This window comes from Anomaloglossus baeobatrachus, chromosome 6, assembly GCF_048569485.1.
Source record: "Anomaloglossus baeobatrachus isolate aAnoBae1 chromosome 6, aAnoBae1.hap1, whole genome shotgun sequence".
Taxonomy (NCBI): Eukaryota; Metazoa; Chordata; class Amphibia; order Anura; family Aromobatidae; genus Anomaloglossus; species Anomaloglossus baeobatrachus.
The window spans coordinates 473,805,496-473,949,674 of record NC_134358.1 but is presented as its reverse complement, the minus strand read 5'-3'; the positions used below and the strand labels follow the sequence as shown (position 1 = coordinate 473,949,674).

The window sequence follows — 144,179 nt, the reverse complement described above, 5'->3', positions numbered from 1 at the left end:
TTCTGTATAACCCCGCCCACAGCAATGATTGACAGTTTTCTGTGTCCACTGTATGGGCAGAAAGCTGCAAATCAGTAGTGGAGAAATGGGTATACAGAGCTAAATATTCAGAAAACTGTTGGATGTGCAACAGGTAAAACTTGGATTTTATCAAAATGATGGCAAGCAGCTCGGTAAGTGTAAGTGACACATCGCTGGAATCGGGGTCTGTGCCCCAACATTGTGCTGCTTTCAGATGGGGTAGCAAAATCTTGCGGACAGACTCTCTGTAAACTCCCCTTACACTTTAAACTAATTTTGTCTGAACCCGCCAACATAGACAGGTTCGGACAACACTCTGTATTTGGGAGTGCAGAATAACCGATTATTTGGGGAGACATTCCAATTTTGGATTGTTGATTGCTTTCTTCTGCTGGAGATAAACCACTATCAATGAATGGAGAAGAAGGGGTTAACTCCACCCTGCCGTATGAAGAGTTCAAATCATGACTAAAAACGTACCATTTATTGGGTCTACGCGGTTTAGAGAGCAAGTCTCCATCATCAAGATAGAAGAAGCCAACATGGTATCTCTGAAACGCGTAGACCCAATAAGAGATACGTTGGATTCTTCATAGGGCAGCGTGGCATTAACCTCTTCCTCTCCACCCATTGATATTTATCTCCCTATGGGGCTACGGCGGATATGTGATGAAGTGCTTGTGACTGTTCACAACCTATAAAGGTGAGGCTCATTCACTCTGGTATCCTCTGTGTGTTATCCGATAAGACCGCACAGCCGGAGATAAACCATTGTCTGAGATGTCTGTTGATGCCTTTCTCATAGATAACACAAGGAGCGGTTGGCCACACAAGTGCTCGCTGTGTATGGCCTCTTTCACACGTCCGTGAAAATCACGCATGTTTTGCACGGATGTATGGCCCTCCATGTGCCGTGATTTTGGCACACAAATGCGCTCCGTGTGCTATCCGGGATAATACACGGAGAGCAGGAACTTTCTGCTCACCTGTCCCGGTCGCTGCTGTCTGCGGTGCTGATGTTTCCTGCTCTGCGGTCTTCGGCCCTGCTGACTTCCCGCTGCTGCTGCTTCCGGCATGAAGTGCAGTGAATATGCGATGAGCATAATGAGCGGGGGTCAGAAGCAAGAGACAGCAGCGGCAGAGACAGCAGGGCTGGAGAAGGTGAGTATAGAAATTCATTTTATCTCACACAAACGTGGTTTTCTCCAGTACGTGTCATACAGATCACATCCGTGCGGTCCGTATGACACCCGTGCTGCTGGAGAAAAATGGACATGTCTACATGTGGAGCACACAGACTCACGTATGCTCCACACCGACACACGGTCCATGTGAAGGCACGCACGTGTGTGCAGATCCATTGATTTGTGCTCGTGTCTCCGGTATGTGTGAAAACGGACATCATACATACTGGCGACACGGATGTGTGAAGGAGGCCTATGGGAGAGCAGTTTGCCGAATGATTGGCCGAAACATTGTATTCGCAGACAGCCATCTGATGTGTATGGCCAGCTCAAGTTTCTAAGTGACACTAATATGACTTCTCAAAATTTTTCCCTAGGGTATTGCAGCTTGCTAAAATTTTGGGCACCCAGTGTTACTATTGCCCCATCTCATCCATGTGATTGATTTAGAAAAAGGGTATTAATTAAATACTAATTGCAGTGTTGCATACAGGTTTCATTGTCTGCAGATGATACAACCATAGTTTATCAGATTCTAGCAGTAGATGCGCCTGTATATACGTATTACCACAATGCATTATTACAGTCTAAATACGGGAAGGTTAAACAATATTTCTATGCTACATTATTAGCAACATCTCTACAGGCTGCATCAATATATATTCTGCTTTAAGGCGAGCCTATATACATAAGGTATGCTCATTGCATGGCTGTGTGGGGTGATGATGTCTCTTTTCTATACGATTAATCCCTGGTTATACCAGCTATCTATGGTATATTATAATGGACACCTCAAGTATCGCTTTATATCCCTACCTAGACCTTGGTACGTCACATACAGTAAAACCTTTCCAAAATATATTTATGTGGTAGAAATAAAAAAAAAAGTGATGACATCCAATTAAGTGTTAACACCAAAAATATATCTTAGAGAGCGCCATTTAGATGTTTTAATAAATTGCTTAGATAGCGCCTCTATACGTAAGGTTATCCTTTAACAGATTGGTAATCCTAAAATAATATTTGTACTTACCAAAAAGACCTAAAAGCATTTATTAGATATTACTGGCTCTGACTACTTGAACGGGACTGAGCTGCAATACCAGAAACAGACCATGGACAAGAGGGGCGCTGTTTCTGCAAAAGAAAAAAAATATAGAAACTCCTGATTCCATACAACTCCTGTAGGATTTCATGACGCTGGCTACAGACACGATATAGAAAGTGCCTGTCTGATAGTCTAATGCCCACATTTATGTTACGCCTCTGGTGAATTCACATATACATTCCTTCTACACAGGATAGCTGGTGAATCCTTTTCGTTCCTGTATAAATGGTATGGCGGTATAGGTTTTCTGGCACCATGGTGTCACCAGTAAGGGCCTAATTTAATAGGAGTGTATTATTAGAAAATGACCTACTGTTTAAATCAGTTTCTTTTTATATTAAATGTCTTTTATCTTTACGTTTTGTTTTGTTAATTACAAATTTAGAGATGTTCAAACTGACTCTTCGAGTCAGACGATCCGGAGACAATAAGAGGCACAGAACTTTTAAAGGGAACCTGTCAGGTGCAATATGCAGTGAGAGCCACGAGCAGTTCTGGGTGCATATTGCTACTCCCTGCCTAACCGTCCCTGTATACACTACCATAGATAAAGGGATCTTTAGAAAAAGGATTTCTAAAGATCTTATATCATATGCTAATTAGCGCAGGGACTAGTCCCCACGGTGTTGCTTCACTTGCTAGTTGGCCCCAATAGCATGTAAATGCGCCCCTGTGGGTGTGCTAACATACTAATGAATGCGCAGCATCAGAGGATGATCTCACTCACCTCTCCGCTGCCATCGCCGCCCGACACTGGATTTCGGCTCAGTGCGCATGACCCCGGAGTTTCGTTCATGCGCACCACTTCAGTTAGAAGCCATAGTGCGCATGACCCAAACTCCGGGGTCATGCACACTGAGCCGAATGGCAGCAGAGAGGTGAGTGAGATCATCCTCTGACACTGCGCAGTCATTAGCATGTTAAAAACAAGAATGCTAGCACTAAATGTGCATTACTGCACTAAAAATTCCAAAATGTATTTATTATTAAAACTTGAGCTTTTTGGCAAAAAATTGCAATTTCTTGAGCTACCCCGCCATGGCACAGGGGCGTACTAACATGCTAATGGAGCCAACTAGCCAGGGGAACAAACGCCCAGGGGACTGGTCCCTGCACTCATTAGCATGCGATATAAGATTTTTAGAAATACATTTTCTAAAGATCCCTTTAACTATGCTAGTGTATACAGGGGCGGTTAGGCAGGGATTAGCAATATACACCCAGAACTGCCCTTGGTTCTGGGTGCATATTGCCCCTGACAGGTTCCCTTTAATAAATCAGGTTGCTTCAAGTTGCCTGTACGTCTGTGTGCAGCTTGCCACAAATCCTACTCCAGTCCCTGCTGGAGTAAGATTTAGGCTATGTGCACACGTTGAGTATTCTGTGAAGAAGTCTTCTACATCTTGTGGAGGAAAAATGCACCAAAAAACACATGCATTTTTGCCTCTTTTTTGGTGTGTTTTTCATAATAAAGTCAATGGGTGCAAAAGCTGTAAAATGCACCAAAAAATAATTTTCTGCACTAAATCTGCAAGATAAAATATGCAACATGTGCACAACACTTCAGAATTCACTGACTTTGCTGGCATAAGGCTAGTCATGTAGTTTTGTGACAAATATGCACCAAAAAAACGCATCTAAAGCGTAGTGTGTGCACGTCTTTATGGGGTAAGGAACGCTGTCACACCCTTGTCTAGCCTTAGCTCAGCCCATAAATGGTGAGAGAACACTGCAAGTGGCCAAATTTTACCGCAGCCTCGAGTTGTGCAAACATTTTGCAACTTTTCAAAGCTTCTTCCACCAGAATACTGGCATAGAAGCTCTGATGAATCTGGCCCATTGTTCCTGATTTTCTATAAACACAGGCAGCAATACACTGTCTCAAGCCTTTATATTTTTCTAATACAGATAATATATCATTTATAATAAAAAAAGACTTTTTTTTTTTTTAATGAAAACCTGATTTGGACAACAGATAATTTTCTGAAGATACTTTCCTTTAAAGGGAATCTGTCAGCAAGTTTATGCTATTTAATCTGAAAGCAACATAATGTAGGGGCAGAGACGCTGATTGTAGGCATATGTCACTTACTAGTCTGTCTATTGTAGTTTCCATACAATCACTGTTTTATAGCAGGAGATTATCATTAGAGGACTAGGTGTTGCGTGCCAGGTAGTCTAACAAAACTCCGCCCCCCCCAGTACTGACAATGTTCAGTGTACACAGGAAGCTGCCAATCAGTGGTGTAGGCGGGGTTATACACTGCTCCGCATTCTGAACAGTGCTATAGCTACAGCAGAGAAAACAGGGATTCTATCAAAACTACACCAAGCAGCCCAGTAAGTGGCACATCACAGAAATCAGGGTCTTTGCCCCTACATCATGCAGATCTCCGATTACATAGCAAAACCTGCTGACAGATTCCCTTCAAAGCTGGATTTTCAATCTTTATTGACTATATTTACAAGTAGTTGCTATACAGGAGGAAACAGAAGAGATGATGTATACTCATCTACAGCCCGCCATATTGGGATGGTCAACCCCTCCCATCTTTTCTAGGAAACGAAAACGTGACTGCTCTATTTACAGATGTTGTGTTGCCTAAGGAGACCATGAGACCTGTGTAGATTCGTAGAAGCCCATGGGAAGGGGTATGACGCCATTCCTTGCCCTTGGAGAGTGTGTAAATTATTACAGAGTATTATTAATAAATGCGTGAAGCTATCGGATATGTAACCCACTTTTCTTCACACTCCTACGATATAAAAAGAACGGGTAGGCCGGCGGCAGAAGCTCCGAGATCTTTATTGATGGTGAGATAGATACATTGGTTATTTTTAGGTGTTATTGTTGGCCTGAATTGATGCATTTTACATGGAGAGTCACACTGGTTGGTTATGTGCCGCGTAGATAAATATTCTACATTAATGCACTAAAAGTAGATTGCATGGGGGGAAAAAACAGACTTGGGTCTGTGAAATCTTAACCTGATATGATATGAATTCTGTACAGATCAGGTATAACTATCCAGCTTTGGATGTCGTCTGCACTATCGTCCCTGAGACCACCCCGATCACTCACTAACACATGATGGCCGCCGTCACCCATTAGGAATTGTACTGTGGAGATGCTATCTTCAGTGAGTGAACGCCTATAGTGCTGTGTGTGGAGACATGGTTACTTGACTGCTACTGTAAACTCTTGGTGTACTACTTTTAAGGGTATGTTAAAATAAAAAAGGTAACCAATAAACTACTTCTTTGAAAATATTGGGTTCTGAGTCTTTCTGCTTGTAATGTTATACCACAACTCCCCAAAATTCACAGTATCCGTAATGGGAGAAGGAGAAGAGGTTCATGTAAGACGGGGTCGGGAACTTTTTTGGCTGAGAGTCAAGAATGCCACATATTTTAAAATGTAATTCTGTGAGAGCCATACTCACCAGGGGTGAGCGGCGGTGGTGGAGCTGCTGAGAAGGTCCCAGGAGGCAAGGTAGGCGATGCTGCGGACTCGGAGGAGGGAGTGTCGCGGCTTAAGAGGGTCAGTATGTGGAGGGTCGGCGATACTGCTGTGGGGTGTCACGGCACCAGGAACCATTGATCTGCTGGCGGGCTCAGAAAAGGGGGTGTCGTGGCTCAGTCTGCAGCAGCGGAGGGTCGGTGATACTGCGGGCTCGTGGGGTGTCGCGGCAGCGAGGACCATTTATCTGCCGGCTGGCTGCTTTGAATCTCCCACAGTCGACGAGATCGACTTCAAGAAAATGGCTGTGACACGTGCGCAGATGGACTTCCAAGAAAATAGCCGTGGAGTCCGGCACGCGCGCAGATAGGACTCCGCGGCCATTTTCTTGAAGTCCACCTGTGCGCGTGCCTATTTCGCGACCATTTTTTTTAAGTCCAACGGCAAATCAATGGTGCTCACCATCATGACACCCCACAAGCCTGCAGTATCACTGACCCTGCGCCACCACTACCACCCCGATATGCCATATGCAGTTTGTAAGACACCCCTATTTTTTACGCAGTTTTGGGGGGAAAAAAAGGCATCTTAAAAACCAGAAAATACAGTATTTTTTTTTTTTAATTAATGATTTGTCTACGAGCCAGATGCAGCCATCAAAAGAGCCACATCTGGCTCGTAAGCCATAGGTTCTTGATCCCTGATGTAAGATATACTACAGATCAAGAGTTTAGGGTCACTTAGATATTTCCTTATTTTTGAAAGGAAAGCACTTTTTTCTTTTTTCTTCAATGAAGCTAACATTAAATTAAACAAATACACTCTATACATTATTAATGTAATAAATGACTATTCTAGCTACAAACGTCTGTTTTTTAATGCAATATCTACATAGGTGTATAGAGGCCCATTTCCAACAACCACCACTCCAGTGTTCTAATGGTACATTGTGTTTGCTGTGTTAGAAGGCTAATGGATGTTTAAAAATCCCTTGAAAACCCTTGTGCAAGTATGTTAGTTAGCACAGCTGAAAACAGTTTTGCTGATTAGAGAAGCTATAAAACTGACCTTCCTTTGAGCTAGTTTGAGAATCTGGAGCATTACATTTGTTGGTTCCATTAAACTCTCAAAATGGACAGAAAAAGAGAACTTTCATGTGAAATTCGACAGTCTATTCTTGGATATTCCATGCGAGAAATTGCCAAGAAACTGAAGATTCCCTACAACGGTGTGTACTACTCCCTTCAGAGGAGAGCCTAAACGGGCTATAACCAGAGTAGAAAGAGAAGTGGGAGGCCGCGCTGCACAACTGAGCAACAAGACAAGTACATTAGAGTCTCTAGTTTGAGAAATGGATGTCTCAGGTCCTCAACTGGCAGCTTCATTAAATAGTACCCGTAAAACGCCAGTGTCAACGTCTACAGTAAAGAGGTGACTCCGGGATGCTGGGCTTCAGGGCAGAGTGGCAATGAAAAAGCCATATCTGAGACTGGCTAATAAAAGGAAAAGATTAAATATGGGTAAAAGAACACAGACATGGGACAGAGGGAGATTGGAAAAAGGTGTTATGGACAGACGAATCGAAGTTTGACGTGTTTGGATCACACAGAAGAACATTTGTGAGACGCAGAACAACTGAAAAGAGCCTGACGCCATCTGTCAAGCATGGTGGAGGTAATGTGATGATCTAGGGTTGCTTTGGTGCTGGTAAAGTGGGAGATTTGTACAATGTAAAAGGTATTTTGAATAAGGAAGGCTATCACTCCATTTTGCAACGCCATGCCATACCCTGTGGGCAGTGCTTGATTGGAGCCAATTTCATCTTTCCATAGGACATTGACCCAAAGCACACCTCCAAATTATGCATGAACTATTTAGGGAAAAAGCAGGCAGCTGGTATTCTATCTGTAATGGAGTGGCCAGCCCAGTCACCAGATCTCAACCCTATTGAGCTGTTGTGGGAGCAGCTTGACCGTATGGTACATAAAAAGTGGCCATCAAGCCAATGCAACTTGTGGGAGGGGGGAGGCATGGGGTGAAATATCTCCAGATTACCTCCGCAAATTAACAGCTAGAATGCTAAAGATCTGCAAAACTGTAATTGCTGCAAAGGAGCATTCTGTGACGAAAGCAAAGTTTGAAAGAGAAAATTATTTCAAGTAAAAATGATTATTTCTAACCTAGTCAATGTCTGGATATTCATTATGCAACTCATTTGATAAATAAAAGTATGATTTCTCATGGAAAAGACAAAATTGTCTGGGTGACCCCAAACTTTAAACTGTAGTGTATGTGGCTTAAAAGGAATGTATCATCACAAAATTATTATTATTAGTATAGCGCCATTTATTCCATGGCGCTTTACAAGTGAAAGAGAGTACATGTACAACAATCATTAACAGTACAAAACAGATTGGTATAGGAGGAGAGAGGACCCTGCCCGCGAGGGCTCACAGTCTACAGGGAATAGGTGATGGTACAATAGGTGAGGATAGAGCTGGTTGCGCAGTGGTCTACTGGACTGAGGGCTATTGTAGGTTGTAGGCTTGTTGGAAGAGGTGGGTCCTGAGGTTCCTCTTGAAGCTTTCCACGGTAGGGGAGAGTCTGATGTGCTGAGGTAGAGCGTTCCAGAGCATGGGGGAAGCACGGGAGAAATCTTGTACACGATTGTGGGAAGAGGAGATAAGGGAGGAGCAGAGAAGGAGATCTTGTGAGGATCTGAGGTTGCGAGCAGGTAGGTACCAGGAGACTAGGTCACAGATGTAGGGAGGAGACAGGTTGTCCATGGCTTTGTAAGTCATGGTTAGTGTTTTGAACTGGAGTCGTTGGGTGATGGGAAGCCAGTGAAGGGATTGGCAGAGTGGCGAGGCTGGGGAGTAGCGAGGGGAGAGGTGGATTAAGCGGGCCGCAGAGTTTAGGATAGATTGGAGGGGTGCAAGAGTGTTGGAAGGGAGGCCAGAGAGCAGGAGGTTGCAGTAGTCGAGGCGGGAGATGATGAGGGCATGCACTAATGTTTTTGCTGATTCTTGGTTAAGGAAAGCACGGATCCGGGAGATGTTTTTGAGTTGTAATCGGCATGAGTTGAAGAGGGCTTGGATGTGTGGCTTGAAGGATAGAGCAGAGTCGAGAGTAAACCAAGGCAACAAGCTTGTGAGACTGGGGAGAGTAAGCAACCATCGAGTTTGATGGAAAGGCTTGTTGGAGGAGATGAGTGAGGAGGAGGAAAGACAATGAGCTCTGTTTTGTCCATGTTAAGTTTTAGGAATCGCGCAGAGAAGGATGAAATAGCAGACAGACATTGTGGAATTTTGGTTAGTAGAGAGGTAATGTCAGGTCCAGAGAGGTAGATCTGTGTGTCATCGGCATAGAGATGATACTGGAAGCCGTGGGACTCTATGAGCTGTCCCAGGCCGAAGGTGTAGATGGAGAACAGCAGGGGTCCAAGAACTGAGCCTTGGGGGACACGGACAGATAGGGGGCGAGATGAGGAAGTGGTGTGAGAATGGGAGACGCTGAAAGTTCGGTCGGTTAGGTATGAGGAAATCCAAGATAGGGTCAGGTCTGTGATGCCCAGAGATGAGAGAATCTGTAGTAGGAGGGAATGGTCTACTGTGTCGAAGGCAGAGGACAGGTCTAGGAGGAGGAGGATAGAGTAGTGTCGCTTGGCTTTGGCGGTTAGTAGGTCATTAGTGACTTTAGTTAAGACAGTTTCAGTGGAATGATGATATAAAATATAAAACATTTTAAAATATTTAAAGTTTTAATTAAAAAATATTTAAAACTTTAATGGCATAAATGAAAAAAATGTTTAAAATGTTTCTATATGTTCAACTTTTAAACACTAGGGGAAGCAGTGGATGACATTTAACATGAAAACCCAGTGCTGGCTTTTTGACAGCAGTAAATGTGTGCGGGATCTGCCCGTGTGTGTCTGATGTCACTCCTCCCTTCCACTCCTGAGTTTTTGAAATAGCAGGAGAGAATAAAGTTTAGGATCACGGTGCAGAAACAATATAGTGCAATGTGATACTGACATGTAAACAGGGTCGCTGAGGACTGCTGCAGTACCGAACTTTCCTCCTAAAGTGAAAATTAAAATAGCACCCCTCTCTGCAGTGGACATACACTATTCCTTCGCAGGTCAGGATGATTACAGCGATGCTAAATTTGCATAGATTTTTATTATCATTATTTTAACGTTGAGAAAAATTTAAAAAGTTTAACAATAAATGCATTTTTGTGGGCAGCGTATCAACCTGAATTGCTGAGAACAAATGACAGCTTAGGCACTAGGAATGGAAAGTATCGTGCACGTGTGCTATTCTAAGAGTGCTCTCACATGAGGCATATGACTTGCACACGTATCGGATCGTATCACCCGGCGCACCTGCACACTCTGGACAGGAGCGGGTCGGCTGCATTTATTTCTAGGAAGGAAGGGTTCGGGTTCATGGACAACTGGGCCGACTTCTCAGTCGGCTACAGGCTCTACGGTAGGGACGGGCTGCACCTCAATGGGGAGGGTGCAGCTGTGCTGGGGGAGAAATGGTCAGACGGATGGAGGAGCTTTTAAACTAGGATCTGGGGGGAGGGTAGTGGAGGAAATAAGGGGATAGATAGATACAGTGAGACGGTGGAGGTCAATGAAGGATTGGGGGGCTGGGACATGCAAGGAATGTAGGGAGGCTAGGAGTAAGAAATGTGTTAATTGAATTAACTGTCTACTGGCAAGTGCAAGAAGTCTTGCAAACAAAATGAATGAATTGGAGACTCTTACGTCAACCATGGATTATGATGTGGTGGGCATTACGGAAACCTGGCTGGATGAAAGCCATGACTGGGTGACAAACGTAGAGGGGTATACTACATTCAGGAAGGACATTAAAGACAAAAAAGGTGGTGGGGTGTGTATATTTATCAAATCTAATCTAAAACCTGTGTTGAATGATGACATTGGGGGGAACTGCAACAGAGTCAATATGGGTAAATGTATATGGGGAGGGGAATAATGGAAAAATGCTAATTGGAGTTTGCTATAAGCCTCCTAACATAACTAAACAGGTAGAGGGTGAAATGCTGCAACAAATTAAAAAGGCAGCTAATAATAATAATAATAATCAGGTTCTTATTATGGGGGCTTTAAACTATCCAAACATTCAGTGGGACATAGAATCTTCTGGTTGTGCTAAAAGCTGTAAGTTCTTATTACAATTCAAGACAATTACCTCTCTCAGATGGTAGATGAACCAACGAGGGGAGATAATCTGCTAGATCTGGTCCTGTCAAATAGACCGGATACAATTTCAGATCTACAGGTCCGGGAGCACTTGGGCAGCAGCGATCATAATATGGTAAGCTTCAAAGTAATATTCAATAGAACATTTCAAAGGGGAAATGCTAAAACCTGGAGTTTTAGGAAAGCTGATTTCAACAAATTAAGGAAAGAGCTTAAATGTTTAGATTGGGACAATGTTATGGTAACTGGGGATACCGAACATAAATGGGGAAAGTTTAAGGATATACTCCTAGAGTCCTGTAAAAACTTATACCCTCTAATAATAAAATGTCCAGGAATAAAAAGAAAAAACTATGAATAAATAAGACTGTACAATGTATAATAAAACAAAAACTAAGGGCATTCAAAATCTTGAAGGCTGAGAATACAGAAATAGCGTTTTAGAAGTATAAAGATATCAATAGGAAATGTAAAAAAAAATAAGCAATCAAAATTAGCTACTGAAATAAAAATTGCCAAGGACATTAAAATAAATCCCAAAATCGTTTATAAATACATTAATGCCAAAAGGAAAACAAAGGATAGTATTGGCCCCTTAAAGTATAATAACAAGTTAATTATAGAGGACAAACAAAAGACTGAGATAATAAACAGGCACTTCTCATGACTGTTCCAGGGATCATTCAACAAGTGACAAATCAAAGTTCACCACCTGATATAATTAATTTAACAAAGAAGAAGTATGCCTGTGTCTGAGTAAATTAAACATTGAGAAATCCCCCGGGCCAGATGGCTGTTATGATCCGGTAACCGTGGAAAATTACAAAAAACTCCCATAGGTGAAAAAACACCAAGAAACAGGAGTAGTTGGAATCTAGGCTGACCGCAATCCCCTGACTATCAGACCACACTAGAAGTAGCCGTGGAGCGTTCCTAAAATCCTAGACGCCTTGTCACAGCCTGAGAAACTAGCTACACCTCACAGAATGTAATGAGGAAATCTACCTTGCCTCAGAGCAGTCCCCAAAGGAGTAGGTAGTCCCCCACATATAAACATTATGGTGATATAAAAAAACACAATACTCAGATAGGAATAATAGAATTAGCAAAGGCGAGGCCCAACTAACTTGATACAAAGGAAAGGAACTGATTGTGGTCAGTGCAAAATCCCTATAGAAAAATAGCAAACTCCTGATAGTAAAAAGGCCCTTGAGATCATACGACCTCACCCCCACTATATCAGGTACTCCTGTAAATAATGGGAGAACAAAATACCAAAAGAACACAAAATACAGAAAAGCAAATAATCAAATCAGACAGGAATAAAAATCCTTTTTCCTGCAGGAAAGCCAGCACAGGGGAAACCCCCATGCTCACAACACAATAGAAACAAAACTTCACCTGCAAGAAAACAGACACACAGCAAAACAAGGAAAAACACCCTAAGGTGTAAACCAGAAAGCAAGGCAAAAACTGATACTTATCTGCAAAAGTCTTTCTCAGGGATGCAGGGAAGGACAGATATTCAGACCAGGAACAGAGATAGGGAATATACAATTATAACCGGCGTCAGCCTGGCTGAAAGTGCTCTCCTTTATAGACCAGACTTGTCTGCAATAGGACTTCCCCAATTAACACCGACACCTGTCTGAGTCAATTGCTCAGATTTAGCTCCACTACCATTCCTGGCCACCAGAGGGAGCTTCAGAACAGCACCCACACAGACGACATTCACAACAGATGGCATTTATCCACGGATATTGAGGGAATTGAGCTCCGTAATCGACAGACCGCTGTATCTCATGGTTTTAGACTCGCTAGTAACAGGGTTGGTGCCTCAGGATTGGAGGATTGTTGATTTGGTTCCGATATTTAAGAATTATAACAGGGTGGATCCAAGCAACTACCATCCAGTATGCCTGACATCAGCAGTATGCAGAGTTTTTGAGGACATTTTAAGGGATGACATGCAAAAATATATTTCAGAAAAAAATTATAATAACTGACAGACAGCATGGATTCATGAAAGATAAGTCGTGTCTAACTAATCTGTTGGGGTTCTATGAAGGGATAAGTGCAAATCTGGATATAGGTAATGCAGCTGATGTGATTTATTTGGACTTTGCAAAGGCATTTGATACTGTACCAAATAGCAGCCTTATACTAAAGCTCTAGAAGGACTAAGGGAAACTATATGCAACTTGATAGGGAATTGGCTAAAAGATAGGAAACAAAGAGTAGTCATAAATGGTACATTCTTTAAACGGTCTATAGTCAGCAGTGGGGTGCCGCAGGGATCTGTGCTAGGACCGATTCTTTTTAATCTCTTTATTAATGACTTTGTGGATGGGATTGATAGTATAGTGTCAGTCTTTGCTGATGACACCAAACTATGTAGGATATTAAAAACAAACCTTGATAGTACAATATTACAAAAAGATCTGGATAAGATGTCAGAATGGGCAGATACTTGGCAAATGAGATTTAATGTTGATAAATGTAAAGTAATACACCTAGGATGGAGTAATTCTATAGCTACGTATACATTAAATGGAAGTAAACTCGGGACTACAGAACAGGAGAAGGACTTGTGTATTCTCATTACAAATAAGCTGAGCAGCAGCACTCAATGTCAGGCAGCAGCTGCTAAAGCAAACAAGATTTTAGGGTGTATAAAAAGAGAGATTAGATCCCGGGATGCCAACATATTGTTACCCCTCTATAAATCACTTGTAAGGCCACATCTGGAATATGGGATTCGGTTTTGGGCTCCACATTTTAAAAAGGACATTCAGAAGTTAGAGTCAGTTCAAAGGCGGTTAACTAGACTACTACAAGGAATGGAAGGCCTCCCATATGATGAGAGGCTGAAAAAGTTAGATATGTTTAGCTTAGAAAAAAGACGTCTCAGAGGAGATCTCATTTATATGTATAAATACATGTGTGGTCAAAATAAAAGGACTGGCACATGACTTATTCCTTCCAAAGACAATACTAAGGACCAGGGGGCACTCACTGCGAGTGGAAGAAAAGCGATTCTGACAGCTAAATAGGAAAGGGTTCTTTACAGTTAGAGCAGTCAGACTGTGGAATGCCCTACCACAAGAGGTAATATACACAGGAGCTGTGGAAATTAAGCGCAATAGGGTCTTACCCTTATAGGTACAGGGTACGGGTAGGGGGGGCAATATTACTCACCATATGTAGTTGTGAAAGTCACAACTACTATAATCGCATGTAGAAGTGGATCCCGGCAGCGGCAACCCAAGTGGCTGATAACAGAGAGAAATGTAGAAATCGGGTTTCTGAAAGCCGCGCCAATGATCACAACCAGGACATCAGATTAATGTGACTTTATTGCAGCATCGGTCAAACCGATGCTGCAATAAAGTCACATTAATCTGATGTCCTGGTTGTGATCATTGGCGCGGCTTTCAGAAACCCGATTTCTACATTTCTCTCTGTTATCTACCACAAGAGGTAGTAGTGGGAGATACTGTAACAGCTTTTAAAAAAGGGCTGGATGATTTCCTCAGTACACAACATTGTTGGTTATAAATGACAGTGACAAAATATATAATTGGTGCAGGAAGGTTGAACTAGATGGACCTAGGTCTTTTTTCAACCTATATAACTGAGTGTACAGCCGTGCCAGGTGATGTGTGAGACTCGTGCGAGTCATACGGCTCATGTGAGCGCACCCTAAAGGACATGATATTTGCTGCTTATGCACTTATTTCGGCAGGTATATGTCAAGAGGGGAGTCAGGTGATGGCCGACAGTTCGTTCCCCTGCTTCAGGTATTGTGAATGTGCGTGTGCGGTCCCATTTGGATCGTAGGCATCAGCCATTACCTTCGGGATCGCCTCCATTTTTCCTTGACGTCTCCTCGTCTTAGACGAGGGAAGGGTGGCAATAATCACACGACAGTCTCTAGTAAAAACAACTGAAACTCCTTTATTGTGGCACGCTCTGAATCTGTACTTCAGGTCCCTAGTACTGCTCGTGCTGCTTCCAACTAACCTCGGGGAAAAAACTCTGCTTCAGGTCCACTTGCACTGGTTACTGTTCTCCAGCAGCTAAGTCCTGTATACTTCTTCCCCCCAGGATCCCTTCTGTGTGGCTGCCGTGTCTCACTCGCCCACCCCCCCCCACCCCCCGTCTGGGCGCGCAGCTGCTCCTCGCCAGTATGAGGTCCCGCTCGGGTCTCTAAGTCCCAACGTCCCACCGGACCGAGGTCGACCTGCCGCGCGTTTGCTGGGTAAGGTCTTGACACCTACCCCACTTTACTAGGTAGGCCCTAGCACTGGGTCCTGCTTTATCCTTCAGCTCCTGCCGATTAACTAGCTAATCCCTTCCTATACACATTCTAAACTCTCTGCTTCTCTCCTCCCTCCTGTCTCCTCTTCCTGGTAACCATCTGGCTGCTCTTCCTGTGGTCCTTGTCTAACTCCTATGGCTAACTAATTACTGTCTTCCTCTCTCCTACAGCTTGGTCCCTAGGTTCAACTTATTCCTATCTTATTACTACACCTATCCTTACCCTAAGTCCTACTCCTGAATCTGCATCTATAACACGCCTGCCCTGTTCTACATCCCCTGCCTAACACAGCAAGAGGGGTCAGTATTCTCTATACACTTTACGTAGTATTTACAATACATAAATATACACATTTTCTACTACATGACCAGCGGTGACCACCAGTTTGGCTCTGCTACATTCTACATATGCATTACACTAACATCCCAATGACAATACCTTCGTAGAAGAGGGCGCTGTTCGCCCCCTCCTACATATGCGGTTGTAATAATAATAATAATGTCATTGACACCACTTACTTTCTATGTGGAAGCCAGTTGTGCAGGCTAACCCTATGAAAAAGCTCTTCCACGGCAAGAGTGCACCAAGCCATGTATGTTTTACTCTGAAACGCTGGAGCATTTAGGAGAAAATGTACTTTCAAAAGCCATCCAGGGACTATGTGTCATTCTGAGGCTCCATAGCCTTTGATCTAGGTCAGGGGTAGGGAACATTTTTCCTGCTCGGGGCCATTTGGAAATTTCTACCAACCTTCGAGTTGTCAGCTTGACAATTACCCTACTATATTTGGTCAAACAATTAACTCACCCCTACTGTGGTGGCTTGAGCTGCTTCTCTCTGGTGCGACTGTGATGTTTGGTGATATTGATCATGTTGCTTTTCACAACTGTTTTCCAGGTTTGTCTCGGTCTGGAGCACAGCCAGCAGATTAGTAAATCATATACATTACATAAGAGATGCTGGAGGCATATACATCACAGGAGGGGCTGGGGTATCTATACATCACTGGAGAGGCTGGGGGGCATATACATCACAGGAGACACTGGGGGCATATATATCACAGGAGGGGCTCGGACATCAGTGGGAGGCACAGACTGTACTGTCGGGCATGGACAGCACTGGAGGTGACACGGACAGCACTAGAGGGGCACGAACAGGAGTGGGGTACATTGACAGGACTGAGAGAGCACAGACATCACCAAGAGGGCATAGACTGCACTGAGGGGTGGCACACTGCACTGGGGGGGTGGCACAAAGCATGGGAGGGGAGCACACAGCACTGGGGGGGTGGCACACAGCACTGGGTTGGTGACACAGCACTGGTGGGTATACACGGTACTAGGGGGGTACACAGCACTAGGTGGCGGGCTCACAGCACTGGGGAAGCAGGAGTCACACAGCATGCACAGCAGGGAGGCCCATAAACCTGCTGCTCCTCTTCTGTGGGACGGGAGCGCAGCGCATTTCGCACTTACCCTGACCACAAAGTACGTCCTCAGCACACTGGCACAGGCCAGCGTGCTGAGGACCTAATGGTATGTGCACCACACATTGTGATTTAAAGGTTTAAAGACCGTGGCTGCCGCCCGAGTACTGCGGTCCCCGGGAATGAACCCAGGAACTACATACAAAGTTATCCCGGGCCAGAGGTTCCCCACCGCTGATTTAGGCAATCGAGGAACGTTGTGGAAAGCGCTAAACTACATCAGACCTGGGAACTTTTTCCATCGTTCACCTATTTATTAGAAAGCAGTGTTTTGTTTTTAATCTAGAAAAAAATAGTAATAGTGCAGATAAACTCCCTTTTTAGTGTTTTGTTTTTGTTCCTCTCTATTTACGTCTTTCAGGTTTCCGCTTGTGAACTACGTCGGAAATCCTGGATTATGGCGGATGTTTCTGGATTTTCTTTAAAATGGTGAACCAGGGAAAGTGTGGGGGAGAGTTTATTTAAAACCATTTTTGTGTATTGTTTTCTTGCTACTTACTGAGTTAGAAATGAGGGTGTCTGATAGAAGCCTCACCATTACTAACAACAGGGCTTGATGCAAGTTGACACTACACAGCTGACATCAATCCCATGCCAATGTATGTAAAGTGCTATGGAATTAATAGCGCTATATAAATGAATAAAATTATTATATTATTAATTAAAATTATACACCATTGACCCGATTGTCACCGCACCATGACAATCGGGAAGAGCCGAGGCAAAGCGCCAGACTTAGCGTCTCTTATATGATGTGTCACTTCTGGGGCGGCTGCAGGCTGGGATTTTTAGGCTCAGAAGGGCCCAATACTGTAAACATGAACCTTCCCAGCCTAATAATATCAGCTCACAGCTGTCTGCTTTACCTTTGCTGGTTATGAAAAATAGGGGCTCCCCGTGTCTTTTTTTTTTTTTAAATTATTTATTTATTAGGTTAAACCAGGCTTAACACCCATTAGTGCCACATGAAAGGCACTAAAGGGTGCAAGTGTATATCTAGTGGGCTGTGACATCATATATGTGCAGGATATCTCTCTTTCTATTCTATCTAATATATTTCTATCATCGATTAAACTATATCTTTATAATATTTTATATATGTTCGTTTGTATTGAGATGTGGATGGGTATAGTGTTTCTTATTAGGTGGTGAAGGTATTTTAATTATGCATGAATTTATACCATTATAATCTAATAATAAACTAATTTCTTTGCTTTGGGTAACTTCCCATTTGCTCTGCTGCCTGCAGATCCCTATTCTCAGACCCATGATTTTCATGGATATGTGAATGGATCTATGAAAATCTTAAGAGTCTGTGTGTCGCCAGGTAAAAAAAAAATAAAAATCTGGCAGCACACAAACATATCAAGACAAATGTGTGAATGGGACTAAAGAAGGTTGTTTTACAAATAACAGAATTACTGCAAGTGATACAGTACAGATACAGGATAAGTATTTACATCCAGTGACTACTATCTTCTCGTCTGATTAGAGTTGTTTCTTTTCCATCTGTCAGACCTTCATTCCAACATCTTCCAGCCAGAACTCGTCTTGTCAAAGTGATCACTGCTGCCCGGAAAAAAACAAACTTACATATCTTGAATATATACTGTGTTTCCCCGAAAATAAGACAGTCTTAAAAAATATATATATTTTTTTTTTCTGCCCCCGGATAAAGCGCTAGGGCTTATTTTTGGGTAGGTCTTATTATGGGGGGAAAACAGTTGGGGGGGGGGATGGTTGGGGGAAAGTTTATCCCTGAAAAAATGCAGCTCCCCCTTCCCAGGAGAATCATACTTACCAGACGCCGGGCATCTGCATGGCTCCCATGTCCTCCTGCAATATTCGGCAGGTGCTTCCAGCAGGTATCCTGCATGCTGTCCTCCCCTGCTTTTGGCCAACACACTCACACACATCAGATTGCGCACACACACTCATGAACACTTATACACACACACACTCACCACATCCAGCGATATCAATTGCTTCCAGCTGGCAGAGAAAATTGTGGCACTCAGTACAGTGGAGCGCGAGGACCTGTGGGTGGAACAAATCGCTGGCAGGTCCTTATACTGGCAAGAGGCAATCGATATCGTTGGATGTGGTGTGTGTGTGTGCGCCCGATCTGATGTGTGATTGTGTGGCCAATCTGACGTGTATATGCAAACTGATGTGTACGTGGGTGTGCAATCTGATGTTTGTGGGGGGGTGTTCTGCTGCAGGTCCTCCCGTTCGGTGTTTGGTAAGTATGATTGTGGGGTTTACTTTTTTCTCTCTTTTAGGGGTGTCTGCTTTTTCTAATGAGGTGTTCTGCAGTATTCTTTAACTTTTTTAGCTGCATAGATACTTCATTATTGAACTGCGATTAGGACTTATTTGCGGTGTAGGGCTTATATTTAAGCTTTACGTTGAAAATGCTGAAAACTCCTGCATTATTGGGGAGGGCTTACTTTCAGGGGATCACAGTACATTCGTATCGTGAATAAAAAAATCCCCCACAGTGTCCCTTACTCCATTACTGTACCTATATCCACACACCAGTCCAATTATAAATGATAAGCCAGCACTGTGCGATCCATTAACGTTACTATCTGCTGCCCAGTAAATATAATCAGTCACTGCGACTCTAAAGGCTGCTTTACACCAATCTATCGTGCGATAGATCGTCGGGGTCACGGTTTTTGTGACGCACATCCGGCATCGCTGGCGATGCCGGCCTGTGTGACACCTCCTAGCGATGCAGTAACGCTCACAAATCGTGAGTCGTGTACTGCTCGCTAGGTTCCATAATATCGTTTAATTTAGTTGTTCACCTGCGTCACGCGGCCGCCGCCGGCTATGTGAAGGAAGGTGGTGGGCGGGATGTTTACGTCCCGCTCATCTCCGCCCCTCCGCTTCCATTGGCCGGCGGCCGTGTGACGTCGCTGTGAGGCCGAACGTCCCTCCCACTCCAGGAAGTGGACGTTCGCCGCCCACAGCGAGGTCGCACGAGAGGTAAGTATGTGTGACGGGGGTTACTGACTTTGTGCGACACGGGCAACGATTTGCCCGTGACGCAAAAAGGACGGGGGCGGGTACGATCGATTATGAAATCGCACAATCGGTCGTACCATGTAAAGCAGCCTTTACACTCCCTCCCAATTCATTTTAACCTCTTTGCGACAATGTACTGGGTACATTCTGGGTACAGAATAAAATAAATACATTTTATTGATACAAAAGTTTATGCATACACAGAAATAACACAAGAAAGTGATTAATTAAAAAGTCAAATAGACTATCAGACTATCACAAAACACTGTCTGAACCCGTGATGGGGTACTAGTACAGAGATCCTTATTCACAATACAAAGAAATGCACCAAAAGTAATATGTTGTAACACACAGCTATTGATGTAAAAGCCGTGCACAATGGATCTTTCAAATAGAAGCTATATGGTGCTAATAAATTAACATTGCCATATCTTGCCATATGCTTAAAAGGGAATTTATCAACAGATTCTTGCAATATAATCTGAAGACAGCATGATGTAGGAGTTAACACAGATTTCAGCAATGCATTTATTTTTTTTGCAATCAATTTTTATTAATCAAAATTTCAACAATTAGAACAAACATTTATATACAGAAAAGTATAAACATAAAAAAAAAAGCTTACAAACAAGAACCTTTCAGCATGTTATTTAAGCAGTAAGAAACTTCACAATATAGTTGATCACTAACCAAAAAACCAACTCTAACTTTCAAACCTAATGGGTTCAGCCCAGACTAGGTATGAATTGATCAATCATCTTATCACAAAAGCAAGGTAGGGGACGGTGGTGCCAGAGGTATCAATTCACATACCCCAGATCGCATAGAATTTTTGGAAAGCATTTCTTTTCAGGTAGACCCTTCTTGCCAAACATAATTATTAATTTTAGTTTTGACTTCTCCAATACTTGGTGGGGAGGAGGAGAGGGGTTGCAGCTAACCAGTGATAAGCCAGGAGTTTTCTGGCCTGATACAAAATACCTAATACTAATCAGGGAGGTCGGGTCGGTTAATACTCCAAAAGCATAAAATGCTAAATTTTTTTATCTGGTTGCAACATAATATTATATCCCTCCTTAATTAGGCTCAAAATATGTTTACAAAACTTCACTATATTCACATAATCCCATAACATATTGATAAGGCATGCATTGTCATGACCACATCTGGGACATAAAGTATCAGTTCTATCCCCAATTTTATATAGCAGAATAAGGAGTCCAATATACTTTATGGAAGAGATACATTTATGACAACCTCTGACCTTCAGATAGCATGGCTGTCTGTTCCAATATATCCATCCATTGATTATCTGTCAGAGGGTCCAAACCCTTTTGCTCCATTTGTCTCTCGCTTGTAAAGGGAGTTTAATTAAGTATGCTGGCAATAATTTCTTATATAACATGCAGATAAGACTTCTGGAAGATTCTTACATGACCAACTGACTAAGCGTATAAGTATGTACAATGCTGATACTACACAGGTTTACCTGCTTCCCTTACGCATGGCTTAGCTGTATTGGTAAAAGGATCTGTGCAGAACTGCAAATTCCAATTTAATTTGTGCAGAATTCTTAAAAAAAAAAAAAACACACACACACAAAAAGGTATTGTTTTGGCGTAACTGGGATACCAGATATATACCTCCCACACATAGTCCAGTTTTTTTGAATTCTGGTAAACTGGGAATTATGTTAAAGGAGTAAATAGTGTACATTCAGTGATCCAAGCAAATGTTTGCCTTCATCCCACACCTTAAAAATCATGGCCTACATTAAATGACTCACTTTACTTGCAGGCGTCCCACCTCCAGAGATCCCACTGGTCACTGCCACCTCATGCCCTCCTATATCAAACAGCCTCCTGCACCATATAACCCATCCTTCCCCCATCCCTGAAAACGTTGCGTCTGAGATGCAATATAAATCGAGCCATGGATTATGTATGGCTAACCCACCATCGTCCTTCCTCCTTTGAAGAGTTTCCAACTTAATTCTTGAATTTGTTTTTTCCCCCCCATATAAGTTCTCTAAATAGAGTATTAATTTTCCTAAAAAAAAGGGTATATATGAATCCTCTATTGTATAGAAGTGGTGGCATCAGTACCATCTTTATTAGATTACACTACTGTCAATGGGAGGCGACACCAGGTGTTAACGTTCATCCTGAACTGGGTCACCAGAGGTTCCAAATTAAGGGAATGAGTATTCTAATGGGCTGCTGCTTGTTACCAACCACAGATACTTAAAATTTGTGATCTCTATTTGCAATTTCAGGAATTCTGGTTTAAGAGGGTCAAGCCTGACTTGCTCCAGTTAATGAGGCCCCAGCCATCTCCCAAACTCCTTGATTAAATTCATTGCTGAAATGATAGATATGAGATTTCCCAAAGATGAGATTTCCCAAATATAGTAATAAATCATCAACATAAAGGGAGACTCTTTGGTCTATAGATCCACATATAAAACCAGTAATTACTTTGGAGGATAGGACTGTACATGCCAGGGGTTCTATAGCTGCCGCAAAGAGTAAGGGAGAAAGAGGGCACCCTACCTAGTGCCTCTGCCAAACCCAAAATAATCAGAAATGCAGCCATTTACTCACTTTTGGAGACGCATAACAGTAATTTAACCAAAATAATAACTAGAACTAAAAGCCCATTTTTGCCAATGCAACCCATACAAAATTCCATTCAATGCTGTCAAACGTTTTAGCAGCATCTAGAGACAATATTGCGTGCCCCCCCATCCCATCCCATCCCTTCGCAGTAAACTGTAATCTGAAGTACAGGCATCTAAGGTTTATGGATTTAGATATATGTGGAATAAATCCAGTTTAGGAAATTTTAAATGCATTATGTAACTACTATACCCATTTATATCAAATCCCAATTTTCCTTAACTATTTCCCCATTGTCCAGCTTCAGGTTAGTATTAAGAGAACCTTCTTGTGCCTAAATCACTGTTGCCAGAAGATGCCTCACTCTCCCCTTCCATGAAGATTTTTTTAAAGAAAGAAAGAAGGGAATTTTGTTTACTTACCGTAAATTCCTTTTCTTCTAGCTCCAATTGGGAGACCCAGACAATTGGGGTGTATAGCTATGCCTCCGGAGGCCACACAAAGTATTACACTAAAAGTGTAAAGCCCCTCCCCTTCAGCCTATACACCCCCCGTGCTGCCACGGGCTCATCAGTTTTGGTGCAAAAGCCAGAAGGAGGAAAAAATTATAAACTGGTTTAAAGTAAATTCAATCCGAAGGAATATCGGAGAACTGAAACCATTTAACATGAACAACATGTGTATACAAAAACAGGGGCGGGTGCTGGGTCTCCCAATTGGAGCTAGAAGAAAAGGAATTTACGGTAAGTAAACAAAATTCCCTTCTTCTTTGTCGCTCCTAATTGGGAGACCCAGACAATTGGGACGTCCAAAAGCAGTCCCTGGGTGGGTAAATAATACCTCATAATAGAGCCGTAACGGCTCCGTCCTAGAGGTGGGCAACCGCCGCCTGAAGGACTTGCCTACCTAGGCTGGCATCTGCCGAAGCATAGGTATGCACCTGATAGTGTTTCGTGAAAGTGTGCAGGCTCGACCAGGTAGCTGCCTGACACACCTGCTGAGCCGTAGCCTGGTGTCGCAAGGCCCAGGACGCTCCCACAGCCCTGGTAGAATGGGCCTTCAGTCCTGAGGGAACCGGAAGCCCCGAGGAACGGTAAGCTTCGAGAATTGGTTCCTTGATCCACCGAGCCAGGGTGGATTTGGAAGCTTGTGTCCCTTTACGCTGGCCAGCGACAAGGACAAAGAGTGCATCCGAGCGGCGCAGGGGCGCCGTACGAGAAATGTAGAGTCTGAGTGCTCTCACCAGATCTAACAAGTGCAAATCCTTTTCACATTGGTGAACTGGATGAGGACAAAACGAGGGTAAGGAGATGTCCTGATTCAAGGCAAATGGCCAGGGAGAAAACTCCTGAGCAGAGCACCACGACAGGAATATTTTCCACGTCCTGTGGTAGATCTTGGCGGACGTTGGTTTCCTAGCCTGTCTCATAGTGGCAATGACCTCTTGAGATAATCCTGAAGACGCTAGGATCCAGGACTCAATGGCCACACAGTCAGGTTGAGGGCCGCAGAATTTAGATGGAAAAACGGCCCTTGAGACAGCAAATCTGGTCGGTCTGGCAGTGCCCACGGTTGGCCGACCGTGAGATGCCACAGATCCGGGTACCACGACCTCCTCGGCCAGTCTGGAGCGACGAGGATGGCGCGGCGGCAGTCGGCCCTGATCTTGCGTAACACTCTGGGCAACAGTGCCAGAGGAGGAAACACATAAGGAAGTTGAAAATGCGACCAATCCTGAACTAAGGCGTCTGCCGCCAGAGCTCTGTGATCTTGAGATCGAGCCATGAATGTTGGGACCTTGTTGTTGTGCCGTGACGCCATGAGGTCGACGTCCGGCATCCCCCAGCGGCAACAGATCTCCTGAAACACGTCCGGGAGAAGGGACCATTCCCCTGCGTCCATGCCCTGGCGACTGAGAAAGTCTGCTTCCCAGTTTTCTACGCCCGGGATGTGAACTGCGGATATGGTGGATGCTGTGGCTTCCACCCACAGCAGAATCCGCCGGACTTCCTGGAAGGCTTGCCGACTGCGTGTCCCACCTTGGTGGTTGATGTAAGCCACCGCTGTGGAGTTGTCCGACTGAATTCGGATCTGCTTGCCTTCCAGCCACTGCTGGAACGCTTTTAGGGCAAGATACACTGCCCTGATCTCCAGAACATTGATCTGAAGTGAGGACTCTTGCTGAGTCCACGTACCCTGAGCCCTGTGGTGGAGAAAAAACTGCTCCCCACCCTGACAGACTCGCGTCCGTCGTGACCACCGCCCAAGATGGGGGTAGGAAGGATTTCCCCTTCGATAATAAGGTGGGAAGAAGCCACCACCGAAGGGAAGCTTTGGTTGCCTGAGAGAGGGAGACGTTCCTGTCTAGGGACGTCGGCATCCTGTCCCACTTGCGTAGGATGTCCCATTGAAGAGGACGCAGGTGAAACTGCGCGAAAGGGACTGCTTCCATTGCTGCCACCATCTTCCCCAGGAAGTGCATGAGGCGCCTCAAGGGGTGTGACCGACCTTGAAGGAGAGATTGCACCCCTGTCTGTAGTGAACGCTGTTTGTCCAGCGGAAGCTTCACTATCGCTGGAAGAGTATGAAACTCCATGCCAAGATATGTCAGCGATTGGACCGGTGTCAGATTTGACTTTAGAAAATTGATGATCCACCCGAAACTCTGGAGAATCTCCAGAGTAACGTTGAGGCTGTGTTGGCATGCCTCTTGAGAGGGTGCCTTGACCAGCAGATCGTCTAAGTACGGTATCACTGAGTGACCCTGAGAGTGGAGGACCGCAACTACTGTAGCCATGACCTTGGTGAAAACCCTTGGGTCTGTCGCCAGGCCGAACGGCAGTGCCGCGAACTGAAGGTGTTCGTCTCCTATGGCGAAGCGCAAGAAGCGCTGATGCTCTGGAGCAATCGGTACGTGGAGATAAGCATCCTTGATATCGATCGATGCTAGGAAATCTCCTTGGGACATTGAGGCGATGACGGAGCGGAGGGATTCCATCCGGAACCGCCTGGTCCTTACGTGTTTGTTGAGCAGTTTTAGGTCCAAAACAGGACGGAAGGACCCGTCTTTCTTTGGAACCACAAACAGGTTGGAGTAGAAACCGTGACCCTGTTGCTGAAAAGGAACCGGGACCACCACTCCTTCTGCCTTCAGAATGCCCACCGCCTGCAGAAGAGCCTCGGCTCGCTTGGGAGGCGGAGATGTTCTGAAGAATCAAGTCGGAGGACGAGAGCTGAACTCTATCCTGTAACCGTGAGACAAAATGTCTCTCACCCAACGGTCTTTTACTTGTGGCAGCCAGGTGTCGCAAAAGCGGGAGAGCCTGCCACCGACCGAGGATGCGGTGTGAGGAGGCCGTAAGTCATGAGGAAGCCGCCTTGGTAGCGGCACCTCCGGCGGTCTTTTTAGGGCGTGATTTAGACCGCCATGCGTCGGAGTTCCTCTGATCCTTCTGAGGCCTTTTGGACGAGAATTGGGACCTGCCCGCACCCCGAAAGGACCGAAACCTCGACTGTCCCCTCCTCTGTTGGGGTGTTTTTGGTTTGGCCTGGGGTAAGGATGTTTCCTTTCCCTTGGATTGTTTGATGATTTCATCCAATCTCTCACCAAACAAACGGTCGCCAGAAAATGGCAATCCAGTTAAGCACTTTTTGGAAGCCGAATCTGCCTTCCATTCCCGCAGCCACAAGGCCCTGCGTATTGCCACCGAATTGGCGGCTGCAACCGCCGTACGGCTCGCAGAGTCCAGGACAGCATTAATAGCGTAGGACGCAAATGCCGACGTTTGAGAGGTTATGGACTCCACCTGCGGGGCAGACGTACGTGTGAGTGCGTCAATTTGCGCCTGACCAGCTGAGATAGCTTGGAGTGCCCATACGGCTGCGAATGCTGGAGCAAAAGACGCGCCGATAGCTTCATAGATGGATTTCAACCAGAGCTCCATCTGTCTGTCCGTGGCATCCTTGAGTGAAGCTCCATCTTCCACTGCAACTATGGATCTAGCCGCCAGTCTGGAGATTGGAGGATCCACCTTGGGACACTGAGTCCAGCCCTTGACCACGTCAGGGGGGAAGGGGTAACGTGTATCCTTAAGGCGCTTGGAAAAACGCTTATCTGGACAAGATCGGTGCTTCTGGACTGCCTCTCTGAAGTCAGAGTGGTCCAAAAGAAGGGAATTTTGTTACTTACCGTAAATTCCTTTTCTTCTAGCTCCTATTGGGAGACCCAGACGATTGGGTGTATAGCTACTGCCTCCGGAGGCCACACAAAGCATTACACTAAAAAGTGTAAGGCCCCTCCCCTTCTGGCTATACACCCCCCGTGGGAACACGGGATGCTCAGTTTTAGTGCTAAAGCAAGAAGGAGGAAAGCCAATAACTGGTTTAAACAAATTCACTCCGAGTAACATCGGAGAACTGAAAACCGTTCAACATGAACAACATGTGTACCCGAAAAAACCAAAAATCCCGAAGGACAACAGGGCGGGTGCTGGGTCTCCCAATAGGAGCTAGAAGAAAAGGAATTTACGGTAAGTAACAAAATTCCCTTCTTCTTCGGCGCTCCATTGGGAGACCCAGACGATTGGGACGTCCAAAAGCAGTCCCTGGGTGGGTAAAGAAATACCTCATGTTAGAGCTGCAAAGCCGGCCCTCCCCTACGGGGAGGCAACTGCCGCCTGCAGGACTCTTCTACCTAGGCTGGCGTCCGCCGAAGCATAGGTATGCACCTGATAATGTTTGGTGAAAGTGTGCAGACTCGACCAGGTAGCTGCCTGGCACACCTGTTGAGCCGTAGCCTGGTGTCGTAATGCCCAGGACGCACCCACGGCTCTGGTTGAGTGGGCCTTTAGCCCTGAAGGAACCCGGAAGCCCAGCAGAACGGTAGGCTTCAAGAATCGGTTCTTTGATCCATCGAGCCAGGGTGGCTTTGGAAGCCTGCGACCCTTTGCGCTTACCAGCGACAAGGACAAAGAGTGCATCGGAGCGGCGCAGGGGCGCCGTGCGGGAAATGTAGATTCTGAGTGCTCTCACCAGATCTAACAAATGTAAATCCTTCTCATACCGATGAACTGCATGAGGACAAAAGGAAGGCAAGGAGATATCCTGATTAAGATGAAAAGAGGATACCACCTTAGGGAGAAACTCCTGAATGGGGCGCAGCACTACCTTGTCCTGGTGGAAGACCAGGAAAGGAGCCTTGGATGACAGCGCTGCTAGCTCAGACACTCTCCGAAGAGATGTGATCGCTACCAGAAAAGCCACTTTCTGTGATAGTCGAGAAAGTGAAACATCCCTCAGAGGCTCGAAGGGCGGCTTCTGGAGGGCAACTAGTACCCTGTTCAGATCCCATGGATCTAACGGCCGCTTGTACGGGGGTACGATATGACACACCCCCTGCAGGAACGTGCGCACCTTAGAAAGTCGTGCTAGACGCTTCTGAAAAAAGACGGATAGCGCCGAGACTTGCCCTTTAAGGGAGCCGAGCGACAAACCTTTTTCTAACCCAGATTGCAGGAAAGAAAGAAGAGTAGGCAATGCAAATGGCCAGGGAGACACTCCCTGAGCAGAGCACCAGGATAAGAATATCCTCCACGTTCTGTGGTAGATCTTAGCAGACGTGGGCTTCCTAGCCTGTCTCATGGTGGCAACGACCCCTTGGGATAATCCTGAAGACGCTAGGATCCAGGACTCAATGGCCACAGTCAGGTTCAGGGCCGCAGAATTCCGATGGAAAAACGGCCCTTGGGACAGTAAGTCTGGTCGGTCTGGTAGTGCCCACGGTTGGCCGACCGTGAGATGCCACAGATCCGGGTACCACGACCTCCTCGGCCAGTCTGGGGCGACGAGTATGACGCGGCTGCAATCGGATCTGATCTTGCGTAGCACTCTGGGCAAGAGTGCCAGAGGTGGAAACACATAAGGGAGCCGGAACTGCGACCAATCTTGCACCAAGGCGTCTACCGCCAGAGCTCTTTGATCGCGAGACCGCGCCATGAAGGTCGGGACCTTGTTGTTGTGCCGAGACGCCATTAAGTCGACGTCCGGCACCCCCCAGCGGCGACAGATTTCCTGAAACACGTCCGGGTGAAGGGACCACTCCCCCGAGTCCATACCCTGGCGACTGAGGAAGTCTGCTTCCCAGTTTTCCACGCCCGGGATGTGAACCGCGGATATGGTGGATGCTCTGTCCTCCACCCACATCAGAATCCGCCGGACTTCCTGGAAGGCTTGCCGACTGCGTGTCCCTCCTTGGTGGTTGATGTATGCCACCGCTATGGAGTTGTCCGACTGAATTCGGATCTGCTTTCCTTCCAGCCACTGCTGGAAGGCTAGTAGGGCAAGATAGACTGCCCTGATTTCCAGGACATTGATCTGAAGGGTGGACTCCTGCTGAGTCCACGTCCCCTGAGCCCTGTGGTGGAGAAAAACTGCTCCCCACCCTGACAGACTCGCGTCTGTCGTCACCACTGCCCAGGATGGGGGTAGGAAGCATCTTCCTTGTGATAATGAGTTGGGAAGAAGCCACCATTGCAGAGAGTCCTTGGCCGTCTGGGAAAGGGAGACTTTCCTGTCCAGGGAAGTTGACTTCCCGTCCCATTGGCGGAGAATGTCCCATTGAAGTGGGCGCAGATGAAACTGCGCAAACGGGACTGCCTCCATTGCTGCCACCATCTTCCCTAGGAAGTGCATGAGGCGCCTTAAGGGGTGCGACTGACCATGAAGGAGAGACTGCACCCCTGTCTGTAGTGACCGCTGCTTGTCCAGCGGAAGCTTCACTATCGCTGAGAGAGTATGAAACTCCATGCCAAGATACGTTAGTGATTGAGTCGGGGACAGATTTGACTTTGAAAAGTTGATGATCCACCCGAAAGTCTGGAGAGTCTCCAGCGCCACATTCAGGCTGAGTTGGCATGCCTCTTGAGAGGGTGCTTTGACAAGCAGATCGTCCAAGTAAGGGATCACCGAGTGACCCTGAGAGTGCAAGACTGCTACCACTGCCGCCATGACCTTGGTGAAAACCCGTGGGGCTGTCGCCAGACCAAATGGCAGAGCTACGAACTGAAGATGGTCGTCTCCTATCACGAAACGTAGAAAACGTTGGTGCTCGGTAGCAATCGGCACGTGGAGATAAGCATCTTTGATGTCTATTGATGCCAGGAAATCTCCCTGAGACATTGAGGCAATGACGGAGCGGAGGGATTCCATCCGGAACCGCCTGGCGTTCACATGCTTGTTGAGCAGTTTTAGGTCCAGAACAGGACGGAATGAGCCGTCCTTTTTTGGCACCACAAAGAGATTGGAGTAAAAACCTTGCCCTTGTTCCTGAGGAGGAACAGGGATCACCACTCCTTCTGCTCTTAGAGAGCCCACCGCCTGCAGAAGGGCATCTGCTCGGTCGGGATGTGGGGAAATTCTGAAGAACCGAGGCGGAGGACGAGAACTGAACTCTATCCTGTACCCGTGAGTCAAAATGTCTGTGACCCACCGGTCCTTGACCTGTGGCAGCCAAATGTCGCAAAAGCGGGAGAGCCTGCCACCGACCGAGGATGCGGAGAGAGGAGGCCGAAAGTCATGAGGCAGCCGGCTTGGAAGCGGTTCCTCCGGTTGCTTTCTTGGGGCGTGAGTGAGCCCGCCAGGAATCAGCGCTCCTTTGCTCTTTCTGAGTCCCTTTGGACGAGGAAAATTGGGGCTTGCCCGAGCCTCGAAAGGACCGAAACCTCGACTGCCACTTCCTCTGTTGAGGTTTGCTTGGTCTGGGCTGGGGTAAGGAGGAGTCCTTACCCTTGGACTGTTTAATGATTTCAGCCAATTGCTCACCAAACAGTCTGTCTCCAGATAGTGGCAAGCTGGTTAAACATTTCTTAGAAGCAGAATCTGCTTTCCATTCCTTTAACCACAAAGCTCTGCGCAAAACCACAGAGTTGGCGGACGCCATTGAGGTACGGCTCGTAGAGTCCAGTACCGCATTGATAGCGTAGGTCGCAAACGCAGACATTTGCGTAGTTAAGGACGCCACTTGCGGCACTGCTGGACGTATGATAGAGTCCACCTGTGCCAGACCAGCGGAAATAGCTTGGAGTGCCCACACGGCCGCGAATGCTGGAGCAAACGACGCGCCGATAGCTTCATAGACAGATTTCAACCAAAGGTCCATCTGTCTGTCATTGGCATCTTTAAGTGAAGCCCCATCCTCCACTGCAACTATGGATCTAGCCGCAAGCCTGGATATTGGGGGATCCACCTTTGGACACTGGGTCCAGCGTTTGACCACGTCAGGGGGAAAAGGATAACGTGTATCCTTAAGGCGTTTGGAGAAACGCTTGTCTGGATAAGCATGGTGTTTCTGGACTGATTCTCTGAAGTCAGAGTGGTCCAGAAAAGTACTCAATTTACGCTTGGGATACCGGAAATGGAACTTCTCCTGCTGTGCAGCTGCCTCCTCTGCTGAAGGGGCTGGGGGAGAAATATCCAACAGTCTATTGATGGCCGCTATCAGGTCATTTACCATAGCGTCACCATCAGGGGTATCTAGATTGAGAGCGGTGTCAGGATTAGAGTCCTGATCACCCACCTCTATCTCATCATACAGAGACTCTTCTCGCTGAGACCCTGACCAGTGTGATGACGTCGAGGGTCTTTCCCAGCGAGCCCGCTTAGGGTGACTGGGACCATCATCCGAGTCAGAGCCGTCAGCCTGTGATGCCTGGGACCCCCTTGAAGTACGGATTAGTTCCAAGTGAGGTGGACCGGGGGGCATAGACAGAGCAGTGTCCATGGTCTGAGTAACTGGCCTGGACTGCAAGGTCTCCAGGATTTTTGTCATAGTCACAGACATCTTATCAGCAAAAACTGCAAATTCTGTCCCCGTCACCGGGGCAGGGTTCACAGGCGTCTCTGCCTGGGCCACTACTACCATAGACTCTGGCTGACGAAGTGGCACAGGGATTGAACATTGCACACAATGGGGGTCATTGGAACCTGCCGGTAGATTAGCCCCACATGCAGCACAAGCAGCGCATACAGCCTGCGCCTTGGCACCCTTGCGTTTTGCGGATGACATGTTGTTGTCTCCTCAGAGCAATATAGGGTATAAGCCAAGAAGCGACCTACAGTGCAATATCAATATATATATGGTACAGGGAAAAAGTACACCAAGTAACACTGTGGCACTAGTGGGGCCAGCACTTATGTGCAGCTTACCGCCCGCATAAACGCGGGTGTGTGGTCGCCAAAGCCCCTTGTCTGGGTCCCCCAGAGCCTGTGTCCTTTCTCCAGCCAGACTGCATGCAGGAATGGCTGCCGGCGTCCTGTGGAGAGGGGCGGGCCCTGGGCGTGTTCAGATCAAGAGCGGGAAACTAGCGTCCCCACTGTGCCCAGTGAGAGGGCTGGAGTATGTAAATAAGACTCCAGCCCTTGGCGCTGACTATTGTGCAGCGTCTCTCCCCTTCCCTGACTGACAGGGTGGGGGCGGGAACGAAGCGGAGCTAGGCCGCAAAAGCCGGGGACTAGATTTATGAGCGCTGCCGCCGTAAAAGCGCGGTCAGCGCGAGTCCCCGGCGCACTACAAGTCCCAGCCGCGCCGCCGCTCCCGGAGCGGCCGGCGCGGTAGTTCCCAACACATAAAGTCACTCAGCTAAGCTGCAGTGACTGTAACCCCAGCGCGCAGCGCTACTGTCCCCGGCGCACTAGCACACCCAGCAAGTCTGGAGTGTGCGTGGCCTGTCTGTGCGGGGACACAGAGTACCTGAATGTTGCAGGGCCTTGTCCCTGACGGTACTCAGCTCCTCCAGCAGGGTCTCTGGGTCTGTGGATGGAGCCCGGCCTCAGGGTTTGGGGGCCGGTAAGATCCCACTTCCGCAGAGCCCCTCAGGGGGATGGGGAAGGACAGCAGCATGTGGGCTCCAGCCTCCGTACCCGCAATGGGTACCTCAACCTTAACAAACCACAAGTGGGGAGAGAAGGGAGCATGCTGGGGGCCCTATATGGGCCCTCTTTTCTTCCATCAGATATAGTCAGCAGCTACTGCTGACTAAACAGTGGAGCTATGCGTGGATGTCTGACCTCCTTCGCACAAAGCTTGAAATAAGAATTATTCTTACCGATAATTCGGTTTCTAGGACCTTCCACGACAGCATAGGAGGTTGTCTCTCCACGCCCTAATTGGGACAGGAAGTTCAAGAGGTTTAAAAGGACCCTCCCACCTCCCACAGCCAGTGTCTTACAAAGAATCCATAGCATATGAGAAGTACTACACATTCAGGAATATATGAATACATAGGGGAGGGAATTACCTGCTGTCGTGGAAGGTCCTAGAAACCGAATTATCGGTAAGAATAATTCTTATTTCTCTAGTCCCTTCCACGACAGCATAGGAGGAATACCAAAGAATTGATACCTAGGGGGGGGACCACAGCCTGCAGGACTTTCCTGCCAAAGGCCAAATCCCTGTTGGAATCCAGATCCAGACGATAATGCTTCGTGAAAGTATGGAGCGAAGACCACGTAGCCGCCTTGCAGATCTGCTCAGGAGGCAGAGGTAGCCCTGGTGGAGTGCGCCGTGAATCCAGTAGGTGGAGAGAGATGCTGAGCGAGGTAGGCATCTCTAATTGCCCGCACAATCCAGTTGGCGACTGTACTCTTAGCCACCTTCTTGCCCTTATTGCGGCCAAAGGGCTGGATGAACAGGTTAGAATCAAGGCGCCAAGAAGCAGTAACCTCTAGGTAGTGCAACACTATCCTACGGACATCCAAAGAATGAAACACTTCCTCACCCGGAGTCCGAGGATTCTGACAGAAGGAAGGCAGGACGATGGACTGCGAACGGTGAAAATCCGAAACCACCTTGGGAAGGAAGGAAGGGTCCAGCTGAAAAACAATGCTGTCATCTCTGATGGTCAGGTAAGGTTCCCTAACAGACAAAGCCTGAAGTTCGCCGACTCTGCGAGCAGATGTAATAGCCACAAGAAAAGCAGTCTTGTGAGAAAGGGAACGAATGTTACAAGAGCACAGAGGTTCAAACGGAGACTGAGATAGTCCTGTAAGGACCACATTGAGATCCCAGCGAGGCGTCAGGACCCTCTGACGTGGACATAGTCTACCAGCGGACACAAAGAACCGACGGATCCAACGATGATCTGCCAGAGCCGTGTCAAAGACTGCACTGAGTGCTGACACCTGAACTTTCAGGGTGCTAGGCCTAAGACCTAAGTCTAAACCACTCTGGAGAAAGTCCAGAATCTGCGCAATATTAGGCCGAAGAGGGTCAGGAGGCCGAGAACCACACCAGGAGGAAAATCTCTTCCAGATTTTGTTGTATATACTATTAGTCACAGGCTTACGGTTCTTCTGTAGCGTAGCCACAACTTTGTCAGAAAGCCCTTGGGCCTTCAGTGCCCGGGCCTCAGAAGCCAGGCAGCCAAGTTGAGTTTCTGGGGAGCCGGATGGAAAATCGGACCCTGTGACAGTAAGCTGGGGTCCGAACCTAAGAGGACTGGGCCGTCGATTCCTAGCGTCATGACCAGGCTGTACCAACTCCTCCGGGGCCACAGAGGGGCTACCAGTATAGTTGGGACCCCCTCGTCTCTGATCTTCCTCAGGGCCCGTGCGAGAAGAGGAAGAGGGGGGAACGCGTAAGCGAGGCGAAAGGACCAACTGTGGCAGAAAGCGTCTACCCCTAACGCCTCGTCCCTTGGGTTCAGGGAGAAATATGTTGCGACCTTGCGATTCCCTGCCGAGGCAAAGAGGTCCACCTCTGGTGCACCCCACCTTGCCACTAGAGAGCAGAACACCGCCTGATCCAGGCTCCATTCCCCTGGATGAACATCCCGACGACTCAGGAAATCCGCCTGAAGATTGAGGGAGCCCTTCAGATGGACCGCAGAAAGGGAGAGCAGAGACTGTTCTGCCCATTGAAAGATTCGGGAGGATACCGACTTCAGGGCGCCTGAGCGTGTACTGCCCTGATGGCGGAGATGTGCCACTGTTGTGATATTGTCTGAATATACCAGGACGTGAGAGTCCCGGACGAGGTCCTGAGCCGCAAGGAGGGCTTCCCTGACTGCCCTGAGCTCCCTGTAGTTGGAGGATTGGGAGCTGACGTAAGGACTCCAGACCCCTTGAAATGGGGAATTCGCCACCATTGCCCCCCAACCCCGTAGGCTGGCATCTGTGGTCAGAGTAACCAGGGGTTTCTGAGTCCAGGCAACCCCCACCTGCAGGTTGGCGGGACTCAGCCACCAGAGGAGGGATGAGGAGACGGACTCCGAGAGGCGAAACCTTCTGTTTAGGGATGACGGGAGTCTGTCCCAATGTGCCAGGATATGATCCTGGAGACACCGAGAATGGGCCTGAGCCCACCTGACTGAAGGAATGCAGGATGTCATGGAACCCAGAGCTGACATAGCCGCTCGAAGCGTCGGGCGAGCCTGCCGGCAAAGCTTTGATATTTTGGCTAACAGAGCTATCCTGTGGCCCTCTGGGAGAAAAGATGCCTGTCTGTCGGAGTCCAGCAGCACTCCGAGAAACTGCCGAGTGGAGGAGGGGGTTAACTGTGATTTTTTGAGATTGGGAATCCATCCCAGAGACCGAAGGATTCCCAAAGACCTTTCCACATGGCTCCGGAGGGTTGGAGCAGATGGAGCCATGAGAAGAAAGTCGTCCAAATATGGAACCAGACAGATACCCTGCAATCTTATGAAGGCGACCACCTCTGCCATGATCTTGGAAAAGATCCTTGGAGCTGAGGAGATCCCGAAGGGAAGTACATTGAATTGGAAATGAAGTACTTCCTCCCCGTGAAGCACCGCAAACCTGAGGTATTGCCTGTGTCCTGGATGGACGGGTACATGGAAGTAGGCGTCTTTCAGATCTATAGAGGCCATCTGATGGTGTAGACCTATCAGGGGAATAGCTGATTTCACCGACTCCATCTTGAACCGCCGGTACCGGACCTGACGGTTTAGACGTTTTAAATTGATAATTATACGGACGTCGCCGGATGGCTTCTTGACCAGGAAGAGACGGGAGTAGTGTCCTACCCCTTCTTCCCGACTCGGGACTGGGGAAACGACCCCCGAGTGCACTAGCTCTATAATCTTTGTGTACAACAGAGCCTGTGAACCCGGTGATGTCAGCGCAGTGACTCGGAGACCCGGAAGAGGGGGGGAAAGGAATTCTATGAGAAGACCGTCCGAGATGATCTTCAGAACCCATTGGCAAGTGGTTATGGACTGCCACTGGGGAAGAAACGCTGAGAGTCTTCCCCCCCACCCGGGCCGAGTCACTTTGTCCTGCTGAGGACGTTGCTGATGGGGAGGGATGAGGATGTTTCTCCCTCTACCTTTGGGATAGCTCCACCTGCCAGTCTTCCCTTTCCCTCTGGGCTGGGAGGCCTGAGGCATCGAGGGACGAAAGGACCGCTTCCTGTTAGGTCTAGGATCGGGCAAGGCCTTACGATCAGTCGCCTTGTCCAGGATATCATCCAGGGCAGGCCCAAACACTAAATCCCCTTTAAACGGAAGTGAACAAAGCCTCATTTTGGAGGTGGAGTCTCCGCTCCAGGCCTTAAGCCAGAGGGCACGTCGGGCAGAGTTAGAAAGCACCGAGGTCCTGGCTGCCAGGCGGACAGATTCCACCGAGGTATCTGCCAGAAAACAGGTAGCCTTCTTAAGCAAGGGAAGGGATTCCAGTAATTCCTCCCTAGGGGTCCCTTGTGAAATATGAGCCTCCAACTGGTCTAACCACCTAATTAGGGACCTGGATACGCAGGTGGAGGCAATGTTGGCTTGAATAGAGGAAGACGATGCCTCCCAGGACCGCTTCATCAGGCCCTCTACCTTCCTATCCATCTGATCCTTCAGTTGGGAAGTATCCTCAAAGGGAAGAGCCGTTTGCTTAGCTACCCTAGCCACCTGAACGTCTACTCGTGGGACCTCCCAATGTAGTCCCGAAGGTTCCAGAGGAAACCGGCGTTTAAGGTCACTCCGTACCCGCCTCTCAGGAAATTCCCATTCCTGAGAGACAATATCCAAAACATTGGCATGAACTGGGAATCCCAACTGTTTGACTGACTTCAGGCCAGCAAACATTTTGTCCTGGATTGAAGGAAGAGACTGCACTTCCTCTAACCCCATAGTGCTCCGAACTGCCCCAATAAGATCCCCCAACTCTTCTGAGTGAAATAGAAAGGACTGGTCAGACCCCCCAGATGGAAATCCTTCATCAGGACCCTCAGAGGTGGAATCAGCGTCCTCCTGATCAGATGGGGTCGACTGGAGTCTCCTCTTTTTTGGAGGAGAGGGTCCAGGAGCAGGGCCAGGAGCAGGGTCAGGAGCAGGGCCAGGAGCAGGAAGGGAGGCCAGAGAGGCCCTAATCTCCTGTTTCATCATGGACCGCAACTCATCTATCAGAGATGGTTGTTCGGCCCTAATAATCTGGTCCGTACATTGCTGGCAAAGCTTTTTATCCCATACTGCAGGGAGCTTCTTTATACAGATAGGACATTTTTTAATTTTTTCCACTCTGTCAGGTCTATCAGGCTTATCGGACTTGTCAGCTTTTTCTGACTTCTCAGGCTTCTCTGATTTTTCATTTCTGTCAGTTTTCTTGGTGGCCTTGTCCTCCTAGAAAACACAGACCATAGAGCCATAAATCCTCTGATGAGACCTATGTCCGAGGGACCATTCCCCTCCATACTCACAGTAGCAGGGGGCACACTGGGTTCTGCAGATGCAGCTGCAGCGGAAGACATGACAGGGAGCACGGTTGCTTACCATGATCTGATGTCTTCGTGGCAGCCCTTATGCAAAAGGGCCTGCCCCCCCAGTGACGGTGCACGTTCCCCGCCTCCCGCATCCGGTCCTGGGCAGGCCGTGTCACCGTCGGCGTGCCTCCACGCTGCCTCCGCAAACCGGAAGCGCTCAACCGGAAGTCCGCAAGTCCCGCCCCCGGGAGCACTTCCGGATCGCTCCGGCAGCGTGCATGCGGGAAGCGGCCGGCGGCTCAGGGAGGACGCCGGCCGGGGAGCTCAACAGCCTGCATCACCCCTCAGGAGGATCCGGAAGGCTGGAGCAGCGGTCCCCCACAGCGTGAGGGAACAGCAAGGGAGGAGCGGTGAAGGCCCGACCGATGCTGTCCGGCTTAAGGTAACAGGGGAAGAAGAAAAAGAAAAAAAAAAAAAAAAATATACTGTAGTTCGCCGGCCACCACAGCATTGGAGAAAAACAAAACCTCTCCATGCCCCATGGGGACAGGAAAGACACTGGCTGTGGGAGGTGGGAGGGTCCTTTTAAACCTCTTGAACTTCCTGTCCCAATTAGGGCGTGGAGAGACAACCTCCTATGCTGTCGTGGAAGGGACTAGAGAAAACTGAGCATCCCGTGTTCCCACGGGGGGTGTATAGCCAGAAGGGGAGGGGCCTTACACTTTTTAGTGTAATGCTTTGTGTGGCCTCCGGAGGCAGTAGCTATACACCCAATCGTCTGGGTCTCCCAATGGAGCGCCGAAGAAACATACTCTTTGTACGCTTGGGAAACCTGAAACGGAATTTCTCCTGCTGAGAAGTTGACTCCTCCACTGGAGGAGCTGTGGGAGAAATATCCAACATTTCATTGATGGACGCAATAAGATCATTCACTATGGCGTCCCCATCAGGAGTATCAAGGTTGAGAGCGGCTTCAGGATCAGAATCCTGATCAGCTACCTCCGCTTCATCATACAGAGAGTCCTCTCGCTGAGACCCTGAACATTGTGATGATGTAGAGGGGATTTCATAGCGGGCTCGCTTAGTCGGTCTGGGGCTGCGGTCCGTGTCAGAGACCTCACCCTGGGATCCATGAGACACCCCGGGAGGACATTGCTGTTCCAACTGAGGGGGACCAGGGTGCAATGATTGCACAGTGCCCATGGCTTGAGATGCCGGCCTGGACTGCAAGGCTTCTAATATCTTAGCCATAGTCTTAGAAAGTCTTTCAGTAAAAACTGCAAACTCCGTCCCTGTCACCTGGACAGTGTTAGCAGGTGGTTCTCCCTGGGCCACCCTTAGCAGAGGCTCCGGCTGAGAAAGTGCCACAGGGGCCGAGCATTGCACACAATGAGGGTCAGTGGAACCTGCCGGTAGTATAGCCGTACATGTGGCGCAGGCAGCATAGTAAGCCTGTGCTTTGGCACCCTTGCTTCTTGTGGACGACATGCTGTTGTCTCCTCTGAGCAATACAGGAGGGTATATAGCCAAAAATCAACAGTGCACCATACAGTGTAAAGTATAGTCTATAATCATATAATCTATAAGTACACTTCTGCACTAGTGGGGCCAGCACCACAGGTGCTGCTTACCGCCTGCGCAAAGCGGTTGTGTGGGCACCAGAATTCCTGCCTGGGTCTCCCTGAGCTTGTCTGTCCTCTCCAGCGTTAGCAGAGCTGAGAGGAATGGCTGCCGGCGTCCTGAGGAGAGGAGGGAGCCGTGGGCGTGACCCAGAAAAGTGCGGGAACTGGTGCCCCACTGTGCAGAGTGAGGGGGGTGGAGTATGCAAAGCATGCTCCAGCCCTCAGTGCTGCAGTGCTGTACAGCGTCCCGCCCTTCCCCTGACTGGCAGGGCTGGGGGCGGGAAGAAAAAGAGACTAGGCCGCAAAAGCCGGGGACTCGAGTTATAAGCGCGGCCGCCGTATAAGCGCGGTCGGCGCGGAAGTCCCCGGCGCACTAACAGTCCCAGCCGCGCCGCAGTGATAACCATGGCAGCGGCGGTCAGCGTGGCAGTCCCCCTACACGAACACACTCAGCGACGCTGAAGTGTGTAATGGCACAAACGCAGTCAGCGCTGCGGTCCCCGGTGCACTAGCACACCCAGCAATGCTGGAGTGTTGCTGTGCGCGGTCCCCACGGGGACACAGAGTACCTCAAAGTAGCAGGGCCATGTCCCTGAACGATACTCGGCTCCTATCCAGCAGGGTCCTCAGGAGCTGTGGATGGAGCACGGTCTCCTGTGCCTGGAGACCGATAGGATCCCACTTCACCCAGAGCCCTAAGGGGGATGGGGAAGGACAACAGCATGTGGGCTCCAGCCTCCGTACCCGCAATGGATACCTCAACCTTAACAACACCGCCGACAAGAGTGGGGTGAGAAGGGAGCATGCTGGGGGCCCTGTTATGGGCCCTCTTTTCTTCCATCCGACATAGTCAGCAGCTGCTGCTGACTAAGCTGTGGAGCTATGCGTGCATGTGTGCCTCCTTCGCACAAAGCATAAAAACTGATGAGCCCGTGGCAGCACGGGGGGTGTATAGGCTGAAGGGGAGGGGCTTTACACTTTTAGTGTAATACTTTGTGTGGCCTCCGGAGGCATAGCTATACACCCCAATTGTCTGGGTCTCCCAATTAGGAGCGACAAAGAAAAAGTTTATTACAGGCCAGTGTGATTAGATTAGACGTTATTGTAGGTTTGGGCGTCTTCAAAAGCTAATTTGGTCTCAACAGGATTTACGTGAAAATACAGTCTCGGCGTTACGATTGTGTTAGGCATGTGTAGGGTCTCTGGTTTCGTCTTTCGAGTGTTAAATTCTCTTATATAGAGTATAAGCCTTGCGCAAAGGCACCATACTATATGTTTAGGCACAGAACCGCCATTTTTATTAAAATACTTCAGTATATCTGTATGTAGATAACTCCCTACTAGCCGCGAGGGAGTCCCAGTAGTTGCACAATTCCCAGCGAATGAACAGACATACTTCTAGTCAGATAGAGATCCATTAATATGTAGGCTATAATTAAGAGTATTACCTTTCGTTAGGCCAATTCAGGATAGGGAGCAGTGCGAGCATCAATATATTGCCCAATTTTAGGGTTTCTTGTATGCCAGAGTTCTATAAAACTAGTTTTCTCCAATATTCCAGAAAGTGCAGATGGCCTACCAGAGTAATTTATCCCAATGAGGATGCAGGAAAGTACTAAAGTCCCTTACCAACAAAGTTAGAATCTCAGGAAGAATACCAATAAAACCGAGTAAGGCTACATGCGCACGCTGCGTTGTTTGCTGCGTTTTTGGCTGCAGTTTTGTTGTCAGAACTTTGACATTTGACTTCCCAGGAAAGTCTATGAGAAGTCAGATTTGCTGTGCGCACATTGCAGGTTATTTGTAAGCGTTATTTTTGTCAAAAGTTTGTGACAAGAAGCAGCATGTTCATTCTTTCTTGCATTATTGTCAACATTTGTCACCCATTGAAATCAATGAGAGCATCAAAAACGCAAGTGCATGCTATCAAATTGGTGCGTTTGGCATACATTTTGCATGCGTTTTACGCAGCTCAACAACTTAGTTCCAGAATGACAAAATCAATGCTGGAGTGATTTTGGCATGCCGGTGTCCGTGTGTCGGTGTCCATGTCGTGTCGTGTCGGTGCCCGTGTAATTGTAATTGCGCTCTCTCTCTCTTTCTCCCCAAGCACTACATACTCACCGATCACCGGCTGTCAGACTGCTCCCGGTGCCTCTCATCTTCTTCCGGACCTGCTCATTAGCCTCATACACATTGACTCCTCCCCCCATCTGTGATTGGTTGCAGTTAGACAGCTGTCACTCAGCATGGGGGGGCTCATCTGACTGCAACCAATCAAAGCCAGCTGCCAGCGTGAGCCGAGTGACATGCGAGGATCGCAGTACTCCCCCGTGTGGCCCCAGCCTAAAATGTACTTTGTCAAAAGTTTGTGACAAAAAAAAAAATGAAGCATGTTCATTCTTCCTGCGTTTTTGTCAACATTTGTCACAAAAACGCATGTGAAAAACGCAGCAAAAATGCACCTACAATTACAAGCGGTTTTTGTGACATTTCCAGGCTCTCTCTGACAAGGTGCAGTTTTTGAACACAAAAAGATGCAGCGTGCGCATGTAGCCTCACCATTTCAGCATAACCCTAGAGCAGGGTGGCAGCACATACTGCATATTGCAGCTAAAATACACTATATATTATAGATGGTAGACAAAATACAGACATATCTACCATCTGTATCAGAGGATTTGATACAGGAGAAAGGCATTGATCTGTGCACTTCTCAATGTACTCCATTTCAGAGGAGTGAGTGAGCTATGCATAGGCTATCCACTGCCTATGCATCAGGTGCACTTTATCTTTTACCAAACGTGTTTTAGAGCTGCATAATACAGCTGGCTGACAGTTTTAGATATGTTGAACTGCACAGCTTTTAGTTGCCTCCTCATTCCCGGAAATTCCAAGCAATGATGTCTATTTCTGTTGCCGTATTATTGGTGAGCATATCATTAGATTGCATGGTTCGTTAGGCAATGGAAGGAAATTTGGCGATACAGAACATACAGGTAATAACACCACACTTTAATTCAATCTATAAGAAAAATATAAAATTCTTTATTAAAAAGTCTACCACAGCTATAAAAATAAATTATAGACAATATCTTAAGATAGCATCCTGTCCGTCAAAAGTTGCTCCGTTATTTGAATTCCCCTCCAGATCTTCCACCACGTTACCTGCCAAACAAAACATGGTAATATTGTGTTACAGCAGCAGAGCTGGGAACCACAAACCCCATCACACCCAAACCCACAATTCTGCAGCGAGTTAGAATAAACTCTTCTCGTGTAATACTGCTCCTGGCTCAGTTCGGTATAAGCCCAGCACCAGCAGTTGTGTGATTAGAACTGTATTGACAAATTGTAAATAATACTTTGAGTCTTTCACTACAAATATTTTGAGCCATATGAAAAGACACATTGTGTTATGTGCTCCTATTAACAGCCAATCAAGTCTTGCAATACAAACTTTAGAAATTGTAGACTATAGATGTTAGGCTGCTTTCACACTACGTGTTTTTTTTTTTTAACATCCGTCATGAACGTTTTTTTACCGCAAAAACGGATAAAGTGCAAATGCGTTTTCATTTCAATGCATTTGCAATGGACTCGCGTCAACATGCGTTCACCTGCGTTATAGTGAGGATCCAGCGACTTGCAGTTTAACTTTAAAACGCTACTTGTAGCGTTTTTGAGCTGCGTCCAAGAAGGGAATTTTGTTACTTACCGTAAATTCCTTTTCTTCTAGCTCCTATTGGGAGACCCAGACGATTGGGTGTATAGCACTGCCTCCGGAGGCCACACAAAGCAATTACACTAAAAAGTGTAAGGCCCCTCCCCTTCTGGCTATACACCCCCAGTGGGATCACTGGCTCACCAGTTTTAGTGCAAAAGCAAGAAGGAGGAAAGCCAATAACTGGTTTAAACAAATTCACTCCGAGTAACATCGGAGAACTGAAAACCGTTCAACATGAACAACATGTGTACCCGCAAACAAACCAAAAATCCCGAAGGACAACAGGGCGGGTGCTGGGTCTCCCAATAGGAGCTAGAAGAAAAGGAATTTACGGTAAGTAACAAAATTCCCTTCTTCTTCGGCGCTCCATTGGGAGACCCAGACGATTGGGACGTCCAAAAGCTGTCCCTGGGTGGGTAAAGAATACCTCATGTTAGAGCTGCAAGACAGCCCTCCCCTATAGGGAGGCAACTGCCGCCTGCAGGACTCTTCTACCTAGGCTGGCGTCCGCCGAAGCATAGGTATGCACCTGATAATGTTTGGTGAAAGTGTGCAGACTCGACCAGGTAGCTGCCTGGCACACCTGTTGAGCCGTAGCCTGGTGTCGCAATGCCCAGGACGCACCCACGGCTCTGGTAGAATGGGCCTTCAGCCCTGATGGAACCGGAAGCCCAGCAGAACGGTAGGCTTCAAGAATTGGTTCTTTGATCCATCGAGCCAGGGTGGCTTTGGAAGCCTGCGACCCTTTGCGCTTACCAGCGACAAGGACAAAGAGTGCATCCGAACGGCGCAGGGGCGCCGTGCGGGAAATGTAGATTCTGAGTGCTCTCACCAGATCTAACAAATGTAAATTCTTCTCATACTGATGAACTGCATGAGGACAAAACGAAGGCAAAGAGATATCCTGATTAAGATGAAAAGAGGATACCACCTTCGGGAGAAACTCCTGAATGGGACGCAGCACTACCTTGTCCTGGTGGAAGACCAGGAAGGGAGCCTTGGATGACAGCGCTGCCAGCTCAGACACTCTCCGAAGAGATGTGATCGCTACCAGAAAAGCCACTTTCTGTGATAGTCTAGAAAGTGAAACCTCCCTCAGAGGCTCAAAGGGCGGCTTCTGGAGGGCAACTAGTACCCTGTTCAGATCCCATGGATCTAACGGCCGCTTGTACGGGGGTACGATATGGCAAACCCCCTGTAGGAACGTGCGCACCTTAGGAAGGCGTGCCAAACGCCTCTGAAAAAAGACGGATAGCGCCGAGACCTGACCTTTAAGGGAGCCGAGCGACAAACCTTTTTCTAACCCAGATTGCAGGAAAGAAAGAAAGGTAGGCAATGCAAATGGCCAGGGAGACACTCCCTGAGCAGAGCACCAGGATAAGAATATCCTCCACGTTCTGTGGTAGATCTTAGCGGACGTGGGCTTCCTAGCCTGTCTCATGGTGGCAACGACCCCTTGGGATAATCCTGAAGACGCTAGGATCCAGGACTCAATGGCCACACAGTCAGGTTCAGGGCCGCAGAATTCCGATGGAAAAACGGCCCTTGGGACAGTAAGTCTGGTCGGTCTGGTAGTGCCCACGGTTGGCCGACCGTGAGCTGCCACAGATCCGGATACCACGCCCTCCTCGGCCAGTCTGGGGCGACGAGTATGACGCGGCTGCAATCGGATCTGATCTTGCGTAGCACTCTGGGCAAGAGTGCCAGAGGTGGAAACACATAAGGGAGCCGGAACTGCGACCAATCTTGCACTAGGGCGTCTGCCGCCAGCGCTCTTTGATCGCGAGACCGTGCCATGAAGGTTGGGACCTTGTTGTTGTGCCGGGACGCCATTAGGTCGACATCCGGCCTTCCCCATCGGCGACAGATTTCCTGAAACACGTCTGGGTGAAGGGACCATTCCCCTGCGTCCATGCCCTGGCGACTGAGGAAGTCTGCTTCCCAGTTTTCTACGCCGGGGATATGAACTGCGGATATGGTGGAGGCCGTGGCTTCCACCCACATCAGAATCCGCCGGACTTCCTGGAAGGCTTGCCGACTGCGTGTCCCCCCTTGGTGGTTGATGTATGCCACCGCTGTGGAGTTGTCCGACTGAATTCGGATCTGCCTTCCTTCCAGCCACTGCTGGAAGGCTAGTAGGGCAAGATACACTGCTCTGATTTCCAGAACATTGATCTGAAGGGTGGACTCCTGCGAAGTCCACGTACCCTGAGCCCTGTGGTGGAGAAAAACTGCTCCCCACCCTGACAGACTCGCGTCTGTCGTGACCACCGCCCAAGACGGTGGTAGGAAGGATCTTCCCTGTGATAATGAGGTGGGAAGAAGCCACCACTGCAGAGAGTCCTTGGCCGTCTGGGAAAGGGAGACTTTCCTGTCCAGGGATGTTGACTTCCCGTCCCATTGTCGGAGAATGTCCCATTGAAGTGGGCGCAGATGAAACTGCGCAAACGGAACCGCCTCCATTGCCGCCACCATCTTCCCGAGGAAGTGCATGAGGCGTCTTAAGGAGTGCGACTGACTTTGAAGGAGAGCCTGCACCCCAGTCTGTAGAGACCGCTGCTTGTCCAGCGGAAGCTTCACTATCGCTGAGAGAGTATGAAACTCCATGCCAAGATACGTTAGTGATTGGGTCGGTGACAGATTTGACTTTGAGAAGTTGATGATCCACCCGAACGTCTGGAGAGTCTCCAGTGCAACAGTCAAGCTGAGTTGGCATGCCTCTTGAGAGGGTGCCTTGACCAGTAGATCGTCCAAGTAAGGGATCACAGAGTGTCCCTGAGAGTGCAAGACTGCTACCACTGCCGCCATGATCTTGGTGAACACCCGTGGGGCTGTCGCCAGACCAAGTGGCAGAGCTACGAACTGAAGATGGTCGTCTCCTATCACGAAGCGTAGAAAGCGTTGGTGCTCTGTAGCAATCGGCACGTGGAGATAAGCATCTTTGATGTCTATTGATGCTAGGAAATCTCCTTGAGACATTGAGGCAATGACTGAGCGGAGGGATTCCATCCGGAACCGCCTGGCGTTCACATGCTTGTTGAGCAGTTTTAGGTCCAGAACAGGACGGAATGAGCCGTCCTTTTTTGGCACCACAAAGAGATTGGAGTAAAAACCTTGACCTCGTTCCTGAAGAGGAACAGGGACCACCACTCCTTCTGCTCTTAGAGAATTCACCGCCTGCAGAAGGGCATCTGCTCGGTCGGGATGTGGGGAAGTTCTGAAGAACCGAGGCGGAGGACGAGAACTGAACTCTATCCTGTACCCGTGAGACAAAATGTCTGTTACCCACCGGTCTTTGACCTGCGGCAGCCAAATGTCGCAAAAGCGGGAGAGCCTGCCACCGACCGAGGATGCGGAGGGAGGCGGCCGAAAGTCATGAGGCAGCCGCCTTGGAAGCGGTACCTCCGGTTGCTTTCTTGGGGCGTGAGTGAGCCCGCCAGGAATCAGAGCTCCTTTGCTCTTTCTGAGTCCCTTTGGACGAGGAGAATTGGGGCTTGCCCGAGCCTCGAAAGGACCGAAACTTTGACTGCCACTTCCTCTGTGGAGGTTTGCTTGATCTGGGCTGGGGTAAGGAGGAGTCCTTACCTTTGGACTGTTTAATGATTTCCGCCAATTGCTCACCGAACAGTCTGTCTCCAGATAATGGCAAGCTGGTTAAACATTTTTTAGAAGCAGAATCTGCTTTCCATTCTTTTAACCACAAGGCTCTGCGCAAAACTACAGAGTTGGCGGATGCCATTGAGGTACGGCTCGTAGAGTCCAGTACCGCATTGATAGCGTAGGTCGCAAACGCAGACATTTGTGTAGTTAGGGACGCCACTGGCGGCACTGCTGGACGTATGAGAGAGTCCACCTGTGCCAGACCAGCTGAAATAGCTTGGAGCGCCCACACGGCCGCGAATGCTGGAGCAAACAACGCGCCGATAGCTTCATAGACAGATTTCAACCAAAGGTCCATCTGTCTGTCATTGGCATCTTTAAGTGAAGCCCCATCCTCCACTGCAACTATGGATCTAGCTGCAAGCCTGGATATTGGAGGGTCCACTTTTGGACACTGGGTCCAGCGTTTGACCACGTCAGGGGGAAAAGGATAACGTGTATCCTTAAGGCGTTTAGAAAAACGCTTGTCCGGATAAGTATTGTGTTTCTGGATGGATTCTCTGAAGTCAGAGTGGTCCAGAAAAGTACTCAATTTACGCTTGGGATACAGGAAATGGAATTTCTCCTGCTGTGCAGCTGCCTCCTCTGCAGAAGGGGCTGGGGGAGAAATATCCAACAGCCTATTGATGGCCGCTATAAGGTCATTTACCATGGCGTCACCATCTGGCGTATCCAAATTGAGTGCGGCGTCAGGACAAGACTCCTGATCACCCACCTCTGAGTCATCATATAGAGACCCTTCTCGCTGAGACCCTGATCCGCGTGATGACGTGGAGGGTCTCTCCCAGCGAGCTCGCTTAGGCGGACTGGGACTGTCATCGGAGTCAGAGCCCTCAGCCTGTGATGCCTGGGACCCCCTTGAGGGGGGCCGGGGGACATAGACACAGCGGTGTCCATGGTCTGAGCAACTGGCCTGGACTGCAAGGTTTCCAGGATTTTTGCCATAGTCACAGACATTTTATCAGCAAAAACTGCAAATTCTGACCCCGTCACCGGGGCAGGGTTCGCAGGCGACTCTGCCTGGGCTACCACCACCATAGGCTCTGGCTGACGAAGTGCCACTGGGACTGAACATTGCACACAATGAGAGTCGTTGGAGCCTGCTGGTAGATTAGCCCCACATGCTGTACAAGCAGTGTAAGCAGCCCTTGCCTTGGCACCCTTGCGTTTTGTGGATGACATGTTGTTGTCTCCCTAGAGTAATATAGGGTATACAGCCAAGAAGCGACCAAACAGTGCAGTATATATAAATATATATAAATATATCTGGTACAGCGAAAAACAGTACACAAATATAACACTGTGGCACTAGTGGGGCCGCACGTATGTGCTGCTTACCGCCCGCTTAGCGCGGGTGTGTGGTCGCCAGAAAACCCTAGCCTGGGTCCCCCAGAGCCTGCGTCCGTTCTCCAGCCAGACTGCATGTGTATAATGGCTGCCGGCGTCCTGGGGAGCTGCAAGCCTGGGGGCGGGCCTAGGGCGTGCACAGAGAAAAAGCGCGAAGCCTGTGTCCTACTGTGCTCAGTGAGAGGGCTGGAGCATGTAAATCGTGCTCCAGCCCTCGGCGCTGCCGATTGAACAACGTCTCTCCCCTACCCTGATTGACAGGGTGGGGGGCGTTAACGAAGCGGAGCTAGGCCGCAGAAAAAAACGGGAACTAAAGTTAGAAGCGCCGCCGCCGTAAAAGCGCGGTCGGCGCGTCCCCGGCGCACTACAAGTCGCAGCTGCGCCGCCGCTCCAGAGGCGGTCGGCGCGGCGATCCACACACATAAAGTCCCCCAGTAATCTGCGGGGACTATAAGCCCAGCGCACAGCGCTACAGTCCCCGGCGCACTAGCACACCCAGCAAGTCTGGGATGTGCGTGGCCTGTCATACGGGGACACAGAGTACCTGAAAGTTGCAGGGCCTTGTCCCTGAACGGCACTCCCGCTCCACATCCAGCAGGTTCTATGGGTCTGTGGATGGAGCCCGGCCTCAGGGCTTGGTGGCCGGTAAGATCCCACTTCCTCAGAGCCCCACAGGGGGATGGGGAAGGAAAACAGCATGTGGGCTCCAGCCTCCGTACCCGCAATGGGTACCTCAACCTTACAAACCACAAGTGGGGTAAGAAGGGAGCATGCTGGGGGCCCCATATGGGCCCTCTTTTCTTCCATCCGATATAGTCAGCAGCTACTGCTGACTAAACAGTGGAGCTATGCGTGGATGTCTGACCTCCTTCGCACAAAGCAGAAAACTGGTGAGCCAGTGATCCCACTGGGGGTGTATAGCCAGAAGGGGAGGGGCCTTACACTTTTTAGTGTAATTGCTTTGTGTGGCCTCCGGAGGCAGTGCTATACACCCAATCGTCTGGGTCTCCCAATGGAGCGCCGAAGAAATACTGTTTGTCACTGGATCCTGACTACACTGCATACAGCAAACGCATGTGAACGCTGGCATGCTGATACACAGGATCCTGCTTGCTCTACTGAGCATGCCCAGAAACCAGCCTGGCGTGATCAGTCTCTACCCCTCCCTCTCTCCCCCCCGCTTGAGAGCGGCGGACGCTCGTAACCAAGGTAAATATCGGGTAACCAAGCAAAGCTCTTCGCTTAGTTACCCGATGTTTACCTTGGTTACATGTGCAGGGAGCAAGCAGCCCGGCTCCTAGCAGCTACGGACGCTCGTAACCAAGGTAAATATCGGGTATCCAAGCAAAGCACTTCGCTTAGTTATCCGATGTTTACCTTGGTTACCAGCGTCCGCAGCTGTCAGATGCCGGCTCCCAGTCTATCACGTTCCGTTACCCTCACTCCCGATCACAACTCCAATGCCCGCCCATAAACTTCAAGTGACAGGATCCTGCAAAATAGCACATGCGTTTGAATGCGTTTTTCTTTGTAAAAACAGGATCCACTTTTACACCAAAAAAAACATTCATGACACATGTTAAAAAAAACGTAGTGTGAAAGCAGCCTTAACCAGATTTTTTTGTTTTCTCCTGTATCTCACAGCAGGGACTCTTAGGGTATTGTTCACACGCGGCCTCTTTTTTCTTTTTAACCACAAAGATGCAGCATTTGTCTCAAAAAAACGCCCCACGGCAAAAAAGAAGGGAATTTTGTTTACTTACCGTAAATTCCTTTTCTTCTAGCTCCTATTGGGAGACCCAGACAATTGGGTGTATAGCTTCTGCCTCCGGAGGCCACACAAAGTATTACACTTTAAAAAGTGTAACCCCTCCCCTCTGCTATACACCCTCCCGTGCATCACGGGCTCCTCAGTTTTGGTGCAAAAGCAGGAAGGAGGAAACTTATAAATTGGCCTAAGGTAAATTCAATCCGAAGGATGTTCGGAGAACTGAAACCTTGGACCAAAAAAAACAACAGCCTGAAGGGAACAGGGGCGGGTGCTGGGTCTCCCAATAGGAGCTAGAAGAAAAGGAATTTACGGTAAGTAAACAAAATTCCCTTCTTCTTTGTCGCTCCATTGGGAGACCCAGACAATTGGGATGTCCAAAAGCAATCCCTGGGTGGGTAAAAGAATACCTCGATAAAGGAGCCGAAAAACGGCCCCCTCTTACAGGTGAGCAACTGCCGCCTGAAGGACTCGCCTACCTAGGCTGGCATCTGCCGAATCATCGGCCTGCACCTGATAGTGTTTCGTGAAAGTGTGCAGACTCGACCAGGTAGCCGCCTGACACACCTGCCGAGCCGTAGTCTGGTGTCGCAATGCTCAGGACACCGACGACTCTGGTAGAATGGGCCTTCAGTCCAGCAGGAATCGGAAGCCCAAAAGAACGGTAAGGTTCAAAAATCGGTTCCTTGATTCACCGAGCCAAGGTTGACTTGAGAACCTGAAATCCCTTACTCTGTTCCGCGATAAGGACAAGAGCGCATCAGACCGGCGCAGGGGCACCGTGCGAGAAATGTAGAGCCGGAGTGCCCTCACCAGATCTAATAAATGCAAATCCTTTTCACATTGGTGAACTGGATGCGGACCCCAAGAGGGTAAGACGAAACGGGGATACCTTAGGGAGAAAGGCCGGGACCGGACGTAGAACCACCCTATCCTGGTGAAACACCAGGAAGGAGGCTTTGCATGACAGCTCTGCCAGCTGAGATACTCTTCTGAGTGATGCGACTGCCACTAGGAAGGCCACCCTTTGTGAAAGAAAGAGGGCAAGGCAGACGGCCAGGGGGTAAACCCTGATCAGAGCACCAGGATAAGAAGCTCCTCCAAGTCCTGTGAGAGATCTTGGCGGACGTTGGTTTCCTGGCCAGTCTCATGGTGGCAATGACATCTGGAGTTATCCCTGATGACGCTAGGGGCCACCACACAGTGAGGATAAGAGCTGCAGAATTCAGAAGGAAATATGGCCCTTGAGGCAGCGAGTCAGGTCGGTCAGGGAGTGCCCACGGTTGACCCACCGTGAGGTGCCCCAGATCCGGGTCCCACGAACACCTCGGCCAGTATGGAGCAACGAGGATGGCGCGGCGACAGTCTGACCTGATCTTGCGTAACCCTCTGGGCAGTAGTGCCAGAGGGGAAATACATAAGGCAGTCGAAGCTGCGACCAGTCGTGAACTAGCGCGTCTGCCGCCAGAGCTCTGTGATCCTTGGACCGAGCCATGAATGCCGGGACTTTGTTGTAGTGTTGAGACGCCATTAGATCGACATCCGGCGCTCCCCAACGGTAACAGATCTCTAGAAACACGTGCGGATGAAGGCCATTCCTCTGTGTCCATGTCCTGGCGACTGAGAGAAATCTGCTTCCCAGTTTTCTACGCCCGGGATTTAAACTGCGGAGAAGTTGGAGGCTGTGGCTTCCGCCCACAGCCGCATCTGCCGAACTGCTCGGAAGGCTTGACGACTGCGTGTGCCGTCCTGGTGGTTGATGTACACAACCGCCTTGGCGTTGTCCGACTGAATTCGGATTCGCCTGCCGTCCAGCTACCGCTGGAACACCTTTAGGGCTAAATCCACTGCCCTGTTTCCCAGAACATTTAACCGAGGGGAGGACTCTGTCGGAGTCCAGGTTCCCTGAGCCGAGTGGTGGGGAAAGACCGCTCCCCACCCTGACAGACTCGCGTCCGTCGTGACCCCAGCCCCGGCTGGGGGCCGGAAGGATTGTTCCTTCGCCCAGGAAGTGGAAAGAAGACACCACTGAAGAGAGGTTTTGCTGCAAGGGAGAAAGAGACGGTCATGTCTAGGGACGTCAACCTCCTTTCCCATTAGCAGTGTCCGAAAGATCGGACGCAGACAAAACTGCGCAAGGGAACTGCCTCCCTTGCTGTCACCATATTCCTGGGACAGTGCATGAGGCGCCTCAAGGGGTGACTGGGCCCGAAGGAGAGATTGCACCTCTGTCTGTAGTGAACGCTGACTATGCAGCGGAAGCTTCACTATCGCTGAGAGTATAAAACTCCATCCCGAGATAAGTCAGTGATTGGATCGGTGTCAGCTTTGACCCTGGAATTTCGATGAACTACCCGAACCCCTGGAGAGTCTCCAGAGCAATGGTCAGGTTGTGTTGACATGCCACCCAGGAGGGTGTGTTGACTAGAGGATCGTGCAGGTAAGTGATCACCGAGTGGCCCTGTAGGACCGCCACCACTGCTGTCATGACCTTGGTGAAGACCCGTGGGGCTGTCGCCAGGCCGAATGGCAGTGCTACGAACTGAAGGTGTTCATCCCTAATGGTGAAACGCAGAAAGCGGTGAAGCTCGGGTGCGATCAGCACATGGAGATAAGCATCCTTGATGTCAATGATGGTAGGAAGTCTCCTTGTGACATCGAGACTTCAGAGTGTTCGGCTCACTCTGGGGGCGGAGACGTTCTGAAGAAACGAGTCGGAGGGGGAGAGTAGAGCTGTATCTTGTAACCGTGAAACAGCATGTCTCTCACCCATCGGTCTTGGACTGCGGCAAGGACGAGACTGTCTAGTAACTTCATCCAATTGCTCGCCAAACAAACGGTCGCCATAAAATGGCAAACCGGTTAAGAACTTCTTGGAAGCAGAGCCTGCCTTCCATTCACGTAGCCACCTGGCCCTGCAGACTGCTACTGAATTGGTGCTACTGCTGTACGGCTCGCAGAGTCCAGGAACGGCGTTCATGGCGTAGAACGAAAAAACCTACGCCTGAGAAGTGAAGGACACAACCTGCGTGGCAGAGTTATGTGCAACCGCAATAATCTCAGTGGAGAAGCTGAGATAGGTTGGAGTGCCCTCACGGCTGCGAAGGCTGGAGCAAAAGATACGACTATGGCTCCATAGATGGATTTCATCATAAGCTTTATTTGCCTGTCAGTGGCATTCGTGAGAGATGGACCTCTGCCCCTAATACTACGGATCTAGCCGCCAGCCTAGAGACTGGAGGATCCATCCTGTGACACTGAGCCCCACCGTTAAGCACGTCAGGGGGGGAAAGGTAACGCGTGTCAATAAGGCGCTTGGTAAGCGCTTGTCCGTCAAGTTCTGTGTTACTGGACGGCCCCTCTGGAGTTAGAGTGATTGAAACACGCACTCCTGATGAAGTCGGGGAAGGTTCCCAGCGGGCCCGCTTAGCCTATCAGAGGCCGCGGTCCGTGACGGAGTTTTCACTGTGGGAACTGGGTGTTACCCCAGGATGTTGTACCGACTCAGATGGGCCCGGGAGCGATGAACTCACAGCTCCCTGGCCCTGTGGTATCGGTCTGGACTTCAGTATCCTAGCAGACCCCCTGTCCATAGACTGAGTCCTGTGATGTGAAAGCTATTCAGAGATTTGCTGATTTCATCATGCAAACTCTGTCGCTGTCATCCGTGCAGCCCGTAATATAGCCGCACAAGAGGTTACAGCCAGTGCCCTGGCTCCCCCAAAAACAATAATGCTGCCGAACAGTGAAATCATATACCATATAAACATATATACATATACATTATATATATATATATATATATATATATATATACACTGCGGCACCAAGGGGGGGGGACAACACTGAAAAACTGGTGCCCCCCAGTGCTCAGTGAGGGGGAAGGAGGATACCAACGTATGCTCCAGCCCTCCCTGCCGACGTCCAGTCGGCCGTCCCGTCGTTACCCCTGACTGGCAGGCCCCAGAACGGGAGTATATGGCACTAGGCCGTAAGAGCCAGGAACTAAATTTAAAAACGCAGCCGGCAGACATGGCGCGGTCGGCGCGTTAGTCCCAGTCTCACAAACCAGTCAGCAACCGCTGCGGCGTTTGTAACACAGATGCTGCATGCACTGTCCCTCAGGGAACCCAGAGTACGTTATGATGCAGGGCTCTGTCTGTGGGAATCCGGTGGTCTATAGTGATCAGTGAGGGGGGGCGGAGGACAGCGAGGTGTGCTCCAGCTCTCACTGTCGGCAACATACCGACCATCCCGCCCTTCTCCCTGACTGGCAGGCTCAGGGGCGGGCGTTTCACACACTAGGCCGCAAAAGCCGGGAACTAAAGTAAAAACCGCGGCCGGCAAACAGGCACGGTCGGCTCGGTAGTCCCGGACAAAAAATGCACACCGCAGTCGCAGCTGCGTCTGAGGCCAAGGTGCTTCATGCACCGTCCTAACGGGGACACAGAGTACCTGTAGATGCAGGGCCATGTCCCTGACGATACTCTGTCCGGCAGGGGCTGCGGATGTGGCTTGTAGCCACCAGATTCTCTGCCCCGGGTCTCCCTCAGCTGCAGCCAGAAGTTGCTGAAAAACATGGCTGACGGCGTTCTCTGAGGAGGAGGGAGGCGTGGGCGTAGTCACAAAAAGTGCGGGAATCTGGTGCCCCAGCGTGGGTAGTGAGGGAGGCAGAGGACAGCTCAATGTACTACAGCCCTCACTGTCGGCGTCATACCGACCGTCCCGCCCTTTTCCCTGACTGGCAGGTCTGGGGGCGGGAGAATCCCATACTAGGCCGCAAAAGCCGGGGACTAAAGTGAAAATCGCGGCCGGCCGGCAGTGCACGGTCGGCGCGGTAGTCCCGGACCCATACGCCCGCCGCAGTCGCTGCAGCGTCTGGGCCTAAGGTGCTTTATGCGCCGTCCCAACGGGGACACAGAGCCCTGGAATATGCGGTACTAGAGTTATAAGCGCGGCCGGCAACAAGCGCGATCAGCGCGGTAGTCCCGGCGCACTAACACGCCCAGCAGTGCTGCAGCGTGTGTGACACAAGCGCTCCATGCGCCGTCCCCAAGGGGACACAGAGTACCTCACAGTAGCAGGGCCATGTCCCTGACGATACTCAGCTCCTGTCCAGCAGATTCCCCAGGGGCTGCGGAGGGAGCACGGTCCCAGTGTCTGGAGACCGATTATGGATCCCACTTCACCCAGAGCCCTGCAGGGATGGGGAAGGAAAACAGCATGTTGGCTCCTGCCTATGTACCCGCAATGGGTACCTCAACCTTAACAGCACCGCCGACCAGAGTGGGGTGAGAAGGGAGCATGCTGGGGGCCCTATATGGGCCCACTTTTCTTCCATCCGAAATAGTCAGCAGCTGCTGCTGACTAAGTTGTGGAGCTATGCGTGGATGTGTGCCTCCTTCGCACAAAGCATAAAAACTGAGGAGCCCGTGATGCACGGGAGGGTGTATAGCAGAGGGGAGGGGTTACACTTTTTAAAGTGTAATACTTTGTGTGGCCTCCGGAGGCAGAAGCTATACACCCAATTGTCTGGGTCTCCCAATGGAGCGACAAAGAAAACGCAATAATTTTTGACACGTTTCTCCCAATGTGTTTAAGTCAAATCTATTGACTGGAATGGCTCAAAAACGCTGGAAGAAACCGCAAAAAGAATTGACCTGCTGCACCTTGGGTGAATCGTCAAAAACGCAGCAAAGAAAAGATGCTCAGTGCGGACAGCAAAATACAAATTACAAACTTTGCTGGGAGAAGGAAATGCATGCAGTTTGGTGCATCTTTGTGACCTCAAAAATCCACCACAAGATGCCCTGTGTGAACTTAGCCTTACTGAGGTGACTTTGCACTGTTTTCTCGCCCTCCCTAGCTTTTTCCCCATAATAAAACATTTTATGTGCATTCTCTGGAGCGCAGTGAAATTGTCCACACGTATTATAAAAGGCTCAAGCCTGGTCTGCTAACAATTCCACTAATATAGGAACCTAAAATATAGTCTATATACAGAAGACTGCATACAGCGGTCACTGTCAATCAGGGATAGGACTGACCACTGGACTGAAAATCCCAAAAGAGCTGAGATTTACAGTGAATCTCAGCAGGTTCTTGCTACGTAATCAGAGAATAGCACAAGTTTTCAGTGATTTGTCACTGTCTGGGTACTGTTCAAATACATGAAAGTTTTATCACAAGGATACCATCACTGCCCAGAACTACAGCTCACGTGAGACCTTGTCTGACCACTCTGATAAGCAACTCAATACCACTATACAATGTTCACAAAGTTGAGAGCAGAGTTAGCCTTCTGAGCTCTGCTACTTCTAAAAACTGCCACAACTGCTGCACCCAGTAAACAAAGTGATACATTGATAGAATTAGGGGCCATTTTCCTACATCATGCTGCTCTCAGATTAAAGGGAACCCGTCACCTATAATATGCGTTCTGACCTATCACCTCCAGACCCATCCCTGTGTTATAAAATTGTATAATATGAAAGTAATAAACGTTTTATTACCTTCATATTTCATATGTAAATAGCAGGGAATGTGGTCGCAGGGGCGGCGCCTTGTAATATGGATGTCTGCATATTTCCGTGGTTTCACGCCCCTGTGGGCGTGATACCATGGAGCGACGTCCCCGTCGCTCATTCTATCCTGCGCGCATTGCAGCAAGCTTCTCTTCCAGGTTCTCCTTGTCCGTTTCAAAACGTGCACTGCGCATGCACAGTGCACGTCTGAAGCCGGCAATTCAACACCCGGAAACAAAGCCTGCTGCAATGCGCGCAGGTAAGAAGGAGCGACGGGGACGTCGCTCCATGGTATCACGCCCACAGGGGCGTGATACCATGGAAATATGCAGACATCCATAGGACAAGGCGCCTCCCCTGCGACCACATTCCCTGCTATTTACATACAAAATATGAGCTAGGACAGCAGACCATCATATCTGTATACTCCTGTGCACTCCCCATCCCAGGAGATGTGGTATGATCATGCCATGTCCATGTACAGTCAGACACAGCCATTACACAGTACATATCAGGGACGCATACAAGATCTCAGCACACACACACACACATATATATATAAAAAAAAATATTATATAATATATTATATATACACACATTATACACACACACACACACACAGTATCTCTCATATCACATCTATTTTTTTTTTTGTAAACACAAATTGTTTAAATTTATTACTCCAAGATCTATTGATTAAAGTCAACTGTAAAATGAACTTTGTTCATGAGAAGAAGGGAATTTTGTTACTTACCGTAAATTCCTTTTCTTCTAGCTCTTATTGGGAGACCCAGACGATTGGGTGTATAGCACTGCCTCCGGAGGCCACACAAAGCAATTACACTAAAAAGTGTAAGGCCCCTCCCCTTCTGGCTATACACCCCCAGTGGGATCACTGGCTCACCAGTTTTAGTCCAAAAGCAAGAAGGAGGAAAGCCAATAACTGGTTTAATCAAATTCACTCCGAATAACATCGGAGAACTGAAAACCGTTCAACATGAACAACATGTGTACCCGCAAACAAACCAAAAATCCCGAAGGACAACAGGGCGGGTGCTGGGTCTCCCAATAAGAGCTAGAAGAAAAGGAATTTACGGTAAGTAACAAAGAAGGGAATTTTGTTACTTACCGTAAATTCCTTTTCTTCTAGCTCTTATTGGGAGACCCAGACGATTGGGGTATAGCTACTGCCCTCCGGAGGCCACACAAAGCACTACACTAAAAAGTGCAAGGCCCCTCCCCTTCTGGCTATACCCCCCCCGTGGTATCACGGGTTCTCCAGTTTTAGTGCCAAAGCAAGAAGGAGGAAGCCAATAACTGGTTTAAACAAATTAACTCCGAATAACGTCGGAGAACTGAAAAACCGTTCAACATGAACAACATCTGTACCCGCAAACAACAAAAAAATCCCGAAGGACAACAGGGCGGGTGCTGGGTCTCCCAATAAGAGCTAGAAGAAAAGGAATTTACGGTAAGTAACAAAATTCCCTTCTTCTTCAGCGCTCTATTGGGAGACCCAGACGATTGGGACGTCCAAAAGCTGTCCCTGGGTGGGTAAAGAGATACCTCATGTTAGAGCTGCAAAACAGCCCTCCCCTACGGGGATGTCACTGCCGCCTGCAGGACTCTTCTACCTAAGCTGGCATCCGCCGAAGCATAGGTATGCACCTGATAATGTTTGGTGAAAGTGTGCAGACTCGACCAGGTAGCTGCCTGGCACACCTGTTGAGCCGAAGCCTGGTGTCGCAAAGCCCAGGACGCACCCACAGCTCTGGTTGAGTGGGCTTTCAGCCCTGAAGGAACCGGAAGCCCCGCAGAACGGTAGGCCTCTAGAATTGGTTCTTTGATCCATCGAGCCAGGGTGGCTTTAGAAGCCTGCAACCCCTTGCGCGTACCAGCGACAAGGACAAAAAGTGCATCGGAACGGCGCATGGGCGCCGTGCGGGAAATGTAGATTCTGAGTGCTCTCACCAGATCTAGCAAACGTAAGTCCTTTTCATACCGGTGAACCGGATGAGGACAAAAGGAAGGCAAGGATATATCCTGATTAAGATGAAACGAGGATACGACCTTAGGGAGAAACTCCGGAATGGGGCGCAGCACTACCTTGTCCTGGTGGAACACCAGGAAGGGAGCCTTGGATGACAGAGCTGCCAGCTCCGACACTCGCCGAAGCGATGTGATCGCAACAAGAAACGCCACTTTCTGTGACAGGCGAGAAAAGGAAACTTCCTTCAAAGGCTCGAAAGGCGGCTTCTGGAGAGCAACTAGTACCCTGTTCAGATCCCATGGATCTAACGGCCGCCTGTACGGGGGCACAATATGACAGACCCCCTGCAGAAACGTGCGCACCTTAGGAAGACGTGCTAGACGCTTCTGAAAAAACACGGATAGTGCCGAGACTTGCCCTTTAAGGGAGCTGAGCGACAAGCCCTTTTCCAACCCCGATTGCAGGAAGGAAAGAAAGGTGGGCAATGCAAATGGCCAAGGGGATACTCTCTGTGCAGAGCACCAGGATAAGAAAATCTTCCACGTTCTGTGGTAGATCTTAGCAGACGTCGACTTCCTAGCTTGTCTCATTGTGGCTACGACTCCTTGAGATAATCCTGCGGACGCTAGGATCCAGGACTCAATGGCCACACAGTCAGGTTCAGGGCCGCAGAATTCTGATGGAAAAACGGCCCTTGGGACAGTAAGTCTGGTCGGTCTGGCAGTGACCACGGTCGACCGACCGTGAGATGCCACAGATCCGGATACCACGATCTCCTCGGCCAGTCTGGGGCGACGAGTATGACGCGGCTGCAATCGGATCTGATCTTGCGTAACACTCTGGGCAAGAGTGCCAGAGGTGGGAAGACGTATGGGAGCCGGAACTGCGACCAATCTTGAACTAATGCGTCTGCCGCCAGAGCTCTTTGATCGCGCGACCTCGCCATGAATGCCGGGACCTTGTTGTTGTGCCGGGACGCCATTAGGTCGACGTCCGGCACTCCCCATCGGCGACAGATTTCCTGAAACACGTCCGGGTGAAGGGACCACTCCCCTGCGTCCATGCCCTGGCGACTGAGGAAGTCTGCTTCCCAATTTTCTACGCCTGGGATGTGAACCGCGGATATGGTGGAGGCTGTGTCCTCCACCCACATTAGAATGCGCCGGACTTCTTGGAATGCTTGCCGACTGCGCGTCCCTCCTTGGTGGTTGATGTATGCCACCGCTGTGGAGTTGTCCGACTGGATTCGGATCTGCTTTCCTTCCAGCCACTGTTGGAAGGCCAGTAGGACAAGATACACTGCCCTGATTTCCAGAACATTGATCTGAAGGGTGGACTCCTGCGGAGTCCACGTCCCCTGGGCCCTGTGGTGGAGAAACACTGCTCCCCACCCTGACAGACTCGCATCTGTCGTGACCACTGCCCAGGATGGAGGCAGGAAGGATCTTCCCTGAGACAATGAGGTGGGAAGGAGCCACCATTGTAGAGAGTCCTTGGCCGTCTGGGAAAGAGAGACTTTCCTGTCCAGGGACGTTGACTTCCCGTCCCATTGGCGGAGAATGTCCCATTGAAGTGGGCGCAGATGAAACTGCGCAAAGGGAACTGCTTCCATGGCTGCCACCATCTTCCCGAGGAAGTGCATGAGGCGCCGTAAGGGGTGCGACTGGCCTTGAAGGAGGGATTGCACCCGTCTGTAGGGACCGCTGCTTGTTCAGCGGAAGCTTCACTCTCGCTGCTCGAGTATGAAACTCCATGCCAAGATACGTTAGCGACTGTGACGGTGACAGATTCGACTTTGGAAAGTTGATGATCCATCCGAACGTCTGTAGAGTCTCCAGCGTAGCATGTAGACTGAGTTGGCATGCCTCTTGAGAGGGTGCCTTGACAAGTAGATCGTCTAGGTAAGGGATCACCGAGTGTCCCTGAGAGTGCAAGACTGCTACCACCGCCGCCATGACCTTGGTGAAGACCCGGGGGGCTGTCGCCAGACCGAATGGCAGAGCTACGAACTGAAGATGGTCGTTTCCTATCACAAAACGTAGAAAACGTTGATGTTCTGTAGCAATTGGCACGTGGAGATAAGCATCTTTGATGTCTATTGAGGCAAGGAAGTCTCCTTGAGACATTGAGGCAACGACAGAGCGGAGGGTTTCCATCCGGAACCGTCTGGCGTGCACATGTTTGTTGAGCAGCTTTAGATCCAGAACAGGACAGAACGAGCCGTCCTTTTTTAGAACCACAAAGAGATTGGAGTAAAACCCTCGCCCTTGTTCCTGAGGCGGTACAGGAACCACTACTCCTTCCGCTCTTAGGGAGTCCACCGCCTGCAGCAGGGCATCTGCTCGGTCTGGATGTGGGGAGGTTCTGAAGAACCGAGCTGGAGGACGAGAACTGAACTCGATTCTGTACCCGCGAGACAAAATGTTTGTCACCCACCGGTCTTTGACCTGTGACGTCCAAATGTCGGAAAAGCGGGAGAGCCTGCCCCCAACCGGAGATGCGGAGGGGGGGGGCTGGAAGTCATGAGGTAGCCGCTTTGGAAGCGGTTCCTCCATTTGCTTTCTTGGGGCGTGCGTGAGCCCGCCAGGAATCTGAGACTCTTTGCGTCCTCTGAGTCCCTTTGGACGAGGAGAATTGTGTCTTGCCCGAACCTCGAAAAGACTGAAACCTCTGCTGCCATTTTTTCTGCTGAGGTTTGCTTGATCTGGGCTGGGGTAAGGAAGAGTCTTTACCCTTGGACTGTTTAATGATGTCAGCCAATGGCTCGCCAAACAGTCTATCTCTAGATAAAGGCAAGCTGGTTAAACATTTTTTGGAACCAGCATCTGCTTTCCAGTCCTTTAACCACAAGGCTCTGCGCAAAACTACCGAATTGGCGGACGCCATTGAGGTGCGGCTGGTAGATTCTAGGACCGCATTGATAGCGTAAGACGCAAACGCAGACATCTGCGAGGTAAGGGACGCCACTTGCGGCGCCGCTGGATGTATGATAGCATCCACTTTTGCTAAACCAGCTGAAATAGCTTGGAGTGCCCATACGGCTGCGAATGCTGGAGCAAACGACGCGCCGATAGCTTCATAGACAGATTTTAACCAAAGGTCCATCTGTCTGTCATTGGCATCCTTAAGTGAAGCGCCATCCTCCACTGCAACTATGGATCTAGCTGCAAGTTTGGAAATCGGGGGGTCTACCTTTGGACACTGGGTCCAGCGCTTGACCACATCAGGGGGGAAAGGAAAACGTGTATCCTTAGAACGTTTAGAGAAACGCCTTTCTGGATGAGCGTCGTGTTTCTGGATTGATTCTCTGAAGTCAGAGTGATCCAAGAAAGCACTCAATTTACGCTTGGGATAGAGGAAACGAAACTTCTCCTGCTCTGCAGCTGCCTCCTCTGCAGAAGGAGCTGGGGGAGAAATATCCAACAGTCTATTGATGGCTGAGATAAGATCGTTTACCATGGCGTCCCCATCCGGGGTATCCAGATTGAGAGGGGTTCCAGGATAAGACTCCTGATCACTCTCTTCAGACGCATCACAGGGCGACTGATTGCGCTGAGACCCTGAGCAGTGTGATGACGTTGAGGGTCTTTCCCAGCGAGCTCGCTTAGGGTGGCTGGGGCTATCATCTGAGTCATAATACTCAGCCTGGGAAGCCGGGGACCCCCTTGCAGTCTGGACTAATTCCAACTGAGGGGGATTAGAGGACAGAGACCTCGCCGTGTCCATAGACTGAGCCCCAGTCATGGATTGCAAAGTTTCAAGGATCTTTGCCATAGTCACAGACATTCCATCAGCAAAAACTGCAAAGTCTGTCCCTGACACCGGGGCAGGACTTACAAGCGTCTCAGCCTGGGTCACTACCCCTCCGGACTCCGGCTGGCGAAGCAGCACCGGATCTGAGCATTGCACACAATGGGGGTCTTTGGAACCTGCTGGTAGAGCAGCCCCACATGCAGCACACGCAGTGTACACAGCCCTAGCCTTGGCAGCCTTGCGTTTTGTGGATGACATGTTGCTGCCTCCTCAGAGCGATCTGGGGTATCCAGCCAGGAAGCGACCATACAGTGCAAGAAATAACTAAATATATATATCTGGTGACACAGTACACCAATACACACTGAGGCACTAGAGGGGCCAGCTGAAATGCCGCTTACCGCCCGCTTAAGAGCGGGTGTGTGGTCGCCAAAAGCCCCCTAGTCCAGGTCTCCCAGAGCCTTGCGTCCTTCCTCTAGCCAGACTGCATGTAATGGCTGCCGGCGTCCTGGGAGAGGAGGGGGGGCGGGCCCTGGGCGTTCCTGACTAAGAGCGGGAAGCCTGCTTCCCTCTGTGCCTAGTGAGAGGGCTGGAGCATGTAAATCAGGCTCCAGCCCTCGTCGCTGCTGCGAAACAGCGTCTCTCCCCTACCCTGATTGACAGGGTGGGGGCGGGAACGAAGCGGAGCTAGGCCGCAAAAGCCGGGGACTGGATTTATAAACGCCGCCGCCGTAAAAGCGCGGTCGGCGTGTCCCCGGCGCACCACAAGTCACAGCAGCGCCGCCCGGTCCAGTGGGGGTCGGCGCTGCGTTCCCACAACACAAAGTCCCCCAGTAAACTGTAGGAACACTAACTCCAACGTTACGGTCCCCGGCGCACTACAACACCCAGCCAGCCCGGAGTGTGTCTGTGCCTGCCGGGGACACAGAGTACCTGTATGATGCAGGGCCATGTCCCTGATTGTACTCCTGCTCCGTATCCATCAGGTGCTATGGGTCTGTGGATGGAGCCCGGCGTCAGAGCTTAGAGGCCGGCAGGATCCCACTTCCACAGAGCCCTACAAGGGGATGTGGAAGGAAAACAGCATGTGGGGCTCCAGCCCCTGTACCAGCAATAGGTACCTCAACCTTACAACACCATCCACGGGTGAGAAGGGAGCATGCTGGGGGCCCTATATGGGCCCTCTTTTCTTCCATCCGAAATAGTCAGCAGCTACTGCTGACTAAAATCTGTGGAGCCATGCGTGGATGTCTGACCTCCTTCGCACAAAGCTTGAAAACTGGAGAACCCGTGATACCACGGGGGGGTATAGCCAGAAGGGGAGGGGCCTTGCACTTTTTAGTGTAGTGCTTTGTGTGGCCTCCGGAGGGCAGTAGCTATACCCCAATCGTCTGGGTCTCCCAATAGAGCGCTGAAGAAATTCCCTTCTTCGGCGCTCTATTGGGAGACCCAGACGATTGGGACGTCCAAAAGCTGTCCCTGGGTGGGTAAAGAAATACCTCATGTTAGAGCTGCAAGACAGCCCTCCCCTACGGGGAGGCAACTGCCGCCTGCAGGACTCTTCTACCTAGGCTGGCGTCCGCCGAAGCATAGGTATGCACCTGATAATGTTTGGTGAAAGTGTGCAGACTCGACCAGGTAGCTGCCTGGCACACCTGTTGAGCCGTAGCCTGGTGTCGCAATGCCCAGGACGCACCCACGGCTCTGGTAGAATGGGCCTTCAGCCCTGATGGAACCTGAAGCCCCGCAGAACGGTAGGCTTCAAGAATTGGTTCTTTGATCCATCGAGCCAGGGTGGCCTTAGAAGCCTGCGACCCTTTGCGCTTACCAGCGACAAGGACAAAGAGTGCATCCGAACGGCGCAGGGGCGCTGTGCGGGAAATGTAGATTCTGAGTGCTCTCACCAGATCCAACAAATGTAAATCCTTCTCATACCGATGAACTGCATGAGGACAAAACGAAGGCAAAAAGATATCCTGATTAAGATGAAAAGAGGATACCACCTTCGGGAGAAACTCCTGAATGGGGCGCAGCACTACCTTGTCCTGGTGGAAGACCAGGAAGGGAGCCTTGGAAGACAACGCTGCTAGCTCAGACACTCTCCGAAGAGATGTGATCGCTACCAGAAAAGCCACTTTCTGTGATAGTCTAGAAAGTGAAACCTCCTTCAGAGGCTCGAAGGGCGGCTTCTGGAGGGCAACTAGTACCCTGTTCAGATCCCATGGATCTAACGGCCGCTTGTACGGGGGAACTATATGGCAAACCCCCTGTAGGAACGTGCGCACCTTAGAAAGTCGTGCTAGACGCTTCTGAAAAAAGACGGATAGCGCAGAGACTTGCCCTTTAAGGGAGCCGAGCGACAAACCTTTTTCTAACCCAGATTGGAGGAAAGAAAGAAGGGTAGGTAATGCAAATGGCCAGGGAGACACTCTCTGAGCAGAGCACCAGGATAAGAATATCCTCCACGTTCTGTGGTAGATCTTAGCAGACGTGGGCTTCCTAGCCTGTCTCATGGTGGCAATGACCCCTTGGGATAAGCCTGAAGACGCTAGGATCCAGGACTCAATGGCCACGCAGTCAGGTTGAGGGCCGCAGAATTCCGATGGAAAAACGGCCCTTGGGACAGTAAGTCTGGTCGGTCTGGCAGTGCCCACGGTTGGCCGACCGTGAGATGCCACAGATCCGGATACCACGCCCTCCTCGGCCAGTCTGGAGCGACGAGTATGACGCGGCTGCAGTCGGATCTGATCTTGCGTAGCACTCTGGGCAAGAGTGCCAGAGGTGGAAACACATAAGGGAGACGGAACTGCGACCAATCTTGCACTAGGGCGTCTGCTGCTAGAGCTCTTTGATCGCGAGACCGTGCCATGAAGGTTGGGACCTTGTTGTTGTGCCGGGACGCCATTAGGTCGACGTCCGGCCTTCCCCATCGGCGACAGATTTCCTGAAACACGTCCGGGTGAAGGGACCATTCCCCTGCGTCCATGCCCTGGCGACTGAGGAAGTCTGCTTCCCAGTTTTCTACGCCGGGGATGTGAACTGCGGATATGGTGGAGGCCGTGGCTTCCACCCACATCATAATGCGCCGGACTTCCTGGAAGGCTTGCCGACTGCGAGTCCCTCCTTGGTGATTGATGTATGCCACCGCTGTGGAGTTGTCCGATTGAATTCGGATCTGCTTCCCTTCCAGCCACTGCTGGAAGGCTAGTAGGGCAAGAAACACTGCTCTGATTTCCAGAACATTGATCTGAAGGCTGGACTCCTGCTGAGTCCACGTACCCTGAGCCCTGTGGTGGAGAAACACTGCTCCCCACCCTGACAGACTCGCGTCTGTCGTGACCACCGCCCAGGACGGTGGTAGGAAGGATCTTCCCTGTGATAATGAGGTGGAAAGGAGCCACCACTGCAGAGAGTCCTTGGCCGTCTGGGAAAGAGAGACTTTCCTGTCCAGGGATGTCGACTTCCCGTCCCATTGGCGGAGAATGTCCCATTGAAGTGGACGCAGATGAAACTGCGCAAACGGAACCGCCTCTATTGCCGCCACCATCTTCCCGAGGAAGTGCATGAGGCGTCTTAAGGAGTGCGACTGACTTTGAAGGAGAGCCTGCACCCCTGTCTGTAGTGACCGCTGCTTGCTCAGCGGAAGCTTCACTATCGCTGAGAGAGTATGAAACTCCATGCCAAGATACGTTAGTGATTGGGTCGGTGACAGATTTGACTTTGGGAAGTTGATGATCCACCCGAACGCCTGGAGAGTCTCCAGTGCAAAATTCAGGCTGAGTTGGCATGCCTCCTGAGAGGGTGCCTTGACCAGTAGATCGTCCAAGTAAGGGATCACAGAGTGTCCGTGAGAGTGCAAGACTGCTACCACTGCTGCCATGATCTTGGTGAACACCCGGGGGGCTGTCGCCAGACCAAATGGCAGAGCCACGAACTGAAGATGTTCGTCTCCTATCACGAAGCGCAGAAAGCGTTGGTGCTCCGTAGCAATCGGCACGTGGAGATAAGCATCTTTGATGTCTATTGATGCTAGGAAATCTCCTTGGGACATTGAGGCAATGACTGAGCGGAGGGATTCCATCCGGAACCGCCTGGCGTTCACATGCTTGTTGAGCAGTTTTAGGTCCAGAACAGGACGGAAGGAGCCGTCCTTTTTTGGAACCACAAAGAGATTGGAGTAAAATCCTCGCCCCCGTTCCAGAGGGGGGACAGGGATCACGACTCCTTCTGCTCTTAGAGAGTCCACCGCCTGCAGCAGGGCATCTGCTCGGTTGGGGTGTGGGGAGGTTCTGAAGAACCGAAGTGGAGGCCGAGAACTGAACTCGATTCTGTACCCGCGAGACAAAATGTCTGTTACCCACCGGTCTTTGACCTGTGACAGCCAAATGTCGCAAAAGCGGGAGAGCCTGCCACCGACCGAGGATGCGGAGGGAGGAGGCCGAAAGTCATGAGGTAGCCGCCTTGGAAGCGGTTCCTCCATTTGCTTTCCTGGGGCGTGAGTGAGCCCGCCAGGAATCTGAGCTCCCTTGTCCTTTCTGAGTCCCTTTGGACGAGGAGAATTGGGGCTTGCCCGAGCCTCGAAAGGACCGAAACCTCGACTGCCACTTTTTCTGTTGAGGTTTACTTGCTCTGGGCTGTGGTAAGGAAGAGTCCTTACCCTTGGACTGTTTTATGATTTCAGCCAATGGCTCACCAAACAGTCTGTCTCTAGATAATGGCAAGCTGGTTAAGCATTTTTTGGAACCAGCATCTGCTTTCCAGTCCTTTAACCATAAGGCTCTGCGCAAAACCACAGAATTGGCGGCCGCCATAGAGGTACGGCTCGTAGATTCTAGGACAGCATTGATAGCATAGGTCGCAAACGCAGACATTTGCGAAGTTAGGGACGCCACCTGTGGCACTGCTGGATGCATGATAGCATCCACCTGTGCTAAACCAGCTGAAATAGCTTGTAGTGCCCACACGGCCGCGAATGCTGGAGCAAACGACGCGCCGATAGCTTCATAGACAGATTTCAACCAAAGGTCCATCTGTCTGTCGTTGGCATCTTTAAGTGAAGCGCCATCCTCTACTGCGACTATGGATCTAGCCGCAAGCTTGGAAATTGGGGGATCCACCTTTGGGCACTGGGTCCAGCGTTTGGCCACTTCAGAGGGAAAAGGATAACGGGTATCCTTAGAACGTTTAGAGAAACGCTTGTCTGGATGAGCGTCGTGCTTCTGGATTGATTCTCTGAAGTCAGAGTGGTCCAAAAAAGCACTTAATTTACGCTTGGGATACAGGAAATGGAACTTCTCCTGCTGTGCAGCTGCCTCCTCTGCTGAAGGAGCTGGGGGAGAAGAAGGGAATTTTGTTACTTACCGTAAATTCCTTTTCTTCTAGCTCTTATTGGGAGACCCAGACGATTGGGGTATAGCTACTGCCCTCTGGAGGCCACACAAAGCACTACATTAAAAGTGCAAGGCCCCTCCCCCTCTGGCTATACCCCCCCCGTGGTATCACGGGTTCTCCAGTTTTAGTGCCAAAGCAAGAAGGAGGAAGCCAATAACTGGTTTAAACAAATTAACTCCGAATAACATCGGAGAACTGAAAAACCGTTCAACATGAACAACATGTGTACCCGCAAACAACAAAAAAACATCCCGAAGGACAACAGGGCGGGTGCTGGGTCTCCCAATAAGAGCTAGAAGAAAAGGAATTTACGGTAAGTAACAAAATTCCCTTCTTCTTCAGCGCTCTATTGGGAGACCCAGACGATTGGGACGTCCAAAAGCTGTCCCTGGGTGGGTAAATAAATACCTCATGTTAGAGCTGCAAAACAGCCCTCCCCTACGGGGGTGTCACTGCCGCCTGCAGGACTCTTCTACCTAAGCTGGCATCCGCCGAAGCATAGGTATGCACCTGATAATGCTTGGTGAAAGTGTGCAGACTGGACCAGGTAGCCGCCTGGCACACCTGTTGAGCCGAAGCCTGGTGACGTAATGCCCAGGACGCACCCACGGCTCTGGTGGAGTGGGCTTTTAGCCCTGAAGGAACCGGAAGCCCCGCAGAACGGTAGGCCTCTAGAATTGGTTCTTTGATCCATCGAGCCAGGGTGGCTTTAGAAGCCTGCAACCCCTTGCGCGGACCAGCGACAAGGACGAAAAGTGCATCGGCACGGCGTATGGGCGCCGTGCGGGAAATGTAGATTCTGAGTGCTCTCACCAGATCTAGCAAACGTAAGGCCTTTTCATACCGGTGAACCGGATGAGGGCAAAAAGAAGGCAAGGAAATATCCTGATTAAGATGAAAAGAGGATACGACCTTAGGAAGAAACTCCGGAATGGGGCGCAGCACAACCTTGTCCTGGTGGAACACCAGGAAGGGAGCCTTAGATGACAGAGCTGCCAGCTCAGACACTCGCCGAAGCGATGTGATCGCAACAAGAAACGCCACTTTCTGCGACAGCCGAGAAAAGGAAACTTCCTTCAGAGGCTCGAAGGGCGGCTTCTGGAGAGCAACTAGTACCCTGTTCAGATCCCATGGATCTAACGGTCGCTTGTACGGGGGCACAATATGACAGACCCCCTGCAGGAACGTGCGCACCTTAGGAAGACGTGCTAGACGCTTCTGAAAAAACACGGATAGTGCCGAAACTTGCCCTTTAAGGGAGCTGAGCGACAAGCCCTTTTCTAACCCCGATTGCAGGAAGGAAAGAAACTTGGGCAATGCAAATGGCCAGGGAGACACTCCCTGAGCAGAGCACCAGGACAAGAAAATCTTCCACGTTCTGTGGTAGATCTTAGCCGAATTCGACTTTCTAGCTTGTCTCATTGTGGCAACGACTCCCTGAGATAATCCAGCAGATGCTAGGATCCAGGACTCAATGGCCACACAGTCAGGTTCAGGGCCGCAGAATTCTGATGGAAAAACGGCCCTTGGGACAGTAAGTCTGGTCGGTCTGGCAGTGACCACGGTCGACCGATCGTGAGATGCCACAGATCCGGATACCACGACCTCCTCGGCCAGTCTGGAGCGACGAGTATGACGCGGCTGCACTCGGATCTGATCTTGCGTAGCACTCTGGGCAAGAGCGCCAGAGGCGGAAACACGTATGGGAGCTGAAACTGCGACCAATCTTGAACCAAGGCGTCTGCCGCCAGAGCTCTTTGATCGCGCGACCTCGCCATGAATGCCGGGACCTTGTTGTTGTGCCGGGATGCCATTAGGTCGACGTCCGGCACTCCCCAGCGGCGACAGATTTCCTGAAACACGTCCGGGTGAAGGGACCATTCCCCTGCGTCCATGCCCTGGCGACTGAGGAAGTCTGCTTCCCAGTTTTCTACGCCTGGGATGTGAACCGCGGATATGGTGGATGCTCTGTCCTCCACCCACATTAGAATGCGCCGGACTTCTTGGAAGGCTTGCCGACTGCGCGTCCCTCCTTGGTGGTTGATGTATGCCACCGCTGTGGAGTTGTCCGATTGGATTCGGATCTGCTTTCCTTCCAGCCACTGTTGGAAGGCCAGTAGAGCAAGATACACTGCTCTGATCTCCAGAACATTGATCTGAAGGGTGGACTCCTGCGGAGTCCACGTCCCCTGAGCCCTGTGGTGGAGAAATACTGCTCCCCACCCTGACAGACTCGCATCTGTCGTGACTACTGCCCAGGATGGGGGCAGGAAGGATCTTCCCTGAGACAATGAGGTGGGAAGGAGCCACCATTGTAGAGAGTCTTTGGCCGTCTGGGAAAGCGAGACTTTCCTGTCCAGGGACGTTGACTTCCCGTCCCATTGGCGGAGAATGTCCCATTGAAGTGGACGCAGATGAAACTGCGCAAAGGGAACTGCTTCCATGGCTGCCACCATCTTCCCTAGGAAATGCATGAGGCGCCGCAAGGGATGCAACTGGCCCTGCAGAAGAGATTGCACCCCTGTCTGTAGTGACCGCTGCTTGTCCAGCGGAAGCTTCACTATCGCTGCTAGAGTATGAAACTCCATGCCAAGATACGTTAGTGACTGAGTCGGTGATAGGATCGACTTTGGAAAGTTGATGATCCATCCGAAAGACTGTAGAGTCTCCAGCGTAGCATTCAGGCTGTGCTGACATGCCTCCTGAGAGGGAGCTTTGACCAATAAGTCGTCTAGGTAAGGGATCACCGAGTGTCCCTGAGAGTGCAAGACTGCTACCACCGCCACCATGACCTTGGTGAAGACCCGTGGGGCTGTCGCCAGACCAAATGGAAGAGCTACGAACTGAAAATGGTCGTCTCCTATCACAAAACGTAGAAAACGTTGATGTTCTGTAGCAATTGGCACGTGGAGATAAGCATCTTTGATGTCTATTGAGGCAAGGAAGTCTCCTCTGGACATTGAGGCAATGACAGAGCGGAGGGTTTCCATCCGGAACCTCCTGGCGTGCACATGTTTGTTGAGCCGTTTTAGGTCCAGAACAGGACGGAACGAGCCGTCCTTTTTTGGAACCACAAAGAGATTGGAGTAAAACCCTTGCCCTTGTTCCTGAGGAGGGACTGGGATAACCACTCCTTCCGCTTTTAGGGAGTCCACCGCCTGCAGCAGAGCATCTGCTCGGTCTGGACGTGGGGAGGTTCTGAAGAACCGAGCTGGAGGACGAGAATTGAACTCGATTCTGTACCCGCGAGACAAAATGTCCGTCACCCACCGGTCTTTGACCTGTGACATCCAAATGCCGGAAAAGCGGGAGAGCCTGCCCCCGACCGGCGATGCGGAGGGGGGGGGCTGGAAGTCATGAGGTAGCCGCTTTGGAAGCGGTACCTCCATTTGCTTTCTTGGGGCGTGTGTGAGTCCGCCACGAATCTGAGTTTCTTTGCGTCCTCTGAGTCCCTTTGGACGAGGTAAATGGTGTCTTGCCCGAACCTCGAAAGGACTGAAACCTCTGCTGCCACTTTTTCTGCTGAGGTTTGGATGTTCTGGGTTGTGGTAAAGAGGAGTCTTTACCCTTGGACTGCTTAATGATGTCAGCCAATGGCTCGCCAAACAGTCTATCTCTAGACAAAGGCAAACTGGTTAAACATTTTTTGGAACCAGCATCTGCTTTCCAGTCCTTTAACCACAAGGCTCTGCGCAAAACTACCGAATTGGCGGACGCCATTGAGGTGCGACTGGTAGATTCTAGGACCGCATTGATAGCGTAAGACGCAAACGCCGACATCTGCGTGGTAAGGTGCGCCACTTGCGGCACTGCTGGATGCATGATAGCATCCACTTTTGCTAAGCCAGCTGAAATAGCCTGGAGTGCCCATACGGCTGCGAATGCCGGAGCAAACGACGCGCCGATAGCTTCATAGACAGATTTTAACCAAAGGTCCATCTGTCTGTCATTGGCATCTTTAAGTGAAGCGCCATCCTCCACTGCAACTATGGATCTAGCTGCAAGTTTGGAAATCGGGGGGTCTACCTTTGGACACTGTGTCCAGCGCTTGACCACCTCAGGTGGGAAAGGGAAACGCGTATCTTTAGATCGTTTAGAGAAACGCCTTTCTGGGTGAGCGTCGTGCTTCTGGATTGATTCTCTGAAGTCAGAGTGATCTAACAAAGCACTCAATTTACGCTTGGGATAAAGGAAACGAAACTTTTCCTGCTCCGCAGCCGCCTCTTCTGCTGAAGGGGCTGGGGGAGAAATATCCAACAGCCTATTGATGGCTGAGATAAGGTCGTTTACCATGGCATCCCCATCCGGGGTATCCAGGTTGAGAGGGGTTCCAGGAGTGGATTCCTGATCACTCTCATCAGACACATCACAGGGAGACTGATTGCGCTGAGACCCTGAGCAGTGTGAAGACGTCGAGGGTCTTTCCCAGCGAGCTCGCTTAGGGTGGCTGGGGCCATCATCTGAGTCATAATCCTCGGCCTGTGAAGCCGGGGACCCCCCTGTGGGCTGGATACATTCCAAGTAAGGGGGACCTGAGGACAGAGGCCTCGCCGTGCCCAGGGACTGAACCCCATGCATAGATTGCAAGGTTTCAAGGATTTTTGCCATAGATACAGACATGTTATCTGCAAAAACTGCCAAGTCCGTCCCTGTCACCGGGGCAGAACTTACAAGCGTCTCAGCCTGGGTCGCTACCTCTCCCGACTCCGGCTGGCGAAGCAGCACCGGGTCGGAGCATTGCACACAATGGGGGTCATCGGAGCCTGCTGGTAGATTAGCCCCACATGCAGCACACGCAGTATACACAGCCCTTTTTGCCTTGGCCGCCTTGCGTTTTGAGGATGACATGTTGCTGCTTCCACAGAGCGATCTGGGATATGCAGCCAGAAGCGCACCTCACAGTGCAAGAAATACAATATCTATATATCTGTACCCAGTACACTGATACACAGTGAGGCACTAGAGGGACCAGCACAGAAAAATCGCTTACCGCCCGCTTAAAAAGCGGGTGTGTGGTCGCCAGATAGCCCCTAGTCCAGGTCTCCCAGAGCCTTGCGTCCTTCCTCCAGCCAGGCATGCATGTAATGGCTGCCGGCGTCTCGAGAGAGGAAGGGGGGCGGGCCCTGGGCGTTCCTGGCCAAGAGCGGGAAGCCTGCTTCCCTCTGTGCCAAGTGAGAGGGCTGGAGCATGTAAAACAGGCTCCAGCCCTCGTCGCTGCTAGCGAACAGCGTCTCTCCCCTACCCTGAATGACAGGGTGGGGGCGGGAACGAAACGGAGCTGCCGGCGTCCTAGGCCCAAAAAGCCGGGGACTAAATTTATAACCGCCGCCGCCGTAAAAGCGCGGACGGCGGATCCCCGGCGCACCACAAGTCACAGCAGCGCCGCCCGGTCCAGAGGGGGTCGGCGCTGCGTTCCCAAACACAAACAATCCCCCAGTAATCTGTAGGGACACCAACTCCACGTTGCGGTCCCCGGCGCACTACAACACCCAGCCAGCCCGGAGTGTGTCTGTGCCTGCCGGGGACACAGAGTACCTGTATGATGCAGGGCCTGTCCCTGATCGTACTCCTGCTCCGTCTCCATCAGGTTCTAATGGGTCTGTGGATGGAGCCCGGCATCAGAGCTGAGAGGCCGGCAGGATCCCACTTCCACAGAGCCCTACCAGGGGATGTGGAAGGAAAAACAGCATGTCAGGCTCCAGCCCTGTACCAGCAATAGGTACCTCAACCTTACAACACCATCCAGGGGTGAGAAGGGAGCATGCTGGGGACACTATATGTGTCCTCTTTTCTTCCATCCGAAACAGTCAGCAGCTACTGCTGACTAAAATCTGTGGAGCTATGCATGGAATGTCTGACCTCCTTCGCACACAAAGCTAAAACTGGAGAACCCGTGATACCACGGGGGGGGTATAGCCAGAGGGGGAGGGGCCTTGCACTTTTAATGTAGTGCTTTGTGTGGCCTCCAGAGGGCAGTAGCTATACCCCAATCGTCTGGGTCTCCCAATAGAGCGCTGAAGAAATATCCAACAGTCTATTAATCGCCGATATAAGGTCATTAACCATGGCGTCACCATCAGGGGCATCCAGATTGAGAGGGGCCTCAGGATTAGAATCCTGATCACCGTCCTCAGTCTCATCACAGAGAGACTCTTCTCGCTGAGACCCTGAGCAGTGTGATGACGTCGAGGGTCTCTCCCAGCGAGCTCGCTTAGGCTGCCTGGGACTGTCATCTGAGTCAGAGACTTCAGCTTGTGATGCTTGAGACCCCCTTGAAGTACGGATTAGTTCCAACTGAGGGGGACCAGAGAGCATAGCCACAGCAGTGTCCATGGTCTGAGGAACTGGCCTGGCCTGCAAGGTCTCCAGGATTTTTGTCATAGCCTCAGACATTTTATCAGCAAACACTGCAAAGTCTGTCCCCGTCACCGGGGCAGGGTTCACAGGCGTCTCTGCCTGGGCTACCACCACAATAGGCTCTGGCTGACGAAGTGCCACTGGGACTGAACATTGCACACAATGTGAATCATTGGAGCCTGCCGGTAGATCAGCCCCACATGCAGTACAAACAGTGCACACAGCCCGTGCCTTGGCAGCCTTGCGTTTTGCGGATGACATGTTGCTGCCTCCTCAGAGCAGTACAGGGTGTCCAGCCAAGAAGCGACCTTACAGTGCAACTAAATATATATATGGTACCAAGAAAAAAGTACACTAATATATCACTGAGGCACTAGTGGGGCCAGCACTACTGTGCAGCTTACCGCCCGCTTAGGAGCGGTGTGTGGTCGCCAGAAATCCCTCTAGTCTGGGTCTCCCAGAGCCTGCTGCCTTTCCCCAGCCAGATCGCATGTGTAATGGCTGCCGGCGTCCTTGTGGAGAGGGGGGGCGGGCCCTGGGCGTACACCGACGAAGAGCGGGAAGTCTGCTTCCCCCTGTGCCTAGTGAGAGGGCTGGAGCATGTAAATAAAGCTCCAGCCCTCGGCGCTGCCATTGAGCAGCGTCTCTCCCCTACCCTGATTGACAGGGTGGGGGCGGGAACGAAGCGGCGCTAGGCCGCAGAAGCCGGGGGCTAAAGTTAGAAGCGCCGCCGCCGTAAAAGCGCGGTCGGCGCAAAGCCCCCGGCGCACCACAAGTCGCAGCTGCGCCGCCGCTCCAGGAGCGGTCGGCGCAGTAGTTCCCAACACACAACGTCACTCAGCAAAGCTGCAGTGACCTAACCCCCAGCGTACAGCGCCACTGTCCCCGGCGCACTACAACGCTCAGCAAGCCCTGAGAGTGTCCGTGCCTGCCGGGGACACAGAGTACCTGAAAGTTGCAGGGCCATGTCCCTGAACGGCACTCCCGCTCCCAATCCAGCAGGTTCTATGGGTCTGTGGATGGAGCCCGGCCCCAGGGCTTGGGGGCCGGCAAGATCCCACTTCCACAGAGCCCTCCAGGGGATGTGGAAGGAAAACAGCATGTGGGCTCCAGCCTCTGTACCAGCAATAGGTACCTCAACCTTACAAGCACCACCGCGGGTGAGAAGGGAGCATGCTGGGGGCCCTATATGGGCCCTCTTTTCTTCCATCCGATAGAGCCAGCAGCTACTGCTGACTACAAACAGTGGAGCTATGCGTGGATGTCTGACCTCCTTCGCACAAAGCAGAAAACTGGTGAGCCAGTGATCCCACTGGGGGTGTATAGCCAGAAGGGGAGGGGCCTTACACTTTTTAGTGTAATTGCTTTGTGTGGCCTCCGGAGGCAGTGCTATACACCCAATCGTCTGGGTCTTCCAATAGAGCGCCGAAGAAAACCCATTTAACGACCATGCAGTTATACATAAAAATATTAGATCACAGTTCAACTATTAACAATCGATCTGCTTTCACCCTGTCATTTGCAAACCATGTTCGCATATTTACATACCTGTTAGCCACAAAGTGTAATCTCCACTTAAAAGGTCATGTAATTGTGCTGGGGATTTACCAGTGAAACCTTGCAGCCATTAATGGAGACATTACCATATGCACCATGAGTAAGCAGCAGTTTTACGCTATCATGCTTAGCATCACACCAAGCAGGTGTGTCTCAGATGCTTAGGCTTCAAGGGAGTTACCATTGGAAATCATGCACCTCACTTAACATGGTGAGCCAATGCAGGGTCCAAGTGCACGAGGCTATTAAAAATTGCATGCTGAAAACATTGTGTTCCCCAATGAGGCGTCAGAGAAACATTAATTTACCTGCGACAGCCTGTAATTCCAGAATTTGGGCCGCATTCAGATGTATACTATTCCACTGGCTGAGACATAGGTCAGTCTGTGTAAACTGGTTGTCCATTTTCAAGCCACTGCTAGAATTCCAGCAAAAGAAAAACCGAACTAAGAATTTTGCAATTGGTTATATTAGATTTTAAAAATGAGAAATGGTTAAAAGCTAAAACATTAACTATACTGTAAACTCAATCATCTGTTTAAATAAAAGAAAATAGGATCTTACCTACAGAGGTTTAACTGAAGCTTAGCACTACTTTGCTCTACCCCCTCAGCTTTCGCAGACATCCTTAATCTAGTGTAGCACAAACTTTTTTCCAGAACTTTAGCTCAGTGTATAAAGACTGAACTTAGAAGTCGCTCTCAAGGCTTCTCTTGTACTAGACCTGTGTCTCTGGGTTGAGTACCTCGCAGGAAATATCGCCTTTTACTTGCCATGGAAGAAGCAGCTGCATCTAAAAGATCTAAACAGGAGCTTCTCTTTGCAGAGATCCCCTTCGTTATCTAAATACTTTTCTCCTTAAGACTTGCAAAACACAAACACTGAACAGAAAGGGAACACGATACTCATGGCTATTCCTGTCCTTGTGGCATGACAAAAGGCATACATCTATAGACAAGATTTCCTTTCGAATTATTTTATTAAATGAAAGTGTACAACAGCTTAACTATACACACACTGAAACTTTAAAGGGAAAATGAAGTCTCAAATTACACCATGATCCTGGCTAGTTTTGAACTGTTCAGAAATCTTAAAAAAAGGTTCACGTTACTTGGAACTTAAAAAATGAACATTATCAAAATGGAATGCTGCTGCACTCTTTACAAAGACCACTACAAAGAAACAATTAAAAACCTAGTAAACTGTCTCAAAGGCAGATTTTAAAGTCCTTCCTCCATTGTAAGGTAAAGTAATTAAATATATTCCAATCCATTCACAAAATGGCTCTCTGCATCTGCTCTGGTGTCTTCTGTCATATCACTGCATGTTCTATGCATGACTGAGATAATGACTCCTTAAAACTTTGTAATCTCGAAAAACTTTGTAATCTCGAAAAACTTTGTAATCTCGATAACCTGCAGCTGCGTTACCTCTGGGCTCTCATCCTCTCCTATTTATACAGTGAAGCCTGTTTCAACAGAAGTAAAGAGTAAAAAGAATAGGTTATGATATGATCCATCTAGCCAAGTAAAAGACAATACTATCCTGATAAGCTTAGCCTGTAGCTAACTGAATGTGTTTATATGAAAAAAAATAAAATTACAGCTACAGTGCCCAGTGAGAAACCTGGCTTACCCAGAAGGCTATTATGGAAAGTTAGTAGCGATTTCTCCCTCCATATCCACCGCTGCTTCCTCCGCCTCCACCTCCACCTCCAGGACCATAGTTTCCTAGAATATGATTATAACACTTAAAAAGGAGTTGTCCGACAAACTCAAAAATTTTTGTTAAGCTAATCTGTGCTGTATTGTCATAAAACACCCCTACATTGTTATTTTTTGTTTTCTAACTTTTGTTCCTCTTGAATTATCATTTTATTCCCTGCAGCTCTTTGTTTACATTCAGCTCCAGCACTGACCACTTCCTGTGCTAAACCTCAGTCACAGCTGTCACCGCCCGGCCCCTGTGTCCAGCCCCGCCCCCTGCACACACACATTCCATTCCGTATTCTGCCCAGCACTGACCTGTTATCACTACAGCATTGGAAATAACAGCCCCACATCGGGCTCTGCACACCCCCCCCCCCACCACACCACATCGGGCTCTGCACCCCACACACCCCCTCCCCCCCCACATCGGGCTCTGCACCCCCTCCCCCCCCACATCGGGCTCTGCACCCCCTCCCCCCCCACATCGGGCTCTGCACCCCCTCCCCCCCCACATCGGGCTCTGCACCCCCTCCCCCCCCCACATCGGGCTCTGCACCCCCTCCCCCCCCCACATCGGGCTCTGCACCCCCCCCCCCCCCCGCCCCACCCCATCTGGCTCTGCACCCCCCCCCCCCGCCCCACCCCATCTGGCTCTGCACCCCCCCCCCCCCCACATCTGGCTCTGCGCCCCCCCCCCCCCCATCTGGCTCTGCGCCGCCCCCCCCCACATCTGGCTCTGCGCACCCTCCCCCCCCACATCGGGCTCTGCACCCCCTCCCCCCCCACATCGGGCTCTGCACCCCCCCCCCCCACATCGGGCTCTGCGCACCCCCCCCCCCCACATCTGGCTCTGCGCACCCCCCCCCCCCACATCTGGCTCTGCGCACCCCCCCCCCCACATCTGGCTCTGCGCACCCCCCCCCCCCCCCCACATCTGGCTCTGCGCACCCCCCCCCCCACATCTGGCTCTGCGCACCCCCCCCCCACATCTGGCTCTGCGCACCCCCCCCATCTGGCTCTGCACCCGCACCCCCCCATCTGGCTCTGCACACCCCCCCCCCCACCCCATCTGGCTCTGCACACCCCCCCCCCCCACCCCATCTGGCTCTGCACACCCCCCCCCCACCCCATCTGGCTCTGCACACCCCCCCCCCCCCATCTGGCTCTGCGCGCACCCCCCCCCCCCATCTGGCTCTGCGCACCCCCCCCATCTGGCTCTGCACCCGCACCCCCCCCCATCTGGCTCTGCACCCGCACCCCCCCATCTGGCTCTGCACCCGCACCCCCCCATCTGGCTCTGCACACCCCCCCCCCCACCCCATCTGGCTCTGCACACCCCCCCCCCCCACCCCATCTGGCTCTGCACACCCCCCCCCCCCACCCCACCCGGCTCTGCACACCCCCCCCCCACCACATCTGGCTCTGCACACCCCCCCCCCCACCACATCTGGCTCTGCGCACCCCCCCCCCACCACCACATCTGGCTCTGCGCACCCCCCCACCACCACATCTGGCTCTGCGCACCCCCCACCACCACATCTGGCTCTGCGCACCCCCCACCACCACATCTGGCTCTGCGCACCCCCCCCCCCACCACCACATCTGGCTCTGCGCACCCCCCCACCACCACATCTGGCTCTGCGCACCCCCCCACCACCACATCTGGCTCTGCGCACCCCCCACCACCACATCTGAATCTGCGCACCCCCCACCACCACATCTGGCTCTGCGCACCCCCCCACCACCACATCTGGCTCTGCGCACCCCCCCCCCACCACCACATCTGGCTCTGCGCACCCCCCCCCCACCACCACATCTGGCTCTGCGCACCCCCCCCCCCCCACCACCACATCTGGCTCTGCGCACCCCCCCCCCCCACCACCACATCTGGCTCTGCGCACCCCCCCCCCCACCACCACATCTGGCTCTGCGCACCCCCCCCCCACCACCACATCTGGCTCTGCGCACCCCCCCCCCCCACCCCATCTGGCTCTGCACACCCCCCCCCCCCACCCCATCTGGCTCTGCACACCCCCCCCCCCCACCCCATCTGGCTCTGCACACCCCCCCCCCCCACCCGGCTCTGCACACCCCCCCCCCCCCCCACCACATCTGGCTCTGCGCACCCCCCCCCCCCACCACCACATCTGGCTCTGCGCACCCCCCCCACCACCACATCTGGCTCTGCGCACCCCCCCACCACCACATCTGGCTCTGCGCACCCCCCCCCCCACCACCACATCTGGCTCTGCGCACCCCCCACCACCACATCTGGCTCTGCGCACCCCCCCACCACCACATCTGGCTCTGCGCACCCCCCACCACCACATCTGAATCTGCGCACCCCCCACCACCACATCTGGCTCTGCGCACCCCCCCCACCACCACATCTGGCTCTGCGCACCCCCCCCCCACCACCACATCTGGCTCTGCGCACCCCCCCCCCACCACCACATCTGGCTCTGCGCACCCCCCCCCCCCACCACCACATCTGGCTCTGCGCACCCCCCCCCCCACCACCACATCTGGCTCTGCGCACCCCCCCCCCCACCACCACATCTGGCTCTGCGCACCCCCCCCCCCACCACCACATCTGGCTCTGCGCACCCCCCCCCCCCACCACCACATCTGGCTCTGCGCACCCCCACCACCACCACATCTGGCTCTGCGCACCCCCCACCACCACATCTGGCTCTGCGCACCCCCCACCACCACATCTGGCTCTGCGCACCCCCCACCACCACATCTGGCTCTGCGCACCCCCCACCACCACATCTGGCTCTGCGCACCCCACCACCACCCCCACCCCATCTGGCTCTGCACCACCACCACATCGGGCTCTGCACCCCCCCGCCTCACCCCATCTGGCTCTGCACCCCCCCCCCCCCCCCCACATCTGGCTCTGCTCTGCACACCCCCCCATCTGGCTCCGCAACCCCACCACCACCACCCCATCTGGCTCTGCACACCCCCCCCATCTGGCTCCGCAACCCCACCACCCCATCTGGCTCTGCGCACCCCCCCCACCACCACATCTGGCTCTGCGCACCCCCCACCACCACATCTGGCTCTGCAACCCCACCACCACCCCATCTGGCTCTGCACCACCACCACATCGGGCTCTGCGCACCCTCCCCCCCACATCGGGCTCTGCGCACCCTCCCCCCCACATCGGGCTCTGCGCACCCCCCCACATCGGGCTCTGCGCCCGCACCCCCCCATCTGGCTCTGCAGCCGCACCACCCCATCTGGCTCTGCACCCCACCCCATCTGGCTCTGCACACCCCCCCACCCCACCCGGCTCTGCACACCCCCCCCCCCCCCACCCGGCTCTGCACACCCCCCCCCACCCCATCTGGCTCTGCACACCCCACCCCACCCGGCTCTGCACACCCCCCCCCCCCACCACATCTGGCTCTGCGCACCCCCCCACCACATCTGGCTCTGCGCACCCCCCACCACCACCACATCTGGCTCTGCGCACCCCCCACCACCACCACATCTGGCTCTGCGCACCCCCCCCCCCACCACATCTGGCTCTGCGCACCCCCCCCACCACATCTGGCTCTGCGCACCCCCCCCCCCCACCACATCTGGCTCTGCGCACCCCCCCCCCCCCCCCCACCAGGCTCTGCGCACCCCCCCCCCCCCCCACCCCCACCAGGCTCTGCGCACCCCCCCACCACCACCACCACATCTGGCTCTGCGCACCCCCCACCACCACATCTGGCTCTGCGCACCCCCCCACCACCACATCTGGCTCTGCGCACCCCCCACCACCACATCTGGCTCTGCGCACCCCCCCACCACCACATCTGGCTCTGCGCACCCCCACATCTGGCTCTGCAACCCCACCACCACCCCCACCCCATCTGGCTCTGCACCACCACCACATCGGGCTCTGCACCCCCCCGCCTCACCCCATCTGGCTCTGCACCCCCCCCCCCCCCCCATCTGGCTCCGCAACCCCACCACCACCACCCCATCTGGCTCTGCGCACACCCCCCCCCCCCCCACCTGGCTCTACACACCCCCCCGCCACATCTGGCTTTGCACCACTACCACCACACACACACACACACACACACACACACACACACACACACACACACACACACACACACGGCTCTGCAACCCTCCCCCCCCAACTACACACTGCGTTCTGTACCGAGCCCCCCCCCCCATCGTTCTGCAACGACCCCTATACCCGCATAGGGAACACATGTAGGGAGTGCATACTTACCCGTCCTCGGTCCCCGCCGCTCCTGCACATTCGTCCGCTGTCTGGTCTGGACATATCAGCACAGTAGTGACGTCACCGCTGTCCTGAACTGTCAGACACAGACAGTGATGAGAAGAAGCGCTCCCTCTCATCAGCGCTTTCAAATATATCGGCATCTGTGATGCTGGTACATTTGAAATGCACGATCCTGAGCAGGGGGCCCGGTTCTGGCGGCGACACCGTGGGCAGCCGCCTCCAGGCCCCTCCCCTCAGCTCACGGGTCCACAGCAGTGCCGGGGGAGGTACGGGTGCGGGGGAATGTGTGGGAGGGTGCATAGAAGGGGGCGGGGACTCACGCACTGTACCAGCCCAGCAAGGCGGCAACATGCTGTTCCCAGATTTGCATGTCAACATAGTCCTGCCCATGTTGACATGAAATGACCGGAAGCAGCAAAATCGTGGCAGGAGCGGTCACATGACCACTCTGAGCCGGGGGAGAGGGGCTGATAGCAGGGCAGGTAAGTGGTCACTATCTACTTACCTGCCCCAATGTTGCCCAATAGGGAAATAAAAAAAAAAAAAAAAAGTCAAAATAAGCCATATAACCCCTTTAACCTCTCTAAAATACTGACATACATGGGCAGCAATACAATACATCTGCCCGGAAAAAAAAAAACAAAAAAAAAACAAAACAGAAGTCTTCATCAGTGGGTCTAGGTACCAGTAGACAATCACTGATCAATTAACTGATGTTAAGTGATGGGGCCCAAGTGTTCAGCCCCTTTTGTCGGTCCTCAATAAGGATGATTTAACTGTGCACAGATCCAATTTCCATGAGTCAATTCACCAATAACCCCATCCAAGGGGAGCAGAAGAGGCACATCCCAGATAAGTTATCTATAATCCCAAAAAGGAAACCATGCCTGGCCGGCCACTCTCAAAACTAATGGCAGATTACAGAAATGTGTATAGTCTGCTACACACAGGAAGCCAAAGCTAACAGCCACGCCCCTCTGGTCTATACTAGAGGGTGACAAGCAAGAGACAGATCTCTAAGTGGTGCCAATCACAAATGTTTGCAGCTTACCGCCACCATATGGTCCGCCCATGCTCCTGCTGCCACCGAAGTTACCGCCGCTCTTCATTGGGCCGTAATTTGATGATTGTTGGTTGTAGTTTCCAAACTCATTATAGCTTCCTCCACCGCCGCCACCACCACCACCGTAATTTCCTAAGGCGACAAATCAGATGTAAGCAAAGTTTAATTTGCAGAGACATTACTTACACAAGAAGAAGGGAATTTTGTTTACTTACCGTAAATTCCTTTTCTTCTAGCTCTAATTGGGAGACCCAGACAATTGGGGTGTATAGGCTATGCCTCCGGAGCCCGCACAAAGTATTACACTCAAAAGTGTTAAGCCCCTCCCCTTCTGCCTATACACCCCCCGTGCTCCCACGGGCTCCTCAGTTTGGGTGCAAAAGCAAGAAGGAGGAAAAAATTATAAACTGATTTAAAGTAGATTCAATCCGAAGGAATATCGGAGAACTGAAACCATTCAACATGAACAACATGTGTACACAAAAAAACAGGGGCGGGTGCTGGGTCTCCCAATTAGAGCTAGAAGAAAAGGAATTTACGGTAAGTAAACAAAATTCCCTTCTTCTTTGTCGCTCTATTGGGAGACCCAGACAATTGGGATGTCCAAAAGCAATCCCTGGGTGGGTAAAATAATACCTCATAATAGAGCCGTAAAACGGCCCCTTCCTACAGGTGGGCAACCGCCACCTGAAGGACTCGTCTGCCTATGCTGGCATCCGCCGAAGCATAGGTATGCACCTGATAGTGTTTCGTGAAAGTGTGCAGGCTCGACCAGGTAGCCGCCTGACACACCTGCTGAGCCGTAGCCTGGTGCCTCAACGCCCAGGAGGCGCCCACGGCTCTGGTAGAATGGGCCTTCAGCCCTGAGGGAACCGGAAGCCCAGCCGAACAGTAGGCTTCGAGAATTGGCTCCTTGATCCACCGAGCCAAGGTTGATTTGGAAGCCTGTGACCCTTTACGCTGGCCAGCGACAAGGACAAAGAGTGCATCCGAGCGGCGCAGGGGCGCCGTACGAGAAAAGTAGAGTCTGAGTGCTCTCACCAGATCTAACAAGTGCAAATCCTTTTCACATTGGTGAACTGGATGAGGACAAAAAGAAGGTAAGGAGATATCCTGATTGAGATGAAAGGGGGATACCACCTTAGGGAGAAATTCCGGAACCGGACGCCGAACCACCTTGTCCTGGTGAAAAACCAGGAAAAGGGGCTTTGCATGACAGCGCTGCTAGCTCAGACACTCTCCGAAGTGAAGTGACTGCTACTAGAAAAACCACTTTCTGCGAAAGGCGTGAGAGAGAAATATCTCTCATTGGCTCGAATGGTGGTTTCTTGAAGAACCAGCAGCACCCTGTTCAGATCCCAAGGTTCTAACGGCCGCTTGTAAGGAGGAACGATGTGACAAACCCCCTGCAGGAACGTGCGTACCTGTGGAAGTCTGGCTAGGCGCTTCTGGAAAAACACAGAGCGCTGAGACTTGTCCCTTAAGGGAGCCGAGCGACAAACCCTTTTCCAGTCCAGATTGAAGGAAGGACAGAAAAGTGAGCAAGGCAAAAGGCCAGGGAGAAAAACCCTGATCAGAGCACCGCGACAGGAAAATTTTCCACGTCCTGTGGTAGATCTTGGTGGACGTTGGTTTCCTAGTCTGTCTCATAGTGGCAATGACGTCTTGAGATAACCCTGAAGACGCTAGGATCCAGGACTCAATGGCCACACAGTCAGGTTGAGGGCCGCAGGATTCAGAGGAAAAACGGCCCTTGAGATAGCAAGTCTGGTCGGTCTGGTAGTGCCCACGGTTGACCGACCGTGAGATGCCACAGATCCGGGTCCCACGACCGCCTCGGCCAGTCTGTAGCGACGAGGATGACGCGGCGGCAGACGGCCCTGATCTTGCGTAACACTCTGGGCAACAGTGCCAGCGGAGGAAACACATAAGGGAGCTGAAACTGCGACCAGTCCTGAACTAAGGCATCTGCCGCCAGAGCTCTGGGATCTTGAGACCGTGCCATGAACGTTGGTACCGTGTTGTTGTGCCGGGACGCCATGAGGTTGACGTCCGGCACCCCCAGCGGCAACAGATCTCCTGAAACACGTCCGGGTGAAGGGACCATTTCCCTGCGTCCATGCCCTGGCGACTGAGATAATCTGCTTCCCAGTTTTCCACGCCTGGAAGTGAACTGCAGAGATGGTGGAGACCGTGGCTTCCACCCACATCAAGATCCGCCGGACTTCCTGGAAGGCTTGCCGACTGCGTGTGCCGCCTTGGTGGTTGATGTATGCCACCGCTGTGGAATTGTCCGACTGAATTCTGATTTGCTTGCTTTCCAGCCACTGCTGGAACGCTTTCAGGGCAAGATATACTGCCCGTATATCCAGAACATTGATCTGAAGCGAGGACTCTTGCTGGGTCCACGTACCCTGAGCCTTGTGGTGGAGAAAAACCGCTCCCCACCCTGACAGACTCGCGTCCGTCGTAACCACCTCCCAGGATGGGGGTAGGAAGGATTTCCCCTTCGATAATGAAGTGGGAAGAAGCCACCACCGAAGGGAAGCTTTGGTTGCCTGAGAGAGGGAGACGTTCCTGTCGATGGACGTCGGCTTCCTGTCCCATTTGCGTAGGATGTCCCATTGAAGAGGACGCAGGTGAAACTGCGCGAAAGGAACTGCCTCCATTGCTGCCACCATCTTCCCCAGGAAGTGCATGAGGCGCCTCAAGGGGTGTGACTGGCCTTGAAGGAGAGATTGTACCCCTGTCTGTAGTGACCGCTGCTTGATCAGCGGAAGCTTCACTATCGCTGAGAGGGTATGAAAACTCCATGCCAAGGTATGTGAGCGATTGGGCCGGTGTCAGATTTGACTTTGGAAAATTGATGATCCACCCGAAACTCTGGAGAGTCTCCAGGGTAGCGTCGAGGCTGTGTTGGCATGCCTCTTGAGAGGGTGCCTTGATCAGCAGATCGTCCAAGTAAGGGATCACCGAGTGACCCTGAGAGTGGAGGACCGCTACCACAGTAGTCATAACCTTGGTGAAAACCCGTGGGGCTGTTGCCAGGCCGAACGGCAGTGCCACGAACTGCAGGTGTTCGTTTTCATGGCGACGCGCAAGAAGCGCTGGTGCTCTGAAGCAATCGGTACGTGGAGATAAGCATCTTTGATATCGATCGATGCAAGGAAATCTCCTTGGGACATTGAGGCGATGACAGAGCGCATGGATTCCATCCGGAACCGCCTGGTCGTTACGTGTTTGTTGAGAAGTTTCAGGTCCAGGACAGGACGGAAGGACCCGTCCTTCTTTGGGACCACAAACAAGTTGGAGTAAAAACCTTGGCCCTGTTGCTGAAGAGGAACAGGGATCACCACTCCTTCCCTGAAGAATCGAGTCGGGGGACGAGAGGTGAACTCTATGTTGTAACCGTGAGACAGAATGTCTCTCACCCAACGGTCTTTTACCCGTTGCTGCCAGGCGTCGCAAAAGCGGGAGAGCCTGCCACCGACCGAAGATGCGGAGTGAGGAGGCCGAAAGTCATGAGGAAGCCGCTTTGGTAGCGGCATCTCCGGTGGCCTTTTTAGGACGTGACTTAGACTGCCATGCGTCAGAGTTCCTTTGATCTTTCTGAGGCCTTTTGGACGAGAATTGGGACCTGCCCGCGCCCCGAAAGGACCGACAGCTCGACTGCCCCTTCCTCTGTTGGGGTATGTTCGGTTTGGGCTGGGGTAAGGATGTATCCTTTCCCTTGGATTTTTTGATGATTTCATCCGAACGCTCGCCAAACAATCGGTCGCCAGAAATTGGCAAACTGGTTAATCGCTTTTTGGAAACAGAATCTGCCTTCCATTCCCGTAGCCACAAGGCCCTGCGGAGTACCACCGAATTGGCGGCTGCAACCGCCGTACGGCTCTCAGAGTCCGGGACAGCATTAATAGCGTAAGACGCAAATGCCGACGTCTGAGTGGTTATGGACGCCACCTGTGGCGCGGACGTGCGTATGGCTGCGTCAATTTGCGCTTGACCTGCTGAGATAGCTTGTAGCGCCCATACGGCTGCGAACGCTGGGGCAAAAGAAGCGCAGATCGCCTCATAGATGGATTTCAACCAGAGTTCCATCTGCCTGTCAGTGGCATCTTCGAGTGAAGTATCTTCCACTGCAAGTATGGATGTAGCTACCAGTCTGGAGATTGGAGGATCCACTTTGGGACACTGAGCCCAACTTTTGACCACGTCAGGGGGAAAGGGATAACGTGTATCCTTAAGGCGCTTAGAAAAAACGCTTATCTGGACAAGCATGGTGATTCTGGACTGCCTCTCTGAAATCAGAGTGGTCCAGAAACATACTCGGTGTACGCTTGGGAAACCTGAAACGGAATTTCTCCTGCTGAGAAGCTGACTCCTCCACCGGAGGAGCTGAGGGAGAAATATCCAACATACGATTGATGGACGCAATAAGGTCGTTCACTATGGCGTCCCCGTCCGGAGTATCAAGATTGAGAGCGGCCTCAGGATCAGAATCCTGATCAGCTGTCTCCGCATCATCAACCAGAGATTCCCCCCTCTGAGACCCTGCACAATATGATGTCCAGGGAAAATCTAAGCGAGCTCACTTAGTCGGTCGGGGGCTGGGGTCTGTGTCAGAACCCTCAGCCTGGGGTCCATGAGATACCCCTGGAGGACATTGTTGGTCTAGCTGAGGTGGGCCAGGGAACAAAGATTCAACAGAGTCCCTGTGCTGAGATACCGGCCTGGACTGCAAGGCTTCTAGTATCTTAGCCATAGTCTCAGAGAGTTTTGCAAACTCCGTCCCCGTCACCTGAACAGTGTTAGCAGGTGGCTCCCCCTGGGCCCCTCTTATCAGAGGCTCCGGCTGAGTAGGTGCCACAGGGGCCGAACAGCGCACACAATGAGGGTCAGTGGACCCTGCCGGTAGCGGGGTCGTACATGCGGCGCAGGCAACATAATAAGCCTGTGTTTTGGCACCCCTGCCTTTCGTGGGCGCCATGCTATTATCTTCCCTGAGTAACACAATAGGGTAAATAGCCAGAAATCAGCTGTGCACCATACAGTGTAAAACATATACCATAAACATATAATGTTACACTACAGCACAATGGGGCTAGCAACACAGGTGCTGCCTACCACCCGCCTAACGCGGTTGTGAGGCCACCAGAGTCCCTGCCTGGGTCTCCCAGACTTTGTCCCCCTCTGCAGCGTCCGAGGCGCTGACAGGAATGGCTGCCGGCGTGCTGAGGAGAGGAGGGAGCCGTGGGCGTGACCCAGAAAGTGCGGGAACAGGTGCCCGCACTGTGCACAGTGAGAGGGGTGGAGTATGCAAAGCATGCTCCAGCCCTCAGTGCTGCTCGTTCTGTGCAGAGTCCCGCCCTTCCCCTGCCTGACAGGGCTGTGGGCGGGAGGAAAGGAAACTAGGCCGCAAAAAGCCGGGGACTCTAGTAATAAACGCGGCCGCCGTAAAAGCGCGGCCGGCGTGAAAGTCCCTGGTGCACTACAAGTCCCAGCCGCGCCGCAGTGTTCCGTGGCAGCGGCGGTCAGCGCGGCAGTCCCTATACATAAACACACTCAGCAACGCTGAGTGTGTAATGGCACATTTCAACCCGGTCAGCGCCGCAGCCCGGTGCACTAGCACACCCAGCAAAGCTGAAGTGTGCTGTGCGCGGTCCCCATAGGGATACAGAGTACCTCCACGTAGCAGGGCCATGTCCCTGAACGGTACCCGGCTCCGATCCAGCAGGCTCCACAGGAGTTGTGGACGAAGCACGGTCTCAGTGCCTGGAGACCGATAGGATCCCACTTCACCCAGAGCCCTGAGGGGGATGGGGAAGGAAAACAGCATGTGGGCTCCAGCCTCCGTACCCGCAATGGATACCTCAACCTTACAACACCACCGACAAGAGTGGGGTGAGAAGGGAGCATGCTGGGGGCTCTATATGGGCCCACTTTTCTTCCATCCGACATGGTCAGCAGCTGCTGCTGACCAATCTGTGGAGCTGTGCGTGCGTGTCTGACCTCCTTCGCACAAAGCAAAAAACTGAGGAGCCCGTGGGAGCACGGGGGGTGTATAGGCAGAAGGGGAGGGGCTTTACACTTGAGTGTAATACTTTGTGCGGCCTCCGGAGGCATAGCCTATACACCCCAATTGTCTGGGTCTCCCAATAGAGCGACAAAGAAAATAGGTTTTCTCCTGTCAGTCTGCATGATCCTGACAAAATCATGCAGAAATTACATTCTCCAATTTGAGGTCTGGGCTTAAGAGGGATTGTCCACTACTATTTCAAACCCTTCTGATTCCACATTTCACCCAGGTAAAATTAAAAAGCCTATACTCGCCTCTGCAGCCTGCGTGGTTCCAGAGTGTCCACGTTATGTTGTGATGTCAAGAGAGCCCTGCGTTTTATCAGTGCTTGCTTCCGTCTCCCTGTCTTCAGACAAATGAGTTAATCAACAGGAAGGAAGTGCAGCAGCAGCCACTCACTTATTGTTGATTGCTCCTGTGGCCAAAAGGCAGACAGAAACCTGTGCTGATTAGAAGCGGGGGGATATCTGTGAGCTGGAAGAAACGTGGAATCAGAAGGGGGTTGTCCTTGTAGTAGCTAGTTGTGTGACAAGAGGAAGTCGTACAAAACGCGCGTCACGGTGGAGGGGCACCTTGACTACAGTATAGACCTAGACTGGATTATTCAAGAGGTAATCTATTCAGTTATATTTCTATTTGCACCAGAATAAAGCTTTAGAGTCATTTAATTAGTTGAGACACACATTCATATTTAGCCACTGGGATGAAGGGAATTTTGTTACTTACCGTAAATTCCTTTTCTTCTAGCTCTTATTGGGAGACCCAGACGATTGGGGTATAGCTACTGCCTCCGGAGGCCACACAAAGCACTACACTAAAAAGTGCTAGGCCCCTCCCCTTCTGGCTATACCCCCCCGTGGTATCACGGGTTCTCCAGTTTTAGTGCCAAAGCAAGAAGGAGGAAAGCCAATAACTGGTTTAAACAAATTAACTCCGAGTAACATCGGAGAACTGAAAAACCGTTCAACATGAACAACATGTGTACCCGCAAACAACAAAAAAATCCCGAAGGACAACAGGGCGGGTGCTGGGTCTCCCAATAAGAGCTAGAAGAAAAGGAATTTACGGTAACAAAATTCCCTTCTTCTTCAGCGCTCTATTGGGAGACCCAGACGATTGGGACGTCCAAAAGCTGTCCCTGGGTGGGTAAAGAAATACCGCATGTTAGAGCTGCAAAACAGCCCTCCCCTACGGGGGTGTCACTGCCGCCTGCAGGACTCTTCCACCTAAGCTGGCGTCCGCCGAAGCATAGGTATGCACCTGATAATGCTTGATGAAAGTGTGCAGACTGGACCAGGTAGCTGCCTGGCACACTTGTTGAGCCGAAGCCTGGTGTCGTAATGCCCAGGACGCACCCACGGCTCTGGGTGAGTGGGCTTTTAGCCCTGAAGGAACCGGAAGCCCCGCAGAACGGTAGGCCTCTACAATTGGTTCTTTGATCCATCGAGCCAGGGTGGCTTTAGAAGCCTGCAACCCCTTGCGCGGACCAGCGACAAGGACAAAAAATGCATCGGAACGGCGCATGGGCGCCGTGCGGGAAAAGTAGATTCTGAGTGCTCTCACCAGATCTAACAAACGTAAGTCCTTTCCATACCGGTGAACCGGATGAGGACAAAAGGAAGGCAAGGATATATCCTGATTAAGATGAAATGAAGATACGACCTTAGGGAGAAACTCCGGAATGGTGCGCAGCACTACCTTGTCCTGGTGGAACACCAGGAAGGGAGCCTTGGATGACAGAGCTGCCAGCTCAGACACTCGCCGAAGCGATGTGATCGCAACGAGAAACGCCACCTTCTGTGACAGGCGAGAAAATGAAACTTCCTTCAGAGGCTCGAAAGGCGGCTTCTGGAGAGCAACTAGTACCCTGTTGAGATCCCATGGATCTAACGGCCGCTTGTACGGGGGTACGATATGACAGACCCCCTGTAGGAACGTGCGCACCTTAGAAAGACGTGCTAGACGCTTCCGAAAAAAACACGGATAGTGCCGAGACTTGCCCCTTAAGGGAGCCGAGCGACAAGCCCTTTTCTAACCCCGATTGCAGGAAGGAAAGAAAAGTAGGCAATGCAAATGGCCAGGGAGACCCTCCCTGAGCCGAGCACCAGGTTAAGAAAATCTTCCACGTTCTGTGGTAGATCTTAGCAGAAGTGGACTTCCTAGCCTGTTTCATGGTGGAAACGACCCCTTGGGATAATCCTGAAGACGCTAGGATCCAGGACTCAATGGCCACACGGTCAGGTTCAGGGCCGCAGAATTCCGATGGAAAAACGGCCCTTGGGACAGTAAGTCTGGCCGGCCTGGTAGTGACCACGGTCGGCCGACCGTGAGATGCCACAGATCCGGGTACCACGATCTCCTCGGCCAGTCTGTGGCGACGAGTATGACGCGGCTGCAATCGGATCTGATTTTTGCGCAGTACTCTGGGCAAGATTGCCAGAGGTGGAAACACATATGGGAGCCGGAACTGCGACCAATCTTGCACTAAGGCGTCTGCCGCCAGAGCCCTGTGATCGCGCGATCGTGCCATAAATGCCGGGACCTTGTTGTTGTGCCGAGACGCCATTAGGTCGACGTCCGGCACCCCCCAGCGGCGACAGATTTCCTGAAACACGTCCGGGTGAAGGGACCATTCCCCTGCGTCCATACCCTGGCGACTGAGGAAGTCTGCTTCCCAGTTTTCTACGCCCGGGATGTGAACTGCGGATATGGTGGATGCTGTGTCCTCCACCCACATGAGGATTCGCCGGACTTCCTGGAAGGCTTGCCGACTGCGCGTCTCTCCTTGGTGGTTGATGTATGCCACCACTGTGGAGTTGTCCGACTGGAGTCGGATCTGCGCTCTTTCTAGCCACTGCTGGAAAGCTAGTAGGGCAAGATACCCTGCCCTGATTTCCAGAACATTGATCTGAAGGGTGGACTCCTGCTGAGTCCACGTCCCCTGAGCCCTGTGGCGGAGACAAACTGCTCCCCACCCTGACAGACTCGTATCTGTCGCGACTACTGCCCAGGATGGGGGTAGGAAGGATCTTCACTGTGACAATGAGGTGGAAATACGCCACCATTGCAGAGAGTCCTTGGCCGTCTGGGAAAAGGAGACTTTCCTGTCCAGGGAGGTTGACTGCCCGTCCCATTGGCGGAGAATGTCCCATTGAAGTTGGCGCAGATGAAACTGCGCAAAGGGAACTGCCTCCATGGCTGCCACCATCTTCCCTAGGAAGTGCATGAGGCGCCTTAAGGGGTGCGACTGGCCTTGAAGGAGAGACTGCACCTCTGTCTGCAGTGAACGCTGCTTGTTCAGCGGAAGCTTCACTATCGCTGATAGAGTGTGAAACTCCATGCCGAGATACGTTAGTGATTGAGTCGGTGACAGATTTGACCTTGCCAAATTGATGATCCACCCGAAAGTCTGGAGAGTCTCCAGCGTAACATTCAGGCTGCGTTGGCATGCCTCGAGGGATGGTGCTTTGACGAGTAGATCGTCCAAGTAAGGGATCACCGAGTGTCCCTGAGAGTGCAAGACTGCTACCACTGCTGCCATGATCTTGGTGAACACCCGTGGGGCTGTCGCCAGACCGAATGGCAGAGCTACGAACTGAAGATGGTCGTCTCCTATCACAAAACGTAGAAAACGTTGGTGCTCCGTAGCAATTGGCACGTGGAGATAGGCATCTTTGATGTCTGTTGAGGCAAGGAAGTCTCCTCGAGACATTGAGGTAATGACGGATCGGAGGGATTCCATCCGGAACCGCCTGGCGTGCACATGATTGTTGAGCAGTTTTAGGTCCAGAACAGGACGGAAGGAGCCGTCCTGTTTTGGAGCCACAAAGAGATTGGAGTACAAACCCTCGCCCTCGTTCCTGAGGGGGGACAGGGATCACCACTCCTTCTGCTCTTAGAGCGTCCACCGCCTGCTGCTGGGCATCTGCTCGGTGGGGAGGTGGGGCCGTTCTGAATAATGGAGTCGGAGGACGAGAACAGAACACTGTCCTGTGCACGTGAGCACAATGTCCGTCACCCACCGGTCTGTGACCTGTGGCAGCTAAATGTCGCCAAAGGCGGGGGAGTCTGCCATCAACCGCGGATGCGGAGAGAGAGAGAGAGAGCTGAGAGTCATGAGGAGACCGCCTTGGTAGCGGTTTCTCCGGCTGCCTTCCTTGGGCGTGATTGAGCCCGGCCGGAATCTGAGCCCGTCTGAGGTTTTGTAGCCCTTTTGCACGAGGACAATTGGGACCTGCCCGAGCTTGGGAAGGACCGAAACCTCGACTGTACTTTTAGGACAGATTTAATAGGGTAAGTCGCAGTGCAGACATTGCGGGGTTACGGACGCCTCTGCGGTACAGATGTACATGTGCTCAAGGCCAGCTGCGCAAGAACAGCTGAACAGGTTAGGTTGCCTATACGGCTGTGAATGCCGTGGCAACCGACACGCCGATAGCCTCCTAGACAGATTTCAACCAGAGTCCATCTGTCTGTGAATGGCAACTTTAAGTGAAGCCCCATCTCCAGTGCAACTATGGCTCTAGACGCAAGCCTGGAGATTGGAGAATCCACCTTTGGACCCTGGGTCCAGCGCTTGACCACGTCAGGGGAAAAGGGATAACGTGTATCTTTAAAAAACGTTTGGAGAAAACGCTTATCTGGTAAGCGTGGTGTTTCTGGACTGCTTCTCTGAAGTCAGCGTGGCCAGAAAAATACTCCATATCCGTTTGAGATACTGAAAAGGGACTTCTCCTGCTGTGAAGCTGACTCCTCCACTGGGGGAGCTGAGGGAGAAAGATCCAACCTTCCATTGATGGACGCTATAGGATCATTCCGTATGGCGTTACCATCCGGTGTATCCGGATTGAGAGCGATGTCAGGATCAAAGTCCTGGAGAGCTGCCTTATCATACAGAGAGTCCTCCTGGGACCCCCCCGTTCCAAATGAGGTTGGTCAGGAAGATTGCCCATGGCCTGTCTGGACTGCAAGTCTCTATCTTATGACAATATATCTGTCGAAACTGCAATTCCGTCCCTGTCCTTGGACAGGGTTGACAGGTGGTTTCTTTGGCCACGACTAGTAGAGACCCCGGCAGATGAAGTGCTAGATACCCCGGCAGACGAAGTGCTACAGGGGAGCATGCACACAATGGGACGGTGTCATGAATAGCATCCCATGTAGTAAAAACAGCACTGAAAATCTGTGTTGCTTTTTTGCCGCTGCCGACTAGCCATCTAGAAGTATATAGCCAAGAATGGTGACCGTACAGTGCAATGTATAGCATACAAGCATAAAGTACAAATGAACACTGCAGCACAAGCAATACAAGCAGCATAGAAGCCTATGCCCTGGCACCCCTGCTCTTCTGCTGCTGTAGACTAGTCATCTAGGGGAATATAGCCCAGAAGAGTGACCATACAGTGCGATGCATAGCATACAAGCACAAGTACAAATGCACACTGCAGCCCATGCAATACAAGCAGCATAGAAAAAAACCTGTGCCCCAGCACCCTTGGTTTTCTGCTGCTGTAGTCTAGCCATTCCAGGAGAATATAGCTAAGACTAGCGACTGTACAGTGCAGTGTATAGCATACAAGCATAAACACAAATGAACACTTCAGTACGTGCAATACAAGCAGCCTAGAAAGCCTGTGCCTTAGCACACCTGCTTTCCTGCTGCTGATGTGTCGCTCTCCAAGCGGGCATATAGCGACCTATGCAGTTAAAGAAGGGAATTTTGTTACTTACCGTAAATTCCTTTTCTTCTAGCTCTTATTGGGAGACCCAGACGATTGGGGTATAGCTACTGCCCTCCGGAAGCCACACAAAGCACTACACTAAAAAGTGCAAAGCCCCTCCCCTTCTGGCTATACCCCCCCCCGTGGTATCACGGGTACTCCAGTTTTAGTGCCAAAGCAAGAAGGAGGAAGCCAATAACTGGTTTAAACAAATTAACTCCGAGAAACATCGGAGAACCGAAAAAACCGTTCAACATGAACAACATGTGTACCCGCAAACCACAAAAAAATCCCGAAGGACAACAGGGCGGGTGCTGGGTCTCCCAATAAGAGCTAGAAGAAAAGGAATTTACGGTAAGTAACAAAATTCCCTTCTTCTTCAGCGCTCTATTGGGAGACCCAGACGATTGGGACGTCCAAAAGCTGTCCCTGGGTGGGTAAAGAAATACCTCATGTTAGAGCTGCAAGAAAACAGCCCTCCCCTACGGGGATGTCACTGCTGCCTGCAGAACTCTTCTACCTAAGCTGGCATCCGCCGAAGCATAGGTATGCACCTGATAATGCTTGGTGAAAGTGTGCAGACTGGACCAGGTTGCTGCCTGGCACACCTGTTGAGCCGAAGCCTGGTGTCGTAATGCCCAGGACGCACCCACGGCTCTGGTTGAGTGGGCTTTTAGCCCTGAAGGAACTGGAAGCCCCGCAGAGCGGTAGGCCTCTAGAATTGGTTCTTTGATCCATCGAGCCAGGGTGGCTTTAGAAGCCTGCAATCCCTTGCGCGGACCAGCGACAAGGACAAAAAGAGCATCGGAACGGCGCATGGGCGCCGTTCGGGAAATGTAGATTCTGAGTGCTCTCACCAGATCTAGCAAACGTAAGTCCTTTTCATACCGGTGAACCGGATGAGGGTAAAAGGAAGGCAAGGATATATCCTGATTAAGATGAAACGAGGATACGACCTTAGGGAGAAACTCCGGAATGGGGCGCAGCACTACCTTGTCCTGGTGGAACACCAGGAAAGGAGCCTTGGATGACAAAGCTGCCAGCTCAGACACTCGCCGAAGCGATGTGATCGCGACAAGAAACGCCACTTTCTGTGACAGGCGAGAAAAGGAAACGTCCTTTAGAGGCTCGAAGGGCGGCTTTTGCAGAGCAACAAGTACTCTGTTCAGATCCCATGGATCTAACGGCCGCTTGTACGGGGGCACAATATGACAGACCCCCTGTAGGAACGTGCGTACCTTAGGAAGACGTGCTAGACGCTTCTGAAAAAACACCGACAGTGCCGAGACTTGCCCTTTAAGGGAGCTGAGCGACAAGCCCTTTTCCAACCCTGATTGCAGGAAGGAAAGAAAGGTGGGCAATGCAAATGGCCAAGGGGATACTCTCTGTGCAGAGCACCAAGATAAGAAAATCTTCCACGTTCTGTGGTAGATCTTAGCAGACGTTGACTTCCTAGCTTGTCTCATTGTGGCTACGACTCCTTGAGATAATCCTGCAGACGCTAGGATCCAGGACTCAATGGCCACACAGTCAGGTTCAGGGCCGCAGAATTCTGATGGAAAAACGGCCCTTGGGACAGTAAGTCTGGTCGGTCTGGCAGTGACCACGGTCGACCGACCGTGAGATGCCACAGATCCGGATACCACGATCTCCTCGGCCAGTCTGGGGCGACGAGTATGACGCGGCTGCAATCGGATCTGATCTTGCGTAACACTCTGGGCAAGAGTGCCAGAGGTGGAAAGACGTATGGGAGCCGGAACTGCGACCAATCTTGAACCAATGCGTCTGCCGCCAGAGCTCTTTGATCGCGCGACCTCGCCATGAATGCCGGAACCTTGTTGTTGTGCCGGGACGCCATTAGGTCGACGTCCGGCACTCCCCATCGGCGACAGATTTCCTGAAACACGTCCGGGTGAAGGGACCATTCCCCTGCGTCCATGCCCTGGCGACTGAGGAAGTCTGCTTCCCAGTTTTCTACGCCGGGGATGTGAACTGCGGATATGGTGGTGCTTCCCTCTGTGCCTAGTGAGAGGGCTGGAGCATGTAAATCAGGCTCCAGCCCTCGTCGCTGCCGTGAAACAGCGTCTCTCCCCTACCCTGATTGACAGGGTGGGGGCGGGAACGAATCGGAGCTGCCGGCGTCCTAGGCCGCAAAAGCCGGGGACTAGATTTATAAACGCCACCGCCGTAAAAGCGCGGTCGGCGTGTCCCCGGCGAACTAAAAGTCACAGCAGCGCCGCCGGTCCAGCGGGGGTCGGCGCTGTGTTCCCACAACACAGAAAAAAAAAAAAAAAAAAAGTCCCCCAGTTAAACTGTAGGAACACTAGCTCTAGCGTTACGGTCCCCGGCGCACTACAACACCCAGCCAGCCCAGAGTGTGTCTGTGCCTGCCGGGGACACAGAGTACCTGTATGATGCAGGGCCGTGTCCCTGATGGTACTCCTGCTCGGCATCCACCAGGTGCTATGGGTCTGTGGATGGAGCCCGGCGTCAGAGCTTTGAGGCCGGCAGGATCCCACTTCCACAGAGCCCTACAAGGGGATGTGGAAGGAAAACAGCATGTGGGGCTCCAGCCCCTGTACCAGCAATAGGTACCCCAATCGTCTGGGTCTCCCAATAGAGCGCTGAAGAAATACACATGTACACACTGCAGTATATATTGGGGTCAGCACTATGTGTGCCGCTTACCGCCCGCCTATAAGCGGGTGTATGGTCGCCATAGTCCTGCCTTGCCGAAAGTCCGAGCTCGGACTGCAGTAATGGCTGCCGGCGTCTTCCCCAGCTCGTGTGAGGAGGGGCGGGCCGTGGGCGTGCCCCAAGTCAGAGCGGGAATCCGGCGTCCGACAGTGTGCAGTGAGAGGGCTGGAGCATGTAAAAAGGCTCCAGCCCTCGGCGCTGCTGATTGCTCAGCGCCTGTCCCCTTCCCTGAGTGACAGGGAGGGGGCGGGAACGAAGCGGCACTAGGCCGCAGAAGCCGGGGACTGGATTTATAAGCGCCGCCGCCGTAAAAGCGCGGTCGGCGCCCAGTCCCCGGCGAACTACAAGTCCCAGCCGCGCCGCCGCTCCCGGAGCGTCCGGCGCGGTAGTTCCCAATACACAAAGTCACTCAGCAAAGCTGCAGTGACTGTAACCCTTTACTGTCCCCGGCGCACTAGCACACCCAGCAAGTCTGGAGTGTGCTGTGTCTGTGTGTCCGGGTACACAGAGTACCTGTAATGGTGCAGGGCCATGTCCCTGAACGGTACTCCAGCTCCGTATCCAGCAGGTTCAAATGGGTCTGTGGATGGAGCCCGGCGTCAGAGCTTTGAGGCCGGCAGGATCCCACTTCCTCAGAGCCCCTCAGGGGATGTGGAAGGAAAGCAGCATGTGGGCTCCAGCCGCCGTACCAGCAATAGGTACCTCAACCTTACAACACCATCAACGGGTGAGAAGGGAGCATGCTGGGGGCCCTATATGGGCCCTCTTTTCTTCCATCCGAAATAGTCAGCAGCTACTGCTGACTAAAATCTGTGGAGCTATGCATGGATGTCTGACCTCCTTCGCACAAAGCTTGAAAACTGGAGAACCCGTGATACCACGGGGGGGTATAGCCAGAAGGGGAGGGGCCTAGCACTTTTTAGTGTAGTGCTTTGTGTGGCCTCCGGAGGCAGTAGCTATACCCCAATCGTCTGGGTCTCCCAATAGAGCGCTGAAGAAAATACTGATTATATACACTATCATCTGATTATTGATTGTATCTTTACTCTATAGAGATATACTATATATTAGAGTTCTAGTGCTTGGGTATACTATGGTTATGATGTATTCTTACAGGATTTTCAGCCATATATGATGTCCAATGTGGAGGTCCCTCCCTTTTGGGGCACCTTTTATGTCATTATTAATTCATACAATTAGATTAAAAACTATTTTATTTAATAAATATATGCGCATGTTCACTTGCTGTTGCCCTACTTCCCAATATCCACTGGGAGACTGGCATTTTGTCTGACAAGGGGCAGCATGGAGGAAGGACTTAGCTGAGCTTCTGAGAAAGATTTTTTTTTTTTAAGAGATTAGATAAAGGATGGATATGGGGAAGTTGCCGAATTTAATGTGCATTTTCTATGATTTGTGTTTGTTTATCACTGAAGCTACCATATTACCTCCACCATAGTTGTCATATCCACCGCCATATCCACCACCTTGATTTCCATAGCCTGGACCACCACCGTATCCACCTCGTCCACCACCACCACCACCACCATAGCCTGGTCCTCCACCAAAGTTTCCACCTGGATGAATACAAATTCCACATTAGTTACAATACAAATAGACAACACAGCAGGAAAAAGAATTTTGTCACTTACCGTAAATTCTTTTTCTTATAGTTCCGACATGGGAGACCCAGACCATGGGGTGTATAGCTTCTGCCTCCGGAGGACACACAAAGTACTACACTAAAAAGTGTAGCTCCTCCCTCCTAGCATATACACCCCCTGGATGACCACATCTAACTAGTTTAGTGCAAAAGCTGAAGGAGGACATCCACCCACAAGTAGAGATAGAGTAAAACCCGGAATAACCGGAACCTCTGTCTACAACAACAGCCGGTGAAAAAACACGGAACAAGAACTGCCAACAGGCAACAGGGAGGGAGCTGGGTCTCCCATGTCGGAACTATAAGAAAAAGAATTTACGGTAAGTAAACAAAATTCTCTTTCTTCATCGTTCCTTATGGGAGACCCAGACCATGGGACGTCTCAAAGCAGTCCATGGGTGGGAAATAAACAGAAAACTGAGAAGTAGGCAAAACCTAACTTCACAAATGGGCGACAGCCGCCTGAAGGATGCGTCTGCCCAAGCTCGCATCTGCCGAAGCATGAGCATGCACTTGGTAGTGCTTCGAAAAGGTGTGCAGACTAGACCAAGTGGCAGCCTGACAGACCTGCTGAGCCGTAGCCTGGTGCCTGAAAGCCCAAGAGGCACCGACAGCTCTGGTCGAGTGTGCCTTGATCCCCGGCGGGGGAGGCACCCGAGTACACTGGTAGGCATCGGATATGGCCGACCTAATCCAACGAGCTAGGGTCGGTTTAGAAGCAGAGAGACCCTTGCGCTGACCTGTGGTCAGCACAAAAAGAGAGGTGCACCGTTTAAGAGCAGCGGTGCGTGACACATAGATCCGGAGCGCCCGCACCAAATCTAAAGTATGCAACGCTTTCTCAACGCGATGCACAGGGGTCGGACAAAGGGAAGGCAATGAAATATCCTGGTTAAGGTGGAAAGGAGACACCACCTTAGGGAGAAAGTCCGGAGTCGGACGGAGAACCACCTTGTCTTGGTGAAAAACCAAAAAGGGTGACTCCGAAGAGAGCGCAGCCAAATCAGAGACTCTCCTGAGAGAAGTTATGGCCACCAGAAAGACCACTTTCTGTGAAAGTCGAAACAAAGAAACCTCCCTAAGAGGCTCAAAGGGGGGTTTCTGTAAGGCCGTGAGGACCAGATTAAGGTCCCAGGGATCCAGAGGCCGCCGGCAAGGCGGAATGATGTGAGATGCGCCCTGCATGAAGGTGCGCACCTGGGCCAGTCGGGCGATACACCGCTGGAACAACACTGACAGAGCCGAGACCTGTCCCTTGAGGGAATTGAGAGATAGTCCTAGCTGCAGACCGGACTGTAGAAAGGACAGGATGGTCGGCAAGGAAAACGGCCAAGGAGCATTGCCGGAAGAGCGACACCAGGACAGGAAAATTCTCCAAGTCCTGTGGTAAATCCTGGCCGAGGAAGACTTCCGAGCCTGAGTCATAGTGGAGATGACTTCGGAAGGAATGCCTGAAGCCGTCAGGATCCAGGACTCAAGAGCCAAGCCGTCAATCTGAGAGCCGCAGAATTCTGGCGGAAAAACGGACCTTGTGAGAGAAGGTCTGGGCGGTCCGGGAGATGCCACGGCACCTCTACGGACAGACGGAGCAGGTCTGGGTACCAAGCTCGCCTGGGCCAGTCCGGAGCAATGATTATGACCCGACGGCCCTCCATTCTGATCTTGCGCAGGACTCTGGGCAAGAGAGCTAGAGGGGGAAACACGTAGGCCAGACGGAACTGGGACCAATCCTGAACCAGCGCGTCCGCCGCCAAGGCCTGAGGATCGTGGGAGCGAGCCACGTAAACCGGGACCTTGTTGTTGTGCCGGGATGCCATTAGATCCACTTCTGGGGTGCCCCACTTGCGGCAGATTGACCGGAACACTGCCGGATGCAGGGCCCACTCGCCGCTGTCCACGGTTTGACGGCTGAGATAATCTGCCTCCCAGTTTTCTACGCCTGGGATGTGGACTGCGGATATGGTGGACTTTGAGTCCTCCGTCCACTGAAGGATACGTTGAACTTCCAACATTGCTAGGCGGCTGCGAGTCCCGCCCTGGTGATTGATGTAGGCAACTGCTGTCGCGTTGTCTGACTGGACTCGAATGTGCTTGCCCGCCAACAGGTGGTGAAAGGCTACGAGAGCTAAGAGCACAGCTCTGATTTCCAGCACATTGATCGAGAGGGCTAATTCGGACGGAGTCCAAGTGCCCTGTGCTCGGTGGTGGAGAAACACTGCTCCCCAGCCGGATAGACTGGCATCTGTGGTGAGAATCACCCAGGACGGAGCCAGGAAGGAGCGTCCCTGAGACAGAGAGGGGCCGAAGCCACCACTGAAGAGAGCTCCTGGTCTGTGGCGACAGAGCCACTAGCCTGTGCAAGGAAGAGGTCCGCTTGTCCCAACAGCGGAGAATGTCCAGCTGCAGGGGACACAGATGGAACTGGGCAAAGGGAACCGCTTCCATTGACGCCACCATCTGACCCAGCACCTGCATGAGGTGTCTGATGGAATGACGGCGGGGCTTCAACAGAGAGCGCACCGACAGATGAAGGGACTGCTGTTTGACTAAGGGCAGCTTCACAAGTGCCGGCAGAGTCTCGAATTGCATCCCTAGGTACGTAAGTTTCTGGGTCGGGGTCAGAGTGGACTTGGGCAGGTTGACAAGCCACCCGAATTGAACAAGCGTGGCGAGAGTGAGCGAGGTCGTCCAGGTAGGGAATCACTGCCAACCCCTGGAGGTGCAGAACCGCAACCACTGCTGCCATGACCTTGGTGAATACACGAGGGGCCGTGGCTAAGCCGAAGGGGAGAGCCACGAATTGGAAATGTTCCTCTCCGATTGCAAAACGTAGCCAACGCTGGTGTGAAACTGCAATTGGCACATGCAGATAGGCATCTCTGATGTCGATGGATGCTAGAAAATCTCCTTGGGTCATTGAGGCAATGACTGATCGCAGAGATTCCATGCGAAAGTGCCGCACCTGAACATGCTTGTTGAGAAGCTTGAGATCCAGGATGGGCCGGAAGGAACCGTCCTTCTTGGGGACTAGGAAGAGGTTTGAGTAGAAACCTCTGAACCGTTCCCGGGCGGGAACCGGTACAATTACTCCGTTGGCCTGCAAGGATGCCACGGCCTGAGAAAAGGCGGCGGCTTTGGAGCAGGGGGGAGTGGACAGAAAGAATCTGTTTGGCGGGCTGGAACAAAATTCTATCCTGTAGCCGTGGGAGATATGTGTTGGAACCACACGTCGCCAAAGTGGGAGAGCCTGCCACCGACCAAGGACGTTGCTGGCGCAGCCAGATAGTCAAGAGGAGGCTGCCTTAGTGGCAGCGGCTCCTCCGCTCTTCTGAGGACGCGGCTTCGTGCGCCAGCTGGGTTTTCGATCCTTGGCTGAGTTAGTGGACGAGGCTGAGGGCTTAGAGGATGACCAGTTAGAGGAACGAAAGGAACGAAACCTCGACTGGTTCCTGCCCTGGACAGGTTTCCTAGTTTTAGTTTGTGGCAAGGAAGTACTCTTCCCGCCAGTAGCTTCCTTAATAATTTCATCCAGTTCACCGAACAGCCGGGACCCAGCAAAGGGGAGCCCAGCAAGGTACTTCTTGGAAGAAGCGTCTGCTTTCCACTCTCGAAGCCACAAGATCCTGCGGATCGCGAGGGAATTAGCGGAAGCCACCGCCGTGCGGTGAGAAGCCTCCAGAATGGCAGACATGGCATAGGATGAAAAGGCCGAAGCCTGGGAAGTTAAGGCAACCATTTCGGGCATAGAGTCCCTGGTGAGGGAATGCATCTCCTCCAGAGAAGCAGAGACGGCCTTAAGAGCCCACACTGCTGCAAAGGACGGGGAGAACGAGGCCCCTGCCGACTCATATACAGATTTGGCCAGAAGGTCAACCTGGCGGTAAGTAGGATCCTTAAGTGAGGTGCCATCGGCCACAGATACAACTGTCCGGGCTGAGATTCTAGACACCGGAGGATCTACCTTTGGTGAATGAGCCCACTCCTTGACCACCTCTGGTGGAAAGGGAAAACGGTCATCAGAACTACGCTTTGGGAAGCGTTTGTCAGGACAGGCCCTGGGCTTGGTCACAGTGGCCTGAAAACTGGAGTGGTTAAAAAACATACTCCTTGCTCTCTTAGGTGAGGTAAACTGGTGTTTTTCTACCAGAGAGGCTTGTTCCTCTGACACTGGTGGATTGAGGTACAGTACGGAATTAATGGACGCAATCAAGTCACTAACATCCGCATCACTTTCAGATAGATCAATGGGGTACATAGAGGTAGCGTCCGAGCCCACAGTAAAGGCATCCTCCTCGCCCAGCAATTCAGTTCGTGAATCAGAGCCGTGGGACGAGGAAGGAGAAGAGTCCCTGCGTCTCCGTTTAAGAGGACGGGGTCCGGGAACAGATGAAAAATCCTCTGTGAGCTCTGCAGAGCGAGTCGGAGCAGCAGAGGCGCCCTGAGAAAGGGGCTGATGCATGGTCAGCAGAGTCCGGGACAGCTGTCCCATGGAGTCGGCAAAGGACTGGGAGATAGCTTTAGAAAACGATGCTACCCAAGCCGGGGGTTCAGCCGGAGGGACCCCTGGGGAGACTCCAGGCTGAGGCACCACCATGTTAGAGCAGGCATCACAATGAGGATATGTGCTCGGTTCAGGCAGTATGAGCTTACATGCAGTGCATATTGAGTACAGCCTTGCAGCCTTGCTCCTAGTGAGAGACATGCTGCTGAGGTGGAGGTTCTGCAGTAAAGAACACACTCCTTCAGAATGACCCCCAGAGAGTGTATAAGAAAGTCCACAACCAGAGGTTGTGGCTTACCAGACCGTTTTGTGTGCCCTCCGGATCCCACAGCTTGGACCCCCAGATAGATGCAGAGCTGCAGCAGCCAGCGCCGATCAGTGTGTAAACGCTGATAAAATGGCGCCGGAGTGAGGAGGGGGGGGCGGGGTTTAGTCCAAGAGCGGGAACCAGAGGGCCAAGGAGAAATACAGGGGAGGGAAACATCTCCTCAGAGAGGAGTGTCCTCCCCTGAGCTGAACGGCCGGTGCCGCACTGTCCCTCTGCATGACTGACATGCAGGGGCAGTGAAAACGAAACTAGGCCGCAGCCGAATCCGGGGCCTAAATTTTCTCATGCGGCCGACGAGCAGGCACCCTCGGCGCGGTTCTCAGGGGAAAACCAGAGAACCGGCCGGAAATCACAGCACAGTGAAATGAAGGGAATTTTGTTACTTACCGTAAATTCCTTTTCTTCTAGCTCCTATTGGGAGACCCAGACGATTGGGTGTATAGCTACTGCCTCCGGAGGCCACACAAAGCATTACACTAAAAAGTGTAAGGCCCCTCCCCTTCTGGCTATACACCCCCCGTGGGAACACGGGATGCTCAGTTTTAGTGCTAAAGCAAGAAGGAGGAAAGCCAATAACTGGTTTAAACAAATTCACTCCGAGTAACATCGGAGAACTGAAAACCGTTCAACATGAACAACATGTGTACCCGAAAAAACCAAAAATCCCGAAGGACAACAGGGCGGGTGCTGGGTCTCCCAATAGGAGCTAGAAGAAAAGGAATTTACGGTAAGTAACAAAATTCCCTTCTTCTTCGGCGCTCCATTGGGAGACCCAGACGATTGGGACGTCCAAAAGCAGTCCCTGGGTGGGTAAAGAAATACCTCATGTTAGAGCTGCAAAGCCGGCCCTCCCCTACGGGGAGGCAACTGCCGCCTGCAGGACTCTTCTACCTAGGCTGGCGTCCGCCGAAGCATAGGCATGCACCTGATAATGTTTGGTGAAAGTGTGCAGACTCGACCAGGTAGCTGCCTGGCACACCTGTTGAGCCGTAGCCTGGTGTCGTAATGCCCAGGACGCACCCACAGCTCTGGTTGAGTGGGCCGTTAGCCCTGAAGGAACCGGAAGCCCAACAGAACGTTAGGCTTCAAGAATTGGTTCTTTGATCCCTCGAGCCAGGGTGGATTTGGGAGCCTGCAACTCTTTGCGCTTACCAGCGACAAGGACAAAGAGTGCAACTGAGCGGCGCAAGGCGCCGTGCGGGAAATGTAGATTCTGAGTGCTCTCACCAGATCTCACAAATGTAAGTCCTTTTCATACCGGTGAACCGGATGAGGACAAAAGGAAGGCAAGGAGATATCCTGATTAATATGAAACGAGGATACTACCTTAGGGAGAAACTCCTGAATGGGGCGCAGCACTACCTTGTCCTGGTGGACCACCAGGAAGGGAGCCTTGGATGACAGCGCTGCTATCTCAGACACTCTCCGAAGAGACGTGATCGCTACCAGAAAGGCCACTTTCTGTGATAGTCGAGAAAGTGAAACATCCGTCAGAGACTCGAAAGGCGGCTTCTGGAGAGCAACTAGTACCCTGTTCAGATCCCATGGATCTAACGGCCGCTTGTACGGGGGGACGATATGACAAACCCCCTGCAGGAACGTGCGTACCTGCGGAAGTCGTGCTAGACGCTTCTGAAAAAACACCAATAGCGCCGAGACTTGCCCTTTAAGGGAGCCGAGCGACAAGCCCTTTTCCAACCCAGATTGCAGGAAGGAAAGAAAAGTAGGCAATGCCAATGGCCAGGGGGATACTCCTTGTACAGAGCACCAGTAAAAGAAAATCTTCCACGTCCGTGGTAGATCTTAGCAGACGTGGGCTTCATAGCCTGTCTCATGGTGGCAACGACCCCTTGGGATAATCCTGAGGACACTAGGATCTAGGACGCAATGGCCACACAGTAGGTTCAGGGCCGTAGAATTCAGATGGAAAAACGGCCCTTGGGACAGTAAGTCTGGCCGGTCTGGTAGTGCCCACGGTTGACCGACCGTGAGATGCTTGTCGCCAGAGCTCTTTCTCCGTCTTCCACCCCCAGCAGAATCCGGCGGACTTCCTGGGAGGCTCGCCGACTGCGTAGTCCGCCTTGGTGGTTGATGTATGCCACCACTGTGGATTGTCCGACTGAATTCGGATCTGTTTGCCTTCCAGCCACTGCAGGAAGTCTTGCAGAGCAATATACACTGCCCAGAGCTCCAGACAATTGATCTGAAGAGTGGACTCCTCTGAAGAGAGTCTTTGATCGTCTGAGAAAGGGGGACGTTCCTGTAGGGACATCGACTTCCCCTCCCATGAGCGAAGAATGTTCCATTGAAGTGGACGCAGATGAAACTGCGTGAAAGGGACTGCCTCTGGATGAGGCGTCTCCTTGAAGGAGAGACTGCACCCCCGTCTGTATTGACCGCCGTTTGTCCAGTGGAAGCTTCACCATCGCTGAGAGAGTGTGAAACTCCATGCCAAGATATGCCAGCGAGTGGGTTTAACTTTGAAAAGTTGAAGACCGACCCGAAACTCTGGGAAGTCTCCAGCGCCATGTTCAGGCTGTGTTGGCATGCCTCTTAAAGAAGGGAATTTTGTTACTTACCGTAAATTCCTTTTCTTCTAGCTCTTATTGGGAGACCCAGACGATTGGGGTATAGCTACTGCCCTCCGGAGGCCACACAAAGCACTACACTAAAAAGTGCAAGGCCCCTCCCCTTCTGGCTATACCCCCCCGTGGTATCACGGGTTCTCCAGTTTTAGTGCCAAAGCAAGAAGGAGGAAGCCAATAACTGGTTTAAACAAATTAACTCCGAATAACGTCGGAGAACTGAAAAACCGTTCAACATGAACAACATGTGTACCCGCAAACAACAAAAAAATCCCGAAGGACAACAGGGCGGGTGCTGGGTCTCCCAATAAGAGCTAGAAGAAAAGGAATTTACGGTAAGTAACAAAATTCCCTTCTTCAGCGCTCTATTGGGAGACCCAGACGATTGGGACGTCCAAAAGCTGTCCCTGGGTGGGTAAAGAGATACCTCATGTTAGAGCTGCAAAACAGCCCTCCCCTACGGGGATGTCACTGCCGCCTGCAGGACTCTTCTACCTAAGCTGGCATCCGCCGAAGCATAGGTATGCACCTGATAATGTTTGGTGAAAGTGTGCAGACTCGACCAGGTAGCTGCCTGGCACACCTGTTGAGCCGAAGCCTGGTGTCGCAAAGCCCAGGACGCACCCACAGCTCTGGTTGAGTGGGCTTTCAGCCCTGAAGGAACCGGAAGCCCAGCAGAACGGTAGGCTTCCAGAATTGGTTCTTTGATCCATCGAGCCAGGGTGGCTTTAGAAGCCTGCGACCCCTTGCGCTGGCCAGCGACAAGGACAAAAAGTGCATCTGAACGGCGGATAGGCGCCGTGCGAGAAATATAGATTCTGAGTGCTCTCACCAGATCTAGCAAACGTAAGTCTTTCTCATACCGGTGAACCGGCTGAGGACAAAAGGAAGGCAAGGATATATCCTGATTAAGATGAAACGAGGATACGACCTTAGGGAGAAACTCCGGAATGGGGCGCAGCACTACCTTGTCCTGGTGGAACACCAGGAAGGGAGCCTTGGATGACAGAGCTGCCAGCTCAGACACTCGCCTAAGCGATGTGATCGCAACAAGAAACGCCACTTTCTGTGACAGGCGAGAAAAGGAAACGTCCTTTAGAGGCTCGAAGGGCGGCTTTTGCAGAGCAACTAGTACTCTGTTCAGATCCCATGGATCTAACGGCCGCTTGTACGGGGGCACAATATGACAGACCCCCTGTAGGAACGTGCGCACCTTAGGAAGACGTGCTAGACGCTTCTGAAAAAACACCGACAGTGCCGAGACTTGCCCTTTAAGGGAGCTGAGCGACAAGCCCTTTTCCAACCCCGATTGCAGGAAGGAAAGAAAGGTGGGCAATGCAAATGGCCAAGGGGATACTCTCTGTGCAGAGCACCAGGATAAGAAAATCTTCCACGTTCTGTGGTAGATCTTAGCAGACGTTGACTTCCTAGCTTGTCTCATTGTGGCTACGACTCCTTGAGATAATCCTGCGGACGCTAGGATCCAGGACTCAATGGCCACACAGTCAGGTTCAGGGCCGCAGAATTCTGATGGAAAAACGGCCCTTGGGACAGTAAGTCTGGTCGGTCTGGCAGTGACCACGGTCGACCGACCGTGAGATGCCACAGATCCGGATACCACGATCTCCTCGGCCAGTCTGGGGCGACGAGTATGACGCGGCTGCAATCGGATCTGATCTTGCGTAACACTCTGGGCAAGAGTGCCAGAGGTGGGAAGACGTATGGGAGCCGGAACTGCGACCAATCTTGAACTAATGCGTCTGCCGCCAGAGCTCTTTGATCGCGCGACCTCGCCATGAATGCCGGGACCTTGTTGTTGTGCCGGGACGCCATTAGGTCGACGTCCGGCACTCCCCATCGGCGACAGATTTCCTGAAACACGTCCGGGTGAAGGGACCACTCCCCTGCGTCCATGCCCTGGCGACTGAGGAAGTCTGCTTCCCAATTTTCTACGCCTGGGATGTGAACCGCGGATATGGTGGATGCTGTGTCCTCCACCCACATTAGAATGCGCCGGACTTCTTGGAATGCTTGCCGACTGCGCGTCCCTCCTTGGTGGTTGATGTATGCCACCGCTGTGGAGTTGTCCGACTGGATTCGGATCTGCTTTCCTTCCAGCCACTGTTGGAAGGCCAGTAGGGCAAGATACACTGCCCTGATTTCCAGAACATTGATCTGAAGGGTGGACTCCTGCGGAGTCCACGTCCCCTGGGCCCTGTGGTGGAGAAACACTGCTCCCCACCCTGACAGACTCGCATCTGTCGTGACCACTGCCCAGGATGGGGGCAGGAAGGATCTTCCCTGAGACAATGAGGTGGGAAGGAGCCACCATTGTAGAGAGTCCTTGGCCGTCTGGGAAAGAGAGACTTTCCTGTCCAGGGACGTTGACTTCCCGTCCCATTGGCGGAGAATGTCCCATTGAAGTGGGCGCAGATGAAACTGCGCAAAGGGAACTGCTTCCATGGCTGCCACCATCTTCCCGAGGAAGTGCATGAGGCGCCGTAAGGGGTGCGACTGGCCTTGAAGGAGGGATTGCACCCCTGTCTGTAGGGACCGCTGCTTGTTCAGCGGAAGCTTCACTCTCGCTGCTCGAGTATGAAACTCCATGCCAAGATACGTTAGCGACTGTGACGGTGACAGATTCGACTTTGGAAAGTTGATGATCCATCCGAACGTCTGTAGAGTCTCCAGCGTAGCATGTAGACTGAGTTGGCATGCCTCTTGAGAGGGTGCCTTGACAAGTAGATCGTCTAGGTAAGGGATCACCGAGTGTCCCTGAGAGTGCAAGACTGCTACCACCGCCGCCATGACCTTGGTGAAGACCCGGGGGGCTGTCGCCAGACCGAATGGCAGAGCTACGAACTGAAGATGGTCGTTTCCTATCACAAAACGTAGAAAACGTTGATGTTCTGTAGCAATTGGCACGTGGAGATAAGCATCTTTGATGTCTATTGAGGCAAGGAAGTCTCCTTGAGACATTGAGGCAACGACAGAGCGGAGGGTTTCCATCCGGAACCGTCTGGCGTGCACATGTTTGTTGAGCAGCTTTAGATCCAGAACAGGACGGAACGAGCCGTCCTTTTTTGGAACCACAAAGAGATTGGAGTAAAACCCTCGCCCTTGTTCCTGAGGCGGTACAGGAACCACTACTCCTTCCGCTCTTAGGGAGTCCACCGCCTGCAGCAGGGCATCTGCTCGGTCTGGATGTGGGGAGGTTCTGAAGAACCGAGCTGGAGGACGAGAACTGAACTCGATTCTGTACCCGCGAGACAAAATGTTTGTCACCCACCGGTCTTTGACCTGTGACATCCAAATGTCGGAAAAGCGGGAGAGCCTGCCCCCGACCGGAGATGCGGAGGGGGGGGGCTGGAAGTCATGAGGTAGCCGCTTTGGAAGCGGTTCCTCCATTTGCTTTCTTGGGGCGTGCGTGAGCCCGCCAGGAATCTGAGACTCTTTGCGTCCTCTGAGTCCCTTTGGACGAGGAGAATTGTGTCTTGCCCGAACCTCGAAAGGACTGAAACCTCTGCTGCCATTTTTTCTGCTGAGGTTTGCTTGATCTGGGCTGGGGTAAGGAAGAGTCTTTACCCTTGGACTGTTTAATGATGTCAGCCAATGGCTCGCCAAACAGTCTATCTCTAGATAAAGGCAAGCTGGTTAAACATTTTTTGGAACCAGCATCTGCTTTCCAGTCCTTTAACCACAAGGCTCTGCGCAAAACTACCGAATTGGCGGACACCATTGAGGTGCGGCTGGTAGATTCTAGGACCGCATTGATAGCGTAAGACGCAAACGCAGACATCTGCGAGGTAAGGGACGCCACTTGCGGCACCGCTGGATGTATGATAGCATCACTTTTGCTAAACCAGCTGAAATAGCTTGGAGTGCCCATACGGCTGCGAATGCTGGAGCAAACGACGCGCCGATAGCTTCATAGACAGATTTTAACCAAAGGTCCATCTGTCTGTCATTGGCATCCTTAAGTGAAGCGCCATCCTCCACTGCAACTATGGATCTAGCTGCAAGTTTGGAAATCGGGGGGTCTACTTTTGGACACTGGGTCCAGCGCTTGACCACATCAGGGGGGAAAGGAAAACGTGTATCCTTAGAACGTTTAGAGAAACGCCTTTCTGGATGAGCGTCGTGTTTCTGGATTGACTCTCTGAAGTCAGAGTGATCCAAGAAAGCACTCAATTTACGCTTGGGATAGAGGAAACGAAACTTCTCCTGCTCTGCAGCTGCCTCCTCTGCAGAAGGAGCTGGGGGAGAAATATCCAACAGTCTATTGATGGCTGAGATAAGCTCGTTTACCATGGCGTCCCCATCCGGGGTATCCAGATTGAGAGGGGTTCCAGGATAAGACTCCTGATCACTCTCTTCAGACGCATCACAGGGCGACTGATTGCGCTGAGACCCTGAGCAGTGTGATGACGTTGAGGGTCTTTCCCAGCGAGCTCGCTTAGGGTGGCTGGGGCTATCTGAGTCATAATACTCAGCCTGGGAAGCCGGGGACCCCCTTGCAGTCTGGATTAATTCCAACTGAGGGGGATTAGAGGACAGAGACCTCGCCGTGTCCATAGACTGAGCCCCAGTCATGGATTGCAAAGTTTCAAGGATTTTTGCCATAGTCACAGACATTCCATCAGCAAAAACTGCAAAGTCTGTCCCTGACACCGGGGCAGGACTTACAAGCGTCTCAGCCTGGGTCACTACCCCTCCGGACTCCGGCTGGCGAAGCAGCACCGGATCTGAGCATTGCACACAATGGGGGTCTTTGGAACCTGCTGGTAGAGCAGCCCCACATGCAGCACACGCAGTGTACACAGCCCTAGCCTTGGCAGCCTTGCGTTTTGTGGATGACATGTTGCTGCCTCCTCAGAGCGATCTGGGGTATCCAGCCAGGAAGCGACCTCACAGTGCAAGAAATAAATAAATATATATATCTGGTGACACAGTACACCAATACACACTGAGGCACTAGAGGGGCCAGCTGAAATGCCGCTTACCGCCCGCTTAAGAGCGGGTGTGTGGTCGCCAAAAGCCCCCTAGTCCAGGTCTCCCAGAGCCTTGCGTCCTTCCTCCAGCCAGACTGCATGTAATGGCTGCCGGCGTCCTGGGAGAGGAGGGGGGGCGGGCCCTGGGCGTTCCTGGCTAAGAGCGGGAAGCCTGCTTCCCTCTGTGCCTAGTGAGAGGGCTGGAGCATGTAAATCAGGCTCCAGCCCTCGTCGCTGCTGCGAAACAGCGTCTCTCCCCTACCCTGATTGACAGGGTGGGGGCGGGAACGAAGCGGAGCTAGGCCGCAAAAGCCGGGGACTGGATTTATAAACGCCGCCGCCGTAAAAGCGCGGTCGGCGTGTCCCCGGCGCACTACAAGTCACAGCAGCGCCGCCGGTCCAGTGGGGGTCGGCGCTGCGTTCCCACAACACAAAAGTCCCCCAGTAAACTGCAGGAACACCAACTCAATCGTTACGGTCCCCGGCGCACTACAACACCCAGCCAGCCCGGAGTGTGTCTGTGCCTGCCGGGGACACAGAGTACCTGTATGATGCAGGGCCATGTCCCTGATTGTACTCCTGCTCCATATCCATCAGGTTCAACTGGGTCTGTGGATGGAGCCCGGCGTCAGAGCTTAGAGGCCGGCAGGATCCCACTTCCACAGAGCCCTACAAGGGGATGTGGAAGGAAAACAGCATGTGGGGCTCCAGCCCCTGTACCAGCAATAGGTACCTCAACCTTACAACACCATCCACGGGTGAGAAGGGAGCATGCTGGGGGCCCTATATGGGCCCTCTTTTCTTCCATCCGAAATAGTCAGCAGCTACTGCTGACTAAAATCTGTGGAGCTATGCGTGGATGTCTGACCTCCTTCGCACAAAGCTTGAAAACTGGAGAACCCGTGATACCACGGGGGGGGTATAGCCAGAAGGGGAGGGGCCTTGCACTTTTTAGTGTAGTGCTTTGTGTGGCCTCCGGAGGGCAGTAGCTATACCCCAATCGTCTGGGTCTCCCAATAGAGCGCTGAAGAAAGAGTGCCTTGACAAGTAGATCGTCTAAGTAAGGGATCACAGAGTGACCCTGAGAGTGCGGGACTGCTCCCACTGCTGCCATGAACTTGGTGAAAACCCGTGGGGCTGTCGCCAGACGGAAGGGTAGGGCTACGAACCGAAGATGCTCGTCTTCAATAACGAATCGTAGCAAACGCCGGTGCTCTGGAGCAATCGGCACGTGGAGATAAGCATCCTGCTGTCTAATGATGCTAGGAAATCTCCTTGAGACATTGAGGCAATGACGGAGCGGAGGGATTCCATCCGGAACCGCCAGGTTTTCACGCGCTTGTTGAGCAGTTTAAGGTCCAGAACGGAACGGAAGGAGTCGTCCTATTCTGTCACCACGACCAGATCGGAGTAAGAAGCATCTCTTGTTCCTGAGGAGGAACAGGGATTACCACTCCTACTGCCTGCAGAAGAGCCTCGGCTCGGCCGGTGAGGAAGATTGGCGACAAACTGTCTCTCACCCACCGGCCATTGACCTGTGGCCGGTAAATGTCGCTAAAGCGGGGGAGTCTGCCACCGACCGCGGACGCGGAGTGAGAGGGCTGAAAGTCATGAGGAAACCGCCTTGGTAGCGGTTCCTCCGACTGCCTTCCCCGGGCGTGATTGAGCCCGCCAGGAACCTGCGCCTCTGAGCCTTTTGAGTCCTGTTGGACGAGAGCAATGATGGGACTTGTTTGATGTGGGCTGGGGTAAGGAAGAATCCGTACCCTTGGACAGTTGAATGATTTCATCCAACCGCACACCAAACAGTCTGTCACCAGATAAAGGCAATCTGGTTAAGCACTTTTGTGGAAGCAGCATCTGCTCCAATCCCTTAACACTAGGTGTGTAACAACACGGAGTTGGCGGACGCCACTGACGTACGGCTCGTAGAGTCCAGGACAGCATAAACAGCTTGAGTCGCAATGCCGACATTGCGAGGTGAAGGACGCTACTGCGGCCAAGATGTACATGTGACAGCGTCCCTTTGCGCCAATACTAGCTGAAATAGCTTGGGGTGCTTCTATGGCTGCGAATGCCGGGGCAACCGACCCGCCGATAGCTTCATAGACAGATTGCAGCCAGAGGGCTATCTGTCTGTCAATGGCATCTTTAAGTGAAGTCTCATCTTCCACTGCAACTATAGATCTAGCCGCAAGCCTGGAGATTGGGGGATCCACCCTTGGAGCGCTTGACCACGTCAGGGAGGAAGAGACAACGCGCATCCTCAATACGGTTGGAGAAACGCTTATCGGGATAAGCGTGGAGTTCCTGGACTGCTTCTCTGGAGTCAGAGTGACCAGAAAAGTACTCAATATACGCTTGAGATACCGAAATAGGGATTTCTCCTGCTGTGAAGCTGACCCCTCCACTGGAGGAGTTGAGGGAGAAATACCAAACCTTCCACTGATGGACGCTCTAAGATTATTCACTATAGCGTCACCATCCGGTGTATCCGGATTGAGAGCGGTCTCAGGATCAGAGTCCTGAACAGCTACGTCTGCAACATCATACAGAGAGTACTCCTGCTGTGACCCTGACCAGAGATAAAGTCGAGGGCCGTTCCTAGGGAGCTCGCTTAGGCCGTCTGGGACTGTCGTCCGTGTCAGAGCCTGCACCCTGGGATGCATGGGACCCCCCTGGAGCCATGATTTGTTTCGAAATCAGGGAGGCCAGGGGCATTAAGAAGGGAATTTTGTTACTTACCGTAAATTCCTTTTCTTCTAGCTCTTATTGGGAGACCCAGACGATTGGGGTATAGCTACTGCCCTCTGGAGGCCACACAAAGCACTACATTAAAAGTGCAAGGCCCCTCCCCCTCTGGCTATACCCCCCCGTGGAATCACGGGTTCTCCAGTTTTAGTGCCAAAGCAAGAAGGAGGAAGCCAATAACTGGTTTAAACAAATTAACTCCGAATAACATCGGAGAACTGAAAAACCGTTCAACATGAACAACATGTGTACCCGCAAACAACAAAAAAACATCCCGAAGGACAACAGGGCGGGTGCTGGGTCTCCCAATAAGAGCTAGAAGAAAAGGAATTTACGGTAAGTAACAAAATTCCCTTCTTCTTCAGCGCTCTATTGGGAGACCCAGACGATTGGGACGTCCAAAAGCTGTCCCTGGGTGGGTAAATAAATACCTCATGTTAGAGCTGCAAAACAGCCCTCCCCTATGGGGGTGTCACTGCCGCCTGCAGGACTCTTCTACCTAAGCTGGCATCCGCCGAAGCATAGGTATGCACCTGATAATGCTTGGTGAAAGTGTGCAGACTGGACCAGGTAGCTGCCTGGCACACCTGTTGAGCCGAAGCCTGGTGACGTAATGCCCAGGACGCACCCACGGCTCTGGTTGAGTGGGCTTTTAGCCCTGAAGGAACCGGAAGCCCCGCAGAACGGTAGGCCTCTAGAATTGGTTCTTTGATCCATCGAGCCAGGGTGGCTTTAGAAGCCTGCAACCCCTTGCGCGGACCAGCGACAAGGACGAAAAGTGCATCGGCACGGCGTATGGGCGCCGTGCGGGAAATGTAGATTCTGAGTGCTCTCACCAGATCTAGCAAACGTAAGTCCTTTTCATACCGGTGAACCGGATGAGGGCAAAAAGAAGGCAAGGAAATATCCTGATTAAGATGAAAAGAGGATACGACCTTAGGAAGAAACTCCGGAATGGGGCGCAGCACAACCTTGTCCTGGTGGAACACCAGGAAGGGAGCCTTGGATGACAGAGCTGCCAGCTCAGACACTCGCCGAAGCGATGTGATCGCAACAAGAAACGCCACTTTCTGCGACAGCCGAGAAAAGGAAACTTCCTTCAGAGGCTCGAAGGGCGGCTTCTGGAGAGCAACTAGTACCCTGTTCAGATCCCATGGATCTAACGGTCGCTTGTACGGGGGCACAATATGACAGACCCCCTGCAGGAACGTGCGCACCTTAGGAAGACGTGCTAGACGCTTCTGAAAAAACACGGATAGTGCCGAAACTTGCCCTTTAAGGGAGCTGAGCGACAAGCCCTTTTCTAACCCCGATTGCAGGAAGGAAAGAAACTTGGGTAATGCAAATGGCCAGGGAGACACTCCCTGGGCCGAGCACCAGGATAAGAAAATCTTCCACGTTCTGTGGTAGATCTTAGCCGAATTCGACTTTCTAGCTTGTCTCATTGTGGCAACCACTCCTTGAGATAATCCTGCAGATGCTAGGATCCAGGACTCAATGGCCACACAGTCAGGTTCAGGGCCGCAGAATTCTGATGGAAAAACGGCCCTTGGGACAGTAAGTCTGGTCGGTCTGGCAGTGACCACGGTCGACCGATCGTGAGATGCCACAGATCCGGATACCACGACCTCCTCGGCCAGTTTGGAGCGACGAGTATGATGCGGCTGCACTCGGATCTGATCTTGCGTAGCACTCTGGGCAAGAGCGCCAGAGGCGGAAACACGTAAGGGAGCTGAAACTGCGACCAATCTTGAACCAAGGCGTCTGCCGCCAGAGCTCTTTGATCGCGCGACCTCGCCATGAATGCCGGGACCTTGTTGTTGTGCCGGGATGCCATTAGGTCGACGTCCGGCACTCCCCAGCGGCGACAGATTTCCTGAAACACGTCCGGGTGAAGGGACCATTCCCCTGCGTCCATGCCCTGGCGACTGAGGAAGTCTGCTTCCCAGTTTTCTACGCCTGGGATGTGAACCGCGGATATGGTGGATGCTCTGTCCTCCACCCACATTAGAATGCGCCGGACTTCTTGGAAGGCTTGCCGACTGCGCGTCCCTCCTTGGTGGTTGATGTATGCCACCGCTTTGGAGTTGTCCGATTGGATTCGGATCTGCTTTCCTTCCAGCCACTGCTGGAAGGCTAGTAGGGCAAGATACACTGCTCTGATTTCCAGAACATTGATCTGAAGGGTGGACTCCTGCGGAGTCCACGTCCCCTGAGCCCTGTGGTGGAGAAACACTGCTCCCCACCCCGACAGACTCGCATCTGTCGTAACTACTGCCCAGGATGGGGGCAGGAAGGATCTTCCCTGAGATAATGAGGTGGGAAGGAGCCACCATTGTAGAGAGTCCTTGGCCGTCTGGGAAAGCGAGACTTTCCTGTCCAGGGACGTTGACTTCCCGTCCCATTGGCGGAGAATGTCCCATTGAAGTGGGCGCAGATGAAACTGCGCAAAGGGAACTGCTTCCATGGCTGCCACCATCTTCCCTAGGAAATGCATGAGACGCCGCAAGGGATGCAACTGGCCCTGCAGGAGAGATTGCACCCCTGTCTGTAGTGACCGCTGTTTGTTCAGCGGCAGCTTCACTATCGCTGCTAGAGTATGAAACTCCATGCCAAGATACGTTAGTGACTGAGTCGGTGATAGGATCGACTTTGGAAAGTTGATGATCCATCCGAAAGACTGTAGAGTCTCCAGCGTAGCATTCAGGCTGTGCTGACATGCCTCCTGAGAGGGAGCTTTGACCAATAAGTCGTCTAGGTAAGGGATCACCGAGTGTCCCTGAGAGTGCAAGACTGCTACCACCGCCGCCATGACCTTGGTGAAGACCCGTGGGGCTGTCGCCAGACCAAATGGAAGAGCTACGAACTGAAAATGGTCGTCTCCTATCACAAAACGTAGAAAACGTTGATGTTCTGTAGCAATTGGCACGTGGAGATAAGCATCTTTGATGTCTATTGAGGCAAGGAAGTCTCCTCTGGACATTGAGGCAATGACAGAGCGGAGGGTTTCCATCCGGAACCTCCTGGCGTGCACATGTTTGTTGAGCCGTTTTAGGTCCAGAACAGGACGGAACGAGCCGTCCTTTTTTGGAACCACAAAGAGATTGGAGTAAAACCCTTGCCCTTGTTCCTGAGGAGGGACTGGGATCACCACTCCATCCGCTTTTAGGGAATCCACCGCCTGCAGCAGAGCATCTGCTCGGTCTGGATGTGGGGAGGTTCTGAAGAACCGAGCTGGAGGACGAGAATTGAACTCGAATCTGTACCCGCGAGACAAAATGTCCGTCACCCACTGGTCTTTGACCTGTGACATCCAAATGCCGGAAAAGCGGGAGAGCCTGCCCCCGACCGGCGATGCGGAGGGGGGGGGCTGGAAGTCATGAGGTAGCCGCTTTGGAAGCGGTACCTCCATTTGCTTTCTTGGGGCGTGTGTGAGTCCGCCACGAATCTGAGTTTCTTTGCGTCCTCTGAGTCCCTTTGGACGAGGTAAATGGTGTCTTGCCCGAACCTCGAAAGGACTGAAACCTCTGCTGCCACTTTTTCTGCTGAGGTTTGGATGTTCTGGGTTGTGGTAAAGAGGAGTCTTTACCCTTGGACTGCTTAATGATGTCAGCCAATGGCTCGCCAAACAGTCTATCTCTAGACAAAGGCAAACTGGTTAAACATTTTTTGGAACCAGCATCTGCTTTCCAGTCCTTTAACCACAAGGCTCTGCGCAAAACTACCGAATTGGCGGACGCCATTGAGGTGCGACTGGTAGATTCTAGGACCGCATTGATAGCGTAAGACGCAAACGCCGACATCTGCGTGGTAAGGTGCGCCACTTGCGGCACTGCTGGATGCATGATAGCATCCACTTTTGCTAAGCCAGCTGAAATAGCCTGGAGTGCCCATACGGCTGCGAATGCCGGAGCAAACGACGCGCCGATAGCTTCATAGACAGATTTTAACCAAAGGTCCATCTGTCTGTCATTGGCATCTTTAAGTGAAGCGCCATCCTCCACTGCAACTATGGATCTAGCTGCAAGTTTGGAAATCGGGGGGTCTACCTTTGGACACTGTGTCCAGCGCTTGACCACCTCAGGGGGGAAAGGGAAACGCGTATCTTTAGATCGTTTAGAGAAACGCCTTTCTGGGTGAGCGTCGTGCTTCTGGATTGATTCTCTGAAGTCAGAGTGATCTAACAAAGCACTCAATTTACGCTTGGGATAAAGGAAACGAAACTTCTCCTGCTCCGCAGCCGCCTCTTCTGCTGAAGGGGCTGGGGGAGAAATATCCAACAGCCTATTGATGGCTGAGATAAGGTCGTTTACCATGGCATCCCCATCCGGGGTATCCAGGTTGAGAGGGGTTCCAGGAGTGGATTCCTGATCACTCTCATCAGACACATCACAGGGAGACTGATTGCGCTGAGACCCTGAGCAGTGTGAAGACGTCGAGGGTCTTTCCCAGCGAGCTCGCTTAGGGTGGCTGGGGCCATCATCTGAGTCATAATCCTCGGCCTGTGAAGCCGGGGACCCCCCTGTGGGCTGGATACATTCCAAGTAAGGGGGACCTGAGGACAGAGGCCTCGCCGTGCCCAGAGACTGAGCCCCATGCATAGATTGCAAGGTTTCAAGTATTTTTGCCATAGAGACAGACATATTATCAGCAAAAACTGCAAAGTCTGTCCCTGTCACCGGGGCAGAACTTACAAGCGTCTCAGCCTGGGTCGCTACCTCTCCTGACTCCGGCTGGCGAAGCAGCACCGGGTCGGAGCATTGCACACAATGGGGGTCATCGGAGCCTGCTGGTAGATTAGCCCCACATGCAGCACACGCAGTATACACAGCCCTTTTTGCCTTGGCCGCCTTGCGTTTTGAGGATGACATGTTGCTGCTTCCACAGAGCGATCTGGGATATGCAGCCAGAAGCGACCTCACAGTGCAAGAAATACAATATCTATATATCTGTACACAGTACACCGATACACCGTGAGGCACTAGAGGGACCAGCACAGAAAAATCGCTTACCGCCCGCTTAAAAAAGCGGGTGTGTGGTCGCCAGATAGCCCCTAGTCCAGGTCTCCCAGAGCCTTGCGTCCTTCCTCCAGCCAGGCATGCATGTAATGGCTGCCGGCGTCTCGAGAGAGGAAGGGGGGCGGGCCCTGGGCGTTCCTGGCCAAGAGCGGGAAGCCTGCTTCCCTCTGTGCCAAGTGAGAGGGCTGGAGCATGTAAATCAGGCTCCAGCCCTCGTCGCTGCTAGCGAACAGCGTCTCTCCCCTACCCTGAATGACAGGGTGGGGGCGGGAACGAATCGGAGCCCGGCGTCCTAGGCCCAAAAAGCCGGGGACTAAATTTATAACCGCCGCCGCCGTAAAAGCGCGGACGGCGGATCCCCGGCGCACCACAAGTCACAGCAGCGCCGCCCGGTCCAGAGGGGGTCGGCGCTGCGTTCCCATACACAAAAAAGTCCCCCAGTAATCTGTAGGGACACCAACTCCACGTTGCGGTCCCCGGCGCACTACAACACCCAGCCAGCCCGGAGTGTGTCTGCGCCTGCCGGGGACACAGAGTACCTGTATGATGCAGGGCCTGTCCCTGATCGTACTCCTGCTCCGTCTCCATCAGGTTCTAATGGGTCTGTGGATGGAGCCCGGCGTCAGAGCTGAGAGGCCGGCAGGATCCCACTTCCACAGAGCCCTACCAGGGGATGTGGAAGGAAAACAGCATGTCAGGCTCCAGCCCTGTACCAGCAATAGGTACCTCAACCTTACAACACCATCCAGGGGTGAGAAGGGAGCATGCTGGGAACACTATATGTGTCCTCTTTTCTTCCATCCGAAATAGTCAGCAGCTACTGCTGACTAAAATCTGTGGAGCTATGCATGGAATGTCTGACCTCCTTCGCACACAAAGCTAAAACTGGAGAACCCGTGATTCCACGGGGGGGGGTATAGCCAGAGGGGGAGGGGCCTTGCACTTTTAATGTAGTGCTTTGTGTGGCCTCCAGAGGGCAGTAGCTATACCCCAATCGTCTGGGTCTCCCAATAGAGCGCTGAAGAAAACAACATTGCCCAAGGTCTGTCTGGACTGCAAAGTCTGTAAGATGTTAGTCATAGTCACAGACAATATATCAGCGGAAACTGCAACTCAGTCCCTGTACCTGGACAGGGATCACAGGTGGTTCTTTTGGCCACCTGTAGCAGAGACCCCATTGAGTAATTGCACACACTGGGGGTCCTGGAACAGTATCGCATGCAGTACAAGCAGCATAGAAAGCCTGTGCCTTGGCACCCATGCTTTTTTGCTGTTGTTGCCTAGCCATCTATGAGCATTAGCCAAGAATAGCGACCATACAGTGAATGTATAGCATACAAGCATGAAGTACAATAAACACTTCAGCACATGCAAACACTGCAGCACATGCAATCCAAGCAGCATTGAAAGCTTGTGCCTTAGCACCCTTGCTTTTCTGCTGCTGTTGTCTAGTCATCAAGGAGCATTAGCCAAGAATAGCGACATACAGTGAATGTATAGCATACAAGCATGAAAATAAACACTGCATCACATGCAATCCAAGCAGCATTGAACGCTTGTGCCTTAGCACCCTTGCTGTTTGCTGCCGCTGTCTAGCCATCTAAGCGGGTAGACAGCCAAGAATAGCCCTTACAGTGCCATGTAAAGCTGCAAGACAAGCAGCATATAAAGTCTGTGCTTTAGCACCCCTGATTTTTTGCTGCCGTTTCCAGGTCTGCATCCTGAATAGCGACCGTACAAAAGTACAACAGGACACTTCGGCATTAGTGGGTCAGCACTTTAGTTGCCGCTTACCGCCCGCACAAAAGCGGGTGTATGGCGCCGGAATCCTGTGCTGAATAGCTCAGCGCTTGTCTCCGTTTTCCCGCTCTGCGTGCCGGAATGGCTGCCGGCGTCCAGAGGAGAGGGGCGGGCTGAGGGCGTGCCCGAGACAAGAGCGGGAACCCGGCGTCTCACTGCGTCTAGTGAAGGGGGCTGGAGAATGCAAATAAGGCTCCAGCCCTCGGCGCTGCTATAGAACAGCGTCTCTCCCTTTCCCTGAGTGACAGGGTGGGGGCGGGAACGAAGCGGCGCTAGGCCGCAAAAGCCGGGGACTAAAGTTAGAAGCGCCGCCGCCGTAAAAGCGCGGTCGGCGCGTCCCCGGCGCACTACAAGTCCCAGCCGCGCCGCCGCTCCAGGGGCGGTCGGCGCGGCGGTCCCCAACACATAAAGTCCCCCAGAGAATCTGCAGGGACTATAACCCCAGCGCGCAGCGCTACAGTCCCCGGCGCACTAGCACACCCAGCAAGCCTGGAGTGTGTGTGGCCTGCCATACGGGGACACAGAGTACCTGAAAGTTGCAGGGCCTTGTCCCTGAACGGTACCTCGCTCAGCATCCAGCAGGTTCTATGGGTCTGTGGATGGAGCCCGGCCTCAGGGCTTGGGGGCCGGTAAGATCCCACTTCCTCAGAGCCCCTAAGGGGGATGGGGGAAGGAAACAGCATGTGGGCTCCAGCCTCCGTACCAGCAATAGGTACCTCAACCTTACAAACCGCAAGTGGGGTGAGAAGGGAGCATGCTGGGGGCCCTATATGGGCCCTCTTTTCTTCCATCCGATATAGTCAGCAGCTACTGCTGACTAAACAGTGGAGCTATGCGTGGATGTCTGACCTCCTTCGCACAAAGCTTGAAAACTGAGCATCCCGTGTTCCCACGGGGGGTGTATAGCCAGAAGGGGAGGGGCCTTACACTTTTTAGTGTAATGCTTTGTGTGGCCTCCGGAGGCAGTAGCTATACACCCAATCGTCTGGGTCTCCCAATGGAGCGCCGAAGAAAACACACTCTCCCCACAATAAATACACAAGGGACCCTTCAATAACGTCTCAATACTTAGCTTATGAGACGCAGGGCCAGGTCCCTGAGGGGTGAGCGCTCCGTCCGGCAGGGTCCTGAAAGGGCTGCGGATGGAGACCGGTCTCCTGCAAAGCAGAGAGAACCGTGATGGCTCCCACTTCAAGCCAGAGCCCGGAGGGATGGTGAAGGAGCACGGCATGTAAGGCTCCAGCCTTGTAAATCAACCTTAACAGCACCGCCGACACAGTGGGGTGAGAAGGGACATGCCGGGGGTCCGGCCTTGGACCCGCTTTTCTTCCAACTCTTTGAAATCAAAAATCAGATGAGAATGCATGTGTGTGTGACCTCCTGAACACAAAGCATTGAACTGGTTAGATGTGGTCATCCAGGGGGTGTATATGCTAGGAGGGAGGAGCTACACTTTTTAGTGTAGTACTTTGTGTGTCCTCCGGAGGCAGAAGCTATACACCCATGGTCTGGGTCTCCCATAAGGATCGATGAAGAAAATGGCTCTCTCATAGTACAGAGCGGGTTAAGTGCCATTTTCTCTGATTTTAACCATTTACAGCAGAGACCATTTACAGGGGCTCTTTGATTGTGTCCCACTGCTGGCCTACTTTGCAGAAAGCGTAATTTTTGCAGCAGAAAATCCTGTAGCTGTTTTGACTAGATCTTGAAGAAATTCCTGTCCCGATGTCAGAACAAGCCCATCTGGATCAATGGAGCAGTAGCAGAAATTTCAGCTGCAAACTTGTCGCATATGACTGCAAGATACAGGGGGTAAGACAAAATTTGTACAAGCATTCTTGTACACATGGCAGCATTCCCATAAATTCCAGTCATTGCCATTTAATTTCCATCTTTAAGTATAGGAGTTTTAGAAGCTTTGAAAAACCATTACAAGTTTAGATAGGGAAAATAATAAATTAAATTAAAAAAAAAAAAAAAAAAAAAAAAAAAAGAAAAAAACAACAGTATATATTTTTTTTACCTCCTTGACCGCCACTGTAGCCATTGTAACCGTCACCATATCCACGACCACCACCATAGCCATCTATAAAAGGAAAGAAGTGTTACTTTTAAAGTTTGGCAATTGTTCCCCTTTGAATGATTAATAAGATGTATAACCTGTGTGCAGGGAGTCATTATCACGCATTTAGAAAAATGCTGGTGGCTCACGATAGCAGAACATAATTATTTTGGAAGTATTTTAATGTCTCACCATATTCTATAGCTTTAAAAATTAATACAAATATCCATCTATGAAATATTTTACTCTTATTTTGTTTGTACGTGTTCCCTCTGAACTGTTAAGTGCTGTGGTCTAGGATAGAAACATTGTGACCATACACTATTTATTGGGACATACCAGAACCTCCTCTGAAGTTGCTGCCAGGTCCTGAGCCGAAGTTTCCACCACCACCTCCACCACGTGAGTCACCAAAACCAAAGTTACCTACAGAATAAATGCACATTTAGAAGGTGTTTAATAACCCTGAACTGGGACATAAATAGCAGGAAGCATACCTCCTCCCCTGCTGCTCCTCGTGCTCTGCACTTCATGCATTTCTTGTCTTGATAACGCCTTCCTTACTTCTGCATTATGCCCATTTATTGTGTGATACTTTTGCACTAAAACAAAAGAGCCCCCTTTAGCTTGCTTTGATACCACCTTTGAGACACCATAACATAAAAATAAAGAACAAGACACTCACAGACAATTTTATCCACGGGATCATGGTCATCAAATGTCACAAAGCCAAAGCCCCTCTTTTTGCCAGATTGTTTATCGGTAATAATTTCAATGCTTTCAATCTTTCCGTATTCTTCAAAATAATCCCTGAGGTGACGTTCTTCAGTGTCTTCCTTGATACCGCCAACAAACAGCTTCTTAACCGTAACATGGGCACCGGGCTTCGCGGATTCCTGGGAATTAGAACCTCAGTGAGACAAGCACATATAAGAGGAGACGTCATGAAATACAAGATGAACCCATGTAATTACCTCTCTTGCTACAGCTCGCTTGGGCTCCACAACTCTCCCATCAATAGAATGAGGCCGGGAGGCCATGGCAGCATCAACTTCATCCATAGAAGAGAAAGTCACAAAGCCAAAGCCTCTGGATCTTTTGCTGGCAGGGCCCCTCATAACCTACAGAGAGCAAAAGGATAGGTTTTGATTTGCATTTGGGTTCTCTACCACTTACTTTAGTATTATAGTCCTTTACTATAGGGTGGATCTTTGATTTACACTGTAGGTCACTTTTACATCCCCCTTTGCCTTGTGTTACTGACAGAGAGCAAAAGGAATAAGTAATTGCAGGGGGGTCAAATCAACAGAGAAATACACAAACAATACATTCAGGAAAGGATAAGTGAAGGATTTTATATTAAACGCAACTTTGATTTTATTTGGGATATTTTTGCTGTTGCTGTTCAAAAATTCAAGCAAAGAAAAAAAAAAAAAAAAACCCGTACGTGATGAAACAGAAGCCTGAGCCCATGGACAGTAGTACTATGGTGCTCATCAGCAGCATCCACTCCAGACAATGATATGCCTAGTGTGGTGTGAACATGGCCTTAAAATACTGACAAGACAGTGGAGATTACAGGATGCCGAGGATTTGGAAAACGTTATCTGTGGGAATACACGGGCAGATCACACACTGGACTGTACCCACCGTGTGTGGACTTATCCGCCAAAAAACCCCCCAAAAGATCAAGTCAGATGAACGCCGCCATCATAGGGAGAGGACTGACAGCAGCAGCTCACAAGACTCCGCATCGCCTCCCCCGCAAGGGTTGCAGGTATTACTAGTGCAGCGCCATTTATTCGTATTGCAGGCTGTGCACACATGGACCCATCTTCCAGTGATCTGACATTACACCCCATCGGGTTCCAGTCAGCACGCGGTCTTACCACAGATAACTAGAACAGTGGAAGGCTATGTGCGCACTATGACGGTTTTGCACATCTTAAAAACGCTGCCCTTTTGACCGCAAAAATCGTAGCGGTAAAACCGCATGCGTTTTTACTGCGTTTTGGATCACTGCGTTTTTCCAATTATATTGGATGGGTGAAAAACGCAGGAAAGAATTGACATGCCCATTTTTTTAGCTCAAAAACGCAGCAAAAAAAAAAAAAAAAAAAAAAAGCTGTGTGCTGATTGCAAAAATTAAATCTCGGACTTTGCTGGGGAAGCAAAGTCATGCAGTTTTGAGCCCAAAAACGTACCCGAAAAACGCTCAGTGTGCACATAGCCATAGGCTATGTTCACACAGAGCATCTTTTGTAACTACAAAGATGCAGCGTCTTTAGCCCCAGTAACACATGCATTTTTACCATCCATTGCGTTTTTAGGCTACATGCGCACACTGCGTTTTGTCGTGTTTTTCGCTGCAGTTTTGTTGTCAGAACTTTGACATTTGACTTTTCAGCAAAGTCTATGAGAAGTCAGATTTGCTGTGTGCACGTTGCAGGTTCATGTGTCAGTGGTTTTTTTTGTCAAAAGTTTGTGACAAAAAAGATGCAGCATGTTCAACATTTGTCACAAAAACACATCAAAAAAGCACCAAAAAAACCGCACCTACATTACAAGCACTTTTTTTTACATTTCAAGGCTCTCTCTGACAAGGTGCAGTTTTGGTTGCAGAAAAAACTGCAGCGTGTGCATGTAGCCTTAGGCTATGTTCCCACGGGAGTTTGTACCTGCGGATATATCTGCAGATTTCCCGCAGCTGCTCGCCAGAATCCGCAGCTACTTTTAGAGCAAAATATCTGCGGTAAACCTGCGGGCATTCATGCGGCTTACCTGCGGAAGTCCCAACCTCTATATCCATAGTGGAGGGCCGGGATTTCCGCAGAAATAATTGACATGCAGTTATGTGCAGCTGTGGGACATCTGCACATATCAGCAGCATGGACACAGCACTCCCCATAGGATAACATAGGGAGGGTCTGTACATTATTATAATGCTGAAACCTGTGGATTATCTGGAAAATCCAAGGATTTTCTGCAGATAAATCGGCAGGTTTAATCTCCCATGGGCACATAGCCAAAAGGCACTGTCACACATAACGAGATCGCTAGCGAGATCGCAGCTGAGTCACCGTTTGGTGACGCAGTAGCGATCCCGTTAGCGATCTCGTTATGTGTGACACCTACCAGCGATCAGGCCCCTGCTGTGAGATCTCTAGTCGTTGCTGAATGGTCCAGGTCATTTTCTTCAAAGGTGACGTCCTGCTGGGCAGGACACATCGCTGTGTTTGACACTGTGTGACATCTCACCTGCGTCCTCCCAGCGACTTACCTGCGATCCCTATCAGGTCGTATCGTTTTCGGGATCGCTGGTAAGTCGTTGTGTGTGACTGGGCCAAATCTATTGACTGGAAGGGCTCAAAAACGCTGGGAAACCGCAGAGAAAAAATGACCTGCTGAATCTTCAAAAACGCAGCCAAAAAAAAAAGATGCACAGTGTAGACAACAAAATAGAAATCTCATAGACTTTGCTGGGGGAAGGAAATGCATGCATTTAGGTGCATCTTTTGTGACTCAAAAACGCACCAAAAGATGCCCTGTGTGAATTTAGCCTAAGGAGAGGCTTTTCTGCCCCAAGACACCATAGTACAGTGTCCGACCACTACCAGCGCCATCAGCAGGCCGTCACTCACCACACAGTCCGTCAGCTTCCCCCATTGCTCGTAGAATTTCCGCAGACTCTCCTCCGTTGTCTCGAAGCTCAGACCTCCGATGAACAGTTTACGAAATTGTTCCTTCTCTCTCTACAAGGAGAAAAAGAAAAAACAGAAAACACCTCATTAATAAAAAATACATACGGCCAATTCTCAACTAGAATTCCTGTCAGGCGTAAGGCCGAGCACAGCACGACGGTCGCCATAACGGCTCTGAGGAGACAAGATGGCGGCCGATGAGGGGCAAACTGGCCCGTATGTCACCTCAGCGTCCCCCTCCGCGCTCACTCCGGGCCCTCACAGGAGCCCCCAGCACCTCAGGCCCCGGCCACACTATCCCCCGCCCGAACACTCACCTCCATGGCCGCCCAGACACACAAAACCGGGTATAAATAAGAAAATAAAAATAAATTATGTTGTGAAGCGACACATCCGCCTCTCCCCAGCGACGGCTTTTCGCTTAATGGCGACCGGACAAACCTCCTTCTAGAACTTTCCCTAGCCGGCGGTTAGTCACGCCCATAAACGTCAACAACTTGCGTGGGCACAGCCAATAGTGATCGGAGAAAATGGTAGTGGGCGTGTCCTAACGCTGACATTCTCACGTCTGCCGTTACAATGACGCTCTAAGCGACGCAGGAGCTCCGCAATTTACGTACAACGGCGCCCCGGTATGGAAGCTACGGCATAGCAACACCGCTGACTGCTCTGTGAATAAGGTTACGCCCTAAAGAAACAGAGAAGGACCAGTCTATGTCTGTACGCGGGGGGATCATGGGAAGGGGAATGATGGTTGTGGTCTTCCATTGTCTGATGATTGTTCTTCTAGTCACTGTTTTCTGTGCAGTCTATTATTACTGCACTGGTATATACTGGAAACCAGCGTGTAACCAGTATCCCCTGATGTAGGACGTACCACTATCACTATCATTTCCACTGGTTTCATCAATTCCCTGCATAAATTCTCTGTTACACACTGCAGAGAGGATCCCTACTGTGAGGAATCACCGATCCTCCTGGATACCGGCACTGTCTTGTCTTCAGTGGACATCCCCTTTAAGTGCCTATTTTGGTGCTGGATTTCGTGTGGAATTTTGCCGCAGATTTCACCTGGCAATAAATAAGATTTGCTGTGGAAATCTGCAGCACTTCTGCATCTCTCAGGGCAAAATGCTGAGCATCAGCCAGGGTTATCATCGCTTACGCTTGTAGCAGAATATCTGCAAATTCTGCAGAATATGCCCTGTGTATGGAGGTAAGGCTGCTTTCACACTTGCGTTGGATGACATCTGTTGCTATCCGCCGCCTTGAGGAATTACGGTGACCGTTGCAGGAAACCGTTTTATTCCTCATAGACTTCTATTAGCTACGGATAGCAACAGATGGTCTTGCGTTGCATCCGTCAGCCGACGCTGTGTTGCAGCCGCCTGGCAGATGGAACACTGCATGTAGCGTTTTTTCCTACGCTTGGCGGAGTGTCAAAAAAACGCAACCTAAAGGATTCCGTCGGTGTCCTTTGTTTTTATAATGGACGCCTATGGTGGCGGATTCCGTTAGAATCCGTCATCTGACGGATTCCGTTAACGTAACCATCGTTACACAACTGCGCATGCCCAGATGTGTAAAGTCAAGATAAAAACTATAACGGATTGCGTTATTTTGTAGGATCCGTTGCATCCGTTGTGCCACTATATGCAACGCATCCGTTGCATCCGTCACACAACGCAATGCAACGGATGCCGTTCAACGCAAGTGTGAAAGCAGCCTAAGGCACATCCGTTTTTTGCTGAGCGGCACAATACGGCGCTTTGCAAAAAAAACACAACCGCTTTTTTTTGCCGCCGGTTGCGTTTTTTCCCGCATAGACCTGCATTAGCGCCGTTTTGTGCCGCATGGCCTTGCGTTGCGTCCGTATTTTGCCGGATGCGGCATATTTAGCCCATGCGGCGACCGTATAAAACGTTGCCTGGCACGTTTTTTTGTGCGGCGAAAAAAACGCATCACGCCGGATCCGGCGCGATTTACAATGCAAGCCTATGGACGCCGTATGCGGCGTCCTGCGGCAAGAACCGCATCCGGTCACCGGATGCATTTTTTTGCACTGCGCATGCTGAGTATCAAGCCGCATCCGTCAAAAAAACGGACAGGCCGCATGGAAAAACTAATGCAACGGATCCGTTTTTTCCGCCGCATCCGTTGCATAGGTTTTTGAGCCGGATTGAGCCGCACTGCAAAAAACGGATGTGTGAAAGCAGCCTAACACAGATCTGATCCAATTTGTGGAATAACTGGAGGTCTGAATGAGACCTTAAAGGGAACGTGTCAGCAGATTTGGGGCCTATAAGCTGCGGCCACCACCATGTATATAAGAGTTCTGGCCGCTGTGTAGAACGTAAAAATCACTTTATAATACCTAAACAGTCACTGCAGTAGTGTTTGGCCATATGGGCGTCTCCGTTCTTCGGTACTGGCGCCTCCTCTTTTGGCCATCTTTGTCATCCTTCTTCTGAGGCCGGGGTACATGACGCGTCCTACATCATCCACACTCGCCGGCATTGAGATCCTGCGCATTGTAGTGCGCATGCGCGGGAGCGGCGAGTGTGTATGACGTGGGACGCGTCATGCACCCAGGCTTCAGAAGGAGGACGAAGATGGACAAAAGAGGAGGTGCCGGCACTGGAGAATGGAGACACCCATATGACCCAACTCCACCGCAGCGAACGTTTAGGTAAGTATTAGGGTATGTGCGCACTAGGCGTTTTTTTCACGCTGCGTTTTTGTCTAAAAAACGCACCCGCGGCTAAAAAAACGCGGCAAAAACGCATGCGTTTTTGCCGCGATTTGGTGCGTTTTTTGCTGCGTTTTTGCTCACTGCGTTTTTAATCAGTGCACAATGCCATTAAAGATTGTTGATGAAAAAAAAAAAAAAAAAAGGTCTGATGTCATTTCCTTCTTCAAAATGTTCATTGTATGCAGGAGAGCAGACAGCTGCAGAACTAGTGTATGCAGGAGAGCAGACAGCAGCTGCAGAACTACAAGTCTCAGCATCCTCCATTCACTAGTGTATGGAGGAGAGCAGACAGCAGCTGCAGAACTACAAGTCTCAGCATCCTCCATTCACTAGTGTATGCAGGAGAGCAGACAGCAGCTGCAGAACTACAAGTCTCAGCATCCTCCATTCACTAGTGTATGCAGGAGAGCAGACAGCAGCTGCAGAACTACAAGTCTCAGCATCCTCCATTCACTAGTGTATGCAGGAGAGCAGACAGCAGCTGCAGAACTACAAGTCTCAGCATCCTCCATTCACTAGTGTATGCAGGAGAGCAGACAGCAGCTGCAGAACTACAAGTCTCAGCATCCTCCATTCACTAGTGTATGCAGGAGAGCAGACAGCAGCTGCAGAACTACAAGTCTCAGCATCCTCCATTCACTAGTGTATGCAGGAGAGCAGACAGCAGCTGCAGAACTACAAGTCTCAGCATCCTCCATTCACTAGTGTATGCAGGAGAGCAGACAGCAGCTGCAGAACTACAAGTCTCAGCATCCTCCATCCAGGACTGTATGCAGTTTTTTGCCCAAAAAGAAAAAAAAAATGACGTGGGCTTCGCCATATTTTTGTATGCTAGCCGGGTACAGCAGGCAGGTACGGGCTGCCCCCAACCCCCAGCTGCCTATTTGTACCCGGCTGGGAACCAAAAATATAGAGAAGCCCTTTTTTTTTAATTATTTCATGAAATAATTAAAAAAAAAATGACGTGGGCTTCGCCTAATTTTTGAGTCCAGCCGGGTACAACTAGGCAGCTGGGGATTGGAATCCACAGTGCAGGGTGCCCATGCTTTCTGGGCACCCCCACTGCGAATTGCAGTCCGCAGCCACCCCAGAAAATGGCGCTTTCATAGAAGCACCATCTTCTGGCGCTGTATCCAACTCTTCCAGCTGCCCTGAAGCCGGGTGGCTAGCTAGGTAATAATGGAGTTAGGGCTAGCTGTATATTATCAGCTAGCCCTAAGCCCGAAATTCATGGTGTCACGCCAATATTAGACATGGCCACCATGAATTTCTAGTAATGATAAAAAAAAAACACAACACACAGAAAAAATATTTTTATTAGAAATAAAACACAACACAATTAGTGACTCCATCTTTATTGAAATAAACCCCCCTCCGCAGTAATCCTGGGTCAGGGTCCCGCGCCGTCCAATCCGGATCCAATATCATCTGATGGGTTTGCTGGAAGGCAAAGCGATCAGATGATGTGTCAGGATCAAGTGCCTGAATCACATCACACATCAGCTGATTGTATAAAAGCCGATTATACAATCAGCTGATGCATCAGTGCAAAAAAAAAAAAATAATACTCACTTATGTGCTGATTACCGGCAGCTCCCGGAGCGATCGGACGGGAGTCTGATCCTATACGATCGCTGCAGCAGCTGCCGGTAATCAGCTGATGAAGTCCCCTGACGGCAGGATCAGCTGATAGCCGGCCGGGCGCGAAAAAGCCGGCGAGACTACGATCAGCTGATGCGTCAGGTGACTGCATCAGGTGATCAGCGCCAGGTCCTGCAAGCAAGGTCCTGCCCCGGGGAGACTGCACACAGCCGGAGCGGCGGGACCGAGACAGGGGCTGGGAGCGGGCATGGAACCGGCAGACAGGTGAGTATATGACATTTTTTTTTTTCTACTGTTCACTTTTGTTTTCGCCGCTGCCTCCACCTCCTGCCTGTACATGGCGCCGCACGGAGCTGACATGCACAGGACGGGAGGTGGACGCAGCGGTGACGGTACCGGGAGGATTCCTGCTTCTGTGTTTACCAACAGAAGGAATCCTCTTCCTGTACACGTCACTATACTGCCCACCCCTTGCGTTTATAGCTGCGTTTTTAGTCATAGAAACGCGGCTATATGCGTTTTTCATTGCGTTTTTAACATCTCATTGAATTCAATGAGTGAAAAACGCAGTGGAAAACGCAGAAATAATTGACATGCTGCGTTTTTGTGGTCACCACAAAAACGCAGCTAAAAAAAAAACGCTGTGTGAGGACAGCACTTCTGAAAACCCATTGACATTGCTGGGGAAGCAATGTCACTGCGTTTTCAGCACAAAAACGCGGTAAAAAATGCCGCTAAAAACGCGGCAAAAACGCCTAGTGCGCACAAGGCCTTATAAAGTGATTTTTATGTTCTACACAGCGGCCTTGGGTCTTATATACAGCACGTTAGAATGCTCTATATAAGAGCCCACTGGTTGTGGCCGCAGCTTATAGGCCCCAAATCTGCTGACACATTGCCTTTAACCCCCGCTTCTCCTCTCTGCAAGTCCCTCCACTGGCTCCCAATCTTCCACCGTATCCAATTCAAACTACTAACACTGACCTACAAAGCTGTGCATAATCTGTCTCCTCCGTATATCTCTGAACTAATCTCCCACTACACTCCAACATGTCCCCTCCTGTCCTCCCAAGATCTCCTTCTCTCCTCCTCTCTCATTCACTCCTCACGCAACCGACTCCAAGACTTCTCCCGAGCATTCCCAGTCTTCTGGAAATCGCTGCCTCAACACGTCAGACTGTCTGCTACCCTTGCAAGTTTCAAACGGAACCTGAAAACCCATTTGTTTAGAAATGCCTATAATCTACAATGACCTCACTGCTTCACTACCGTGCGGAGCTGCCGCCCGACCACCGTGCGGAGCTGCCGCCCGACCACCGTGCGGAGCTGCCGCCCGACCACTGTGCGGAGCTGCCGCCCAATCTACACCCCACCTACTGTCTCCTCCCTAAAATCCTATAGAATGTAAGCCCGCAAGGGTAGGGCCCTCTTCCCTCTGTACTAGTCTGTCTACTGTAACTTGTGTATGTATTCTGTATGTAACCCCTTCTCATGTACAGCACCATGGAATTAATGGTGCTCTATAAATAAATAATAATAATAACTATCACCTGAAGAGATCTCCTCCCGGCCGCCCTTACATACACATGAACGTGCCAGGGCTATGATGGAAGCATTGAGTGTGTGACCCTACATTCCCATCGCAAGCAACAGAATCTGCAACAGGGGCGCCTCATCAGCTCATCATGTAACTCAGCCTCATAGGTATGTACAGTATGGTACCGCTGCGCCTGCTCCTGACGTAGATATTGTTCTTTCCGATAGGAAAATAGGTTTACGCTGACATTTTCTCCATCAGTACTATTGCTATTGCACATTAACGTGTATGTGGAGGTGGCTGGGGTCATGAGAGATATCTGTTCAGATTACAGCTCTCAAGAGACCCCCACACACACTAAAGTCAGCCATAGTGACCAAAATCGGCGGGATAGGCCGACATAGGATGGGGGCTTCCAAGGATCTCCCCTGACAGATTTTATTGAGCAGAAAAGGATCCAGCAAGATATATTTGCGATGGCGATCCTTTTGTTTAGCGGGAGATAAGTGACCACCAGAGGAGTCTGTCCGCGGTGTCCTAGAGAACACAGGAGCGCTCCTGTGTATGGTGGAGCTGGGCGAGATCGCTGCCAGCCAAAGGAGCTGTCACAGCAACATATAGGGACCAATGCCGGTCTGGGATCTGACTCGTGTCACAGATGAATGCTGTCGGCGGAGGGAATAAGGTCACACACACCAACAGTTCTAAGTATGGCAAAATCCCTGTTTATTAGGAGGAAGTACTGTATTTTTATACAGTTCAAATTTTAACAAAGAGATAATACAAAATATAAGCGTCCTTATGGTTGCATTAGCATTTTATTACTGATTGGTTGTATTTCAATCTTCTATATAATTGGATATTATTTTCAATTAGTGCTTTAATAGGTCATTTCATGCCTTTGATTAACATAGTGTGGGCATACTGCCATGAGAGGGATGTGTATGTGTGCACACCTCTTATCTAATTATAAATGAAAAAATATTGAGCACTGCATTCCTTCTCAACGGAAAATTTAGATAGTGTGTTATTGCGAAGGTCAGTGCATGTAGAAAATGTATCTTCTTAGAAATTTGAACATAGACACATTGTGCTGAAATCACAAACAGAAACCCATTGTGTGTTTGAAAACACCATGCAGAAGACAAACTGGATCCCAAAAGGGATACCACAGTCACAAAGCATTCTGCCAGTCTCTAACTACTGTATATGGTGGGACTTCAAGGGGTATTTGTAGGCTATCCCCTACCATTTGAACAGGGGATAACTACCCAATTGCTGGGGGGTTTATCGTTGACCTACCCCCCACGATCTTAAGAACCAGGGCATAGAAGAGCAGTGATCGATCATGGACACTGCTGCTCCATTCTTAATGGGACAGCTAGAGACTATCGAGCGCTGCGTTCAGCTGGTATTCAGCACTCACATAAGAGTGAATGTAGAAGCCATAGGCAGAAATGAACACCTCTGCATTCTAGAGGCCACGTTCTTGGGATCAATGAGGAAGTCTCAATGGTCAGAACCCCAGTGATCAGGAGGTTATTCCCTATACCATGGATAAGACATAACTTCCAAACTTGAGGATGCACCTTTAAGGCCTCATTCAGACGTCTGTTTTATTCACGTCCATGATCAGTGTGCTTGAACAGATTTTCATCAGTGTTTCTGAAATGCAAAAGAAATAACAAAAAATATTTTCCAAACTTCTACTACCCATGAAGCAGTAAAAATAGACAGCAGTGTAATGTGTATAAGAGTTAAGGATCCAGAATGGCCGATTTCGTACAGCTGATCCTTTTGTTCTCTTGGAGATAAGCCACCGCCAGAGATGTCTGCCAATAATAGCTCCCTCATAGAGAATGCAGGAGTGCTCAGCCAAATTAGCACTCCTGTGCATAGGAGAGACAGCCAACATGACCGCCATCGTTTGGCTGACAGCCATTTAATGTGTGTACTGGGCAGAACACAGCAGTTTCATAACTTTGCCTAGTGGCCACTACATAGAACTGCAGTTTTGTCCCATTCATTAGTGTATGATGGGTGGGAGACTGACTTATGCCCTCACTCACATTCGTCCACTGAGGACATGAATGTAGAGAATGCAACTCTCCTTTGGATTGAACAGAAATAGTGCCGCTCTGTCAGGCATTGTGTTTAGTTCAAGAAGCTGCAAAAACCCTAGTGCATGCCCTTATTATCTCCCGCGTGGATTATTGCAACCTCCTGCTCTGTGGCCTTCCTTCTAACAGTCTCGCACTCCTACAATCTATTCTAAACTATGCTGCCCGACTAATCCACTTGTTACCCCGCTACTCCCTGACCTCTCCTCTCTGCCTATCCCTTCACTGGCTTCCCACTGCCCAATGACTCCAGTTCAAAACCCTAACCATGACCTACAAAGCCATCTACAACCTGTCTCCTCTTTACATCTCTGACCTAGTCTCCCGGTACTTACTAGTCCCAGCAAAGTCAAAGAGATTTCTGAACTCTCATGCACACACATACAAATCACCTCCAGGATTTTCCTGACGGTTTTGTGAACCACCTCCGTTTTTGCTGTGTTATGAAAAGAATGAACATGTCAATTCTTTTCAGCAGTTTTGCCTCGGTTTTTCAACCTAGTGGCGGGTTAGTGGGCGTGACCAGATGGGTTAGTGGGTGTGACAGGCTTGGTTATTAGTAAGCTTGGCGATGTTTTCTCTCCTCCACTACAATCATGCTTCTCCACCATCTGCCCCCCATGTGATAGGGGCCTGTTGAAATGACGTCATACATGGAAGGAGCCCATACACTCTAACATCTACTGAGCAGGTACAGCAATGTCGGAGACTGGTATAGGGCGCTTGCTTTACCTTTTTTTTTTTTTACTACCCGAGTGCCGGATCCAGGTCAATCCTGGCTCGGCCCAGCACTACTTTTGAACCCCTACTGGTCTGGACATCACAGAAGTGCAAAAAACCCCACTAAAAATGCCACCTCCGTTTTTGCTGTGTTATGAAAAGAATGAACATGTCAATTCTTTTCAGCGGTTTTGCCTTGGTTTTTCAACCTAGTGGTGGGTGGACTTGCAGATATCCTGGATCGGCGGGTCTAACCGGGTTAATAAAAAACCCAGGTCCGGACCATAATTGATCCAGGATATCTGGCTGGCACATAAAAATGGTGGTGGGGATAGGGGGATTGGAGCAGGCACGCTATATTTACTGAATCACCGGCATGGCTGTGTGCTTCCGCGGTGCCTCCTTCACTTCCCAGGCCGCTCATTACCTTCATTACATATTCACTGCCTTCATCTGTGATTGGTTGCAGTCAGACGTGTCCCCAGCGACCCTACGTCTGTTTTTTTAATTTATTTTATTTTTATTGTACGATAGACCCACAAACCAGGTCTGTGATTGGTTGGAATCAGACACTGTCACACAGGCTGGGGCGTGTCTGACTGCAACCAATCACTAGAAAGTAGTAAATATGCATGAGGCTAATGAGCGGCACCGGAAGTAGGAGGGGCCGCAGGAGCAGGTACGGTTGAGCCTGGAATGTATGTGCTCCTTCCAGGTTAGTGGGTGTGACCTGCTGGGTTAGTGGGCATGACCGCTTTGGTTAATGAGCTTGGGGATGTTTTCTCTCCTCCACTACAATCATGCTTCTCCACCATCTGCCCCCCATGTGATAGGGGCCTGTTGAAATGACGTCATACATGGAAGGAGCCCATACACTCTAGCATCTACCAAGCAGGTACAGCAACGCCGGAGAGTGGTATGGGACGTAACTACCCAAGTGCCGGATCCAGGTCAATCCCAGCTCGGCCCAGCACTCGAGTACTTTTGAACCCCTGCTGGTCTGGACATCACAGAAGTGCAAAAAACCCCACTAAAAACGCCACAAAAACTGGACCAAAATCACAGATGACTCCCAGGAGACATCCTGCCACAAGATCAGATTTTGGTCCAGTTTTGGTCAGGAAAGCAATGCTGCAAAAACACCCTGTGTTAGCTAAACTGAAAATCCTTTGAGTAGAAATCGTGTGCGGGATGTTGTAAGACTGGGTTCACATGTCCTGTAGTCATCTGTTATCATGGGTTCGTTACAGATCCGCTGGCAAAAATGTTGTGGAAACACAACTTTTTTGTTCGCTGTTAAATAACTGATGTTTTTAACATGTGGTGTCTATGGACAACGGATCCGTTAGCGCTTTGCTATTTAGCCATCCGTTGTACTTGCGTTTGTAACTGATCCGTTGTTTTCTTATTGGATGCGTTAAAAAATGGAAGATAAGTAGCAATCCGTTAACAGATCCGATGTCCATAGACTCCCATGTTAAGAAAACGGATCCAGCCATAATCAGTTTCCCAATGGATCTATGCAGGATCCATTCTAACAGATGACTACAGGACATATCAACTTAGCCTAACATCAATATAGAGTTTCCAAATATACACGCGGCTCTCTACTTCCATCACCACAGCTGACAAACACTGTGCACAATCTTACATTACATCAAAAGAACCTTAATTATACCGCCAGATGGGAAGGAATGGCCCCATCTGTAGAGGTGAATGGCTCAGCAGATGGTTGTCCATTGACAATACACATTTGTATTTAGAAACCACATGAAAGCAGGTAGAATCTACACTAACAAATGTCTGGTCATTGTCAGAATCTACAGTCATGAAAAAAAAAATAAGTACACCCTCTTTGAATTCTATGGTTTAACATATCAGGACATAGTATCATAGTATCATAGTTTTTAAGGTTGAAGGGAGACTCTAAGTCCATCATTGGAAAAAAACAATTGGTCCTTAAAAGGTCTTAAAATGAGTTAAACACAACCTCTGATGAACATGACACAGTACACCTTGCTAATATTCATTTACCAAAAACTAAGCTAAAATGCAGAAATGTGTGAAAATTAAGTACACCCTTAGTGCTTCCGTAAAGACTGAGAGGGTAAGTAGCAGTCAGTTTTTGCTAATAAAATGCCTTAGATCACGTAAATGTAACTGTTATGGACTCACTTGTGGGAGATGGAATTGCTAAGTCGTAGGTCGCGCTTCTCACTCTGCCCTCCACCGTTCTGCGCATGCGCTGGCCATATGACCCAACGTCACCTCGTACCCATCGTCTCCTCTTGATCGGTGCTGTGCTGCTCCGTTCCTCCCATCTATTTCCTGCTCCAGGGAAAGATGGGTACGAGGTGACGGGTCATATGGCCAGTGCATGCGCAGAACGGTGGAGGGCAGAGTGAGAAGCGCAGGCACGAGATTATGGTCGGGTACTTGCTGATGATAATCACAGCGCCGCCCATAATCTCACGCCTGCGCACTCACGTCACCAGCGGTCACACTGTGCACCTCTAGAGCACTGTGTGGCGTCTTCAGTTATGGAAATGAGCGATGGGGGAACGGCGTAAGGCGGCAGGAGGGAGAATAACGGACACAAGAGAGCCCGCCCCCGTGTACATAAAAAAAGATTTGCATAGGAAAAGGTAAGACTTTATAAAGTATTTATTTTGGTCTCAAAGGGGGCACAATAGCAACAGGAACCTTTCTAGAATGCAGCCCAGGAGCTGCAGAGGAGGAATCTTTTAGGTTTATTGCAAAATTTCTGCTGACAGGTTCCCTTTAAGGTGTTATGCCGGTGCTACATTTAAACCTTGCGGTTGACAACCAATGTTGTCGCTTTTAATATAAGAATTATACTTGCAGCTATTTTCCTAAACCGCTTTGGGAGTAACAAATTAAAGATATCTTGATGTGTTGTCTGTTGAAACTTGATTGTAATGCCAGGTTGCATCTAATTTAGCTGTTGATAGCTTAGGAAAATACATATTTTTTTTGGCAATCACCATATAATAAGTATAAGTCTATTTACTAATTGCATTATATAAGGGATGAGACGTTTTTTAATCACCCCCTGAATGTTCATCTGACCTATGTGGTTTTTAGTTTTTTTCTGAAATAAAAATGGAATTTTAACTATTTATCTGGACGTGCTGCTGGATCGTATTCCTTCCACCTTGATGTTACTCACTCTTGAACACGGAGCCCACCTCCTTGTACCGTCCCGAGCTGAGGAACCAAGGACATTCATTCGGGTGAGCTGAAAAAAATCCTTTTTGTTTCGTTTTCTGGTGAATAAGCCTCCGCTCCCAGAGCTGCTCCTGCCGTTGATCCCTCACAGGGATAGTACAAGTGGATAGCAAGGTGGCGGTCAGATAGGAGCGCTAGGAAGCAGGAGGACTAGGTAAGTCAATTTTATAAACAAACCTTTTATTTGAAAACCCTCTAACGGCCACTACGCGTTTCAACAGCTGATTGCTGTCTTCATCAGGTGATTAGCGGGTGGGATAATGGAAACAACATATATAGCAGGAAATATTTACGGATTGGATAACTGTCTAACCCTGAATGAATTCAGGGTTAACCATTAAATATGGATTTCATGCAGGAATCTGCCATTCTGAAAAAACGCTTTCTACAACAAGGGTATCCCCTGAAACTCTTACAAGATGCCTTTAAAAGAACTAGAGGTTTATCCCAAGATTCTTGTATTAATAAGATAAATATGGGGACAAAAAAAGATACAAAGATGACCAGGGCCGCCATCAGGGCATTACTACTGGAACTCCTGTACTGGGCCCGGTGAGCAGCAGGCAGGAGGGGGGACCCGGACACGCTGACAGGCCCCTACCCTTTCATTCCTCTGCTCACCGGGCCCCAGGGGCGGCGGGCGTTGACAGTACATTTCGCAGGGCTGGCCGTGCAGTGAGCAGGAGGCAGGAGGGGGGGCCCGGACACGCTGACAGGCCCCTCCCATTTCATTCCTCTGCTCACCGGGCCCCAGGGCAGGGGGCGTTGACAGTACACTTCGCAGGGCGGGCTCGTCGTGCAGTGAGCAGGAGGCGGGGCTCGTACACGCTGACAGCCCGGGCCCCTCCCCTTTCATTCCTCTTCTCACTGGGCCCCATGGGGCAGGGGGCGGGGTCATTGCACTGACAGCACCTGCAGTCGCACAGGGGCCCCAAGCGGGAGCGGGCCCCTAGAGCCTGAAAATGTGTTAACCCCTTAGCGACCTATGACGTACTGGGTACGTCATAGCTCCCTGGTACTGAAGGACCCATGACATACCCAGTATGTCATGGTGAGATTGCGGCCCTGGTAGCTGCGATCGCTTTGCAAATATCTTAGATTCGGGGAGGAGGGGACCTCTGCCTGAGCTCAGGGGGGGTGGTGTCTCCTCCCCAGACCTAAGGAGGCTGTGATTGGCTGACGAACGCCGCTCAGCCAATGACAGCCACTGTAATTTTTCAGCCATTGAAAATGGTTGAAACATTAAAATCCAGCCATGTTCAGTGCAGCTGTAGCACAGATCATTGGCTGGAACTGGGTGACCTCAGTTTCACCCGCCCCCAGCTCTGATTGGAGAGACCGGCCTTGTGACCGCTCTCTCCAATTACTGTGGATCTGGGGCCGGAGACTACCCCCTCACCTTCACTCCGGAGTCTGTCAGATCACTTGAGAGTTGTTTGAGGAGCCCATGATGCCACTCTTCATAGGAGATTCAAATAGGAGAGCAACTTGCAAGTGGCCACCTTAGATACCTTTTCTCATGATTGGATACACCTGCCTATGAAGTTCAAAGCTCAATGAGGTTACAAAACCAATTTAGTGCTTTAGTAAGTCAGTAAAAAGTAGTTAGGAGTGTTCAAATCAAGAAATTGATAAGGGTGCCCATACTTTTGCACCGGTCAAATTTTGTTTAAATGCGGATTGCACATTTTCTGTTAGTACAATAAACCTCATTTCAATCCAGAAATATTACTCAGTCCATCAGTTATTAGATATATGAAACTGAAATAGCTGTTGCAAATACCCAAATTGTTATAAAGAAAAAAGGTTAACATTAATAGGGGTGCCCAAACTTTTTCATATGACTGTATGTAGCACCCACGGGGCAGGGGTTAAATGTTACTCGTTGCCGGGCCGGTGAAGTCGGGTCAGGGAGATGTCACAGGTGGCCCTGCCCGGTTTCGTGGCCCCGAGGTGTACAATAAAAGGGGATTTGGATGATGGTGGGGGAATGATGAGGATGAGAGTCTTGTGACGCCACCTGTGGTACGTGGCCAGGGATTATCCGCCGCTGCTGTCGCTGTCCTGGTTCTGCTCCTCACAGGTGGAGCGGGGCCCCGGGGAGGATGATGAGGAGAGTAGTTGCCGTTGGCGCTGAAGCGCGGGACGACAGCAATCAAAAGGCTGAATCAGATGCTGTGGTTCCAGCTGTGATGGGCCCCAGCCGATCCCAGATCCGTTGGAGGTTAGAACCGGTACGGTGGTCAATGGGCCCTTCTTTCTTGCACCTTTTAAAGATGGATCCCCGTGGCCTGAAGCTGCTTGGGGACCCCGGTTTGTGTAGTGTTAGCTTCTGTCCCGTGTGTAGGTGACGCGGGGCCGCTGTGGGGCTTGACTGTAATCACGACTCCGGACCCTATGTGGAACTGTGCTCCGGGATCTCGTGGTGGCCAGAGGGACATGCAATCCCCCTGTCCTGCAGATTCTGGTGATACAAGGTGAAGTCTGTTCCACCCTAAGGCTCTGCACCCTGAACTGCACCAGTCCCACTCCTGTTCTCTCCTGCTGGAGAACACTCTAACTGTTGTGTAAGCTCCTAACTCCCCCTGGTGGCTGCTCCTCCCCCGGCTCCCTGTCACTAGTGGGTGGCTGCCCCCCATGTTTGGTGACTAGCTTAAGACCCGACCCTAGCCTGGTCCCCAATGGGGAGGGCAACCTGATTGTGTATATGAGTTTGTGTTGTGGAACTGGTACCGACTTCCTCTGCATCCAGGATGAGTACTGCACCTTAAGTGAGGTGCAGTACCCTGTGGTGACTGAAGCCTCAGGGGCGCCACATATCCATCTATCTATCTATGATTCTATCTATCTAGCCATCTATCTATGATTCTATCTATCTGCTGAAAGAGCCTTAAAGTGAATCTGTCATCAGGTTTTTGCTCCACCATCTGAGAGCAGCATAATGTAGAGACAGATACCCTGATTCCAGTGATGTGTCACTTACTGGGCTGTTTGCTTTCATTGTGATAAAATCAATGTTTTCTCTGCTGCAGATCTAGCAATAATACAGAGCTCATGAATATGCTGGACTACCTGCAGCATGACGAGTAGCCCTGTAATGATAATCTCCTGCTGATTAACCAGTGATGTTATCAAAACTATTCTAAGCAGCCCAATAAGTGACAATTGCTGGAATCAGGATCTCTTCCCCTATGTTATGCTGCGCTCAAATTAGGTGTTAAAAACCTGGTGACAGATTCCCTTTAAAGGGGTTGTCAAGTCTAAATCCACAAGTCTGCATTATCACAATTTGGTTTCAATTACTTTAAAAAATGAATGTTACACATTCACTTAAAGAAAAAAAAATAGATATTTTAAAAAAAATAAATATATACCAAAGAAGTTATTTTTAAAAAGAAAAAAAAAAGTTAGAATAGGGCCCTGCCAAAAGAGTCTACCTTGTTGTGGTGGCAGGCTTAGGCTACTTTCACACATCCGGTTTGAGCACTGCTGCTCAATCCGGCTGTGAAACCTATGCAACGGATGCGGCGAAAACACCACATCCTTTGCATAAGTTTTTACATGCGGCCGGTCCGTTTTTTTCCGGTTGCGGCACGCTACTGAGCATGCGCAGTGGAAGAAACTGCATGCAGCGGCCGGATGCGTTTTGTTCCGCATCGCGCCGCATCCGGCGTCCATAGGCATGCATTGAAAATGCGCCACAGCGGCCGGATGCAGCGCGATGCGTTTTTTTTTTTGCCGGAGCAAAAAACGTTGCACGCAACGTTCCATCCGGCCGCGGCATCGGCTAAATCTGCCGCATGCGGCAAAAACCGGACCGAACACAAGCCCATGCGGCACAACACGGCACTAATGTAAGTCTATGCAAAAAAACCCGCAACCGGCGGCAAAAAAAGCAGTTGCGGTTTTTCTGCAGAGTGCCGTATTGTGCCGCAGACCAAAAACCGGATGTGTGAAAGTAGCCTTACAAAAATCTTTTGGCCAAAACAAAATCTGATGGCTGTTTCTGTGACACGGTGTTCAATGTGAAGGGTTAATGTTTGATTGGTGAGGTTGTAGTGCAGAAGTGAAGTTTTTCCAAGAGTGGCGGTGAGACTATGGAAAATTCGTGGACTGGAGGCGGAGCTGGGGTGTAGGCAGAGCTGGGGTGGAGCCTCAAGGGGGCCCCGAACTTTTGCCAGTATGGGGCCCTGAAATTCCTAGTGGCAGCCCTGAAGATGACATCCAACTTCAATAAATGGAGTCTTGTGAAAACATTTTGTCATTCTAGAAGGGTCATTCAGGAACTACTGAACAAATTTTGGTTCGTCTTAAGAGGTGATCCTATACTCTCAATATACTCTCCTATACCTTTACCTGGGTTGTGCAAGGGTGCACAACCCCAACAGGTGAGCGGCCTCTTGGGCAATAACTAATCTCCATTGTTTCCACTGGGTGTTACACAGCGCATCTCTATTTCTCCTCCTGTCACATTAAGATATTTGTTGGCCCAATCTTGACGTTTTATCTCATGTATCACGTCTTTCAGCCTTCCTTACCTTGGCCATGTCCCTGAGTATGTTGAAACGCGTAGTGGCCGTTAGAGGGTTTTCAAATAAAAGGTTTGTTTATAAAATTTACTTACCTAGTCCTCCTGCTTCCTAGCGCTCCTATCTGACCAACAAATATCTTAAGACTGATTTTTCAAAGGTTTTATGGATTGATGAAATGAGAGTCACTCTTGATGGACCAGATGGATGGTCCAGAGGCTGGATCAGTAAAGGGCAGAGAGCTCCACTCCAACTCAGATGCTAGCAAGGTGGAGGTGGGGTACTGGTATGGGCTGGTAAGATCAAAGATGAACTTGTGGGACCTTTTCGGGTTGAGGATGGAGTGAAGCTCAACTCCCAGACCTACTGCCAGTTTCTGGAAGACAACTTCAACAGTGGTACAGGAAGAAGTCGGTATTGTTCAAGAAAAACATTATTTTCATACAGGACAATGCTCCATCACATGCATCCAACTACTCCACAGCGTGGCTGGCCAGTAAATGTCTAAAAGATGAAAAAATAATGACATGGCTCCTTTGTTCACCTGATCTGGACCCCATAGAGAACCTGTGGTCCCTCATAAAATGTGAGATCTACAGGGAGGGAAAACAGTACACCTCTGGGAACAGTGTCTGGAGGCTGTTGTGGCTGCTGCACGCAATGTTGATCGTAAACAGATCAAGCAACTGACAGAATCTATGGATGGTAGGCTGTTGAGTGTCATCATAAAGAAAGGTGGCTATATTTGGTCACTAATTTTTTAGGGTTTTGTTTTTGCATGTCAGAAATGTTTATTTCTAAATTTTGTGCAGTTATATTGGTTTACCTGGTGAAAATAAACAAGTGAGATGGCCTAATAATTCTGCACAGTAATAGTTACCTGCAAAAACAGATATCCTCCTAAGATAGCCAAATCTAAGAAAAAACCCCACTCCAACTTCCAAAAATATTAAGCTTTGATATCAATGAGTCTTTTGGGTAGATTGAGAACATAGTTGTTGATCAATAATAAAAAAAATCCTCTAAAATACAACTTGCCTAATAATTCTGCACACGGTGTAGATAGGAGAACGATAGTTTACAATAGGGACGTGCAGTGTAGGTGAGCTTAGCTACGAATTTACTGCTGCGTAGTTCACATAGACAGGAGAGCAATAGTTTACAATAGGGACATGAACTGTACGGAAAGGGGTGTGTGCCACATATCGGCACATTTAACGATCGAAATAGGGATTGGTACTTGTAGTGCCTGCTAAAGAGTTTCCAGTGAAACATGTAATAAGTATTGCTACGTATTACTGGCTGCTGAACAGTATGCAAACACAGTCATAGGTCTTGTTACTTGATAATGCGTGGCCTTAAAAAAGTTGCTAGGGAAGTATCTAAAAAGTGGTGCTTGCCAATTTTAATTGCCTGGTCAAAATTCTGCTAACACAGTTATAGGTATTGTTGCTTGTTGGTTCCTGGCCTTAAAAAGGTGACGAGGAAGTATCTAAAAATCAGTTTCTTTGCAACCTAAATTGCCAGCTCTGAATTACACAGTGAAATACATGTATAGGTATTGTTAGTGGTGCCTCATGAAAATTTCCTATTTTTCAAGCTAAAAAGGTCTTAACTCTTTAGCTCTGCAACATGATTATTACTGAGGTTTTTTCTTTTCAATTCTTCCATGTAATTCAAGAGCTATCAAACTTTTTATTTATTTATTGCTAATTTTTATGCTTTACTAAAGCCAAGGGGGCGTGGCTCACAGGATTCTTTGGGGTCTTGTGTTTAGGCAGCTCAAGCTAAAAGCCGAGTGAAAAAGCCCTTTGGTAAACATCATAAAAATTAGCACTAAATAAAAAGGCTGATATCTCTATAACTGCATGGTGCTGCTT

General features: G+C 50.9%; 1 protein-coding gene across 2 annotated transcripts; it reads right to left on the bottom strand.

Moving 5' to 3' along the window:
* Positions 1-41,816: 41,816 nt before the first annotated feature.
* HNRNPA2B1 (heterogeneous nuclear ribonucleoprotein A2/B1) lies at positions 41,817-126,270 on the bottom strand. Of its 2 annotated transcripts, XR_012724373.1 has the most exons (12): positions 126,108-126,270; positions 125,731-125,841; positions 123,064-123,210; positions 122,775-122,985; positions 122,587-122,691; positions 122,429-122,515; positions 122,051-122,113; positions 97,839-97,967; positions 81,883-82,026; positions 76,500-76,594; positions 75,173-75,282; positions 41,817-41,958 (listed from the first exon to the last, which is right to left on the bottom strand). XR_012724373.1 is itself a non-coding variant. In XM_075315348.1 (11 exons), exons 1-10 carry the CDS (start codon positions 126,111-126,113, stop codon positions 76,521-76,523), a joined length of 1,077 nt encoding a protein of 358 aa, XP_075171463.1. In that variant the 5' UTR covers positions 126,114-126,270; the 3' UTR covers positions 75,825-76,332; positions 76,500-76,520. The 2 variants fall into 2 exon arrangements, 1 of the variants encoding a protein (XP_075171463.1); XM_075315348.1 differs by lacking the exons at positions 41,817-41,958; positions 75,173-75,282 and adding an exon at positions 75,825-76,332.
* Between the last annotated feature and the right edge of the window lie 17,909 nt (positions 126,271-144,179).

What these genes read in the sequence shown, in the direction of transcription:
- HNRNPA2B1 (XM_075315348.1), bottom strand. An exon ending in CTACAGTGGCGGTCAAGGAG is followed by an intron (nt 97,968 to 122,050) that starts GTAAAAAAAATA and finishes GTATTCATCCAG; the next exon opens with GTGGAAACTTTGGTGGAGGA. An exon ending in GGGCGGACCATATGGTGGCG is followed by an intron (nt 76,595 to 81,882) that starts GTAAGCTGCAAA and finishes ATCATATTCTAG; the next exon opens with GAAACTATGGTCCTGGAGGT.